At 35.9% G+C, this 144,179-nt stretch overlaps 4 protein-coding genes and 2 long non-coding RNA genes across 7 annotated transcripts in view; 2 read left to right on the top strand and 4 right to left on the bottom strand.

Moving 5' to 3' along the window:
* The window catches only part of LOC147388177 (26S proteasome non-ATPase regulatory subunit 2 homolog B-like), a 2,350-nt gene extending 1,773 nt beyond the window's left edge, over positions 1–577 (bottom strand). For both annotated transcript variants that reach the window (XM_086421369.1, XM_086421368.1), the window contains exon 1: positions 20–577. The gene's annotated coding sequence lies outside the window, so the exon portion shown is untranslated. The remainder of the gene's footprint in view (positions 1–19) is intronic.
* A 5,595-nt stretch (positions 578–6,172) lies between these two features.
* On the bottom strand, positions 6,173–7,110 carry LOC147388176 (uncharacterized). The gene is made up of 2 exons (XM_086420294.1): positions 6,658–7,110; positions 6,173–6,579 (listed from the first exon to the last, which is right to left on the bottom strand). The coding sequence occupies exons 1-2, from the start codon at positions 7,108–7,110 to the stop codon at positions 6,499–6,501; spliced, it is 534 nt and encodes a 177-aa protein (XP_086276420.1). The 3' UTR covers positions 6,173–6,498.
* Positions 7,111–7,255: 145 nt separating this feature from the next.
* LOC147388175 (uncharacterized) lies at positions 7,256–8,222 on the bottom strand. Its single transcript, XR_015171521.1, has 4 exons — positions 7,927–8,222; positions 7,622–7,824; positions 7,458–7,550; positions 7,256–7,363 (listed from the first exon to the last, which is right to left on the bottom strand). It is a non-coding gene; the product is annotated as an uncharacterized LOC147388175 (long non-coding RNA).
* Positions 8,223–67,957: 59,735 nt separating this feature from the next.
* LOC147388174 (alpha 1,4-glycosyltransferase family protein) lies at positions 67,958–98,245 on the top strand. Its single transcript, XM_086420170.1, has 5 exons — positions 67,958–69,656; positions 70,294–70,443; positions 79,386–79,520; positions 95,421–95,615; positions 97,706–98,245. Exons 1-5 carry the CDS (start codon positions 68,179–68,181, stop codon positions 97,893–97,895), a joined length of 2,148 nt encoding a protein of 715 aa, XP_086276296.1. The 5' UTR covers positions 67,958–68,178; the 3' UTR covers positions 97,896–98,245.
* Positions 98,246–99,654: 1,409 nt separating this feature from the next.
* Positions 99,655–104,372, bottom strand: LOC147388173 (uncharacterized). Its single transcript, XR_015171134.1, has 4 exons — positions 103,896–104,372; positions 103,685–103,769; positions 102,890–103,033; positions 99,655–99,800 (listed from the first exon to the last, which is right to left on the bottom strand). It is a non-coding gene; the product is annotated as an uncharacterized LOC147388173 (long non-coding RNA).
* Positions 104,373–106,584: 2,212 nt separating this feature from the next.
* LOC147388172 (uncharacterized) lies at positions 106,585–112,758 on the top strand. The gene is made up of 6 exons (XM_086420171.1): positions 106,585–106,743; positions 109,907–110,131; positions 110,218–110,394; positions 110,616–110,840; positions 111,096–111,224; positions 112,360–112,758. The coding sequence occupies exons 1-6, from the start codon at positions 106,663–106,665 to the stop codon at positions 112,591–112,593; spliced, it is 1,071 nt and encodes a 356-aa protein (XP_086276297.1). The 5' UTR covers positions 106,585–106,662; the 3' UTR covers positions 112,594–112,758.
* Positions 112,759–144,179: the final 31,421 nt, after the last annotated feature.

Genomic DNA, 144,179 nt, shown 5'->3' with positions numbered 1-144,179 from the left:
TTAAAATTACATATTTTACCTGACCAAAACCTGCATTCATGAAAGCATTAACGAAGGTTGCTGCTAAGTTCTGCCTTGCTGAATCAACACTTGCACCAGCACTTGCTCGGCCATCAATCAATGCACCTAAGAAAAAAAATGTAAATAAATCATGCAAAAAATTCAGTTTAAAGCCAGACTGACACAAGCTTCAAAGGTTCATTGACTAGCAAAACAAGTACTTGGATGTGGAATGTAGATCTACCATCCCAAAAAAGGCACTCTACAAAACCAATACTATTAAGTGCATCTTGCTCATGGGGTTCATATATACAAATGAATGTGTTTCTGGATATAAAAAAAATTTTAATTTTGACATTTTCCAAAAAATTATGGGAGATTTTCTCAAATTTTGGCAATTGGAAAGTCAATTAGCCAATTAGATTGGTCCTGTTACAAGATGTTATGTTAACTTGCGAGCCTAGCCGAATTCTTTCCACTCGTCTAGGCCTGATGTTTCTCCATTCATATATTTGTCAATGAATGTTTTCATCTCGATATGTGTCTATCTACATGCACATTGACCCACACATGCACACCCTCCCATGCACCCACACTTGCCAACACTGGTATCAAGTGTACTATGCTCTTATATATAATACCACCAACAGAATACACAACACAAACATATTAATATGATATAGCCTATGCCATTATTTTAAACTAGATACGGTAATAGGACTTCATTGTATCACAATTAAGAAAGGCACAAACCAGAAATTTAATTATTACAACGTAGCATTTGCTTGAATAGATCGACAGCGTCATTGCTCATCGTATGTCAAGCGACACGTGGAAAGAAAAATATAAGTATGTATTCCAGATATGGTGGTGCCTTTATATAAAATATAAAAAGTTAAAGTTCTTTTTCCGAATAGCATTATCGAAGAGTAGAAAATGGTGCTCTATGGGGAAAAACCTCGTGGGTTCTGACTGAGTCAAAGTGGTGAAACAATGGGAAACAACAAATCTGGTTGTTGAACCATGACTTGGATTCCAACTTTAAATTAGTTGAAAGAGGTGCAGGAATTATCCCATTAATTATTCAAAATATGTTTCAATTTTTTTTTCTTCCTATCTGAAAGAAAATTAGGAGACATGTTTTCAACAAAAACATTTGTCTTTATGCTCAAAAGCACTAAACTCACATAGGGTTTGTCCTCTTTTAAGTGAAAACTGCTCCCAATGTGGGGTTTGTGGCTTTGCACTTTTTTTTGGGTGGTGCTATTCATCACTCGTGGGTGGGGAGTTAGGTCAATTTCAAAGGACTAAAAAAGTGCAAATTTGTGAGTCTTAGTAGGTCTAGGTTTATCTCTTTATCTAATTTTTGAATCATGTATAGGGCTTATATGGGATTCCTGGCTATGCTTGATTGGTGATATTGGTGTTGATAATTATGATGTCGCAGACATTCTATATTGTGTAGGGACACATTTATTTGCTTATGCAAAAGAAACTGTGTACATTACATGTGCAGACTGATATCATGCGATGAAATTCCCTTAAGATAAGATTTTGATGGTGAAAATGATAATGCTATAGGATCTTATCCGTAAAGTCAAAGTTGTGAAAAAAAGAAACTGATTGTATAGGGAAATCATTTTATCTTTTTGACTAAACATCGTTCTTAATCAAGATTTTAAATGTTATTTGGTCATGTAATAGGCTGGAGCTTTAATGTCTTTAGCACTCATCCAAGTCAGAACTAAAAGATGCAACCAGTTACCTCTAATCAAATAGACAAATACGATCGGCGCATGACACAAAGGACACTTACTTCCTCCTCGAGCCAATTCATTTGCTCATTTTGAGCAAGTGCACATATGCCCAAAATTCAACCTTCCCAAAGCCTAAAAGAGTTGCATGCCATACTCTTAACTTGAGCACAAGTTATTTAAGAGTTTTACCTAAGACCAGCATTCGGAAGATAGAACAGAATCACTGGACTACAGAGTTTCACCTCAGACCATTGAAGCTTCAATAGGAGCATAGAGAGGTTGCCCCAAACTACCAATATCAGAGACAAGGGCTTGAATAGGTTTTTTCCCAAGACTCAATGTGCAGGAATGACCAAACAGGTCAAAGGAACATAGGGTGATTCTACCTCAGGCTTTATTTCACTCACAAGACTAGTAATTAGAGAATCACTCACCAGCCAGTCTATGATATTAACACTTGCAAACTTAACCAACTTAAAAGTTGGCACCTAAGTCTTCTTGGGGATTATTGCACGTAAAGTTAATGAGTTGGGAGCCATGAAGCCCTAACCTCTTCAACTAGGATAACTGCCATGGCACCACTTCAAAGGAAATGATTTGAGAAAAAATGATAAGAGAGGAAGACTAGTGAAATTAGGGAAGGGATTAACAAATAAATCCCACTTTCCTCTATTTTATTCAATAATAGAAAATTGCAATCATTAATATATTGCCCTTTGAGTGAAGAAAACAACTTAATAAAGTTTTTTTTTTTAAGACAAACAAACTGACAACTATATCTTAACTATGACTGAGGAAGTTCAATGTGTATCATGGAATAAAACTAAGCTTTATGGTCCCTTAGTTTCACAGCCTTCCAAAAAAGAAAGTTAGGCAAAGTTCCTTTAGCAGATATGCATGATCAGAAATTTTTTAGACTTTTTGCAATTGGAAAATATGACATCTACGTGGTTGATGCATGTTTTGTTTGTTTAGAAACGAAAATAAAAAGCTTAACTGGAATCAATATAATCCATGTTCAAAAGTGAAGGTTATTCATAATATGTGATGACAAGGTGAAAGTATGAAGAATTAGCTCACCAATTAAAGTTTGGTGCAGTATGTAGTCCAGTCAACCTTTCCAGCACCTTCTGTAGTTGTGGCCCTTGGGGACCTAAACAAGAACAGATATCTTTTATCATAAACATGAAACATTCATTTACAATCTATAATGAATGCACGCCTCAAATCTGAAGAAAATATCAATTTCAAGCACATAACTCTGATAGAATGGTATTTACTTCTACTCAAAATGAAAGAATTAGGAAGGGAAAACTCATTGTGATGTTTCTTAAGAACACTCATTGGGTTTCCTTAACTCATCATGCACTGATAGTATGTATGAAAATGCCTAGGAGCAGAGTTCTAGGTTGAGATCATGAGAAAAAGAGATCTATATGGAGGTGTAAAATATCTAGAATAAGCATATAAACGACTGAAAAAAATAGAAAAATAGTCATAAGGGAGCATTCATAGAGTAATGACAGAGTAACAGCTTAACTTGTTTAGGAAATAAGCTGATCTTCAACAACATTTGTTTTAAACTGTTAGTTATGTTCATATGCAAAGCTAAATTCAGGTTACGTTCTATCTACTCTAAAGTACAAAAAAGAATTTACGCAAACAAATAAAAACATAGAATTTGACGTGCTTGCGTGGCATGAATGTTCATCAATATTAAGCCACCTTTTCAGTCATGACAAAAGAAACCACACCAATGAAGCTATCTTCCGTCTAAGCAAGACCTTAAATTGGATCTTCAAAACTTTGAACGTACTGTGTGGCTCAAAAAAAATCGTGGGTTGGTTTTCTAACAAGTCGATTCAAGTAAGCAAAAGAGCAGAAGCAGAGATTAAAACAAAAATCCAATTTTCCCATGTATGAATTGTCTAATTTATATAAGAGGGAATGACACCTATTGTAAAGGTTCCTATAACTTAGGGTAGTAGTTTGGTCGAATGTTTGATATAAATTTTTAGGTGGGCCATTCATATTGGTGGAAACATACAACTTATGTTTCCTTAACACACACAAACTACCTTACAAATTTATAGCAGCTCACCCTTGTTTTTTCAGTACAATTTCAAACTGTTCCCGATGTCACTATCTGTTTGTTAAGGTTCATGACATTTGCCTACCCAACACTTTCACTCAAATACATTTTCATTACTAGATTTTGGAGAACCAATTGGATTTTCCATTGAAACCCCAAAAGTAAGCCAACCTGTAATGGGTTCTCGTAAAATCAATTGGAGGGACAAGTTATAAAGTAAAATATAACACAAGTTATAGTTACCTCTCCAAAAGCCTTGCACTATCAATAGTTAACAACAGAAATTCCAGCTCCAACAGTCCTACACATACACAAAAACATACATTTCCAAATTAATGCAAAATCCAATAATGTCAATTAATAAAAAGGAAATAATGCAAATGGATATTAATACCTACAAATGGGTTAAGCTTGGCGAAATTATAGAAAATGTCCTCAGAAAACCCAAAAAGAACTTGGGAAGCTCTCTCAAAGCTGGTTACTACAAACAGAACACACCTTACATATATAGCTCTCATTGTGTGCAAGCATTCAATAATTCAAAATTCGAAAAGAACTACCATATAGAAATCCAAAATATGATTGAAATCACAAAATAATTGTAAAGGAACAAACCAGAAAATTATGGAGAAAAAACAATCAATTAATTGTGGACGATACAGTAGATATGATCCATAATCAATGGAGTGGACCAGCTCTATCTTTCAGTGCTGAAGATGCATTCTATGTACTTAGTATTAGTCGGGTCCTACTTTAAAGTACTTTTGACTCAAATAAAGTTCCCCAAACTAAAGATAATAGATTTGGTTGTATCCATAGAGTCGTAAAAAATAGGCGATTGTTCAGTTAAATCATATATAAATGTGAATGATAAGAGTATATTAAGTATGGAAGTCATGTGGAAAACAAAATAATAATAATCAAAGTTTTTTACATATGGAATTCATCATAGAACTCACAATATAGAATGTGGGCAAAACAAGCAGGAAATAGTTAAGAACATGAAAATAATTAACACCATAAGTAATGATTTATAACTCTAGCTAGGATAGGAATGCACTAAAGGTCCCCTGTATGGAAACTCCAAAAAATGAAGAAAATAAGTCAAGAGTAATATTGTATGTTACATTTTCATCAATAAAATCAATCTTAGGAACCCAATACCATCCAAGTAGAGATGGATATAATCCATTATATGCATCAATTAAATAGAAAATAAAGTGGTTTGAATCTGAATCATTAGTATCTAGTCCTTCAAAATAATAGATGTGACTGCATAGGATCATACATAAGGATACATGAAGAACAATACCAAAATATATAAACCAAAAAAGATCTTTCAATCTTAAGAGGCATTCCCTTCACACAATTTTATAATACCACTTGCTAACTTTTAGTAATCACAATTATTTATAAGGGAAGAAAAAGACCAAACCAAAAGCATTAAGGAAAACTATATGGAACCAAGACTAACAAGTTAAGAAAAAGACTAATATGTAACAACAATTACCTTTGGGTTTGATATGCAAAGGAGTCTAAGAGCTGCCCGACGAATATTCTGTTCTCCATATTGCAATAGATGCTCTAATGATCGAATTGCCATCTCACTACCGAATGCTTCTGCCATTGCTACCATAGCAAATCCAAGCACAGCAGGTCCCTGATGGGTCTCACCCTTCTCAATATGTTGTGCACAATGCCCCAAAAGATCTTGAACCTATACAAAATAAATACAGTTAGCTAAACAATGTCACCAGTGGCAGTCTCGAAAGTGCTACTAAGGCTGGCATAGAGAAGGAATACCTTGAGTACATTCCCAGTTCCAGCAGAAGCACAATCTACGTATTTGGCAATACAATAGATCAGTCAACACAAAATGAAAGAATAAATCTCATCCAATATTAAAGGAAGCTTATAGTTACCTCTCCAGAAGCCTTGCACTATCAATAGTTAACAATAGAATTCAACATTTTTTCTAAGTGAAATTGAAGTTATGACAGCAAATGTAAATGAACAAACAGAGTTGAAGTAGTAAGAGAAAGAATGACTAAGCAAAGTAATACTATTAAACTGTCCTAGCATTATAGATGTTCTAAAATATCATACTTGGATACTTCGAAGTTATAGTTACCTCTCCAAAAACCTTGTACTATCAATAGTTGACAACCGAAATTCCAGCTCCAATAGTCATCCGGGCTTGGGACCACCCTTTTCCCTCCTCCTCTATCCGGGCTTGGGACCGGCAATGTAAAACATATAATTTTACATTGGCGGAGTTAAAAAGGGGTTAGCTAACAAAATAAATAGTTATAAAAGAAATCATAAAATATACGTAGGTAAAACAATTTATGTAGTAATCCATTTCATGCAAACAACTTGCACACATAAAGGATGAAAATGCCATACTTACTGATTTGCTGAATCTTTCAGTCCATTTCGTCTATTTAGGCTAGTAATGGACACACTCCCAATTTTCAATATTTACAGACCATTATCATAAGTTTTTCATAAGTAAGCAAACTAACAAAATCATAAGTTTGTCTCAAAAAGCAAATATCACAGACCATTATCCAAAACACAAGATTCACTTAATAAAACTAATAAAACTAACTCATTCAGAAGTTTTTCTGACAAAAAAAATGCATCACATCAATCATCTGGCGGTTGTGTCGATGAGTCCGGTGGAGTTGGGAACGTACAGCCCGGTGGAGTAGGGAACGTGCCGCCAAACTACAATAAACATATCAGATAATCAAATATATTATGTTTATATATCTAAAATTAAATAAATATAAATTTTTTACTTACACATCGTGATAGGTTCATAACCATCTGTGCCAGATTATCAAACTCAACTTTATCAGCTTGTCTTCGTCGCTCGGCTTCATCCTTATCAGCTTGTCTAAGCCGTTCGGCCTCAATCCTATCAACTTCTCTAAGCCGCTCAAACTCAATCCTATCGACTTCTCTAAGCCGCTCGGCCTCAATCCTATCGACCTCTCTCTGTTTCTCTATTTCATTCCTAACCATATCGAGTTGATGCTCCAAGGATGACCTCTCATTCTCACGCTCCACCCTTTCACCAGCCAAATTCTCCTCTAATGTTCTTATCTTCTCTCTCAACATGGTTATCTCTCCACTATTCATAGAAGAGGATGAGTCCTGACTAGATGATGACCCCCACAACTTGTGGGAGTCGGACCCAACCAAATCCACGAACTCGACCGGGTCTCTCTGCACCCATGACCTGACTAAGTACATCATTAGGTCCACTTGTATCCTTTGAGCCCTCTGGTAATTTTTCAAGTGTTTCTTGCATTTCCTTCTACAAAAAAAGTGATGATGTAAATTTTATAATTATTATATAACTTTTTGGAGTTCTATAAAATAATGTAATTGCACTTACTATTTTGATAGCAGCATCATCATCAACAGGTACCCCATCTTTATGAGAATGGGTCTTTATCCACATTTCAGCTCTGCTGGGGGGTATGCCGGTGCCATTTCTATCTTCCTATTAAGACATTGATGAGAAAATAATAGTTAATTACATGATTATACTGAATGAACAATGATAATGAACTAAATATTATTATGATTTATAATACCTCTTCGTGGCGAAAGCAAGCAAAACTTTTTGAACCAGACGTATGTAACATTGTCTGTTGCAAGCGATTATTCTTATTTGTCTCACTTCGACGCTGTATTAAGGAAAACAATTAATAAAAATATCATGTGCAATGGTAACAAATCTGAAATATTAAGCATGTACCTGTCCTAACTCTAAATTCCAATATCTATGAGTGCTGCCCACTGCTCAATAGGAACACCATCGGGACGATGCTCATATCGGATTGCATCATCATCGTACACATCGTAAATAATACGTTTAAGACCGCACTTGTAGACTTTCCATTTCCTACCCATTGTTTTCATGACAAATGAGCGATTCTCTCCGACAATTTCGAATTTTTCCTATATATATCAACATGCCAATCAAATATTATATCATTAACAGTTTCCAGTAAAGACAAAAATAAAATGTATTATAATTATGTTAGAACATATGTAACCTACCAGTAGCATTTGCCATGCACGCTCTTTGTCATCTTTATCAATCTTTCTCCATGATTGAACATCTAAACGAAACATACGTGGGTCTCTAGCTATAACCCCACAAAAGTTAGACATTTTTGGCACATGTTTTCCAAATGGTTGTTTTGCCTTATCAAATTCTATTCTTAGCCTTTTATTTGGTGGGAGAGAAAATAGGCTCAAGCACCTTGTTGGACCCCTTCTTTTCTTGGCAGTGGATCCAGACAACCCCTCACCGGTCTCATGTTGTAATGGACTTGACTCATCCTCTGAAGGGTCCATCTAAGACATGCAATAAACAAAAGAGTTAGCACACAATATATTATATGGAAAATAAATTAAATAATTAGTTGTCATTTCTAACCAAATAAGCATACCAGTTAACATTCTAAGTTTCAATTGATTGTGGAACCCTTATAAGCAATAACTTTAATTTCAATAACTCAAATTACCAGACAAATAAGAAAACTCCAACCCTCAAGAAGTAGATACAAGTTCATGCTATAACATAAACTAGTAAACAATAATACCCAATACAAATTCGGTATCTTTAAATATCAAATTACCAGAAACAAAATAAATCCCATAAAACTTTACCCTTAATTATTAATCAAAAACTAAAAAATTCCTCCATAAATTTCCTGAAACCAATATAAGCATACCCAATTCAAGATTCTACACAAAATCCAGCATCGAAATAACAACTTTACCAAAGAAATCCATAGTTCTATAAAGAAAAATGAACAAAAACTACAAAATTCATGAAAAAAAACTAATTCAATAATACCCCATATAAGTTGGGTATCTTTAAAGATCAAATTACCAGAAACAAAACAAATCCCATAAAACTTAACCCTTAATTATTAATCAAAAACTAAAAAATTCCTCCATAAATTTCCTGAAACCTGTATAAGCATACCCAATTCAAGATTCTACACAAAATTCAGAATCCAAGTAACAATTTTATCAAAGAAATCCATAATTCTATAAATAAAAAAAATGAACAAAAACTCCAAAATTCATGAAATAAAAAATAGGTTCAATAATACCCCATATAAGTTGGGTATCTTTAAAGATAAAAAACTTAATCCTTAATAATTAACCAAAAATCAAAAAATTCCTCCATAGATTTTCTGAAACCTGTATAAGCATACCCAATTCAAGATTCTACACAAAACCTAGCATTCAAGTAAAAATTTTACCAAAAACATCCATAGTTCTATAAAGAAAATGAATAAAAACTCAAAAATTCACGAAAAAAAGAACATTCAAGACGAAGTAAATGGGATTTATCATAGTAAATGAGGTTTAAAAAGCAAAACCTTTACAAACCTCAAATCTAGAGAACCTTGGTAAAAAAACCACAATGAGTTGAGCTTCTACGCCTTTTGTAGGGAAAAAAACTGCAACAAAGATGAAAAGGGTGTGAGAAGGAGAGATTGATTGAGTGCCCTATTAGAGAGTGAGATGGACAGAGAGAGTGCGAGATGGAGATGGAATGAAAGAGGGAGATGTAAGAGGGAGAGAGGAAATAAAATGAAATGTTGGCGCCAAAAAGTCGTGATTCTTCGACGATTTCCCGCAAATCGCCGTCGGTGTTGCTGTGTTGGTGGCGGTTCACAACCAAAACGCCTCTAAAAAAGTAGATAATTCTCTGACTTACATATGAATTGGGTAGCATTAGCAAAAGTTGGTGTTGCAATAGAAACTCCCTTATTTACATATGAATTGGGTGGCATTAGCAAAAGTCAGTGTGGCAATAGAAACTCTCTTTTTTTATCCCATTTAAATGAGTTGAGATTCAACTCAATGTAAGACTGTCAATGGATGCTTATTGGTTCGGAGGTAGTAATATCCAAATCTGAAATTTTTATCTAATATCTGAATTCGATTCAAATTGGATATTATTCGATATCTGATAGGATAATATAATTATTTTCATTATTAAAATAATTATTATTTATTATATTATTTATATATAAAAAATTAATAAAACAAAATAATATATTATTTCGATTCGGATACTATCAGATTCGAAATGCTAATATCCGAATATTGCCATTGTTTAGTATTCCCAGCGGTTCTGTGGAAATTGCCATTGTTTCTTATATATTAACGGCACAACATAACCGCCGTTAAATCGTTTTTATACATTTAAAAATTAAATCGAATTGATTAATGGCGTTTTCACAAAACGCCGTTATTTCCATGGTATTCCCAGCGGTTATGTAGAAACGGCCGTTGTTTCCTATCTATTAGCGGCACATAATAACCGCTGTTAAATCGTTTTTATACCTTAATAAATTAATCAAATTCATTAACGGCGATTTTATTGAAATGCCGTTATTTGTAAGGTATTCCCAGAGGTTATGTAAGAACTGCCGTTGTTTCCTACGTATTAGCGGCACATCATAACCGCCGCTAAATCGTTTTTATACCTTAATAAATTAATCAAATTAATTAACGGCGAGTTTATGGAAACACCGTTATTTGTATGGTATACCCAGCAGTTTTGTTGGAACTGCCGTTGTTGGTTAATAATTAGAGGCGACTTTTTGAAAATGCCGTTAACGTTCTGCCGCAAAAACACGCTGTTTTTGTAGTGATTGTTGGTAGTGCTCATAGAATTGTAGTTCGCTGTAACTTCATGCATAGCTATCTGTTGGGACCTATCCAACGGTGGTTTAATCATGCTAATGTGTAGCTACTTTTATACAGGGTGCAAGTTCTGAAATAGATTTTGTACTGGCAATTTGGAAATTTAGGTGATTAACCTTGTAATTGTGTTTGTTTTTGGGGTTGGCTCTAAAGGTTTTCTTTGATTACATTCCTTTTTCTATCATTCTTTTTATATCCCTCTCTTTTTTCTTTTCCTCTAAGATAAATTCCCAACCTCATGGAATCACTGATTAGAAATAATAATATTTATATGTTGAGGAATACAAAGAGATTTCTCATTACTAGGCATCATACAAGTGGATCCCCTGGATAGCCACACAATTGTGTGTCTTACTTTGAAAATGTGTGCTTATTTACTAAAGCATCCTTGGTTTAATTTTTTTTTTTTTTTCTATTTGTAACAAGTACATCAGATTTGTCAACTATCCACACTACCTCTAATTTGAAATTATTAAGTTCAGGAGATCAAATTATGATTGTTGGTAAGTCTTCTTATGCTCTCCCCAAGTAACTGTTTTACATAAAACTTATTCTAGAATCCACTATTTATAGTGTAAAAATATTGATTTACAAACATTTGAATACTTAAATCTGCACCCTATGAACCAAACAAAGTTTAAACTCATCCTGTAGACACCTAAATTTGATCGGGCCCTCAATGCAAAATGCCTCAAAAATCAGAATGGGCCCCAAAGCCCAAACCTTCACAAAATTCTCTCTCTATTCAAATAAGTGGCCCACGAACCAAAGACCCCTCACCATTCCTCACCACTTCTCAACCCAACCATGACCCAATTCAACTAAACCCAAATCCACTCCTATTCAACCTACCACTTAACCCCATTAACTTATCAACCCAACACTATACCCACTCAACCCATTACTATACCCAAGCCCAATGCAATTCAACCCATTACTATACTTGCTCAACCCACTACTCAATCAATCTACCCAAGCCCAATCCTCAACCCAAACCCAACATCACAATCAATCAACATGATCATCAAAGTGGGTCACATGTCGCCACCTCAACTCACCTCCCTCATCCAATTACCTACCTTCATCACCTTTCTCTAAAAAATCTATCTACCCACATCTCCAACCCATACCTCTCCCTAACCTACCCTCATCATTCCCCACAAATCCATCTTTATAATCCAAACCTACACCCTTCCTCTTAAATTAAACACTCATTATTTCTAATCAACTCATCTAAACTTCTAATCTCCACACATCTTGACACATGTCATCATCTTCCTCACCCTTCCAAAACATAATCAACCATCCTCTAACACCCCTCATTCTCTTAAACCAAACACCACTCCCTTTCACCTTACCAAACACACAACCAATCAATCACCCTCTTACAAACCCTATTATCTCAACCAAACACCACTCATTCCCCTTCACCTAACACTCAATGAAAATTGGTTAAAAGATCCAATCTATTTGGGTCACAAATAACCCATTTAACCCCCCTTACACAAATGTCCTTCCCTCACCCTCAATTTACACACCCCTTTCACAAACCCTTAACCATTCTACTTCTTTTCATTAATTCATCTTATTTTATCCCTACAATAACCCCCAAAACTCTATAAAATCCCTTCGTCCTCAACACAATTCTCATATAATGCTTGAACTCCCAAAGACTTAAAAAAATCATTTTCCTTCAAACATTCACTCTCTCTATTCTCAACTCTTTTCTCACAACTCATCACTCTCAACTGTCTACTCTCTCAAGTAAATTAAGAAAAATCAAGAAAGCACATCTCTTGAAGATAAAAGAAGATCAATAAGATCAAGGTGGGTTTTGGACAAAAGAAAATTGTACTTCTCCCCTTTCTCTCCCCTCCAATTTCCCCTCTTCTACTTCTCCCCCTTCTCTACACCTATACATAGACCACAAAAGGTTTGATCCATCAAAGGGCCCCTTTTTCAGTAAGGGTACCCTCAATGGTTTGAACCAACATCAAAATTCCTCACTTGGGAGCATATATCGGATCTTTCCGATTTTCTTTTCTTTTTTATTTTATTTTCAAAAGGTTGAATCCGAGGTTAAAATCAATGGTGGAGGGAATAGGGTGCCTAACACCTTCCTTACTCCCTAATATGAACCCCCTTACCTAAATCTAAGGTTGGACCAGTTAGCCATATCCGGATGAGAGTCACTAAATGCTAAAATAACATATTTTTTCGAAAACTACAACCCAAGTAACTATTCACATCGTTTTACAAAAAATGATGGTTAACTCCAAAATCCCAAAGTGGTTGAAATGTTTGGAAATGAAAATCTCGTGTCCATAGCTTGGCAACTGACTCCACTAAGGACTACATTAGTAGGTCCAACCCTTTTTTTCAATTCAATCATTTTTCAAAACAAAATATGTATTTCCATTTATTTTCTTTCTAGTTTATTTACTAACATTTGTTGCGTTTTTTTATTTTTTTTCAAATTTAATGTGAGAATGGATGTAATATTTACTTACTTATGCTTTTTTTTTTGACAAATGATGTAAGAATTGATACACTTTTAAAAAAAAAATGCGCATGCACGCATGTTTCATATCCCTATGCACAAACCACCCCCTTCCTTGTTAAAATTCTAGTCCAAGATGTCGGTACTCTCAAGCCCCCAAGATCGTTATTTTGGGTGACGGGGAGGAGATCATCCACCTCATTCACCAACCTAAGACTTGGACACTCTGGTGTACATCGAGGTTTAAAGAATGGATCGCCAATAAATTCACATACATCAAAGTGTAATTAATAAACTTAGGACACTACGATTTTCAAAATCAAATATATATCCATCCCATGTTTATATGTTGTATTCTTTTTTTAGCCTACGAAGGTAAGTTGTATAGATTTAGGCCGTTTTTCATTTATTGTCGTTGCATCTTCCCTTTGGTAAATAGGAAAAATGTTCTTTTTTTGTGCTTTGCATCATCAAAAAAAATTGTTGCACAAGCCAAAAGACAGAGGCTATGTGCCCCAAAATCCAAAAATTTGGAGCCTAAAACAGAAATTCTGAACAATTCTGGACTGCCAGAAAATTTCTTAGGTCTGTACTTCATGTACGGACCAGTGTGAAGGCACCCTAAAAAAATAAATAAATAAAATTTTGCTCATTTTGTTCCTTACATTAGTCTTGACAACTTTCCTCTTGGATGTTATTTTTATTTTAGATTTTGAGGCCTAAAAATATTTAAATAGATCGTTTATTAGTTTAGGGCCCACCGTTTATCACCTATCAATCAAAGTTGATCTCACCCAATGTGGCACACTATCAACCTCGCCTACAATCAAATCCATTATCATCCTTCACTGAGTATCCACTTCAAAAATGGGTCCACAACTCATATCCACTTCAAATATGGGTCCACAACCCATACCCATTTCAAATCGAGTCCATGGCCTGAATCCATTTCAAAATGGGTCCACAACCCGTATCCATTTCAAAATGGGTCCACGACCTGTGTCCATTTCAAAATGGGTCAACGACTCATATCCACTTTCAAATGGGTCCAAGGCACATATCCACTTTAAATGGGTCCACGACCCATCTTAATTTAAAATGGGTCCATAACTCATATTCTCTTTAAATTGGGTTCATGACCCATATCCACTTCAAATGAATCTACAATCCATATCCACTTCAAAATTCACGACTCATACCTACTTCAAATTGGATCCACGGCCCATATCCATATCAAATATGGGTCTACGACCTATATCTACTTCAAATGGGTCCATGGTTCAAATCCATTTCAAAACGGATCCACGACCCCTATCTATGTCAAAACTGGTTCACGACCCGTATCCATTTCAAAATGGGTCCACGACCCATGTCCATTTCAAAACGGGTTCACGACTTGTGTCCAGTTCAAAATGGGTCCACAACCCATATCCACTTCTAAATGGGTCCACGACCCATATCAACTTCATATGGGTCCACGGCCCATATCATATCCACTTCTAAATGGGTCAACGAACCATATCAACTTCATATGGGTCAACGACCCATATCCATTTAAAATGGGTTCACAACCCATGTCCACTTCAAAAGGGTTCACGACCTATATCCATTTTAAATTGGATCCACGACCCATATCCATTTCAAATGGGTCCACGACCCATATCTGCTTTAAAATGGGTCCATGACTCATATGTACTTCAAATTGGGTCCATAACCCACATCTATATCAAACCATGATTCATATATGATCCATCAAGATCAACAATTGACCAATCAATCTAAATGAATACAATTATTTTTTACCTAAATTGGTCCGATTATTAGTTTGCGTTGGAGGTTGAACTAGGGTAGTAGATGTGTTGGCTATAAAGGTGTGGCTGATGTTGGGTTTAGAATTAATGAAGGTTTTTTTGACTTGTTTTATGAAGGATTGGAAAGGATCCTAGAAGCAAAAACATCATCAAGTTGTCTTCCAGCTTATAACAAGGACTCGAATGTGGGGAGGTATTGGACGACTAAATGCTGAGCATACCCTAGTGAAAGGTTTTTCAATATGATCGTCACTTATTCTTTTTCTGATGGTCTGTCCCACATTTGTGCAGCCTTGGCCCTCTAGTGGCCAATAAAGTCAGTAAATGTTTCCCCATTCTTTTGCTTAGTTGATTCCAAATCCTTTTAAGAAATTTCGATCTCGGTGCTATACTTGTATTGGTGTCAGAACGACTTTGACATATTTTCCCATGTCCTTATTGCAGTTGAGTCTTGATACATCAACCATCAAAGTTTCGATCTCAGTGCTATACTTGTATTGGTATCAGAACGACTTTGACATATTTTCCCATGTCCCTATTGCAGTTGGGTCTTGAGACATCAACCATCAAAGTGCCAATCCTGATAGAGTACATTGGAATAACAATGTCATTTGTTCATCATTAAGGCCCATGGTGCATACATTGTTGACATATACCTTAAGATGCGTTTTTGCACAACTTATTCCACTGAATTTTTCCATTATTGGCATTACAAACTTCTTGGGAAAACGGATCTTAAGGATCTGATTCAAAGTTTCGATTCCTGTTGTGATTTCATCAATCCCTTTTATAGTTTTCAAGACCGTTTCCAACTGAGTCAATTTGTTAGCTAGCATCAGATTTTCATTCAAGTGTTCTTCATTTCCATCAAGTTCATAAACCTCTTCTAGATTTTTAGCCATGCTACCTTCTAGTCCCTTGCCCATTTGATCGTCAAGAGGATTTCTTGTTGATTCAGAGATCTATTCTAACACTTCTACCTTTCTATTTATGTTGTTTATGTTTATTGCAAAAACTTCCAAGATCTTATGAATTTCTGTGAGTTTAGATTCAAATGTCATTTCAGACAGTTAGTTCACTTGGTGCTGGTCAAGCTTATGTCTGACGAGGTGATTTATTATTAATTAGAGTCTTATTTAGAGAAACTTTGCATTAAAAATCATACCAATTTCTGAATTGCTTATGTAAAAAAAACTTGGCATGAGACAAATTAAGCATGCGTAATCAATTTCAACACAAAAAAATAATGAGACTCTTCTCTTATTACAAAAGCAAAAGTGACTCGATCTAGAACCCTACTTTTTAAGACATGTTCTTTTGTTCCTCTCTTTTACTTCTTGAATGCTTGTTGATCCTCCAATTCAGTAAACATCCGATGATCCCAAGCTGTAGTTATATGTTCCACCAAGTGCATAGTCAACTCCTTAATAGGGTGTCGATTCCTTGGGTGCATTGGGATCCATGAAGGGAATCCTATCTGTCTTGGTATCATATTTGGGCATTAAAAAGATGTATTCAGCAGTCCGGTGAGTGTTACGTGATCATATCCCTTTAAAGCAAACACGGTGCCTTCATCCACTCTTGATCCCAATCTGTCCCAATTAACATTTCGTATAGTCAAATTTGAAAGCTAGTCCCTCCAATCTTCCACGGATACAAAATCCACCAATGTTTCATTTCCTGTGAACTTGTCCCATTTACTTTCCTTAATTTGTGGGAATTCTGTGATGCGAAATCGAATACATAATCATACATAAAACGAAGGTGGACTTCCTCAAAATCCTACCCTTCTAACGCGTTCTCATTAAATAGTCCCTCAAAAGTCTTGGTAGGGACTGGGTTAACCTTATTTTTAAGTTGTCTAGCAATGTCTGCAAAGAAACCCGACAATTGGTGACATGTCCTAAATGAAACCAGGAAATATGTTGACAATACCCCCAAAGATAAGGTAAAATCTATAACTTTCTTGTGAGATTCCAGAGAGAAATCCCCAAGATTTTCGTGTTCAGGAGTTCGGTGTACTTCTAAGAATCTCCGCATGTTCAGTAAACTGTAATCTATAAATCTTTTTGTTTTTTTAGACTTAAACTCCTAATCTTTTTGCGAGTTCTTTTGTGAATGTAGATTTCAATAGAGGATGAATCATTGAACCCAATGTCCTTATCCCCATAATGTTGCAAAAATCTTCGTGAGTAGAACAATGCATGACTAAACCAAAATAGAATACGTGGTAGTTCGGATCCCAAAAATTGGTCACGGCACATAAGAGATTCCAGTTGACATTCACTGACTTGAAGGAGAATGCACTTTGAAGTCCATATGTACCAAAATTGTACTTTTCAACATTGGTAAATGCTTCTAAGGCTCGATCCATCAACAAATTGTACTTCATCATCATGACCCATCTAATAAAAAAACTAACTCTCATTATTGAGACATTAAAAACAAGCTAAGTATATTTTTTTTGTTTGGTACGATCTTTAGTGTACTTCAACCATTTTAATTTAAAGAAAGGTCCGATCCATTGAATAGAATTGGTTAGAAAAAGAATTTCAATTGCCACCTTTGGACCGGTTCTACCAAATGGATTCAAAAACAATATATCCCCTCAACGATATTTTATTAACCAATTAACTCGATTAGCTCGTATACTGACCTAAAAGATCGACTTACCAATCAGGCTAATGAGTTGGAAAATAATTGTCCAACACAACTTGACAATTACATTTATTGGTGTAGACATCCTAATTTGAATGGGCCCCTACTCGAAAAGGCCCAAAAATATAGATTTTTCAACAAAAGTTGCCAACGGGCCTCAAAGGTCTAAATCACTGAAAAATGACATTTTGATCGAACCAAGGTCCCTAAGATATCCTAATGGTCTAGTGGGTCCATCTACAAAGATTTGGCACACCACCTTTACCGCTCTACTCTCGAAACTAAAAATACCTAACTTTCGATAAAATTCGCTAACGGGCCTAACAAGCTCAATTTACCAACACGTGGTCTAGTAGGTCCATCCACAAAGATTTGGCATACCACCTTCATCACTCTATTCTCGAAACTAAGAATACCTAACTTTCGATAAAATTTGCTAACGGGCCTAACAAGTCCAATTTGCCAACACGTGGCATTTTGATCAATCTAATGATTTGCAAAATCTCAAAAAAAATTAATAAATTAAAAAATGAGACTTGGGACACCTATCACTTCCACTACCCTTACCGCTCCATCTCCAAAACCAAAAATACCCCAAGCCCATCTTCGGCCCACCAACCTTCAACTCTCTAAAATCAATTCCTCACCTAAACCTAACTTCACATAACTTAAACCCCAAAATATCTCCAACACACCCAATCCTATCCTCAAACAAATCCTACCCAATCTCAAAATACTTACAACCTTCCTAAAACCCAAGCCCAATACCCTTAAGCCCAAATCCATATCCAATTAATATCTAACCCACAACCTTAACCCATAAACCATCATCCACATCAAACCAATCACCGCTTTATCATCAAAATGTGACACATATCATCATCCCCTTTCACCTTCCTCATCTAATCACTTACCCCCATCACTTTTTTTTAAATAATTCATCTACCACCTCACTTCCCTCCAAAAATCACCTCAACCTATACCCTACCCTACCCTAACCTAACCTATCACCCTTCTTTAACACAATCAACCATCCACATAACAACCTATACCCTACCCTACCCTAACCTAACCTAGCACCATTCTCTAACACCATCAACCACCCACATAACAACCCATATCCTCTACACCCTAACCCATCACCTTTCCCTAAAACACTCCACCAACTTACATCACAACCCACACCTCCCATCATCATCACCAAACTAACCCTTACCTTTCTCTCTAATCAAAAAATCACAATCACCAATCAACATACCTCATCACCTTTGCCATATGTCATCATCCCCTCAATTCTTCCAAAATCTAACAAATCAACCTCTTACACAACCCATTATTTTAATCTAAACACCTCATCTCCTCAACCAACCTAACACTTAATCAAACACCTAACACCTTACATCCATATTATCTCCATCAACCATCACTCATTTCACCTCACCAAACACTCTACCCAATTGGATTTGGATAGGATCCAAATCATTTGGATCTAAACACTACCCATTTCCACTCATTACATAATTACCCTCCTTTTAACTCTAAATTGCATACCCTCCATCCTTAAAACCCATGCCATTAACTATTCTCCCAACCCTTCACCCCATTATATCCCTAAAATACCCTCAAAACATCTATAAATACCCCCCTCCTCTTTCCAAAATGGGTTACTAAGTCTTACCAATTTCTCCCTTACTCAAATTCTCATCCCAAAAATCTTACCAATTCTCTCCCACCAAGTCTCACAAAAAAAAATCTAATATCTACTTATCTCTCATCTACTCTCATACTTTCACAATAATATTCTAGAAAAATATGTACATACTTTCTAATATTCTACTAAGGACTCAAGAAGACATAGAAAAAGAAAGAAAAAAAGAAAAGAGAAGCTTCAAGGTGGGTTCAAGGGTTAATATCCCCCTCTTCTTCTCTACCCTCTCTATATCCCCCTTCTACTATCCCCCTCCTCTCTTTATTTTTATTTTAGAAGGGCTTAAGATGCAATGATCCCCCTCTCTTATCTCTGGTAGATTGGACATTGGTCCGGTCTAAAGTATGAGGGTTGTAATCCATTTAAAAAATAAAATCGATTTTTAATCCTAAAATTATTTTGACTTAAATCGAAATTTGGATTCTTCTCAACCCATGAGAATGGATCCAAAACCTTAGCCAACACTTTTCCAAATATCTAAGGCTCATGCTCTTTAAGATCATCTTTTTCGATGAGATGATCCTTAAAAGCTAGATCCAAAAATAAATCCCTACTTAGGGTACAAATGCACAACACGTGGCACTTTATTTTTCGCATTTCTTAATCAAAATGATCAAGTTAAATTGAGGTTAACCCCACTTGGCGGTGAGAAAAGGGTGCCTAACACCTTCCCTTTTCTCCAATCGAGATGCTTACCCCAATCTCAAGGTTTGATTAGTTCATATCCATCGTGAGTCACTAAATGCCAAAATGTCATTTTTTCGAAAAATGTACATCGGGTGACCATTCACACCCATTTACAATATGAATGGTGGCGACTCCAAACCATAGTAAACGTGATCATCGTAATCACGAAATCACATATTTATAGCTGACGACTCTGCTTGGGATTCTAGGCTCACCCCTCGTGACAACTCGGTCATTTAAAAAAAAATAGATTTCTATTTGCTAACATTGTTTGTTGGTTGTTGATTGTGGTTTTCTTTTTTTTTTTCAAGATCAATGTTGTAATATTTATTTACATTCTTATTTTTTATTACATACTTATAAGGGGGTCGACAAAAAAAATGAATGAAAAAAATCATCGCACGTGCACTCGCGAGCATAGCCCACTTCACAAGCCACCTCACCCTCAATATATTTAGCCCCGATGCCTAGTAGTTCTACAGCTTCAGATCGTTATTTCAAGTGTCGGGGATGAACACATCAAATTCGATCACCAACCAACAACGTGCGTACTTCGGTATGCATTGAGGTTTGAAGATCGGGTAACCGTAAGACCACCTACTAGCCACATGCATGTGCACGATTAGAAAATGCTAGGACACAAGTTTTCAAGTTTACAATTGACCCTCGAAGCAATGTGTATGTATTTAATGTATTCGGGCCTCGAAACCCAAGTTGTAAGCCCAAAAGAGGCAATTAGATCGTAGGTTTTATGTTGTTTCCTTTCCATCTTCCCTTAGGTAAAAAGAAGGAATGCAAATTGCATCATAAAAAATAAAAAAATAAAAAAATAGTAAGTAAGTGATTAAAACAGCAACTAGTGAAGGATATTCACAGCATGAACCAAGGAACCAGTTTTTGTAAGGTTCAGGAACTGAATTTCTTTTTGGTCCGTGTCCTTGAAACGAATAGACATAAATGTGTATCATCCATTCTGGAAACATGGGTTAAAAAGTGAGTGTCTCATCCGTTCTGGAAACATGGATGGAACAGTGGGCATTTTAACCAGTTGAAAGCACGGATCAAACATCGCATGTCCCATCCATTCTAGAAACACGAATGAAACAGTGGAGGTTTCAACCGTGTTCAAAGTACGGATGAGACAGTGATAGTTCTACCCGTGCCTTGAACATGGAACAGTATGAATCCTGACAGATAGAGTTCTCACTTGTTGTTTACGTATCAATGCCACTTTTCGAAAAAAAAAAAACAAAAAAACAAAAAAAAATGTGCCCCCAACTTTTGAAAAATTGAATAAAATGGGTTTTCTAAACAAGGATTTCAACAAAAAAAAAGTGTGTGTGAAATTGCTCGAAATCAAACCAATCTTGTACCCCACCCATATCTACTTTGACTTGGGTCCACAACCCAGATCCACTACAACTAGGTCCATGACCCAGACCTATTTCAATCGGGTTCACGACCCAGATCTATTTCAACTAGGTCCATTACAATTGGGTCCATGACCCAGATCCATCTTAACTGGGTTCATGACCCAAATCTACTACAACTGGGTCCTCGACCCAAATCCATTTCAATTGGGTCCACAACCGAGATCTACTACAACTGGGTCCATAATCCAGATCTATCTTAACTGGGTTCACGACCCAGACCCACTACAACTGGGTTCACGACCTAGACCGACCCAGATTCATTTCAACTAGGTTCACGACCTAGATCCATTCCAATTGGATCCACGACCCAGATCCACTACAAATCAGGTCCACGACCCATATCAAACCAATTCCACTATGCATCTATGATTTAACAAGGTTAATAACCGATCAATCTTCTCTAAAAAAAAAAAGATTTTAAAGTGTCAATTGCAGTCCTTGATCAAAGTTGGTGCCTAGAAACGCTCTTGTCCTGTTGATACAAGGGGGTAGACTGTGTCTATTCAAGGAAATGAGGTGATTTAAGAGTGCCCCTGCGAAAGTATTGTGCGCCACCTCTTCCCTAGAGATCTAACTGGCAAACTTTGGTTTCAGATAACTGAATTGGAGACTAACAAAAATATGGATTATTCCAACTCGATTTATCTCAGAAATTATTTTTTCAAAATATTTTATCTACTCCGTGTCGACGCCAGCTTCGTGCTGATGTAATTTTTTTTTTCAAAAAATGTTTTACCAACTCCGAGTTGATGCCAACTCTATGCTGATGAAACTTTCTTTTTTAAAATATTTTACCGACTCCATGTCAATACCAGCTTCGTGCTGATGTAATTCTTTTTTCAAAAAATATTTTATCGACTCTGTGTTGATGCCAGCTCCATGCTAATGAAACTCTCTTCTTCAAAATGTTTTACCGACTCCGTGTTAATGCTAGCTCCGTGCTGATGCCAACTTCGTGTTGATGCTGACTCCGTGTCGATGCCAGCTCCATGCTAAGATAATTCTTTTCTTCAAAAATATTTTACCAACTCCGTGTCGATGCTAGCTTCGTGCTGATGTAATTCATTTTTCAAAAAATATTTTACCGCCTCTATGTCGATGCCAACTCCATGTTGATGAAACCCTCTTCTTCAAAATATTTTATCGACTCTGTGTCGATGCCAACTCCATGCTGATGCCAACTCCATGTTGATGCTGACTCCGTGTCAATGCCAGCTCCTTGCTGAGATAATTTTTTTCTTCAAAAACATTTTACCGATTCCGTGTCGATACCAGCTCCGTGTTGATGTAATTACTTTTTCAAAATACTTCACCAACTCTGTGTCGATACCAGCTCCGCGCTGATGCCAACTTCGTGTTGATGCCGACTCCGTGTCGATGCCAGCTCCATGCTGATGCCAATTTCGTGTTGATGCCAGCTCCATGCTGATGTAATTATTTTCAAAAATACACAATCCGACTCTACGCTAATGCCAACTCCGTGTTGATGCCCGTCCTGTGCCGATAAACTCTTTTCTTTAAAACTCGTTTACCTTATAATAAATAACTAGACCCAACCTAATAAAAACATCATGCATCTTTATTTTCGTAAACAAAATAATAACGCTTGGTCTTTTGTACCCACAAGTGGCCAAACGAAAGAAATATAAGCAGCCAGAGGTACCTCCGTATTTTCTCAGATCTTCTACCATCACCATTAGTTCTTCCGAACCAGCACAGTCCACAATAGCCGAAACGTCAGATGTTGATCCCAGAATAGCAGCACTACTAAAAATGATTGAGAGGCAAGAAAAGATGCGGAGTGCCGTGTTAGCCAATGCTAGCATCATACAAGCCTAAATAATATAGCACCACGCGTCCGGATCAAATCAGGATCTACCCGAGCAACCTCCACAGACCACTATGCCTCTCGCAGTGCAGGAATACCAGGGGCCCCTGCTCAATATTCCACAGAATCGACCACCCCCTGTGGTCATTCCTGATGACAAATGTGAGTACAGGGCCACAGTGGCCAAAAGTGCAACAGATGAAAAATTCGCTCAACAAATCGAGTCTTTACAAGAAGAAATAAGGAGGATAAAAGGCCTCAACACTATGAGCGGAACACGGTTTAAGGACTTCTACTTTTACCCAAATGCACAGTTGCCGACCAAGTTCAAATGTCCGGAGTTTGAGAAGTATAGTGGGGTGGGATGTCCTTTGTCACACCTGAAACTATATTGCGAATCCATGTGCCAATACGGTGAAGATGACAAGCTACTGGTGCAGTTGTTCCAAAGAAGCTTAACTGGACCAGCACTCAAATGATTTTTCGAGTTTGACCACACTCTCATTAAGAATTGGGAGGACCTAGCTAAGATGTTCTAGCACAATTATCGGTTCAATACGGATGTGGGACTGGATCGAAATGACATGGCTAAGATGGTGAGAAAACAGAGGAAAATGGTAAAAGAGTATGCCCAGAGGTGGCAAGAGTCTACTTCACAAGTAAGGCCCGTGATGACTAAACAAGAAATGAACACCACGTTCATCTCAACACTAGGACATGATTTTTATACTCATCTGGTGGGACATACCATCGGCACCTTTTCAAACCTAGTACAGGTAGTAGATCGGATCGAGGATGGGATCCGAACCGGTCTGATCTTTGATTTTACAAGCTTAGGGGCAAAGACAAGGATCCCCTCTCAGAAAAAGCCAGTGCCTGTGGCGAAGAAAAGAGAAGAAACACAAGTTAACAACGTATAGCCAAATCGATCACTCTTCATACTGGCACCAGCACCGAGACCATAAGTACCGTCAACCTCATGGACCCCAATGCCTCCACCAGCATGGAACCCCGTACCTCAAAACTCGTTCAGGGCAAATCCTTCACCAATTGCACAGTAGACACCACAGTATGGGCAGGATCAACAAGCACGGCCTAATAGAGTTAACAGAGTGTTTATTAGGTTGCCGATGACACTATCAAAATTACTTCCAATCTTGCTCAAGGGGGAATACCTCGTGAAATGACCACCAAACCCAGAAACTGAAAAAGGACCAGGGTATAACCCCAATTTATTTTGTGAATTTCATATGGATGCTCTAGGGCACTCTACAGATCAATGTTGGCAACTCAAACATCAGGTACAAAACTTAATTGACAAGAAGGCCCTCATACTAGATGGACCTGCTAACTCACCCTAACAACAGAACATCAATCAAAACCCCCTACCTACACACATTGGAAAGGGAAGTGGGTATAGGGTAAATGTTATTCTCGGAGGACTTGATTTTGATCCGTTAATGTTGATAGCGTCGGTCAGGTCAAAGGTCAGAATCCATTTAACCCAGGGATTAGAAGTACCAACAGTCAGCATTGTTGACCAATACACAACAAACCCCCATCGAAATACACCAGTAGCTTGTCCTCACCATCCACCCCACTCCTCAAATTCCCAATACTGTTTTCCGACCATTTCTCATCATACTCTATACATCACCAAATCATCAAAATATGACTCGATCCCCCTTCATATACCATATACCTCATCCTTACATCCACCACTCATCATTCCATACATGCCATCAACTCCATACGCAACTCCTCCTATTACCACCACATCTAAAGCATCACCACCACCCCTCATTCTCAACGTAAAACTTTATCCACCTCCAATGACCATACGTTTACCTAAACCATTCCCTTATAGTTCCAACCAAGCAGTTCCTTAAAACTACGAAACCACCATCACCACAATTGCAAGGGTTGAAACCATGAAGAAAGCTATGGTAGCTGACATTGGTCATATGACAAAGGCAAGGAGGTGCCAAAAATTTCCAGCAAAGGGGGTAAACATTAGGGAAGAAACAAAAGAAATTGCTAAAGAGGTGATAGATGAAAAAAAATGAAAGCAAAGGGAAAAGGTAAGATATATAAAGATGACAAAACGGAAAAGAAGGCAAAAGTGATAGATAAGGAGGCTACAAACTTCATTAAGCTCATTCATAAGAGTGAGCATTATATAATGGACCAATTGAACAAGCAACTGGCTCAGATTAGTATTCTGGGTCTACTACAAAAGTCAGAAGAACACCAAGAAGCATTGCTAAGAATTTTGGGAAAATTGCATGTACCTGCAACTACCTCACCGACACAATTAGAACAAACAGTAGGTCAGATCATGGTCCCCAATCCCATTATCTTCACAGATAGTGAATTCGTGCCAGAAGGGCGGGGGCACATCGAGCCACTGAATATTATGGTCATGTGCAAGGGCATGATGGTTGCCAAGGTATTAATTGACAATGGCTCGGCTCTCAATGTCTGTCATCTTAAACCTTTCGAAAACTCAATGCAAACTAGTCGCATGTCAAACCCAACAATAAGGTTGTTTGAGGTTTTGATAGCTCGAGAAGGGATTCACTAGGAGAAGTGGATTTACCGATCACAATAGTCCCGTGTACGTTCGACGTAACATTCGAGATCATGGAGATACCGACAACCTTCAACTTACTACTGAGTAGACCATGGATCCATATAGTAAGGGATGCACCTTCCTCTTTCTACCAAAGAGTCAAATTCATCATGGGGCAGAGGATGATATCAGTATTAGTAGAGAATCTTATTCCGACTAGGAGAGATCTAGACGTCCCATTCATTGACATAGAAATGACGAATGACACAATGCTATACCACTCCTATCAGTTTGCTACTGTTAATCATGTCGAAAAGGGGAAAGAAAAGGAGAAAGTAGAATTACCAAGGGAAAATCTGATGATCGGACGGATTTTGAAAAATGTAGGTTACCAACCCAGATAAGGGTTGGGACCAGGAAGAAAAGGGAAAGTTACACCAGTCGAAGCAAAGAAACGTACTCCTTATTTCAGGTTGGGGTTTAGGCCCACGAAAAATGATATATAAGAAATGAACGACAAAAAGAGGAACTTCGATTAACTAATGTTTGGAATCTGGGCAGAGTTCTTCATATCAGTGTCAGCTTTCCAAAATCACAGACTAGACCCGACAGCTTATTAGAACCATTACCGACAAAAGCAGTAAGAAAGCTAAAAACGATAAATTTCAAACCTGTGCACATTAAAAAAAACTCAGTTGTTGAGTCTCAATCATCTTTCGTAGAAAGCATTGATGTCTTATTCAATGGGGATTCCAACGAAGGTCTATCAGAGACTACCCAAGAGCTTGCAAAAGTGGAAATCTCCACGAACCAAGAGATAGAATAACCATTTCCCACTGGCATCGATTGGGTATCAGTCATCATCCCACCAAGCTTGGGAGGGACTATGCCCCAACTTAACAAAGATCAATCGGAGATAATGGTTATCTCCGAACCACCGACCAAACCATCAAACAAATCACTTCACATCTCATTCGCCTCTTCAGAGAAGGGAAAGTTCTGAACAACTGGGAGGAATTCCCGTTAACCCTCGAGGCTGCTGAGGCCTCCAAAAAAAATGTCGTTAGGCAAATTCAAGTTGTCTAAGGATCATAACGAGCCCTCATCCTCGGGTAAAGACTATTTTGAGGGCTCTCTATCTTTATTAATGAATTTGAATGATTGTTCTTCTTATTTCAGATATCTAGAAAATCATAAAAAAATAAATATTACTCAAAACCCAAAAAAATCAAAAATTTCTCAAAAGACAAAAAAATAAAAAATCTTTCAAAATTATAAAAAAATAAATATTTTCCAAAAACCAAAAAAGAAGTTTTCAAGGGATCTGTCTCAATCAAATGAATATCTAGATAGAACTGAGATTGAAAGGGACGAATACGATTTTGATCTTGAACTCGACTTCGACCTCATGGGGATCGAAGAAGAGTCTGAGGATGAAATGAAGTACCCACCTAAAAAAATCAAAGACTTAGTAGAATTTCACGAGAAAAGTATTCTACCAAACATTGAGGATACAGATTCAATCAATCTTGGTACCGAAGATGACTCACGAATCGTTAAGATCGAAACTTTATTAACATTGCAACAAAAGGAAGAAATAGTCGAACTTTTACGAAGCTATCAGGACGTCTTTGCATGGTCATATAGAGATATACTGGGATTAGATATAGATCTTGTTGTACACAAACTACCAATCGCTCCTAGAAGTAAGCTAATCAAGCAAAAATTAAGGAGGCTGAAACCAGAATGGACCCTAAAGGTCAAGGATGAGGTCATGAAATAGTTCAAAGCAGGATTTCTCGCAGTCTCTACGTACCCAGAAGGGCTAGCTAATGTCGTCCCAGTACCTAAGAAAGATGGGAAGGTACGCATGTGTGTTGACTATCGAGACTTGAATAAGGCCAGTCCTAAGGATGATTTTTCACTTCCACACACTGACATTCTAGTCGATAGTACAGCAGGACACGACATGTCTCGTTCATAGACAGCTTCTCAGGCTATAACCAGATAAAAATAGCAGAAGAAGACCAGGAGAAAATTGCATTCATCACACCATGGGGTACTTTCCATTACAAAGTCATGTCATTTGGGCTGAAGAACGTAGGGGGGCGACTTACCAACATGCAATGACTGCCTTGTTTCACGACATGATCCATAAAGAAATGGAAGTCTACGTAGACGACATGATCGCTAAATCCAGTATATAAGAATACCATCTCGTAAATCTCAAAAAGTTATTCGACAGGCTGAGAAAGTACAGTCTAAGGCTCAACCCGACAAAATATGTATTCGGGGCAACATTCAACAAGCTATTGGGGTTCATCGTCAGCAAAAGAGGCATTGAAATAGATCCAACAAAAACCAAGTATATCCTCGAAATGAAGGCACTTGTTTCAAAAAGAGATATTCAGGCATTTTTGAGAAGAATACAATATATCAGCCAGTTCATAGCTCAACTCACGCCTATCTATGAGCCAGTCTTCAAGCTATTGAGGAAAAACACGTCAAAGAAGTGGAACAAGGACTGTCGGGAAGCATTCGACAAGATCAAGCAACACCTGCTTAATCCACCAGTCTTAGTCCCTTCTACGCTAGGACGACCTCTGTTGATGTACATCTCAGTGCAAGAAACGTCAATGGGGTGTGTACTAGGACAACATGATGAATCTGGATGGAAAGAACATGCTATCTATTATCTCAGCAAGAAGTTTACTGAGTACGAGGTAAAATATTCGACACTTGAGAAGACTTGCTGTGCATTAGTCTGAGCATCTCAACGACTACGTCACTATTTGCTCAGTTACTCAACTATGCTTATTGCTAGAATGGACCTCCTAAAGTACCTTTTCAAGAAACTGGCATTAACAGGTCGTACAACGAAATGACAATTATTATTATCTGAGTTCAATAAAAGAAATCATGAAGAACCAATTTGAAGAACCAATCTGAATAAGATAGTTCCGAAGACCTTCTCAATGATCCCTTGACTAAAGTGTTTGGTCAAGATAAGAGGGAATGTATTTGTGGTGTTGGGACTAATGTTTCAAAAATATGGATTTTTGGGTCAGCCACTGCGATAGAAATGTTAAAGATAAGCAAATTATTTAACAAACCAGGAAATAACGAATATCAAAGTTGAGGTGAAAGATTTACGGGAAGACATTGGGGATGTACGTGGAAGTACTCGAAACATTGAGGTATATACTATTACATTTTCTTGTTTAGTCATACATATATAAATATATATATATATATATATATATATATATATATAGAGAGAGAGAGAGAGAGAGAGAGAGAAGTTGATATCAATCTTTATTATAGCATATACTTTCAAGATCCCAAATAGTTGTTCGTATTCAATTGCACAACCATGATTTTCTATAAAAGAAGTTCCATGGGAACTATTGGATTGGGGAAGAAATGTTATTGCAGTTGGAAAAGCAATTATGGATACTACCCCTTCTACTGTACATGGGCATCCTCTGGGTGAAGATGATGTCAAGGTTCTTTTTGACATCATTCATATAGCAAACACCCCTCTTACCTAACGAACTAGTTTTGCAAGGACTCTAGGAGAAATTGGAATAAGCGGATTTACTGTGTAACCGAAAAGTTTTATTAGGGTTATCCTATGTAATTTTGTCTATGGTTTTATATGCTACTTGCAATGTGAACTGGTTATCCATCTGTTGGCATATATCTAGATACTAAGTGGTATTACTAGTTGTATTTGGACAACCCCTCTAAAGTGTGTCTCTTTTTTATGGTTGAGCACATTTAGAGCAGTAGAATTGTGAACTTGACCACTTATATATGCATAATGTTCTTCTTCGCTACAAGGTTCTTTATCTACAAAATACTTTTACTTTTTTACTTAAATTGTTTAACTAATAACTGATTATTTTTTGTGTCAACTAACCCCTTTTTAACTCCGACATTGTAAAATTATGTTTTACACTATCGATCCCAAGCCCGGATAAAGGAGAAGGGAAAAAGATGATTCAAGGAGTATTAACGTGCTAACAGGTATTGCTTTTCTTCATCTTTTTTCTCAAAACTTGTAGGTAATGTGAGATTAAATCCTCAACATACTAATTATGGTTGTTTGTGTGAATACAGCTATTGAGAAAGTTGACATGGCATGTAAGAGGTTATGGATTGCCTAGCTATAACATATGAAGTATGAATGTCCCTTTTAACTTAATCTTCTTTCCTATGAGCATCATATATTTGCTAGTTGATTAGTTCACACTTTTAAGACAATGCAACGACCTTTTCTTTTCTTAGAAGTGAGATCAAAACCAATGAGACTAGGGGATAGATCCGTGACAAGTGGCTGTGGAGATGGTTAGAAGCTCTACTTGTGGTGTTTTCTATTGTGGTTTAGAGTTTCCAGTGTAACCCTTATTTATTCCTTTGTATTTTGTGTCCCCTCTATCTCTTTTTGTCTTGATACCTACATTGATCTAGTCCTACCTTGTAACTCTCAAGGTTGAACTTCTTAAAAATAGTAAAATATTTTTTGCATCTTATGTTCAACCTTAGATCTCACTCTAATGAACCTATGATATGTCTTTATATATAGAGGATAATTATAGGCTATTTCGTTCAACATGGCACTAGAATATTCCAATCTTATGTATGATAAACACGTACATTTTTTAGAAGCAATTAACATCTCTCCTTATTGGATATTGCAAAAGTAAAATAAAAAATAAAAAATCAATGTTGTTCTTTATGTCATGTTTCCTAAAGCCATGATAATAGTAGCAAAAAAAATAAATCCACTGCTATTGCCCTTGCAAGAATTTTTATAATTTGTAATGGTCTTAGTTGCTCCCAAATAGACAAATCCTGGCTCAACCCCAGCAATTAAATATAGAGAGCTTTTATTGCCACACCAACTTTTACTAAGAACACCCCAATATATGTGTTAATTCTTGTTTGATTTTATTTGAATTGGAGTGCTATTAACGAAAGTTGGTGTGGCAATAAAATCTTTCTAAATATATCGTTCATATATTTCATGAGAACTCCAAATAATGAAGTTCTAATAGAGTGAGGAATCTCTGTATAATCCTGTATATAAATTTTCTTCTTCCACACTCTAATCTTTCATACGTTATTAGACGTATATAGGCTTCCGTTAGTATTATATTTTGTTTGTTTATATGCAGGACTGTATGTCGTTTATCAGGTGTAGGTTGAATACCTTGGAATGCTAACATAAACAGAGGAGACCATGCCGAAATTTCGAGGTGCCACCTAATACCTCGAGATCTAACATGGGGATTTGTGTTTGAGTTTGGCGGGGCGCCACAATACTGACCGATGCATCTCTCTCCATCATGCCATCCAAAATCTCATTGATGATAAAAAAAAAAGTCATCATTCCTACCCCAACACCGCCAAATGTCACTGCTAATCCACTACCTGCATATCAACCTCCACCAACATTGAATATGCTCTCAAACACCCAACTACCATTCGACCCAGTCTCTCTCATCCACCCAATCTACGCCAAACCACCCAGTTATCCCCTTGTTGGAATAGCCTTCAATAACGAAGTCTATGCCACAAGCTATGAGCCATTTGATCTAGCTGAAGATGAATCATACTGTCTATCCCCACCTCGTTACAATAGCCTATCATATACTAGCTACCTCTTGGCACAAATGATATCAAAAAATCCATTATCTGCAATAAGTGAAGATCATTACCTATTAGCCGAAGAAGACGAGCCATTTTCACTCTCTTGTGTTAAAGTCAAACACAAGACACGGGGAGGAAGAGTCTTTAAACCACTGGAACTCAACGTTGACAGTCCAGCGACCTTCGCAAGGAAGGAAAAAGTAGACCCCATCCAGGAAACTATTAAAGAGGATGATATCGTGATCAAATAGCTAAAAAAGACAGGCACCAACATTTCAATTTGGGATTTGCTCATGGCCTCCATAGCCCACAGGGAAGCTATTCTGAAAGCATTAAGCGCAGCCCAAGTTTCCCTCAACACTTCCCCTGATCAATTGGCTAGTATAGTAGGGGCAACCTATGTCGAGAACAGTTTATCTTTCTCGGACTTCGACCTCCCAAAAGAAGTGCCGAGCCACACGAAGCCATTGCATATCACTATTGATTGCAATGGAAAGAGAGTCCCTCTAGTCTTGGTAGATAATGGAAGTATACTAAATGTCTGTCCTTTGAAGATCGCAACTTGCCTCGGGTTCAAAACAGAAGATTTCAAACCAACTAGTCAAGTTGTCAGAGCTTACGATAATACCAAAAATGATGTACTGGGGACTTTGCAGCTACGAATATCTACAGGTATAACAGACTGTCCTGTGAAATTCCAAGTCTTAGATATTCAATCATCATTCAACTTATTACTAGGGAGACCGTGGCTGCATCAGATCAAGGTCGTACCTTCTACTTTGCATCAAAATATTAAGTTTATCAAAGACGGTTTAGTAATCACACTTCATGGGGATGTCGAAATTATGGGGATTGTGAACGAAATCGAAACCAAGGATAAGTCGCTGCCTGAAATTCAACCCAAACAAAAAGAAATACAACTCAATGGGTTTGAATTTAAAAATATTCATGCTGTTCAGTGTGATAATTCTGCAAAAGAGCTTATTCCTATTGATAATACATTCAATTGTTGTGTGGCCAGCATGTTCAAAAGCATGAGATTCTTCCCAGGTATGGACTTGGGTAGTAAACAACAGGGGATTAAAGCTGCACTAGCCATTCAAAAAGTAGTTGGGACATTCAGATTGAGGTACAAACCTACCAAAGAAGACTGGGCCCGATATTGGAAGATAAGGAAAGATAAGGCGAATGCGAGGAGGCAAGGGCATGTCACTGATCTAATCAAAATGAAGCCTTATCGTAAGACCCTTAATGGGCGCTTCGTGAAAGTAGGGGAAGATTTCCCTTATTGTGATTTTCCAAAACCCTTTATCGACCACGTCACGGGTACTCGCCAACAAAGATTTGAGATTTTCTTTGGGATGAGCCTGATAAGGAATAAGACAAAGCATCTAAAGAACTCGAATGAGCAAATGATTGGTAAAAAATCGTGGATTCACTCAATATTACTCAAATTTTTCTCGAAGAAGGAAACGTGTCAGTCTTGTTAGTTAAGAGTGGTGCTCAAAACCTGCAGTCAAGTCTCTTTCCAATTACCATGCAATGAGTCCTTTGCTATATGTCGAGTCTAGTCATGTTGAGTCTGTTGAGTCCGCAGTAAGTCCTGTCACCCCATCTATCTTTAATGAAATAGAAGAAGTTTCTGAATACCCTGAGTGCAATAATGATTTAACTGATAATCTAACTTCGAATGACGAATCTTCTTATGAAGAAACTCCTATCGAATTAATTAAACTACTTGAACAAGAAAATGAACGTCAGGCTCAACCTGTAATGAAAGAAATAGAACTAGTCAATCTCGAGACTAAAGATAATCCTCGAGATATTCAAATTGGAGTCACCTTATCTCCCAAGGAACGTGAAGGGATAGTGAATTTACTTAGAAAGTTCAAGGACGTATTCGCGTGGTCGTATGAGGACATGCCAGGAGTAAGTACGGATATTGTTTAACATCAAATTTCATTGCATCCCGATGCTCTGTCAGTAAAGCAAAAACTCTGACGTATGAAACCAGAATGGACTTTGAAGATTAAGGAAAAGGTCACTAAGCAGATCAATGCCGGATTCTTGGAAGTAGTAGAATACCCAGAATGGATCGCTAATGTAGTTCCAATTCCCAAAAAATATGAAAAAGTGAGAATATGCGTGGACTTCAGAGATCTAAATAAGGCCAGTCCAAAGGATAGCTTTCCGTTGTCTCACATAGATGTATTGGTCGATAATACAGCAGGGCACGCCATGCCTTCGTTTATGGATGGATTTTCAGGATATAACCAAATAAAGATGGATCCTTGCGACATGCAAAAGACATCATTCATCACGCAATGGGGAACCTTTTGCTACAAAGTCTTGCCTTTCAATTTGAAGAACGCTGGGACTACCTATCAGATAGCAGTTATGACCTTATTGCATGACATGATACACAAAGAGGTTGAGGTATATGTGGATGACATGATAGTGAAATCCAAGGAACGATCAGGACATGTCGCTGCATTAGAGAAGTTTCACACAAGGATTCAAAAATACCAGTTACGCCTTAACCCGCAAAAGTACGTATTTGGAGTGACTTCTGGAAAATTACTTGGATTTGTAGTTAGTCAAAGAGGAATCGAGGTAGACCCTGAAAAAATCAAAGCTATACAAGAAATGACACCTCCTAAGACTGAAAAATAGATTCGGGGGTTCTTAGGCAGAATTCAGTATGTCAGTAGATTCATCGCTCAGCTCACCAATTTGTGCGAAACTATATTCAAGATTCTCAAGAAGAACGAGCCGACATTATAGAATGAACAATGCCAAAAAGTCTTCGACCAAGTTAAAGAGTATCTCTCAAATCTACCCATTTTGGTTCCGCCTACCCCAGGTGAATCTTTTCTCTTTTATTTGTCAATCACGGAAAAAGCTATGGGATGCATGCTGGCACAGTACGACAAAGACAGTCACAAAGAAATGGCCATCTAGTACATCAACAAAAAGATGTTAGAGTATGAACGAAAGTATTCAACTCTCGAAAAGACCTGCCTAGCACTAGTTGGGCTACTTAAAGGCTTCAGCACCACATGTTCTCTCATTCAGTCATTCAGTTATCTCGGATGGACCCTGAAAGCACCCTCGATCGGTAGGGTGTACGGATCCGCTTTTGACTTTTGAGGTTTGGGAGTCGCCACCTAATTATTACGGTCTAGGAACCGAACATTGACTCTAAAAGGTAAATAATACTAATCTAAAAAAGAAATACAGGTTCGGGGATCACGTTACGGGGTTGGAAAGTGTTAGGCACCAACCCCGCCTGGCAAATACCGGTCTCCACTTTTTCCAAATAAAATTACATTACTAAAAAGACATAAATAATAATAAAAAATTACCTTTACGAACGCAACGATTTTGTTCTCTCAAATCTGATAAAAGAGCTCCTTGTACAGCACTCCTCGCTTCGTTTTGCCACTAGATTCGCTTTAAATCTCCAAGATGATGTACCTCCTTCTTAGATCTGAATTTTTTTGATTTGTTTATGGATTTCTAGGTGTTTTTGAAGGGGTTTTGGGTGTTTTTTGATCTAAAATTATGGTATGGATGTTAGGTAAGGAGTTAGGACTTCAAAATTAGGGTTTGGGGAAGGTTGGAAAGGCTTCTTAACCTATTTTTTCTGGTATTTCTTTTTTGATACGAAAATAGGTTGTAAGGGCCCTTATTTATAGATTTTTTTAAGTGCTTTTTATATAGAGTTAGTATTTAATTATAATTATTTTAGATAGAATTAGTGTTTAATTAGAATTATTTTTAAATAGAGTTAGTATTTAACTAGAAAAATATTAGATGGTTTTATAGTTTAATTAGAATTCTATTAGATAGTTTTAGAGTTTAATTAGGTTTCTTTTAAATAATTTTAAAGTTTAATTAGAATTCTTTTAGATAGTTTTTGAGTTTAATTAGAATTCTATTAGGATTTTGACTTTGGTCTTATTAGATTGATTAGGGTTTTGACTTAAGTCTTACTTGATTGACTAGAATTTAGGATTTTGACTTAAGTCTTACTTGATTGACTTGACTTTAGGATTTTGACTTAAATCTTACTTAATTGACTTGACTTTAGGATTTTGACTTCAGTCTTACTTGATTGACTTGAATTTTAATTAGGATTTCACTTTCCATTAATTAATATTTTAATTATTAATTTTAAAATTTTTAATTATTAAAATTATAAAATTACCATTTTACCCTCAGAAAGGACTTTTTGCATTTTAAGTCATTTTTTAATGTTCAAGGATGTTTTGGAATTGATTTTTCGTAAGGAATTCAATGGGAATATTGGTTTTTGTCATTTATGAAATTTTTTGTGCGAAATGATCGTGAACTTTATGAGGGGCAATTTCATAATTTTGTCAAATTTTATGAAAATTGGTGAAATGGTTTATTTGGTTTCGATTTGTTATTTTATGTATTTGAAAGGGTTTTTCTAAGCGTAATGTAGGCTCTAGGGATGTTTTGCGGTTAGGGGTATTTTGGTAATTTATTCATTTTTTAGTGATTTTTATCGTGAAGCTTCTTTTTGTCTGAAAAATGATGATTTTTATATTTTTGGGGTTATATTTTCCTAGCGTAGTGTGATTTCTACAATTTTGTTAGTTTGAGATACCTCATCTGAATTTCTAAAACTTATCTAGCAACAAAATATAGCAGTGAAATAATCATCCATTATTGGGAACCATTGCAATCGGGTTGACAAGTTGATTAATCAGGCGATTGCAAAATGAGGTGTCTACAGACCCTTAAAATATCTCTTCGAGAAATCGGTATTGACAGGAAGAACTGCACGGTAGTTATTGTTATTATCAGAATTCGATATTACGCATGTTACATAGAAGTCTATCAAGGGGAGAGCAGTAGCAGAATACTTGGCTGATCATCCAGTGGTAGAAGGAGCAAGACCTATTAATCAATTCCCAGAAGAAAATATCCTCAACCTCGAAAAAGAATCACGGGAACGAGTATGGCAGTTGTACTTCGATGGAGCAGCAAATCAAAATGGGTATGGAATAGGGGCAGTCTTTTTTTCTCCCGAAGGATGCCACATCCTAATCGCTATTAAGCTAGCTTTCACCAATACTAATAATACAGTTGAATACGAAGCATGCATCGTTTGGGTCAAGGATGCTTTGAATCTAGGTATCACAGAAATTAAAGTATTTGAAGATTCAACTTTAGTTATATATCAGTCGTTGGAATAATGGAAAACTAAGGACGTGAAACTGAAATCCTTTTACGAGTATCTGCTAAATTTAGTAAGGAAGTTCAAAGCCATCTTGTTCCAACATCTGTCAAAGGAAGATAACAGATTCGCTGACGCTCTGGCTATTCTTTCTTCCATGATCCATTTGCCTTCAGGCATAGAACTAAGGTCTATCACCATCGAAATCAAAAATAAACTTGCATAGTGCTATCAGGTCAATATCGTTGCTCGACTCCCTGACAGAAAGTCATGGTACATTGACATCCAGAAAGTATTGAAAACACAAGAGTTCCTAGTTGAAGCGTCAAAGAAAGAATGACAAACCCTACAGAAATTCGCATCCCAGTTTATCCTGTGTGTAAGAAACTTATATAAGAGGTCTTATGATGAAATACATTTGTCATGTGTTGATGAAAATCAAACTGAACAGATAATGGAAGAGTTGCATTCCGGATATTGCGGACCACATATGAGTGGGAAAATGTTAGCCAAACGAATCATGAGACAGGGGTATTATTGGTCAAAAATAAATAGACTGTCATCACCTGGTCAAGACCTGCCATAAATGCCAAGTACATGCTAACCTCATACATGTACCTTCATCTCAGTTAGTTGGTTTGACTTTGCTATGGCCATTTTCTTTTGGGGAATTGATATAATTGGTAAGATCACACCTAAAGCTTCAAATGGATATGAGTACATTCTCGTGGCCATTGATTATTTTACAAAATGGGTGGATGCCATTCATATACTGTTCTCACTGCATCCAAAGTTGTCAAGTTCGTCCAAATACATATTATCAGTCGATATGGGGTACCTTCTGAACTGATATCTGATAACGGGTCACACTTCAAAGCTGAAGTTGTTACTTTATGTTCAAAGTTCAAGATCTGACACCACAAATCATCACCCTACCGTCCCCAGACTAACGAAGCAGTTGAAACAACCAATAAGAATCTCAAGACAATTATCAGGAAGATGTGTCAATCGCATAGGGATTGGTCTGAAAAATTACCATTTGCGCTCTGGGCATATTGTACCTCGATACGATCTTCCACCGGAGCCACCCCTTATTTATTAGTATACAGAATGGAACCTGTCTTACCAGTTGAAATGGAAATCTCATCCCTCAGGATTCTAATGGAAAGTCAGTTATCAGAAGCAAACTAGGTTCGTCATTGGTACAAAGAGTTGAATTTAATCAATGAAAAATGACTTAGAGCTCTATACCATGTGCAAGCTTATCAGAGAAGAGTTGCTCAGGCATTTGATAAAAGGGTTAAAGTTTGCGACTTACAAGTTGGGAACCTAGTACTCAAAGAAAATCGAATACCCATCTTCGATCCTAGAGGTAAATTCAAACTAAATTGGAGAGGTCCCTTCATTATCAAAGAGGTGTTGCCTGGGAAAGCTGTTAAACTCCAAGATCACGATGGCATTGAATTACCAGAACCGACAAACCTTGATCAGATCAAGCCGTATTACATTTGAGGAGGTCATCTTTGGTCGAACCAATTTTTCTATTACCCAATTAATATCTCATTTCTCAGCCCGATCACCTAACCTAGGGAAGGGAAATGTTCGAACTACGTTTTGGTCTGATCCCAAAATTCTGGGGTACGTAGGCAACCTGAGAAGTTACTTCAAGCTCGACTAGTTCAAAAAATAAAAATAAAAAAATAAAAAATATATATATTCCCCACAAAGAAAAATTGTCAAAATGGGAAAGGAAAAGAAAACTATTTTAAAGGAATCCCACACAATGGGCATTCGGGTTCTTGAGCCTCAAGTCTCCTTTTTTTTTTAGCCTACTCCTAAGCCCACCTATGGAAGTCCTCCTAAGTACCGCACGGAAAGGTTGAGGAAAATAACAAATATGATCAGACAGTAACTCCAGAAGTAAAAAAAGAAAATAAATAAATAAATAAAAAATAAAAAGCCTGCTAGGTTGAAAACCCAAAAGGGCGGCATAGGCAAACATTAAGGTAAGTTCGCAAGGGTGAAAATTCGAAAGGACGGCCTTGGCAACAATCAGAGCAAAGAAAAAGAAAATTATAAGCTCGATAGATCGAAAATCTGAAAAGGCGGTCTAGGCAAAAGTTTGAGAATGCTCGTTAGATTGAAAACCTGAACAGGCAATCTAGGCAAAAGATAGAATAATCAAAAGAAAATCTCCGTCGAACCGAGAATCTAAAAAGACAAGCCGAGTCAGAGCATCAGAAATCTGAATGACCAAGCTTCAATACCCAGTTTAAGTCAGGCAAAGACTTAGAAGCTACATGTATCTAGTCTACGACTAATCTGAAAAGTTTACTTTCTTAAGAACCAAAGGGAAAAGAACGTAATCTCCAAGATGAATCTCAAAAGTGAATATTTGTTTCCAACAGATGAGCCTGACTCATGATCTTCAATAAAGTCAAAATTAAAAGTGAATCCTTATTGTGCTTGTGGTAATCTAAGACTTCTGGTTTTCATATTGAGGGGCACTTCTCCTTTTGTTCGGAAGCATATTTATTTTCCCCTTACATTAAGGGCATGTCTTTTCAAAATATGTTCAATTATCTCCAGTGTAAGGTCCTATCAAACTAGGGGCATTTTTTTGCTCTTAAGCCTGATCAATTCAAGTCCCAAAGGACAAGGAAAATATGAAATTAAAGGTTACCCTTTCGATAGAATTTTTTGAAAACCCATGAGGTCTAAAAAAAAATTACAATGTAGACCTGATCTTTATTAATAAATAAATAAATAATTTGGTTCCTATGGAATGAGATTTTACTTCAATCTTTTACTTAGACCTGTTCAGATTGTGCTCAGACCCGCCGAAATTCATCTCGGATTTTACTTAGACCTACTCAGATTTTGCTCAGACCTACCGAGATTCTTTCTCAGATTTTGCTCAGATACTGCCGAGGGTTTTCTGGGATTTTGCTCAGATATCACCGAGGGTTTTCTCAGATTTTGCTCAGATGCCGTCGAGGATCTTCTCGGATTTTGCTCAGACCCATCGAGATTCGTCTCGGATTATTCTCAGACTTACTCAGATTTTACTCAAATATTGCCGAGGGTTTTCTCGAATTTTGCTCAGATACCGCCGAGGGTTTTCTCAGATTTTGCTCAGATGTCGTCGAGGGACTTCTTGGATGTTGCTCAGACCCGTCGAGATTCGTCTCGGATTATTCTCAGACCTACTCAAATTTTGCTCAGACCTACCGAGATTCTTTCTCAGATTTTTTTCAGACACCACCGAGGGTTTTCTTAGATTTTTCTCAGATATCACCGAAGGTTTTCTCGAATTTTGCTCAGATGCCGCCAAGGGTCTTCTCAGATTTTGCTCAGACTCGCTGAGATTCATCTCGAATTTTACTCAGACCTACTCAGTTTATGTTTAGATTTTACTCAGTTTTATTCGATTTTTTTTAGATTGCTGTCTTTTCAGCATGAATGTGTATAATGGAAGTGCACATTTTCAAAATTATCACTACACAATGGCATACACGTCCACTCACATTATATTCGCATTAGTCAAGGAGAATTTTTCAAAATTCAAGGATCTGACCATTTCCCAAGGAGAGGTTACCCTCAAGGATCTGGACGCTTCGACAAATTGTTGAATCAGGCTACAAAATAGACTGTCACTAGCTTTGGCATTCGGATGTCGCACTATCTACCACAATAGATTGGGCATCTAGTTTGCTTCCACCCTCTGCCAAAAAAGGGCATTTGTAGACATCCCATTTTTGCATCTGTCTAATTCGACAATTCGTCACCCGATTTTGGTGGATTTCTAATGATGAGCATAAAAAACTTGAAGGCTTGTGAGTACTACTTGATTCCTTCTGTTTCTAGTTTCGTTTCATCTCCCTGCTCGTCACGACTCGACTCGACATAAAAGTTTACGCACGCTTAGGATCACTACATCTTACATCCAACTTAGCAAGCACGTACGCATAGGTTCACTACACAGTTCGATAAGTTAAATACCTCGTTATGCTAGGAAAATATGACTTTGAGACTTAGAAATAATCACGTAGGAACTGAAAGAAACCTCACGCTAAAATTTGTAAAAAACTATAAAAATCACCAAAATGACGAAAATACCCCTCATAAATTTTGGACCCCCGAAAAATCTCGAAAGTACCTCCATTGCACTCAAAATGTGATTTCGAGTCTAACGAGAGCCAAACCGATGAAAACAGAGAAATTCAAGAAAAATCGTCAAAAATTGTAAAAATGACAAAAACGCCCCTTAACATCCAACTCTAACATAGAGACCTTGATCTCTAGGAAAATAAAATTCAAATAAAAATTAAACCAAAATAAAATTCAAATTGAAAATCTCTAGAAAAATAAAATTCAAAGAAAAATTAAACCAAAATAAAATTCAATTTGAAAATTAAACTAAAATTTAACTAAGATCCAATTAAAATCCAAAATTTAAAATCAATTTAAAATCATAAAATCAAATTAAATTTCAATTAAAATACAAAATAAAAATTACATTTAATTTAGAAATCAAGAAACCGATTATCAAAATCAAAATCAAATTGAAAATCAAGTTAAAAATCATTCAACCTATCAAAATGCAAAATTGAACTAAAACTTTAAAATCAATCAACCAAATTGACCAATCAAAGTGTAGTCAACAAATTAAAATCTAATTAACCGATCAAGTAAAATTTCAAGTCAATTTAAAATTTAAATTTAAATTAATTAACCCGCTCAACGTTTAAATTAAAAATCAAGAAACCAATTAAAATTCAAATCAAAACTCAAATCGAAAATCAAATTAAAAATTACTCAACCAATTAAAATGTAAAATTAAATTTAAATCGATCAACCCATCAAAATAAAATAAAATCGATCAACAACCAATCAAAATTCAAATTAAATTTTAATCTAACAATCGAAATTCGAAATTTAAAACCAAACAAAATATTAAATTAAAATATTGACAAAATCCAATCGAAATTCAATTCAAAATTGGATGAAAAATAAATTTAAAATTTAAAATCCAAAATAAGACTCATTAACCAATCACAACTCAACGATGGTAAGCTATTGTAAGGCGAGTAGTGTAGGATCACCACCCCCCATTCTCCAAAAATAAAAAAATAAAAAATAAAAGAAGAGAGAAAGAAAAAAATGTGGACACACATTTTCTTCTTCAACTCTCTCTTTCCCATATCCTCCATCTCCCTCTCTCCAACTTCTCATAACTACCCATGTCCTCCACCATCTCTCCCATCTCCTCCTTTCTTATGTTTGATGGTAGAACCACCATAAAAGAGGAACAAAATAACCTTTAAAAAAAAATATTTTTGAAGCTACCTTTCAAAAAAACAGCAACATTTTTTTCACCATTAAAAAAACAGCAACCTTCTTCTTCCTTCTTAAAAATAAAAATCACACATTCTTCTCCATTAGCATCCTCAACTCCTTTTTCCCACGTTGGACGACAACCCCACTCTTTCTTCTTTCCCATTTTAAAAAGAAAACAAAACCTGCAACAATCATCTTCTTCCATTAATATTTTTTCGCCCTCTTCAAACAAAAAAAAAATCAAGAATAAAATATACCCCCCCAACCATCTTCTTTTTTTCACTCTCTTTATTTTTTTCCTCTTCATACATCCTTTTTTACAATCATTCAAACAACCAAAAAAATAATAATAAAACAAAAAATCGATTTTGGAGAAAGATTCACACATCAAACTCGCAAGATCACAGCATAACTCATAAGCTATTTCGAATTTTTATTGAAGGAATCCAAACATCCGAAATCATTCGACAAAAGGTAATTTTTCTTTTTTTATTTACTTTTTTATTTTTTTTATTTATTCTTGATTTCATAATTTTTATGTACCCGAATGGATTCGTTGATTTTTGAGCTGTACGTGACACTAATGGCAATTTTTTAAAGTTTCTGAAATATTGATGGATCAACCAATTGATTATTAATATTATCAGATTGATTTTCTCATTTTATAATATTAATGGATCAATTCGTTGATTTTGCGAAATGTATGGGCTAACTCAATGATTTTGGCGCCCGTGGTGATTTTAGAAAATCAAAATTTCCTTGATCAAAATTATTGAGTTGACTCACTGATTTTAGGTACATTAGAAACTTAAATCAATTTGTTTTCTATAAAATGAATATGTGAGTTAATTCAATGATTTTGACGCACGTGGTGATTTTAAAAAATCAAAATTTCTTTGATCAAAATTATTGAGTTGACTCATTAATTTTGGGTACATTAGAAATTTGAATCGATTTGTTTTCTATAAAATGGATATGTGAGTTAATTCAATGATTTTGGTGCACGTGACGATTTTGGAAAATCAAATTTCCTTGATCAAAATTATTGAATCTACTCACTGATTTTGGGTACATTAGAAATTTGAATCGATTTTTATTTTCTATAAAATAGATATGTGAGTTAAATCAATGATTTTGGTACACGTGACGATTTTGAAAAATCAAAATTTCCTTAATCAAAATTGTGAGTCTACTCACTGATTTTGGGTGCATTAGAAATTTGAATCGATTTTTTTTATAAAATGGATATGTGAGTTAAATCAATGATTTTGGCGCACGTGACGATTTTAGAAAATCAAGATTTTCTTAATCAAAATTGTTGAGTCGACTCACTAATTTTGGGGACATTGAATATTTGAATCGATTTTTATTTTCTATAAAATGGATATGTAAGTTAAATCAATGATTTTGACGTACGTGACGATTTTGAAAAATCAAAATTTCTTTGATCAAAATTATTGAGTTGACTCATTGATTTTGGGTACATTAGAAATTTAAATCGATTTGTTTTCTATAAAATAGATATGTGAGTTAATTCAATAATTTTGGCGTATGTGGCGATTTTGAAAAATCAAATTTTCTTGATCAAAATTATTGAGTCTACTCACTGATTTTGGGTACATTAAAAATTTGAATCGATTTGTTTTCTATAAAATGGATATGTGAGTTAAATCAATGATTTTGGCACACGTGATGATTTTGGAAAAATCAAAATTCCCTTGATCAAAATTGTGAGTTGACTCACTGATTTTGGGTACATTAGGAATTTAAAATCGAAATTTTCTATGAAATAGGCATGTAAGTCAACTCACTGATTTTGTATACACAGAAAATTTTAAATCGATTTTCTCAATAAAAATCAACGAGTTGACTCACTGATTGTAATATATGTGAAAATTAAAAAAAAAAATTGAATTTCTTTTATTAGAAATGTGTGGGTTAACTCACTAATTTAATGCACGTAACGATTCAAAATCGAATTTCTTTAATAAAATGTTGTCAATGAGTCAATTCACTAATTTTGTGTACATGACATTGAAAATTAATTTTATACTCCTCAAAATGTAATCGAATTGATCCATTAATTTTTTGTACCACGTAAGCCTTACTAAATCGTGGGATTCCTTTATGCGAAATTCGAGAATCCATGTAATTATCTTAACCATAAGATTCGTTTGGTAAATCTGACATAAATCGACGATGATGATTGGACCATAGTCTTATCCCATTGACCATAGGTTAGTTTTAGATCGTAGTAAAGATCGATCATCTCAATCGAGCGGGTTCGGTGCCTAACACCTTTCGAAACTTGTAACCTGACCCCTTACCCATCTCTCTGATCTGTGGACCGACCCATATCCCTTTGGAGTTAATTTTGGTTCCTAGACCTAAACTAGGTGGCGACTCCATATTCTTTAAGAATTCCTGAGATACGTATAATCGGATCCCTATCCGCTATTTAGCGGAAAGGTCGAGGTCGAAGCGATTTCAGATCTGGGTACCACTAGTTGAGAATCCGAGATGTGGATATTCTGAAGACTGCATTTGGAACCAGGCTAGGATACTTCGAGTATCTAGTGATGCCTTTAAATCTGACGAATGTACCGATAGCATCTATAGATTTTATGCACTGGATATTTTAGGAGCACCTCGACAGATTTATCATTGTATTTATAGATGATATCCTAATATATTCTAAGTCGAGGAAGGATATGAGAGACACCTTAGAATCACACTACAGATTTTACAATAACATAGGTTATATGCCAAATTTAATAAGTGTGAGTTTTGGATTCATAAGGTGAAATTCTTAGGACACGTAGTGTCAAGTGAAGGGATAGTAGTAAACCCTTCCAAAGTTGAAAGCCTATTATCATGGAAATAGCCAAGGATAGTAACAGATATCATGAATTTTATTGTGATGGCAACTTATTATAAAAGATTTATTATGGGATTCTCCACTATTGCAACACCGTTAATGAGACTGGCTCAGAAAAATGTTTAGTTTGAGTGGGATGACAATTGCTAGATTGTATTTTAGGATTTAAAAAAAAAAGATTGATTATTGCTCCAATTCTAGTATTTTGAATTCTGGTGAGGGTTTGACCATCTTCATTGATGCATTTACAATTGATTTAGGAGTTGTATTGATGCAATTTGGAAAGGTAGTGGCATACACATCTAGGAAATTGAAGAATTACGAGAAAAACTATCATGTTCATAATCTTGAGTTAGCTGTTATAGTGTTCACACTACGCATATGGAGGCATTACCTATACGGAGAGAAGTTTAAAGTATTCTCCGATTATAAAAGTCTCAAATATATATTCTCAAAGCGAGAATTGAATATGAAATAATAACGTTGGATGGAATATCTAAAGGACTATGACTTTACCCTTAAGTATCACTCGGTAAAGGCGAATATAGTTGCCGACACACTAAGTAGGAACATTGTGGCACATATGATGGTAAAAAAATGGTAGTTGCTTCAGCAAACCACAAAAACTATGTTTGAGACTTCGAGGGAAAGGTATAGAGTGTGCATTTATTTGGGTACACTGGGGATAGAAAATGAATTAATAGCACAAATCAAAGAGTCTGAAAAAATAAATAAGGATGAACAAGAATACGAGTCAAGAGCTAGGGATCTGACAAACCTTGATTGGTCTAAAGGATTAGATAAGGTTATTAGATTCAAAAATAGGATGTGGATACCTCAGGACTCATAGTTGAGGTCCAATATATTGGGTGAGGCACACTTTTCCCAATATTCTATTCAATTAGGAAGTAAAAAAAGTTATAAAGATCTGTGTAAACATTTTTAATTTTTGAGTTCGAATAAAGTTATTACAGAATACGTGAGTAGATGCCTAACGTGTCAGTAAGTCAAGGTAGGACACTGCAACTCAACAGACTTACTCACGCCATTACCCATAGTAGAATGAAAAGTGGAAACATGTGACCATAAACTTTGTAGTTGGGTTATCGAGAGTCGGTGACATATCTGATGCCATATGGGTGATTGTGGATCAACTGATGAAGTTGACACATTTCATTCTTACTTGAGTTTCATTCAGCGTTGACAGACTGAGCCAAATATATATAGTTGAGATAGTTCAACTACATAAAGGGGCAGTTTCTATCATATCAGACAAGGATCTCAAATTTACTTCCCAATTCTAGAAGAGTTTATACAAAGCCATGGGTACTCAGTTCAACTTCAGTTCAACTTTTCATCCAGAGTCATATGGACAGTCTAAGCAGGTGATACATATTTTAGAGGACATGCTATGAGCCTGTGTTTTGAATTGTATAAGAGGTTAGAAATACACTTATCATTGGTAGAATTCTCCTACAACAACATTTTTCAAGCCAGTATCGGCATGGCACCATTCGAAGCTTTATACGGTAGACCGTGTCGATCACCGATATATTGGGTAAAGACAGGAGATACCACGATGTTAAGATCTGAGATTGTTGAGAAAACTACTAAGACAATATGCATTATACGGGACATTAAAAATTGCTCAAAGTATACAAAAGAGCTATGTAGAAAAGTAATGCAGAAAAGCGGTGCAGACCTTTAGAGTTCCAGGTTGGGGATAGAGTGTTCTTGAAAATATCACCCCGAAAAAGAATCTCCAAGTTTGATATGAAAGGTAAATTAAAGTTGCAATTTGTGAGATAGTTTGGGGTAGTTAAACGGACAAGACCCGTGGCTTACAGATTAATTCTACCACTGTAGCTTGAACAGATTTACGATGTGTTCCACGTGTCCATGTCGAAAGTATTTGCTAAATCCTTCACACATGGTTGATTTACAGGATTTAGAGGTAGACGAAAACGTGTCTTACAAGAAAGTTACAATACAGATATTTGACAAAAGAGTAAAGCAACTCAGATCCAAATATATTCTCCTGGTCAAAGTATTGTGGAGATACCATAACATAGAAGAAGTTACATGGGAAAAAGATACAGAGATGCACGTCAAGTATCTAGAACTATTCTAAGATTAAGGTATGATTTCAATTTCAAGAATGAAATTTTTATTAAGGGGGGGAAGAATATAATACCCCAATTAATTCATATCTCGAGAAAATCAAATAGTGAAATTTTAAGAAAATTCTAAAAGTGAGACTTATGGTAAAACTTTCTAATTTTGTTCTATTCATTTTAATGAAACTTGACTTCACTATTAAATTCAAAATGGTCAAAAAATATACTTTAACCTGTAAGCACGCTCAAATTAGAGTTCGAACGAAAAAGTTACAAATCCTCAATTTTTTTATCGAACGAGGCCAAAAAATTAAATTTTTGTTAGAGGAATAAAGTAAAGAATCTGACTGCACCATTAGGTCCACAACGAAAAATTGATGAAAATTATGAAAAATTGAGTATTTACTCATCAATTTTCGAGCTTGGAATGTTAAATTATCGTAAAAAACATAAACAAGTTTAAAAATATTGGTTTCATCCCGTAATTACTATATATAAAGGATTTAAAATTTTCTTTTTATGTCTATTGTCTTCTCCAGCTGTCAAAAACCAACAACCAAAGTCGACTAAAAAACCTTGGTTTTTTAATCACTTTGAGTCAGGTTTTCGTTGTGATCGGGACCCCATGGGCCGTCAACGAAGAAAGAAAATTTATTCGCAACGTCGCACACTAAAAATCTACCTCATCAATCTCTTTCTCTCTCTCTCTCTCTCTTATTTCTCTACTTTTCATCAAAAAACAATCAAACCATAAAGTAGATTTTGACCTCTTCAACCTAACTAAACTATTCTCCGACGAAGAAGAAAAAAATGACACTATCATCGAGATCTTTGAAATCATCAGATTCTTTTCAAAATCAGTCGTATCCAAGTTTTGTTTGACTTGATTTCCACGCATGTTCTTTGTTTCTAACAACCAAAAATAGATAGTGATTTATAATTCTTACTCGTAATCGTAGATTTCAAAAATGCATTTAGGATTGTGAAAGCGCCCACGATCCGCGGGGTGCGCGGATCTGCTTTTGACTTTTAAAGGTTTGGGAGTCTCCACCTAGTTATTACGGTCTAGGAACCGAACTTTGACTCTAAAAGGTAAATAACACTAATCTACGAAAGAAAACACGGGTCCAGGGATCATGTTACGGGATTGAAAGGTGTTAGGCACCAACCCCGCCCGGTAAATGTCGGTCTCTACTTTTTCCAAATAAAACTACATTGCTAAAAAAACCTAAATAAAAAAAAAATTATCTTTACGAACACAACGGTTTTGTTCCCTCAGGTCTGATAGAACAGCTTTTCTTGCAACACTCTTCGCTTCGTTCTGTCATCGGATTCACTTCAGATCTCCAAGACGAAGTACCTCCTTCTTAGATCTAAATTTTTCTAATTTATTTATGGATTTCTATGTGTTTTTGAAAGGTTTCTAGGTGTTTTTTTGAGCCAAAGTTAGGCTATGGATGTTAGGTATGGAGTTAGGTTTTCAAAATTAGGGTTTTGGGGTGGTTGAGGAGGCTCCTTGACCTACTTTTTATAGGATTTTCTCTTGGATACGAAAATAGGTTGTAGAAACCCTTATTTATAGATTTTTTTAAGTGCTTTTTAGATAGAGTTAGTGTTTAATTAGAATTATTTTAGATAGAGTTAGTATTTAATTAGAATTACATTAGATAGTTTTAGAGTTTAATTAGAATTCTTTTAGATAGTTTTAGAGTTTAATTAGAATTCTATTAGGGTTTTGACTTTAGTCGTATTAAATTGATTAGGGTTTTGACTTAAGTCTCACTTGATTGACTTGATTTTAGGATTTTGACTTAAGTCTTACTTGATTAACTTTAATTTTAATTAGGATTGCACTTTACATTAATTAATATTTTAATTATTAATTTCAAAATTTTTAATTATTAAAATTAAAATATTTCCATTTTGTTCTTGAAGAGGATTTTTTGCATTTTAAGTCGATTTTTAATGTTTCAGGATGCTTTGGAATTGATTTTTCATAAGAAATTCAATGGAATATTGGTTTGTGTCATTTATAAAAAAAATTTGTGCGAAATGATCGTGAACTTTATGAGGGGTATTTTTGTAATTTTATCAAATTTTGTGAAAATTGGCAAAATGATTTATTTGATTTTGATTTGTTATTTTATGTGTTTGAAAGGATTTTTCTAAGAATAATGTAAGCTCTAGGGATATTTTGATGTTAGGGGTATTTTGAAAATTTACTCATTTTTTAGTAATTTTTATCGTGAAGCTTCTTTTTGTCTGCAAGATGATGATTTCTATGTTTTTGGATTTATATTTTCCTAGCTTAATGGGGTTTCTACAGTTTTGTTAGTTCGAAATACCTCATCCGAATTTCTGAAACACATCTGGAAACCAAATAGAGTATTGGAATAATCATCCATTATTGGAAACCGTCGAAATCGGGTTGACAAGTTGATTAATCAGGCGAGTACAAAAATGGAGTGTCTACAGATGCCCCTCTTTGGCAGAGGGTTGAAGCAAACTAGATAGTATGATATTTGAATGTTAAAGCTAGTAATAGTTCATTTTGCAGCTTGATTTAGCAATTGTCGGGGCATTCGAATCCTTGAAGGTAAAACTCTCCCCGGATAAGTTTGTCAAGTCCTCGAGCTTTAACTCTCACTGACGATGTCAGATCCTCGAATTTTAAAAAATTCTCCCTGACTAATGCAAAACTGCACGTGTGTACAATGGTGTGATGCTTATTGAGTAAAAATGTGTCAGGTCCTAGAGATCTTCTATCAATGAATGTGTTTATGCAACGAAAGCAATCATGGAAAAGTTGAACAATGAGGTAATTGGAGTTATAACATTGTAAGAACTTCGTTAAATCCTATTTGAAATTCTTTTTTAGAGTTCAAAAAAGTTTAAGTCTTGTTTATCGGACTCGAGCCTATTGTAGTCACGCTTCTCGGGCTAAGGAACTTAAACAATCCTATTAATTCATTCTATGATTCAAAAAAGTTGGAGTCTCATTTCTCAGACTCGAACTTATTAGAGCCACGCTTCTCGAGCTAAGGTTTATAAGAACTTAAACAATCCTGTTAATTCATTCTATGATTCAAAAAAAGTTGGAGTCTCGTTCTCTGACTTGAACTAACTAAGGAACTTAAACAATCTTATTAATTCATTTTGTGATTTAAAAAAAGTTAGAGTCTCGTTTCTCGGACTCGAACTTACTAAGTCACGTTTCTCGGGCTTAGATTTATATGAACTTAAACAATCCTATTAATTCATTCTATAATTCAAAAAAGTTGAAGTCACGTTTCTCGGACTCGAACTTACTAAGCCACATTTCTCGGGCTTAGATTTATAGGAACCTAAGCAATCTTATTAATTCATTCTATGATTCAAAAAATGTTGGAGTCTCGTTTCTCGGACTCGAACTTACTAAGTCATGTTTCTCGGGCTTAGATTTATAGGAACTTAAACAATCCTATTAACTCATTCTATGATTCAAAATCGAGTTCAAAGTTTGAAAGATCGGGTCTTTATTGGCTTATCATGCATCTGGATTCATAATTATCATTGGACTTCATCGGACTTTTAAGTAAGATTTTTCCTTTTATCATGTGATTAAGAATAAAATTTTAGAATAAAAAATGCCCCTAGTTTCAAGGTTGACTTTAACTGGAACTACTTAACTACGAGACTAATGGAATGGATTACAATTGAAAAATATGAACTCTGATGTATGACAGATAGAAGAACTAACATTCCCTTAAATTTAAGACTCTTGAGATTATCATATGTGCAATAAAGGATTGATCATTTTCTTTCAAATTTCTTTAAAAAAATGCTTGAGCTAGACTTAAAAAATCTTGATAAATATTAGAATAGAAGATCTTTCTCTTCAAAGTGGTTGATGATTCTACATCTTCCAATAGCGAATACTTGAACAAGTAAACATACTATTGAAGATCTTACAATGTTCAAGATGACTTCTGATTTTTTCAACTTCAACATTGTTTTCCTTGGATGTGAGCTCTTAGCTGAAAAATGAATGTTGTGGGTTGAATGGTTCTACATTTCCTAGTTTCTACATAAACTTCCTTCTGAATTTTTCTTCTTGATGGGACATGTCCTCCTATTTGATGATGCCCTAATTTTTGCGTAGGCTGCCTTTCCATGTTTTCAACCTAGCAGATTTTTCTTTTCTTTTTCTAAAGATGCCTTGATTTTTTCCTAGGTCGCCTTTTCAGGTTTTCAACCTAGCAGACTTTCTTTTTTATGGTTATGCCCTAACTTTTTCCTAAGTCGCATTTTCAAGTTTTCGATTTAACGGACTTCTTTTTTTTCTCGATGATCTTGAATATTCAACTCAACAGCTTCTTGATTCCCTACACCTTAATCGAGTCAATTAGCATTTAAGAGGACTTAATAGGTGGTCTTAGGACATGGTTTAGAAAAAAAAAGGGTAAAAGGCTCGACTTTCCAAAATACCCCTAGTCTAATATTCTCTTTTTTTGTCATTCTTTTCTGTAAATTCTTTTGACTCTTTTTTTTCAAATGCTCCTGGTTTGGCATTCTTTTTTTTTTCTAATGCCCCTCGTTTGACATTCTCTTCTTTTGAACCTTTCAATAGGGGATTTTTCTTTTGGATGGTACTTTTCTTAAGAGAATACATTTATGCGTGACCGGACCTAAAGTAACTTCTCAGGTTGCCTACGTACCCCAAATATTTTTTTTTCTTTTGGGATCAGGTCAAAATGTAGTTCATGCTTAGACTTCCCTCCTGAGGTTGGTTGGTATAGTTTAGAAAGAAACAAGCTATTTGATTTTTTAGAGGCTGCGAGGGGCTAAAGAAAGTTATCTTTTTTTTGTAAGATAGGAAAATTGTTCGACCAAAGAAGGCCTCATTTAGTGAATGATGCTTGACTTGGGAACTCGATATCTTGATTGTCCTGTCGAGTACGATCTTCTTTTGAGAATGAATATTCTTCAGTCTTCTTTTGTGAAATCGAGTATGATCAAGTTTTCTGTATTCGACTATTCAACTCTTCTAGAACTTTAGAAAAATCTTTTTTTTTTAATGAATGAGAACTCTCATCTCTTGAGTGAAAAATATGGTAGATCCACTTGTAGGTCTTAGCACCTTTGTCGATGGTTTCAACTGCATGATTCTTAACCGATAATCTTTGATTTTGAAGTTTACCCTTGACTTTATGCCCTGATCTATTTTGGTACAATCTATCCTCATGAGACCATGTAGGAACGTTGTTATTCTCTCATATTCTCCTGAAGATAATGGATCACCAATTTGCACTTCTTGAGTGTACTCTTTAATTTCAATATTTATAAAATTTGATTAGTGAACTTTAAGTCATTTCTCATGTTAGATTTTATATTTACATCATTATTGCACACATGATAATCAAAAGCTTCTATATTTATTAGAATAAAAAAAAGCATAGACTGACAAACCTGACTAAAGTCCAAAATTAAAGATGACTAACTCAAAGAATGACGCAACTGAAGCTAAAAAAAAATAAAGAAGACGACATCATTCTGAATGGAGGGACACAATTCTAGGGTCTATGCCACTTCGGTTATCTTTGATGGATGATTTGAACTTGCCTGCTTTTACTATCTCTTCATATTCCGATTCAAGTATGTCATATGCTGGACAACCCGTTGATTCAATAATCTCTCTGTTCTTTAATTCTGGTACTGCCTTGGGATAGATATGCTCATCTTAGCATGGTGGGGGTACACTGTTAGGACCGACTGAATAAATGAAAGAAATTGGGTCAACCGACTCGGATTTGAATAGGGATATCAGGTTCAAAGTAGGGGGAGGTTGATTTTGAAAGATAAGTAAAGGATTAGTTTAACATTAGGTGCGGTAATACACATGTCAAGAACTTGACCAGGTATCTGATGGAATTCACAGAATTGCCCATTATCCATGTTTGGAGGAAGAGGATTAGGCAAAGGCTTAGGTTTAAAGGTGTCAACAATCTCCTTTTCATCAATTTTTGATAAGCAACACTAAGGGACATTCTAAGATTGGTATATTGTCTCCTAGGCTTGGCTTGTGAGGGCAGAGTAGCTTGAGAAGATAGTGCAGAAAAGGTGTTGGCCACTTGTAAGGAATTAATATTAAGTTTGAAATATTTGAGTTTTGACTCAGACGAGTTAGTAAAAAGTCCCGAAGAATAGGCATCCTTAACTTGATTTCCAACCTCAATAAGGGATTGAAAAGTGAGAAGGTACTGAGGCATCAAGTACTTGGCATAATTTGGAGTAAGTTTCCTAAAGATGATCATGACTTGTTCCTTCTCTTAAGGTCGGTCTCACAATTGATCGGTTTTAGCTCTCCATCGAACAATGAACTCAGTGAAAGTTTTCCCGAGCTTCTGTTTAGTAGTTTCTAGGTCTCTTCTTGTGAGTTCAATATCAATACTGAATGAATACTGACCAATAAACTCCTTCATCAATTCATGCTATGTTCTTACCCGAGATGAATCCAATGACATGAGTCAACGTAAGGCAGGACCTATAAGGGTTCTTTGAAAAAGTTGTGCCTTCTGTTCTTCACTCAAACCCTAAGATTGCTTGACGCCGACATATACTTTTAAGTAAATCCTAGGACATCCAATCCCATCAAACTTCTCCATGTCTGGCATTGTGAACTTCTCTGGTAGACGGACCATGGGAAATAACGTTATTGCCCCTAATCCAAGAGTAAAATTATCGGGGTCTTCGATATTCTTCAAAGCAGTTTCAACCTGAGTTATTCGATAAGCTAAGACAGGATCGACAGGTAATTCATTATCTTCTTGATTTTCAACGAGGTCAAACACATCCTGGGATTCTTTATCTTTTTTCTTTTCAGTCTTCAGGGCTTCAATTTGTGTCTGAACAGAAGTGATAATTTTTACTTGAAAAGATTCTATAATCTAACGGAGCGTTGTTTCATCCATTGTACTTGTTTCTTTTTGTGACGAGGGCTGACTACTTGGACTTGACAATGATACTCTGGAAAAACAATTGTTTTCACAGACCCAAAGTGGTACAGATGGTGGTTTAGAATGTTTAAGAGCAATTATTACCTGATTGGAAGTAAACCAAGGTTAACCGTTGACTCTAAAGGTTTGACTCTTAATCAAATGATTAAAGTTTCGATATAAATTAGCCCAAGTTAGATGGGAAATATCGAATCAAATGCACTATAAATCTATAGTGACCAAGAAAATGAGAAAGGTTAGACGAGGGTCTACCCCTGATTGGGATTGAACCTTTGATCAGACAAATTTAATTTGATCCTAAGATCGAATCTTTTTATATAAAGTGGTCTAGATCTTTAAAAGTGAAACCAATTAGTCCAATTGATTTGGTATTGATCAGTTTAATCCATTTGTCAATTGGGCAATTGGTTTAATTGATTTAAAGTGATCGGTACATTTCATCGATTGGGTCGGATCGATATAGTGGGTTTAGTTTGAACAGTCTGGATTAGTCCACCCATTTACCTGTTGGTTGGATTAAATAGAGCAACCCGGGAACACCCATAGTCAGTTCAGGTCATGACCTATAGGAAGGCTTTTAAACTCTAAGTTTACTACGTGCAATGCAATTTATCTGGCCACCCTTGCCCAAGTGCACTTATATACCTCTCGAGCGTACTCAATTAGATGATACATGGTGACTTGGTTTGATATACTGTATACGTGATAATCTAAGACTCCAACCCATTTATCTAAAGTCAAAAGCAACCAGTTTAATCCCTAGTTGAGAGGTAACGCACAATGCTGAGCAAGGGCCCTCTTAAATACCTCTCATCTAGAATAAACGTAGTCTATCCCCCTCATATAGCAGGGTACAGCGGGGCAGGATCTTGCTTAGACACTGATTTTGACCAAGAAGTGCAATTGGTGAACTTGGATTACCTTTGATATACCGTATAGGTACGAGTCTAGGGTTGTAGCTTTCATAAATGGTTTAGCATCCCACAAGGGGACCGACTACATACTAGTACTACGTTGGCAATCAGGACATGTGACTGTGCGGCTTACAATAGGTCAAATGCTTAGGTCGCTCCAGTTTGGGTGCATCGATATACCTATTCAGAATCACCTGATTAGATGGTATTGATGCCCCAGTTTAATATACCTTAAGGTACGTGACTAGAGTTATGATTTTCATGAATGACATCGCATCTCTAAAGAGACCGGATCACACACTAGTGTCACATTGACTATATTGTGGCATGCAAGTATGCAAAACAGTAAACGTTTTTGTGGTGTATGTAATATATGGTGGGGTGTGCCTTGGGCGTTTTTTTCAAAGAAATGGGTCTGTGAGCCATATCAAACCACAAAATATAGATATCCCATAGCATCAAAAATTAAGACCAAGGCATGCACATAAAAAATATATATCAAACAAGACCATGACATGTCAAATAAGCGATTAATCAGTATAGCACAAAGAATAATCAATCAGATCCAATATTGAAATAGGCACAAATTTTTAATTTTTTTTTAATCTATGGTTCATCAAAGATCACTTTATGTGATCCAACATAAATCAAGATTCTAACAAATATTGAATTGATGATAGAATGATGGTTGTAGGGATAAGGAGCGATGAACCCCTTTTTTTATTTATAAAAAAAAACTAGAAACACATCCCAAAAGAAAATCAAAAAGAAATATCATAGTGCCAAATAAGCTCGCTCTCACAAAATAAATCAGCAACATTAACTGTGCTAACACTAGATAAATTCGGATTTTCTATGAATTAGAAAAATACAATCCGAACTTGCATCGATGATATCTAAGGCTCCCAATAACGAAATCGAGTGAATTTAGATTCTAAATTAATCCACTCGATGGGATCTACGTTTTATTAATAGGTGCTCAGACCTAATTCTGAATAGAATGTTCTGTAAAAACGTTTTAACCTTCTTTCAGCAACAATTCCAGATTTACAGATTAATCCAAACTTGCATCGATGATATCTAAAGCTCCCAATAACGAAATTGAGTGAATTCCGATTCTAAATTAATCTACTCGACGAGATCTACGTTTTATTAAAAGGTGACCATACTTAATTCTTACTAGAATGTTCTATAAAAATGTTTTAACATTACTATCTCAACCTTCATTCAGCAACAATTCCAGATTTACATATTAATCTGAACTTGCATCGATGATATCCAAGGCTCCCGATAACAAAATTGAGTGAATTCAGGTTCTAAATTAATCTACTCGATGAGATCTACATTTTATTAAAGGTGTCCAGACTTAATTCTCACTAGAATATTCTGTAAAAACGTTTTAACATTGTTGTCCCAACCTTTATTCAGCAACAATTTCAGATTTACAGATTAATCCGAACTTGCATCAATGATATCTAAGGCTCCCGATAACGAAATTGAGTGAATTCAGGTTCTAAATTAATCTACTCAATAAGATCTACGTTTTATTAAAGGTACCCAGACTTAATTCTCACTAGAATGTTCTGTAAAAACGTTTTAACATTGCTATCCCAACCTTCATTAAGCAACAATTCCAGATTTACAGATTGGTATTCTAGGTAAACCTTATAAGATGCTTCGACGCCATTGTTGAGATTATTAAAATCCAAATTAGAATTCTCAAAATTACCATTAACAAGAGTCTATAAAGAGAGAGAGAAAGAGAGAAACGTCTCTCTTTGCTACCCCTTTCAGCACACATATGGAGAAGAAGATAGAAAGAGAGAAAAAAAATATTTTCACTATCAAAACACCATACTTAAGTGCTATTTTTTTTTAAAAGAAAAACATTATTCTCATCCCAACCACCATCATTCCATCATTTTCTTATTAATCTTTGAAATCTTGAATTATTTAAGATCATCACAAATGACCCTTGATTGGATCATAGAGCAAACAAACAAACTAGTAAACTCAAAAATCAAACAAATACAATAAATACTTGGTCAATTTGGCAATGCTCTCATACTTGGAGCTTTTCAAGTTTGATCCTCAATAGTCCCCAGCAGAGTCGCCACTGAAAGCGCCCTTGATCCGTAGGGTGCGCGGATCCGCTTTTGACTTTTGAAGGTTTGGGAGTCGCCACCTAGTTATTACGATATAGGAACCAAACTTTGACTCTAAAAGGTAAATAACACTAATCTACGAAAGAAAATACAGGTCCAGGGATCATGTTACGGGATTGAAAGGTGTTAGGCACCAATCCCGCCTGGCAAATGTCGGTCTCTACTTTTTTCAAATAAAACTATATTGCTAAAAAGACCTAAATAATAAATAAAAAAATTTACCTTTACGAACGTAATGATTTTGTTCCCTCAGATCTGATAGAACAGTTCTTCGTGCAACACTCCTCGCTTCGTTCTATCACATGATTCACTTCAGATCTCCAAGACGAAGTACCTCTTTCTTAAATCTGAATTTTTCTGATTTGTTTATGGATTTCTATGTGTTTTTTAAGGGTTTCTAAGTATTTTTTGAGCTAAAGTTGGGGTATGGATGTTAGGTAAGGAGTTAGGACTTCAAAATTAGGGTTTTGAGGTGGTTGGGGAGGCTCATTGACCTACTTTTTCTATGATTTTCTCTTAGATATGAAAATAGGTTGTAAAGACCCTTATTTATAGATTTTTTTAAGTGCTTTTTAGATAGAGTTAGTGTTTAATTATAATTACATTAGATAGTTTTAGAGTTTAATTAGAATTCTTTTAGATAGTTTTAGAGTTTAATTAGAATTCTATTAGGGTTTTGACTTTGGTCTTATTAGATTGATCAGGGTTTTGACTTAAGTCTCACTTGATTGACTTGATTTTAGGATTTTAACTTAAGTCTTACTTGATTGACTTTAATTTTAATTAGGATTGCACTTTACATTAATTAATATTTTAATTATTAATTTCAGAATTTTTAATTATTAAAACTGTAAAATTATCATTTTGTCTTCGATGAGGACTTTTTGCGTTTTAAGTCAATTTTCAGTGTTTCAGGATGTTTTGAAATCGATTTTTCATAAAAAATTCAATGGAAATATTGATTTTTATCATTTATAAAAAAAATTTGTGCGAAATGATCGTGAACTTTATGAGGGGCATTTTCGTAATTTAATCAAATTTTGTGAAAATTGACGAAATGGTTTGTTTGATTTCGATTTGTTATTTTATGTATTTGAAAGGATTTTCCTAAGCATAATGTAAGCTCTAGGGATGTTTTGATATTAGAGGTATTTTGATAATTTGCTCATTTTTTAGTTATTTTTATCGTGAAGCTTCTTTTTGTCTGCAAGATGATGATTTATATATTTTTGGAGTTATATTTTCCTAGCGTAGTATGGTTTCTACAGTTTTGTTAGTTCAAGATATATCTCATCCGAATTTCTGAAATACATGTGGTAACCAAATAGAGCTTTGGAATAACCATTCATCATTGGGAACCGTCGAAATTGGGTTGACGAGTTGATTAATCAGGTGAGTACAAAAATGGGGTGTCTACAGGTTGTTATCAAATTTGCGATTTTATTTCAAAACTTAGGATTTTTATCTTTTATTTTAAATTCATGAGAAATATATATGTATGAGATATTTTAAACAAGTTTTATAATAATTTATATGTAGGTGGGTTTGCCAATTCGGTCATGTACCATTGCCAAGACCCCGTTTTAATCCAAATTTTATAGTTTTTTTAATTTAAATGATAAAAGAAAATTTAAAATTTAAAAAATGATTTGATATTAAATGAATTTACATTGATTTGATAAATATCAGAAAAAAGAATGGTGTTTTCAAAAAGTTCAAAAAGTACTAATACCGAAAAAAAAGGAAAGAGAGATGAAACGGTAAAATGTCAGAATTACACCCGAGGGATAATATCTACATTTTACATTATTATGAGATGTGTGGGTTGATGAACGAATATCTAAGATTAATTTATTTTATGTTATCACTAGGTGACTTGCATGTTTATTTACTTTCGGTTAACGCGAGGCGCTGTTTAAATTTTTGCAAGTGTGCACCGTACAATACTGTTATTTCATGTAGGTCAAGTGGGCACAGTTGTATGATAGGAAACTAGATATCCATTCTCAAAATTGTGATGTTAATTTCTTATTTATTATCAAAGAAAAAATGATATGTATATGTCTATATTTTGTGAACTGTTAAAGAGTTTACAAATACCTGAAGTGATAGTCTGTCATATCATTCGAAGTGATATACTATCTTGGGATGTCCGGTGGAGACAACCAAACTTATACATGTTATGGGACGCATATGAGAATGACGTCACAATTGGAATTCGGATTTATTTTTTTCTATCTTTTTCAACGAACATGTAATGTAAAAGTGGTCGTACACGAGTAAGAATATATAATGGAATCATATGGACACCTAATAGGCATAGATGAAGATGACTAGTTATTGATCACTAACAATCTAAACTAGTCGAACGTCATGACATGTCATGAAGATGCGTATTTTCTTATGGTCACAGTCAAACGGCCAACCTGAGTCAGATAAATGATCACCCAAGTGTGGTAAGTTTCAATGATCGACCATAAAATCAAGAACTAATGGTGGAGTTCCACACCGATGAAATATTGGAACACGATATCCCGATTGGGAGCTATCCAGTCGTAGAATCCCAACTATCTAATTCCATTACTCCACCGATGTGTATTATGTATCTATTACATTATTTTAAATTATAATATGAAAACATATTTGCTATTTCAAGTTTATAAATTTGAATTGTATAAAAAGAAAATGTTACAGTATGAGTACTACTAATGGATGTAATGTTGATTTCAACTGTTTAGTTGCTCATCCCTAACTATATGTATCAGTTAATCGTATTTTATTCTAAAAAATGTTGCATGCCTATAAATGATTTAGTAGATTTACTCGTTCATGCTAGTAGAGGTTATTAGTCAGAAGTGTTTGTTTACCTACTAGGTAATCCTTGTTACTCACCATTTCCTTATCATTTTTTTAGTTTCAGATTCTAGATTTGTTGAGATGGGTATAGAACAAACTAGTAAGGATCATCTGGTAGGTCAGAAAGACGACCAGAGTCCATTACCTGGTGAGCACTGGGGCTATACCTACTAGTTGTGTTAGTTTGCCCAACTTATACCTACTAGTTGTGTTAGTTTGTCCAACTTATATCATAGGTTTTGATTGAGCGTTAGGATTCTGTTAGGGAAAGAAGATTCTGTAAAATTATGTATATTATTTACTTCTTCCACACTCTAATCTACCTTACGTTAGTATATGTATATAGATTTTTACTGCTTTTTTATTTATTAAAATATACAGGATATTATTTATATAATTTATCAGGTAAAGCAGGTATTTAAGTGCCTTGGAATATTAACATAAACCAAGGAAACATGTTGAAATTTTGAGGCGCACGTAGTATCTCGAGATTTGATATGAGGTCTTGTGTTAGTGTTTCAAGAGCGCCACAAATTCAATAAAAAGGAAGAAAGGTTTTGGTTGCATTCATCTCTCTTAGTTAATCTTACAACTTGAAAATCTTGAAGGAAAAACACCATATCTTATTGTCTAATTATTCTTTGGAAGGAAGAAAGTAATAAGGTACTTCTTATTATCTTTCATTTAAAGATGATTCTAATACAAGATAGTAACTTGATACACATTGTTGGGTGCTGATTTCATTATAACTAGTAAACTTTTGACATTTACAATTTTAGGATTATCTCGAGCTTCATTTTTTTTCTTTTCTTTTTGGGTATAATACTTATTACATGTTTGTTCAAAGTCCTCAATGAATTAGAACTTATGTTGAACAATGTTTCTAAAATTATTTATCTATTTATTTATTTTGACTGTTTTAAATGTCCAAAGATTATTTTTATGGGCTGGTTTGATGTCATAGAAATTTGATTTTGGGGGAACTATTTTTGTAGTGTGAATATTGATCATTGGCAACTACTTTAACACTAAAAATTATTTTTTTCAAACTAGTTTTGGGGTGCTAAAACGGTCTGGATTTTATAACTTGCTTTGGTGTATGCACTAGTTTTCTGTTGTAAAACCTTTTTTAGGGTTGATGTATGGATGTTATGAATCTGATTTTTTAGACTACTTTGACTTTACAATATCTGATTTATTTTGGGAATGTTTTTAATGTCAAAAATTTGTTTTTAAGGGCTAGTTTGGTGCCATGACAAATTGATTGTGGTAGATTGTTTGTATATAAAAAAAACAGTTTTCGGGACTGGTTTTAGGAAGATAAAACTTGATCTCATGGGGTTGTTTTGGTGTTCTAAAAGTTATTTTTTATTGATTTCATCCTAGTAAAACCAAATCCATAGGATTGGTTTAGTATTTCAAAAACTATATTTTTGGGATCAAATTTAATGTTGAAAATATGGATTTTTTACACTTCTCAATACAAAAAATTCTAAATTTGGGAGCTGCCTTTATACTCTAAAACAGATTTTTGAAACTAGTTTTGGAGCTAAAAAATTTGGGTTTATATGGAAATGTTTTTATGCAACAAAGGTCATGTTTTAATATTAGTTTTGATGTAGAAAAACAGAAATGTTAGACTGGTTTGGGAGTCATAAAAACAAAGTTTTTGGGATAAGTTTTATTACAAAAATCTGGGTTTTTAAAGGATTATCTCATATATCGAAAGTTGGATTTTGGGGACTTTCTTATTGGTACAAGAACCCAGATTTTTTTTGTTTTGTTTTTGTATGTGAAATTCATGTAGATGAGAGTGTTCTTATGAGGTAATTGTTGTTATTTGTTCTACTATGAAAAGATTGGTATACAAGATCACAAGGTGTTGGGTTAATCTAATCATTAATTACAATGGAATTTTCAGATTTGGCACGATATTATGGCTAGTCAAGTCATTTCACTTTACAATTTTTTTTTTTTTCATAAGCTTGCAAATCACACATGCACACAAATCCAATTGAATTTGATTTAGTTAAATCATGGGTTCTGATTCTTTAATGGGTGAGTAATCAAAAACAGTGTTGGAGCATGAGCTGTAAAGTCCTCGAAGTACAAGTGGATCAAATACCTATGATTTACTTAAATTTAACTCAATTCACTGTACATAATTTGTAAATATTGAAATAAATATAAAAATCACGTGAGTCTAAAAAATAAGTAATGTTAAGTAGGTAACCATGTAAACAGGTGAGTCGGGACGCTAACACTTTCACTGAGTCACAATTGAACCTCCAAACCTGGATCTCCAATTCGTAGATTATTCCTATGGAGTCAACTTGTTAGAAAAATAATTTTAAAATAAAAAATTAAATCGGGTGGGCATTCACACCCAATTAACTCAATGAATGGTGGCAATTCCAAATCACGTGGCCAATCGATTCTATCTCAAGAATTTGGTCGCTACAGTCTCTTAGAGATGTTTCGCTATAGATTTGACTATGTTATTGCTCTCAATTCCCCTTGTTTCCATATAGACCGTGTGTGCGCCCCTGACCATCAAGGTTTCGTTTACTATAGTAGGCAATTGTAACTCGCTTGACGCATTCTTTTTCTCAAAAATACTCTTCAAAGCCTTTCATTCTTTGGTATGGTGCCCTACCACCCTATGAAAGCAACAAAACCTCAGATTCCCTTCATCTCTAGGGGATGGTTATCTTCTTACAGGTGAAAGTCATACAAAATCATCTTGGACCTAGGCTTTAAGAAGCTCCTCGACCTCGTCCATACCACATGGAAAGTTCGGTATATCTGTATAATCATTGTTCCTTCACAAGGTTCGCGAGTTTGGGGTTTTGTTGTCTCAATGTGGTCGCTTAAATGATTCAACAACATATGCTTATGGGACCGAACGCTTTTCTCGTTTAGGCCATTTTGTCCACCATTTGTTTTCATTCTGAACAAGTTTAATGGATACTACTGGTCACTTAACAGCCTCATGTATTCCCGAGAAACTTGGGATTTGCAAGTTCTCCAAAAGGGCTTCGTATGTAGTGATCATACCATTGATGCACATTTTGACAAGATGGGCTTCAGATGCGGATTCATGGCAGTCCATAGCAATACTACGAAAGTGTCTTACGTATTCAGTTAGAAATTATCCTTGACGTTGTTGCAGCATTCCGAGATCCACCAATGTCACTTGTTTGGTAACTAAGAAGAGTTTTTTGTAGAAGATATCAACCATCTGACGCCATGAATGAATTGAGGGTGTGGATAGGTTGTTGTACCATGTGTAGGCGTGATCGATTAAAGACTTAGAAAATTCCCTCAAACAAAGATTCACATTTCCCTTATGTTCCCTCAAAGCCTCCAAGAAACGTGAAACATGTTCTCATGGCGTTACAAACACCATCATACATGTCAAAGACTGGCGCTACGTACCCTTTGGGGTAGGGTTGGCATTGCAATTTGGTTGGGTATGGTGGTTTGTGTTTGTACATGTATTTACTTTTGAGGGTGTTACATTCTAACTCCAAAAGGTGAGTTAGCTCGGTGATAGTAACAAAGTTGTGAGCCTCTGGCGCCTAAGATGGTATTAAGTCTAATGTGTCCACCATGGCACCTTTGGCATTAGGCACCTCTACTTTGCAAAATTGCTCAGTAACCGAGGTGGATCCGTCACGTGTTCTTCCGTCGTCTTCACTTGTTGGGCACAGTGTTGTGACGCCTTGGAACCCCCATGTCTTCCTGCTTAAACAAGGACAAAAGCTCCTTGTTTGTCTCAATGAATCCCCGCAAACCTTCCACTAGTCTTTTGGTAGGGAAAGTCATATGTGACCATTCAGTACTCAAAGTGGTTCGTTTAGCCGTTGTGATAGCCTCTACCGTTGGATATTGATCTGTGTTGTTTTGAGGTTCATCCATTGGTTTAGTCCTACTATCCGAACCTGTCATCTGGTTTTTAGTATTGCGACTCATGTTGACGAAAGTATAGATTACCCTTTAATTATCCAATGGAGTCGCTAAATGTGAGTACACACTGAAATAAAAATGATAAAAGTTGGATAAGACCCTTATAAATTTCTTAAAGTAGATACAAGTGGGTAATTTCCAACTGTCACCTAAACTACGACAATTGACGTACGAAGGTGGTTACTTAGGTCGTCAACATCAACTATTGAATATTTTATTATTGTAGAGGTGTAGAGACAGAATAATAGTTTTTCCTGGGAATGGGGCCCTCAAAAAGTCCCTTGCCCTATGATTGTTTTTTCCTATTTATAAGCAAACATTATTCTGTTAGGACCAACAAACGTCCACCACCTATCCTCATTTCCTCTCTATCTTAAAATTCCCTTTGCTTAATTAACCAAGTGGGCCTAAGCCTACGACCCAATCATCACATATGCATATCCATCATCTTTGACAATGCCTTTGACCAAGGCTAAGACCACGTACAATACCCAAAGTTTTTAATTCGTATCTCGAGAAAATTCAAATAGTGAAACTTTGAGGAAATTTTGAAAGTGGGACTTAAGGTAGAAATTCTTAGATTTTGATTGTTCACTTTTGACAAAAACTAACTTAGCCATTGGATTCGAAATGGTCGAAAAATATATTTTAGTCTGTAAGTACGTTCAAATTTGAGTTTAGGTAGAAAAGTTATAAAATCCTCGATTTTCGTGTTAGAATGGACCTAAAAATTGAATTTTTGTTAGAGCGAGAATTTGTAGAATCCGATTGCACTATTAGGTCTTCAATGAAAAGTTATCAAGAATTGAGTATTCATTTGTCATTTTTCAAGCCTGGGAAGTCAAAATACAACCAACAATAGAAATAATTTAAAAATTACCAACTTTACCCCTCAAGATCTTTAAATAAAAGAACTTAAGAGTTATTTTATTTCACTCTTTTCTCTCCAATAACCCAAACCCCAACTGATTGAGATCTAAGAGTTTTAACTCTCTTCTCTTTTAGATTCGTCACGAACGAGCTATCGTTGAGCCTCGACGAAGAAGAAGAAGTTGTCGGCATTGGACAAGCTCTATAACCTCACCATATTTGATCATAGTTTCTTTTTTATTATCTCTATCTCTCATCAAAAACAAGCGAGTGGGTTTCAATACATTCCACTCGGGGTTTCATCTATTTAGAGGAAGATCCACCCTTTAATGGAAAAGGGAAATGAAGTGCCGTCATCAAGAGTTTCGCAACCATTCAATCATTTCACATCCAAATCCATCCAACCTCAACTTGCACATTATCTCACCTTGATTTTTGTGCTAACTCATCATTTTTGACAACCACGAACATCGGTAGAGAACTCTCAATTCTTATTGATAATTGTAGATTGCGAAAAATTGCAATTAGAATTTTTATCAAAATTGCGATGTTGTTTTAAATCGTAGATTCCTTTTCATTTATTTTAAATTCATGCGAGATTTTAATGTTTGATGTGTTTTTATCATATTTTTAACAATTGAATCATGGGTGGGATAATGGATCGAAGAATCGACGAAGAAACCCCAAAAAAATTGGATGAAAAACCCAATTTTCTCTTAGTCTGCCAATTCTGTCAGCAGGATTGGTGGTGCCATCGCTACTTGCAGTAAGCCAATTTGGTGATGCCACCACCAACTACGGCCAAAATTGAATTTGACGATTTGATTCTGCACATTTCTAAGGCCCTCATTTTGATTGAATTTGCTATAGTTTTCAATTAAATTTTCAAAAATGAATTTTAAAGTTTGAAAATGATTAGTATTAGGGGAATTTACGTTGTTTTTGAAAAAAAAATGGTATTCGAATAATCGAGAAATGAAAATATTGAAAAAATTGATAAACGATAAAATGTCAGAATCACACCTGAGGGATAATGTTGGCATTTTACAAGGTTGTGCTATGTGTTGGTTGATGAACGAATATCCAAGATAATTTATTTTCGGGTGCATGTTTATTTACTTTCTGTTAGCACAATGCATTAGTTTAATTTTTGCACTATTATTTAATTTAGGCCAAGGGACCATAATTGCATAGTAAGAAACTAGATATCCCTTTTCAACTCTGTAATATTAATTTCTCATTTATTTTTAAAGAAAAATGATATAAATATATGTAGTTATTTTGTGAAATGTTAAAGAGTTTGTGAATACCTAAAAAGATAGTCTGTCATATCATTCGGAGTGACATGTTATCCTGGGATGTACAGTAGGGATAACTAAGCTCGTGCCAGACACGTATGAGAGTGGAGTCAACTGGAATCTGGATTTATTCCTTTTTATCTTTACCAACAAACTTACAATGTAAATGTACACAAATAAAGATGTATAATGAGAATCACATACATGCATGATAAGCATAAACAAAAATGATTGGTAAGTGATTACTAACAATCTAGAGTAGTCGAACATTTTGACACATTGAAAAGAGACCCAATGCTTATTGTCATGTCAAACGGCCAGCTTGAGTCGGATAAATGATCAACCAACTGTGGTAATGCAGTGACCAACCACAAAATCAAGAATTAAAACTAGTAAAGGATTGGAGTATCATATCCCAATTGAGAGCAATTCAGTCATAGAATCTCAATTCTCTAATTACATTACTTTATTGTTGTGTATTATGTATCTATTATTTTATTTTGAATTATAAAACGAAAAGCATGTTTATTGTTTAAATTTTATCAAGTAGAATTGTATAAAAGGAAAATGTTATAGTACGAGTACTAGTGATTGATGTGAATTTTAACTGTTTAGATGTTCATCCTTGACTATATGTACCAGTTAATCGTAGTTTTATATTGTAAAATTATGCATGTATTGAAATGATTAAGAATGCGTACTTGTTCATGTTAGGAGAGGTTATTAGTGAGAATTGTTTGTTAGCTACTAGGTAACCATTGTTACTCATCATTATCTATTCATTTTTTTTTAGTTTTAGAGCTTGTAGTTGTCGAAGCGAGCGTGAAGTCGACGAATGAGGAGTACCTGGTTAGTCACATAAACGACCAAAGTTTGTTACCTGGTGAGGATTGAGACTACACTCACTAAAAGTCAATTCATTCAGGATGTATATAGATTTTGGGTTGAGTGTTAGGTTCATGTTAGAGGGAGTTTATTTTTTGAAAATCTTAAATATTGTTACACCATATGCACTTTAATTTTACATTTCGTGTTAGTTGTACATTTGACTTCTGCTGCTATTCTATTCATTTATATATATATATATATATATATATAATATTTTATATAAGGGTTAACAGTTATTAGTTGTGTCGTGAAATGCTAACATAAACAGAGAAGACTATGCCAAAATCTCGAGGAGCCACCCTCAAAATTTGACATGAGGATTTGTATTAGCATTGCAGGGCATTACACCATGTGTAACATAAGACACTTGTCCTCTTTTCCAACATGCTACATCACCTCTTCTTATTGCATCCATCAGCACCATTTACATAAGTAAATCATGGTTTTAAGTCTCATTCGAAACCTAGGTCATCTCGGTTTTGTTCAGTAACAATACATATATACAAGGTGTCTTAACATTCACATCATCTCGCAAGATAAACGAGATATCTTGAATGATATTTTGAAAATCTCGCCTGAGTCAATTAAGATTTTGTAGATCTTGATTGAAATAATAAAAAAATAAATAAATTTAAATAATTATTACATTGATAAAACATGATTTTATTACTAAACATGTTCTAATCTACTTATTTTATTAAAAATTTATAATTATTTTATCAAGCAAATTAAAATGTGTCTCGTCCAAAATGGGTTGACTTGTCCAAGACAACTAGAGTTCGCCATGGACGACATGAGATGTTAAAATGAGGGTAAATAACTACTTAATTTCAAAAAGGATTGGTACATTGTACCTTAAAATTGGTGTGGCAATATAATTTTTCTTTGCGCAATACCGACAATCGAACTCGATTTATTAGCATCCTCGAATTCACAATCCTAAGTATTCACTACAGCTTAAGTACCTACTTAATTTCAAAAAGGATTGGTACGTTATAACTGAGAATTGGTGTGGCGATAGAATTTCTCTTTGCACAAACCCGACTACTGGACTCGATTTATTCGCATCCTCGAATTCGCAATCCTGAGTACTGACAATACAGTTTGAGTACCGGTTCTACTTTACCGACTTGCTTTCTCCAGTTCATATAGAGTCTGAACGCAACTCTTTAATTCTCTCAGGTTTCATGATTTCCGTTATCTTTGACGGAATCTGAAGAAAAAAATGCTGAGAACTCTCCGTAACAGGAGACGGCCCCGTTACGGTGCACACATTTGCGCCATCTTCGCCGCTCTCCTTCTCCTCTTCTCAGTCTCAGTTCTCCACAGTCGTCTCGGTTTCGATCGAAGATCTCAATCTCAACCTTTCTCCTCAAAATCAGGGTTTCAATCTTTCCCTAATTTTGAATCCTCGCAAGATTCTACAGACGAAATCGATGCCAATCCATTACTCGAAGACGTCGAAAATGACGGATCGGGTAACAACGAGGATGATCGCATTGATGAACTCGATGTCATCGAAGAAGAGAATGATGATCAATCTAGGGTTTCTGACGAAGAGGAGCTTATTAGACGAGTTGAACTTGAAGATGAATCTGAATTGGATGGGATTGGTAGTAGTAGGCGATCGGGTTATTACTACGATCATGTTGTTGGAGCAATTCGTCGAGCCTTTGATAAGCATTTGGTCGATGCGTGGGAAGACTATTCAAGTTTTGATTTTTCGTCAAAATCGGAGGATCGGAGTAAGATTGCATTTGGTTCGGATGATCAACCAGTTGACGAAGATGTTCGAAGTAAATTGGATTCTATTAAGGGGATTGAGGATGCATTGTTGTTGAAGACGAGTCGTGGAGATTCGGCGTTGAGGGAAGGTTGGGCGAATTGGTTTGAGAAAAAAGGTGATTTTTTAAGGCGAGATAGGATGTTCAAATCGAATTTGGAGATTTTAAATCCATTGAATAATCCCCTTCTACAAGATCCCGATGGGGTCGGCTTGACATTTCTTACAAGAGGTGATAAAATCGTGCAGAAGGCATTGTTGAACGAAATTCAGAAAGTTCGGCCTGTTGTCAAGAAACCCAATGGAATTGTAGAGAAATCCAATGAGCTTGATTCAGGCGGAGTTGGTGATGGATCCGTCTCTAAGAAGGCGAGTGGAGTGAAAGATGAGGAAATTACAGGCAGAGGAAGAAATGAAGTTAAGAGGGTGGAACGTAGAACTTTAGACGATAATGGTAAGAAGATTGGTATCAATGTTTCGAAAGAACAAAGGATCTCGGCCTATGAGAGAAGCAAGAGGGGGCCGTTACGACTCAATAATGTGAATGGTGGTGTTGAAAAGGTTGCGGATTTTTCTATTCGTGAATTCGGTCAACAAAGAAAAAGTAGCACAAAGAAATCGGATTCCAAAGGAGAGATAAAATCTGAGTTGTCCGGGCACAAGTATGCTGATGGCCGAAGATGGGGTTATTTTCCTGGTTTGGGTCCTCATCTATCTTTTTCTGATTTCATGGAGGAGTTCTTTAGGCAAGGAATATGTTCAATGAGGGTCTTTATGGTATGGAATTCTCCACCATGGATGTATAGTGTTCGACATCAGCGAGGCCTTGAAAGTTTTCTGTTCCACCATCCAGATGCATGTGTTGTGGTTTTCTCTGAAACAATTGAGCTTGATTTCTTTAAAGACTTCGTGAAGGATGGGTATGCTCTCTAACACATCTTTTTGTGTGAATTGTATTGTTAATTTGTTGTAATTTGGGTTGGTTAAAGTTTTTTTAATCCTGGGGTTATTGATAAATATAATATGAATTCAATTTAAAAACAAAATGAATTGTGTTGTGGAGGTAGAGATCAGAGAACCTAACAAGAATTGCAGAGGAAACAATAATTAGAATAATTAACTAGCTAAATCGATCACATGATCCTATTTAAATACGAAATCTTCAAAGAAATAACAAACAGTTTAAAAGAAGTATAAGATTGAACTTGAGTGGAAAAAATATTTTGATGATTCTAAAAGAAATTTGTGCGTTGTTTTTATTAGAATTTTTTTGTGGAAGTTTAAGAAATGCTTGGATAACATTATTAGCTCACTACAGTGTAGTATGAATAACAGCTTATATTGAACGTCTGATTGCAAGTGTGAGAACATCCCACATGAAAGGAATTGTGTTGGACTTCAATATGTAGATAAAAGAAGAATAAAATAGAATTTCTGTGGAAAAAAATAATATTGTGATGAGTCTAAAAGAAATTTATGCATTGTTTTTATTAGAATTTATTTGTAGAAGTTCAAGAAATGCTTGAATAACAGCTTATATGGTTTTTGGTTTCTTAGCTTCAAAGTTGCTGTTGCCATGCCAAATCTTGATGAAATGCTGAAGAATACCCCCACTCAGGTATTTGCATCAGTGTGGTATGAATGGAGGAAGACAAAATTTTATTCTGTCCACTATAGTGAGCTTGTCCGCCTTGCCGCTCTTTACAAGTAAGTTTCCTTAATCCGTCACTTGTTCTGTTACTCTCCAGTTTGCTTACTCGTTCATTGGTAGTGTTATTCTAATGTCTGTAAGTGAGTATTGGTCCTTCATCTTTTTGTTTTGTTAAGAGATTTTCTATGCATGGTTTCTTTCTAGTGTTGTTTTAAGTCATGCTCTCTTTATAGACTTTACATTGTAAATGCTTCTATTATCAATATAATATAAATGAAAGTTATACTAAATAAAAGTTGTTGAGAGAGCTACAAGGAATAACCAAAGGAAAAAAAATGGAAGTGAAGAAAGTGAATAAAGAGAGGGTGTTATGTGAGTGTTTCTGTGTTGAAGTAATTAGTTGCATCTAGGATGTCTGGAGGGTCCTATTTATGCTTTTTTCACCCTTCTAGAATAGGGTGATTACAAAAATAGAAACTTAGTTGAGTTCCTAAAACTAAAATAATCACTTTCAAAGTAAAAATAATACATATTTTGTAAAAAGAAAAAAATGTAAATTATTGATTTGTGGTTGCTTAACTTCGAATTTTTTGGAAAATTTAATATGCTGAAACAGGCTCTATTATTATTATTATTTATTATTATTATTTTTTTTGGGGGGGGGGATTGATCCAAAAAAAAGTTTCTGCCTAAATACTCAAGTGGCCAATTAGCTATTGTTTGCTGGTTGGGTTTCTTTTGGGTGATGAATAGGCCACACTGCCATCAAATTGGCCGTTAAGCAATTCCAATTTTGCTCAATTTTTCCTCTTTTTTTGCCTGGAAAAGGTTTTAGGGGCCTTTGTAAAAATGTTTTGGATGTTTTTATTTGTTAAAACTAGCTTCATAAATGATGTTATCCTCAATATTTGGTAATGGATAAATTTTCTGAAGTTTTTTTCCTCTTCCTTCAAGGGTACTTCGGTAATTTTGACTAAAAGGGGGAATTTACCAAAAACTCACATTTGTGCCGAGATATGTATATTTTATGGAATCTGAGTTATCTAGATGAAAAAATTCTATTGACACTTCAAATCTTTTGTAAAGTCCTCATATGTGCTAATAAAGGTAACTAGTGATTGTTGGAGAATTACGCAAATGCTTGTTGTTTTACTTTTTGTTAGATAAGTAAAAAACACATCTGGTTGAGGTAACCAAGAAAAGAACAACCCACAAGATGGTCAATTACTTCCCCAAAATACTACACCTCTTCCAACGGACAAGGAAATCCTTAAAAGTTTTATTCCAAGAAAAAAAAGAAAACCCATAACAGAAAAGATACTGCACTAGTTGGCTACTCTTTCCCTGCAAAACATCTACTATTGTGTTCCTTCTAAATATCCAAAGAAATAGCAAACGGAGTTATAGTCCACAACACTCTCTTAGAGTTCTGAAAAGGCTTACCCAACTGCATCCAAGACTCCCACAATGTGCTAACTGACCAAGGCAAATTACACTCCACCCCAAATAGACCAAGAAAATGTGACCAAACCTCCTTGGCCACTGAGCAATACAATAACAAGTAGTTTGCTGACTCTTCCTCCCTTCTGCACATATAACAAAAATTTGCACCACAGAAACCTCTTCTTCTCCATTGAGTAAAGATCCTTCCCTGCACTGCTGCCCAAACAAATAAAGAAATCTTGGAAGGCACCTTGCACCCGGACAGCTACATGAGGAAACAAATCAGAACTTAACACGAGCCAACTCATGATGCAACCCTGATGCAGGATGATGAGGGGAGATAAGAAAAATAGAATTTGATTTTGGAAAAGTAGGGGATTTAGGGGAAATCTGGTTAGGGATTTGGGTTAGGATAGAGCAAACCCAAAAGGTAAGATGAAAATTTTATTTCAATTATTGTATGATGGAGAAAAGGGTTAAAGAATGATTAAAGGTTAAGAGAAAAGATAAAGGTTAAAATTTATAGGTTTCAAGTATCAAGAATCAAGGATCAAGGATCAAGAATTAAGAATCAAGAATCCAAGACTTCAAGAAAACAAGAATCAAGAAAGGGGTTTCAAGAATCAAGAATCAAGGATCAAGAATCCAAGACTTCAAGAAAACAAGAATCAAGAAAGGAGTTTGAAGAATCAAGAAAATAAAAGAATAAAAAAATAAAATAAAAGAAAGATTAGAAGAAGAAAGAAATATTGGACTCACTCCAAAATGGCACACCACACTATTAATGGGAATATCGAAGTTTCAATCTCAATTTTATTCATCATTGAAGAAAATTATAGCAATAAGCAAGTATTTATAATATTTTCTAAACCCTAAATCTAATCTTAACCATCTAACTAAAATAATGAGATCCAATGGTTGTAAATAAACTTAAAACAACTTAAATAAAACAAAAGTAGAAATGCCATCTGTGTCCCAATCCCGTTACTTTATTTCCCTTGAATTTTCGGTTTATGAAAATTCATTAAAAAATCTATATAAAATTACCAAATTTTCCCTAAACACCTATATTAACACCATAGGCTAGTAAAACATGAAAATAAGCTCAAAGAAACATAGAATTAAAATCTTAAAATAGAAAATTAAACAAAATTAAAATCTATTCTTCAATGTTTGATGTCCCTAATCACAAAAAACCTTCTATTCGAATTAGTTGACCATACTCTCATATCTTCCCTTTCAACACAAGGTGCTCCATCAATGCTAGGGATGGCAATTTTGCTCTACACCTCCCCTATAGGGCTTGGTTTTTCCACTTTTAAACAGTTTCGGGACAAGGATGGTTTTGATATTCCCCGCCTTGTGAACCTGCACTGCCCCGATATATTGCACCCCAATTTCTTAAATTATTTATCACACCCCAATTAAAGATTAAAACACACCCTTCAAACATTACAAAGTTTTGGCTCAATTATTATCTCTACATTCCAAAACATTATAACACTCATTCAAACAATTTCAGGAGTTTATAATTTTGATTAGGCTCATATTAAATCTTAAACCCAAAAAAATAGAAATCAAAGGAAAAAAATGAGAGAGAGCTTCTATAGGCACCCCAACTTTTACTTGTTGGCAAGTTGCTCATTTGAAAGGACGGGGCAGGAGTGGGTTTTAGAAAAACTATTAGGGGCGGGGATGGATCAAAAAAATCAAACCTGAGTCCGAATTGGTGCGGGTTCAAGGTGAATAATGGTAATCGGGGTCAAGTTCAGCTAAAATCGGCCCAAACCCGTTGTATTGCCATTCTTGATCAATGCAGGCCTACAAATTGGTCAACTTCGAGATCTCACAATCGTTGAGAACCCTCCTAAACCAAGGACCCAAGAAAACCCATTTGGGTTCCGAAACAAGAAATTAGAAATGGGAGAAATATTCTTTTTGGAAATTGCTTGTAAGGCTGAAAATTGCTCCTTTAACAACCTTTCCCCACACCACACATCCTCCCAAAAGTTGACTTTACCCCCCTCCCAATCTTGAAAGAAATTCCCCTCTTGAAATGTGGCAAGACTAGAAGAATACCTTTCCAAACACCACATCTGTATGACCCCTTAGCCCTCCCACTTTCCTGAAGCCCAAACCACCCACTTCTTATCCACTCAAATGCACTCCCAATTCAACAATTGGTATTTGCTTTTGCCTTCCTTTTCATGTCAAAGAAACTCCCTAAAAAGCTTATCCAACCTGCTTCTTACTCTTCCATGTCACAAGATTATTCTCGGTCTCTAACTAGATCTAGCAGCAATTCTCTGCTTCTTATTCTTCCATGGCACAAGATTTCTCCCAAGAAAAGTACAATACCCAGTTGTGTATCTCCTATCAAAAGAACTAGCCCAACTTGCATTTGTATACCCCTCCACACGATTATAACCATTGGCCTTATACAATAATCCACGGCCAGGGGAGCCCTTCAAGTACCTAACAATATGCTGCGTGCAACCCAATGAGGTACTCTAGGAGCTTCCATTAACTGACTAATAGTACTAATTGCAGAAGTATCCGGTCTTATAATAGTGAGGTAATTCAATTTTCGAACAAGTTTCCTGTACCTGCCTAGATCATCCAACAAGTCTCCCTCATTAGTAGTCAACTTCTGCTTTGAATCCATGGGTGTATCAACAGGCTTGGACCCGAGTAAACCACTCATCTAGAAGGTCCAAAGTTTACTTTCTCTTTATTTGATTATTGATTCTTGAAACCTACAAATCTCAACCCTTAATCCTTTCCCACTTTTTTTAACCCTTATTTCATTAATACTTTTCATATTTCCTTAATTTTTAATCATAACCCTATAACTTTTCATCTATCCCATTGTAATTGCAAAAAAAAATTATATTTTACTTTTGGTTTTACCCTTTCCTAGCCCAAATCCTTAACCTAATCCTAAACCAAATTCCATTTTCTTATCTCCCCTCATCGTCCTGCATCACCTTGTCAACACAATATCACCTATATACACGATTAGTTGAATAAACTCACCAGTAGAACGGGAATGAAAGATTGAGTGATCTGTTTGACATCTCGAAATGCCAAACTCAAGTACTATATCACTGAACTTCCCAAACCACGCTCTTAGAGATTGTTTCAAACCATAGAGTACCTTTCTCAACTTGCATACCTATCTCCCCTTGAGCAACAGACTAAGGTGATTTCTCCATATAAACCTTCTTATGTAAGTCACTATCAAGGAAGGCTTTCTTCCAATTGGTACAAAGGCCACCTGACATAGTAGCTAAAGAAATAATCACACATACTGAGGCAATTTTTGCCACTGGGGAGACAGTCTTTGCAAAATCAATGCCATAAGCCCATGTATAACCCTTCGCAACCATTCGTGCCTTTAGTCTCTCCACTTTGTCATCAGGTTGAAACTTAACATACACCCATCTGCATACGACAATCTTTTTCTTAGGTGGAAGAGAAACGAGAGTCCATGTCCCATTACAATGAAGAGCAGTTATTTCCTTTCTTTTTTTGATAAGTCAAAGATCTTTATTGAAATAAAACATGATTGAGATGACCATGAAAGGTACAACAACAATAAGAACAAAAAAGAACAGGAGAAAACCCAAAATTACACCTCAATGCTACACACCCAACCTCACTTTGTTAGAAAATCTTCAAAGAAGACCCCATTTGATTCTTGGAACACCTTGCTCCACAAAAAAATAAACCCTAAGATTGAGAACAAAATTCCTTCCAAAGAAGTCTCATTTCCCTTGAAGTTCCTTAGGTTTCTCTCTTTCCAAATCTCCCAACAAATCGCAAAGGACGTGAAGCTCCAAAGTTTTTTCTTGAAAGCCGCGAAACCCACTCCAATGGCTAACCACCCAACAATGAGCTCATAGAAGGTCTTCGGAGCACACCAAGAAACACCAAAAAAGCTCAAGAAATGTGACCAAATCTTTGAAGCCAACTTACAATGAAGTAGTAAATGATCCACATACTCCCCATCCTCATTGCAATCATTTCCTCTTCCATTGCTGTCCTTCAAGCTGGCTTAGATAAAGGATCTTGAAGGCTTGTAGGAATAGAAATAAAAGACATGGAAGAAACAATAGAATACAATGAAGAAGATAACAAATTATATGAAACAAAATTAACCATTGGATGTCTGGTAACGCAAAAACGGGTACCTTTACCAAGAGCAATAGGCAACTCTTTTGAAGGAAGAACTAGCAATGGACATGGATCTTCAGAGGAGGATGGAACTAGATCTTCATGGGAGGAGGGAATTGGAGCAAGTGGTGTCGTAGTGACTTTTCTTTTGGAGTATACCTGGAGAGGATGAATGGCAGAAACAGGCAATGAAATGCTTGGAGAAACATGAACGTAAAATGGTGTAGGACTATTAGTGAAGTCATTAGAAGAGTTATTACAAAAATATGGAACTAACTCAAAGAAGGTAACATCAACACATACAAAATATTTGCGGAAAGCAGGGCTGTAGTTTGTAGCATGTATAACCTTTTTCTATGTACATGAATTCCCAAGAAATACGGATTCAATTGTCTCTTCCTACTCCCAAATGATGAACAAAACAAATGCAACCAAAAATTCATGGAGGAAGGTGAAAAGGATTGTTACTCTGTTACGAAATAAAATCTTATGTGGAGATTTACCATCAAGAATAGGTGTCGGCATTCGATTAATGAGATAACAAGCACTAAGAACAGACTCACTCCAAAATGTTTTGGGGACATCGATCTAAAACCTTAAAGCGCAGGTAATTTTCAAAAGATGACGGTTCTTTCGTCTAGCAACGCCATTCTGTTGAGGTGCATGTATACAATACGACTGATGGATAATGCTAAGAGAATGAAGATAAATACCAAATCATCAAGAAATTATTCTTTAGGATTATCATATCGTAAAACACAAATTGGCAAACCAAATTGAGTTTGTATTTTCATATGAAAGGCTTTAAAAATAGTAAACAATTCAGAACTGCCTTTCATAATTAACAACCATGTCATTCTTGAAATATCATCTACAAATGTAACAAAATACTTAAAATCAAGATGTGATGTAATTCTTATCAAACCCCAAACATCTGAATGAACTAAACGAAAAAGACTAGACTCTCTATTACTAACACTAGGTGGAAAAGAAACACGATGACTTTTACTTAGCTGGCATGTTTCACAATTACATAGAGACTCACGACTTAAACTAGGAATTAAACTTCGTAAAATCCGAAAAGATAGATGATCGAGCTGACAATGCCACTGAGAAGAGTAGTAGATGAATTAAGTGTTGAATTGGTAGAAACACGATCTAGATAATAGAGGCCATCTACTTCACAACCGTTATCAATTGTCTTCCTCGACTTTAGATCTTGAAAAATACAACAATCAGGAAAGAAAGTCACTGAGCATTGCAATTTCCTTGTCAACAAAGTAACAAATAGAAAAAGTTTAAAAGGAAATGTAGGAACATAAAAAACAGAAGACAAATAAATATCAGGCTGAGATTGAGATGTACCCAACCCAAAAACTTTAGAAAATGAACCATCTACCAGTTTTACACTTTGACAAATAGAAGAACAAAAATAAGACAACAAACTAGAATTACCCGTTATATGATCTGACGCATCGGAGTTAATGATCCAAAGACTAGATGTGGACAATAAACAAGTGGATGTATATTTTTCTGGGCTAAAGTAGCAGTAGTGAGGCTTGGGACTAAGACGATCTAGCAATGAGCCTTTCATTCTCTTCCCTAGAAAGAAGGATAGACTCCTCTGTAATCTGATCAGAAGGAGTAGGTGTCTAATATGCATCATGAGCCAATGATGAAGCTTGATGGGTCTACCATGTAAATCCCAACAATAGTCTATTGTATGGTCATCAAGGCCACATTAGGTGCTCTTACAGGTTCCACGGCCTCCACCTTGGCCTCCCCCTGAATTTCTACCATGACCCCTTTGACCACCATGATTACCACGACCTTGGCCCCTACGATCTCCAAGAATCACTAAAGCTGAATGATCACCACCACTATTACTATCTGATAACGTGGCTCTCTTAAATTGGAAAAAAAATCAGTAAGAGATGGGAGGTCTTGGTTGCCCAAGATTTAAGACCTAACAACCTCATACTTTGGCTTGAGTATCCTTCCTTTGTTTCTACATCTTCTAAATATCACTAGTAATGGGTTGATACTGATTTAATTCCTCACGTACACGCATCATGGTTGCAAAAATCTGCTTGATTGTCTTGTCATCTTGTTGCATAGAAAAATACTTGTGTGAGTTCATATGTTTAGTGATATTATAGATCCTGAGTACATATTCTTCACTCGTTTCCATATCACCTTAATCGTGTCAAAAAACATGAAATTAACACTAATTTGTGGCTCCATATTGTTCCACATTCACATCACAATCCGAGCATCTTCTAGCTCCCATACATCAATCACAACAAGGTTATTAGAATTAAGCTTGTCCTTTGATCAAGTGGTTGTGTTTCCCATTTGCTTTCAAAATACCTTTATAGCTTTGGACCACTATATGTAATTGCTTCCATTGAGTCCAACGGAAGTCATCTGAACCCTTACAAGGTCTTGGGAAATCCCCATAATCGTTTTCTACTCCATAAATCAACAATGAAAAATATAGTAGAATTTCTTTACAATTTTCCGATGCATCTTTGATGAGAATTCCGTACAGTCAAGACTCGCGAAAAAACTCCAAAATACTAAAGAGGAAAATCTCTTTGGTGAAATCGCACAACCCAAAAATAATACAAACAGCAGCAACCATCTCTACTGCACTGAAAAAATCACAAAACTTACCCGCATTAGCACCAAATCACTAAAATCCTTTTGCGACTTGATCACATGAGGGCATATATGCACTCACGACCAAAAATGATCCTCTACATAAAGGATTTAAACTCCAATGAAGTCGTAAGCTTCAATTAGGTAAAAAAAAAAAAAATCAGATTTTCCAAAATCAAGAGGAAACACAGAAGAAAAGATGAAAAAAATAGAGGAAACAAATCAAACTTTTGTTTCACGATGTGCTCTAATACCATGTAGAATAAGAGTTTGAGTGAAGAGAAGAATGGAGAAAACGTGGGAGGAGTCAAAGTGACTCCAACCCTAACCATCAGCCCATATGTATATATATATATATATACACACACATTAAATCTAACATAAAAACGAAATTACACATATACCCCTACTACTAATAATTTATTACTCCTAACAATTCTAAATATAAGTAAAGCTTTGCAATTGGATCATGTTAACTGAGATTTATTCTGACAATTAGACATGTTGTTCTCCTAAACATAGTATTCACCGGATTTACGCTTTTACAATCCATTTCCATCTGTCTTAGTACTTGCTCATTTCTTTTGAATTGAATATGAATCATCCGTTAGATATGAAGATTTGGATGAAAAAAAACTTACGCTATAATTTGTATTGATTCCATTAATTTATATCTGAAAATTTGAAATGTTCATATTTATGTTATGGCCTTTTTCAGATATGGAGGACTCTATCTTGATTCTGACATTATAGTGTTGAAGCCATTGTCTTCGCTTAGCAATTCTATTGGCGTGGAGAATCAGTTGGATAGAACTTCTTTCAATGGTGCTGTGATGGCATTCGAGAAGAGCAGGTACTTCTGGCTTTAATTTCTATAGAATGTACTTTAGTTGCTGCCTTTGCTGGTTGTTGGTTTTTGTTTTGCAGACAAATAAATAACTTAGGATTATTTAGTGTAAATGAGATGTCTCTACATCACACTAAATTTTATTTCTTTGCTTCTTTCAACCGATTTTGTTTTTGGGCACCAAGGGAAAAACATAGTTTTTTGGTTGAAAGTTTAAGACTACACAATTCATTTTGAATACCGGACTTTTTGGTCAGAATCGTTACTCTTGTTGTTACACATGTTAAATGTACATCATCATCATCAGATTGGTTGGGCCATTATGTGCCACAATGATGACACCATCACAACTTTATAGTATTCCATCAAAGTCCACAACTATTCTTCTTATGCTTCCCATGTGAATTATTTAATCACATGCTCAAAATTTTCTGGGACTTGAACACTTGAAAGTAGATTGAAAAAAGAGTTACTTATCAAAGGGTTGGAAGATCTTTTCTTTTTTTTTCTTTTTTTTTTTTTTTTTTTTTTTTTTTTTTGGGGGGGGGGGGGGGGGGGGGGTTGTACTTTATTGGCTGGGTTTTGAATTTATCAGGTGCCATTCAATCAATCGAAAAGGGAAACAGTTCGTGGAGGTTTATGGAAGTGTATAGAATTACTGTGAATTGAAGGTTAAAAGGAATATTGAAAAATTCAAAGGAACCACACGGTAATATTTCTGGAAATGATTACAGAAGAATGAGAATGTATATTATAATTCATCCTAATACAACAAACAATTATCTGGAGGAACAAATGCCGGTTCAATAATGTTCAATACATTATAATGCAATATGAAATATATTCAAGGAGCCAAAATTACACAATAATAACTGAAATCATGTTGCCTAAAAGAAACAAGGTCTAGGTTGACTAGAAGTGCTCTCAAGTAGGTTGTGAGAAGGGAGAATATTCCAAAATTTGAAATTAATGGACACTCAAATAAGTCATCAACTGCCATTATCGCTGGTATCATTATTTTTCTAAAGATATAGTTCGTTTTACTTTTTGAGTTTACCAATAAAGGGATAATACCACTCTAGTAATATATGTTGCTGAATTGAGGTGAACTAAATAAAAATTATTCTAGAACAAGTAATAAAGCCTTCAATATAAAATACGAATGTTTTGGTTCCTAGGCATCACATAATAGTTGGCCAATATTTAACTTTATGCATCTAGATGCTAGCTCTATAGTAAGTCATAAAGGTGAAAAGCTTTGACCTTCTTTTTCTTATTTATTTCTTTATCCATGGTCAATTCATCTATTTATTTTCTTTTTTTTTTAAAAATTAGTTGATTTTATTAAATTGAGGCTTTGGCCTCTTACTTACGTGCGTCATACACCTAGTCTTGTGAAGGCAAAATTCGTCATACACACCTCTTGATTTTTAATGTTTAATCTTAGGCATTTTATTGGTACATCTAGGGGTCGATAGCCATTAACTCGCCCATCTATGGGTATGTTAGATAATCTTGATACCTTGGTTGTTCTCATGGAAAAGTCTCGGACTCAATATCCTTATCATCCAGGGCTGAGTCAGAGTTAACTCAGGTGATTAGGATGATAAAGACCCAAGTCACAAAGGAGTAATTTGAGCATTTTCTTTATTTTCTAAAGCATTTTCGCACAAAACAACAGGACACATTCGAGTCATCTAAGTGAATATGTGACAAGTGTGATACAAATGAGGTACAACCGATCCATTTAAGTCAATCTAGACAAGTTCAATCCAATGTGACTTGTGATTCACAACTGGAACATGACCCTTTCCATGCAAGACTGACATGGCAAGACTTAAACCATGGTTGTGGTCCTCTTGTTGTAATTGGCACTGCCTAGGATCAATGATACACAACCGTGAGGTCTATAATGGACACTAATCCCATAATGTGTAGCCATATTAGCGAGGGTACGTGATGAGGATATTATAGGCATACCCTTCAGAGCATTCCAAGGATGAAAAGACACTTAGATTCATTGTGGATGGACAGAGTCTAGACGTGAAGTTTATGGAGGAGCACCGTTGGATCCTTATTGGGTCATCATATTTCATGTTTTTATTTAGTTTATGTTTATGAGTCTATTTGAATGTTTAAGATGAGTATTTCAGGTTATTTTCATGTATTATTAGTCTATGGTGTTAGCATAGGTGTTTAGGCGCAATTTGGTAACTTTATATTGATTTTTAATGACTTTTCATAGGGTGAAAATTCAAGGGAAATAAAGTTACGGGATTAGGACATAGATGGTATTTCTGCTTTTGTTTTATTTAACTTATTTTAAGTTTTATTTACAACCATTGGATCTCCTTATTTTAGTTGGATGGTTGAGATTAGATTTAGGGTTTGTAGAATATTATAAATACTTGCTTCTTACTATAATTTTTTTCAATGATGAATAAAATTGCTATAATGGTGTGGTGTGAGGCCATTTTGGAATGAGTCCAAGGTAACATTTGTTTTCTCTGTCGATTTCTTTATCGAGGAAGGTATTTACTTTTTTTTTCTTAACATCTTCTTTCTCACTTTATTAAATTTCTGTTTTGAACCTCTAAAACATCCATAAATCTTATCCAATCCACTCTATAAATCAAAATCCCATCAACTTTCTTTTCTCCGTTGAAACCTAACCCTAATACCCATAAAAACCTAACCTAACCCTTCCCGACTCAAATCACATCATTCTTTACCACCAAAACCCTAATCACCCCCCCTTTTTTTAGCCTACAATTTCTCCAAACATTGTTAACTTGATGCCCCCATAAATCAGCATAAATTATTTGGCTATTTTTGCATTAAAATTGAGCCTAGAAATCTGGAAACCCTAGGCTAGAGGAAGACTTGTCTTCCATTGGAACCTATTGTTAGTATTTGAATAGCTATTACTGTGGGATTGTGACGAACCTTAGGACTACTTTGATTATCGCTTGGATTCTCTTGCATATCCATGAATGTATGAGCTAATGATTTATATTTGCATTGCTTATATTGATTCCGTCTGATATCAGATTTATCATCCTAGGGTAACATTCACGGTCCTACATCAACTTTGATATCAGAGCTTAGGTTTAACTTAGGGTTCTTGTCATGCAATTAGGTTAGGATTCATAGAGATTACCTTGTGCATATCATTAACTTCTAGGAAACTATAATCTTAGGTTGCATCTGTCCACTCGTAGTGTTAAAAGTGACCACCTCGAAATGGATCTCCCTGAGCTTACTCGAGTAATAACAACCCTTTCAAATCGTCTGGCTCAAAATACCACTAATATCAATGTTCGCTTGACTACTTTGGAGTTTGCCTTACAGAACAAACCTGATGTCTTAGATGACACTAAGGTCCATATTGGAGGTCAAGGTAGAGGTCCAGATTTAGGTTAGGGTGGAGGACTGGTTAGATTACCTCCACCATGGTGTGTTGAGATCCGTGATCCTTATGATCCCGATGATAGAGTCATGCATAGCGTCAAGATTGAGGCCCCAAACTTTGATGGACAACTTGACCAAAAGGCCTTTCTTGATTGGTTATCAAACATGGACTACTTTTTTGAGTGGCATGAGATGTCTAAAGGTCGTAGAGTGAGGTTTGCCAAGATGAAATTAGTAGATCAAGCCAAACTCTATTGGACTAATGTTGAACGCACAATTGAGAGAGCTGATGAGTATCCTATTGTCAATTGGGCTAAGATGCAAGAAAAGCTCAAAAGAGAAATATCTTCCTTTGTCCTATCAAAAGAGATTTCTAGACCAATGGCAAACACTTCGCTAGGGATCTATGACTGCTAAAGAATACATTGCAAAATTTGACGAATACATGATACGATGCGATATCAATGAAAATCCCCATATGACTCTCTCTAGATATAGGGATGGGCTTACGTCCTGAGATCCACAAAGAGTTCATTCCCCATGACATTAGCACCTTAGATCATGCTTATTAGATGGTGCAAGAGTTGGAGAGGCATTTGAAATCGCAAGTAATCAATCGATTTGATCCTTGTGGCCGAGAGTTTTGACCTATTGCTCATGGAATCAGACCTAACCTAGGATATCTGCCACCTTGGAATCAGACAGGCACTACGTTCAATGTCAGAAATGACAAAGAAAAAGCCATAGTTGGTGAGTGTCAACAAGGAGATGACAAAGAAAGATGTTACAAGTGCCATGCTTATGGACACCATACATACCAGTGCCCCTCTAGAGACACCAACAAAGCACTGCTGATAAATGAAGCAAAAAAGGATGAAGGCAAACAGGTTGGACTTGATGAAGTAGTATATAATCCTGAGGTAGGTGCCAGTGACGAGGAAGGTTATGACTACCCTGATAGTCACTTAGGTTGTGTTAGGCATGCCCCATACGTTGATGAGGTCTCAAGAGTCTTAGTACTTAGGTGTGCCCTAGTACAGGAGAAGAAAACAGATGACTGGCGTAGGACTTCTATCTTTCATATTTACATTAATTGTGGGGAGAAGAATTGTAAAGTCATTATAGATATTGAGAGTTGTACAAATGTTGTATCAACTCATACCATGTCCCGTTTAAGCTCAACTCTTATACCACACCCCTAACCTTATAGAGTTGCATGGGTAGATACATCATCTATCCTAGTTTCCCAGTGGTGTCAGGTCCCCATTCAATTTTCATCTTACAAAGAAACCTTGTGGTGTGATGTCATACCCATAGATGTAGGTCATATCATTCTTGGTAGACTTTGGTTGTACGACAATGATGGAACTGTCTTTGGTCGTTCCAATTCATGTCCTTTCACCCACGAGGACAAGAAAATCAGATTCAACTCTTTACCGTCCAAATTTTCTACGGAAAAGAAAGAAAAAACAACCAACACAGAGGATAGTCAGTCAAAGTCTATCCATATCATAAATGTGAAAGGGCTTGAAAAAGAGACGAAGGATGAGACTATCATCTATGCATCGGTCACAAAAGAGGCCTCCCTTGCCTCAATTATGGAGATTCCTAGACAGGTGGAGCAGTGATTAAAGAATTTTAGGATGATCTTCCAAAAGAGCTTCCCCCAATACGTGATATCAACATGCAATTGATCTCGCTCCCAGAGCGACTCCTAAACTAACCAAATTATAGAATTAACCCTATTGAGCATGGATAATTAAAGAAGCAAATTGACGAGCTTCTAAAAAAGGGTTCATCAAAGAGAGTATGAGTCCTTGTGTTGTACTTGCCCTCTTCACACCTAAAAAGGATGGTTCTTGGTGAATGTGTGTGGATAGTATAACAATCAACAAGATTACCGTCAAGTATAGGTTTCCAATTCCGAGGCTCAATGATATGTTGGACATGATGGCAGGTGCAATCTTTTCAAAGATAGGTCTTAAAAGTAGCTACCATCAAATTCGCATTTGTCCAGTGGATGAGTGGAAAATTGCCTTCAAAACAAAGGATGGTTTGTATGAGTGGTTAGTCATGCCTTTTGGGTTAACTAATGCCTCGAGGACCTTTATGAGGGTTACGATGCAGGTGTTAAGGCCCTTTATGGGGTAAGTTCCTAGTGGTTTACTTTGATGACATTTTGATTTACAACCACTCTTAGGAAGAACACCTAGACCAATTGAGACAAGTCTGCAGTATTTTTAGGAAAGAACAACTCTATGCTAACCACAAGAAGTTTTCGTTCATGTACAATCAAGTTATCTTCTTAGGTTTCATAGTTTCCTCTAACGAGATGTCTACAAATCCCGAGAAAGTCAAAGCCATATTGAAATCGCATGAACCACAAAACATTCATGAGGCTCGTAGCTTTCATGGCCTAGCTACATTTTATAAGTGGTTCATCAAAGGATTCAATTCTATTATGTCCCCCATTACAGGTTGCATACGAAAAGGGGAATTCAATGGACGAATGTCGCAACAAAGGCATTTAAGGAGATCAAGTCAAGGATCACTGAGGCTCCTGTCATGGGCCTCCCCGACATTTCAAAAGTCTTTGAAGTAGCCTGTGATGCTTTAGGGGTAGGTATTGGTGGAGTCTTAAGCTGGGAAAATCACTATATTGCATACTTTAGTGAGAAACTAAATGATACAAAACAAAAATACTCCACCTATGACAAAGAACTTTATGTGGTAGTCTAGTCCTTGAGATATTGGAGACATTACCTATTGCCACAAGAGTTCGTTTTGTTCTCAGATCATGAGGTTTGAGATACCTCAACTCTTAGAAGAAGTTAAACCCAAGACATGCCAAGAGGGCTGAGTTTCTTCAAGTGTACACATTTGTACTTAAGTACAATGAGGGAGTTGAGAATAAACCTGCAAATGCACTGAGCCGCGAGGATGCATTATGGCATTCCATGAATGTAGAAGAAACTGAGTTTGAGCATATTAGAGATGATTATCCCACGTGCCCAAAATTTGGAGAGTTATATTCATTAGTCTCAAGAAATCAGATTAGGAGTAACAGAGAGTTTGTCTTACAAGATGGATTTCTTTTCAGACGTGGTAGACTGTGTGTTCCTTGCACATCCTTACAGGATTTTCTAGTTTGGGAGCTCCATGCAGGTGGAGTAACCGGTCATTTTGGTCGGGACAAAACTATTGTTCTCATTGAGGATCGTTTCTGTTGGCCAAGTCTCAAGTGAGACGTAGCTAAGATTATCACGGAATGTAAGGCATGTCAGCATGCAAAATAAAAGAAGCAAAACACGGGTTTGTATATCCCTTTGCCAATGCCACATTCTCCATGGCAAAGCATCAGCATGGATTTCGTGTTAGGCCTCCCAAAGACTATTCGAAAGCACAATTCTAAATTTGTGGTAGTGGACCGTTTTTTCAAAATGGCTCACTTCATTGCTTGTTCTAAGACTACTGATGCGTTATTTGAGGAGATAACTCGTTTACATGGGTTGCCTAAGACCATAGTGTTTGACCGAGATGTTAGATTCATGAGTTATTTTTGGAAGACATAGTGGGATATGATGGGCACCAGGCTCCAATTTTCATTGGCATACCACCCACAAGCAAATTGTCAAACTGAGGTTGTCGATAGGTGTCTAGAAATTTTATTGAGGTGTTTAGTAGGAGAGCATGTTAGATCATGCGATTCATTACTTTCCATAACTAAGTTTGCATATAATAGTTCCACTAATAGGACCACAAGCATGAGTACATTCGAAGTAATACATGGTTATAAACCTAAGAAGCCTGTATATCTTATACCCATGGTAGTATCACATAGGCCTTCTGAGTCAGCAAAGTCCTTTGCACGTCACATTTATGAATTGCATTCTGAGATCAGAAAAAATTACTATGAGCAATGCACAATATAAATTATATGTTGATGCACATAGTAGGTTTAAAGAGTTTCAAGTAGGTGATTCAGTAATGGTTTGTATAAAGCCTAAACGATTCTAACAAGGAGTTGTGAAGAAGTTACAAGCCTGCAGTGCTAGCCCATTCAAAATACTCAAACAACTTGGTTCCAATGCATATTACATTGATCTTCTGACAGACATAATGATTAGTCAGACCTTCAATGTGGAGGACTTAGTTCCTTTTCATGGCCCAACATTTGTACCTAATAATTCGTACTCAGGTCATACTTTTGATCCTACCCAAACAATACCAATTTCGCCTGATCATACTAGACCTATTACTGATTTAGCCATTGACCCCTCGCTTGACCCACAATACATACCATCCTAGTTTTCAAAACATTTACCTCCAATATCCATTTTGTCTCGCATGAATGAAAAAATAGAGAATGTCTTGGATCACCAAGTGGTCTCCACCAGACATAGAAGTTATCAAAAATACCTCATCAAGTGGAGAAATAGACCGGATTAGGATAACACATGGATTATAGAGATAGAGTTACAGTGGATTGATTCAGACATATTGGAAAGGTATTACAGTTTTATCTCACTAGAGGTGAGTTCTTCTTAGCCGAGGGGAGTTTATGAGAACATCATAGGCATACTCTTCAGAGTGTTGTTCCAAAGGAGGAAAAGAAACTTAGATTCATTGTGGATGAATGGAGTATGGACATGAACAAACACCGTTGGATCCTTATTGGGTCATCATATTTCATGTTTTTATTTAGTATATGTTTATGAGTCTATTTTAGTGTTTAGGATGAGTATTTGAAGTTATTTTCATGTTTTATTAGCCTATGGTGTTAGTATAGGTGTTTAGTGGCAATTTGGTAACGTTATATTGATTTTTTTAATGAGTTTTCATAGGCTGAAAATTCAAAGGAAATAAATTTACGGGATTGGGATATAGATGGTATTTCTGTTTTTATTTTATTTAAGTTATTTTAAGTTTTATTTACAATCACTGGATATCATTATTTTAGTTGGATGGTTGAGATTATATTTAGGGTTTAGAGAACATTATGAATACTTGCTTCTTGCTATAATTTTCTTCAATGATGAATAAAATTGAGATTGAAACTTTGATATTCCCATTAATGGTGTGGTGTGAGGCCATTTTGGAGTGAGGCCAAGGTAACATTTGTTTTCTCTATCAAGGTAGGTATTTACATTTTTTTCTTTCTTAAGGTCTTCTTTCTCACTTTCTCTATTAAATTTCTGTTTTGAACCTCTAAAACATCCATACACCCTACCCAATCCACTCTATAAACCAAAACTCCATCGACATTCTTTTCTCCGTTGAAACCTAACCCTAATACCCATAAAAACCCGATCTAACCCTTCCCTACTCGAACCACATCATTCCTTACTACCCAAAACCCTGATCGCCTTCCCTTTTTTTAGCCTATAATTTCTCCAAACATTGTTAACTTACTGCCCCCACAAATCAGCACCACTTATTTGGCTATTTTTACATTAAAATTGAGCCTAGAAATCTATTTTGAACATCTAACTGAAACCCTAGGTTAGAGGAAGACTTGTCTTCCATTGGAATCTATTGTTAATATTTGAATAGCTATTATGGTAGGATTGTGACAAACTTTAGGACTGTTTTGATTATCGCTTGGATTCTCTTACACATCCATGAATGTATGAGCTAATGATTAATATTTGAATTGCTTATGTTCATTCAGTTTGATCTCAAGTTTATCATCCTAGGGTAACATTCACGGTCCTGCAACAGTACGGCTTAGAACTATTGAATGCCAAAGTTTTGGTTTTAAGTTTCTTACGCATAGTTCAGGCAGCTTAGAAATTGTAATGTATTATCAATGTGAAAATATTTTATGATTTGTGTAGTGTTGGACATGTATCAAATATGAAAGAAACATTATATAAAAACACATTGAATTTTAGGAAATTATAAAATAATAAAATGTGGTCAAACTACAATAAACAACCACTTGAAGTACAAAAGTTAAATTCAACATATGCTGGGCCAAATGTCCAATTCAGAAAACCAAATATAGATGAACTCGCAAATATAAATATTCATGATTATGTCAATTTGGTTATTAAAACCACAAGAATTTGTGCACTGAATGAGGAGGTCATGATCTCACAATCCTTTTGTGGCATATAGATGCCATATGACAAGTTTGCTTGCAGCAAATTTGAATCATTGGCTCTAATTCAATGCAAACATTATATCAAACAATGCAAATATCTGTATAGCACTTCATTAATATAGAATCTTAATTCCCTTAACAAACTATGTATAAGAATATTAATTCATAATTTTACATAGAAGCTAATATGAATGTGTCATATATGCCTAAGTCATCATATATGCAAATGTGTGATAGATATGATGAATTCACTAAAGCCCATTCAGCCTTTTCCTATTGCTTCCTTCCCTGACTAGTTGACCAATAAATCAATGATTTGGAAAAATGTTTGGGTCAATCTCAACCTAGCTTTTTAAAGTTAATTCTTTATTTTGCACCCAAAAACAAAAAAAAGGAAGAAAGGAAAAAAAAACTAGAAACCTAGAATGGATCACCTTAAAAAAAAAACACTAGAGAAACTTTAAATTTTCCTTTTTAAGTTATTTAATATATATATATATAATATATATATATATATATATATATATATATATATATATATATATATATATATCTCAAAATATCTCTGCGAAATAGTTCCATTTCCAATCTGATCGAAATAGATATTGAAACTGAAATTTAATACCTTACTAGCGGATGCTTGTGCCTACATCATGGGTCATTTCGTGCATTTGTTCCTTACACATTGAAATATTCCTCATGTGTTTTTAAATCGATGCAAAGATTTAATTATGTTATTGCCCTATATGATGTAGTTAAACTTACCGACACTTATCTCAATGCCTATGATCAAAGTTAAGATGCGTTAAAGAAAGAAATCAACAACATTGATTGAGTCAAACAATCAAAACCGAGTCACCTAGATCCAATCTTTGACCGATCTTCAAGACCTAATCCAACTTCTCTTAGGCCTCTTTCTTTTATTGAGTTTCTATTTTTTAAGGTTTTAAGTAGTCCTAGTTAGTTTTTAATTTGTTTTATGACCTCCATTGGTTGCTACGAGGTAGCGTTTGGAAGACACGAACAACCTGGACTGGAAAAGAAGCATTTTAACGAGCCTAGCGGAGGAAGACACAGGAACTGGACAAGGAGAGATGGAAGTAGAAATAGATGCGGAACCCTAGTTTCGCCTGCTTGTTCCCCCGGGGATGGAATGGCATAATCACAAGATGGGAGGGAAAACGCAGGTGCTTCTTTAGGATATAATTAGAAGTCCTTTTAGATGTCCAAATTGAGTTCTAATAGTATTAAAAGGTTAGTAAAATGTTATAGATAGATTATGAAGTTACTTTTTAGTATTTTAGAAGATTTCTAAGTTGTCATGAATGAGTTATCTATATAAGAAGTTCCAATAAACAAATTCAGCAAGTTAGTTTTTTTGATGATTAATTAATAAAAGAAAAAAGAAGAGACTTTTTTTTCCCTTTCTTTGTTTTCTTTTGAGCATAAGAGCCCGATATGGTTCTTAATTTTAGTGTTTGTGATTAATTTCAAACCTAGATTGAAGTTTCTAGTCTATTTTGCTTGACATAGAGATTCTTCATTACTTCTAATTTTTAGGATTTCACCTTAGAATCAGATTTTTTTCAGTTTATTGCCTTGCTTCTCTCTTCTCCAATCATTCTTTCTGAAATATGACATCGACTCAAGAGACAAAGGATTCCAACACTATTCTTGGGGCAAATTCCTCAGCCCAACGTATTACCAGTGCATACTAGTGCACTATTAAATGGTCGGAATTTTCAGTCATGGTCTCGGTCTGTGAGGCTCTATTTGGGCAATAGAGGTAACTCTGGATGGCTTTTGGGCATCGTTAATAAGTCACCTATCACCGATCCCAAATTCGAACAATGGGAGATTGACAACTGCACCCTTCTTGGGTGGTTGTTTAATTCCATGGAGCAGCGCATCTATATCATATTTATGTACCATGAGATGGTCTCGTCCTTTTGGTCTGTTCTCACTTAGACATATGTACATGCTAGGAATGATTGAAGGATTTATGAGCTATATCGAGATATTACCTAGGCTACTCAGGGGAATCAAAGTGTAGTTGATTATTTTTGGGTTTATTCAGTTTTGTTGGAAGAAGTTATCTCATTATAAGTTTATGGCAGAGTTGTCTGCAGAGACAGCCGAGTATGTGATTAAGAGGATTACTTAACATCAGACATACCGCTTTCTCATGGGCTTACGACCTATGTTTGAAGCATTACGCAATCAGATTCTTTACACCTTTCCTCTACCTCCCTTATTTGAGACTTTTGCAACTATTGACAGTGATGAGCATCGTCGTCGTGTAGTACCATCTTAGACACAGGCTCCTTGTATAGTTTCTGCTCCAGTGACAGATCAGATGGCTCTAGTAGCCAATTCTGGCTTCTCTGACCCTCGTGCCCCAAGATCTAGGAACTGTGGTCGAGGGAATGACTTTATTTGCAGTCATTGTGGGAAGATTGGCCATGAGAAGGCTCGATGCTTTTAGCTCTATCCTCACTTGTTGCATCTTATATCACTCCTGTAGTGCATTTTGCTCCTCGTGTTGTTGCTTTAGACTCATCACCAGTTCTTGTTACTGACACCCTCACTTCTCTTGGCATTATCGATTTGTAGCAATTTCATATCCAAATTGCTACTATTGTGCATGATCGGCTATATGTTCATCTTCGGTTGTGGCCTCAATTACCACGCCTCCTGGTACATCATCTGCATTTCATGTCACTCAGTTTGGCTTTGTTCCCTTAACATGGGTAATTGATTCTAGTGTCTCTGATCACATGACCGGTGAATCTAGCCATTTCACTTCATCTATTTTTCTTACTACTCATAAAGAGGTTTGCCTAGCTGATGGGTCTCTTTCATCTATCCACATCAAGGGTACAATCATTTTATCCTCTGATTTTTTTCTTGATTCTATGCTTCATGCTCTTCACCTATCTCTTAATCTTGTCTATGAGTAGTTTTACCAAATCTCTAAATTGTGCAGTAACTTTTTTTTCCTACTTACTGCATTTTTTAGGACCTGGCTTTGAGGAATATTTTTTTCAAGGGGTATGAAAGGGATGGGTTGTGCTTGTTTGGATCTCAGCCTACTGCTGCTCTGGTTTTTGTATTTCCACTCTCTGAGAGTTATTTTTTCTTCTTAGTCTTTAGATTTGTGGCATACTCGCTTAGGACATGCGAATTTTTAGCACTTATATTCTTTATTTCTTGCTTTTAAAATTTCTTGTAGTGGACACAAATTTCAATGCTTTGTGTGTGAACTTTCTAAATATACACATACTTCATATCTTCCTCGCATGCATCAGTTTAATGCAATGTTTGATTTAGTTCTCTCTGATGTGTGGGGGTTTTCCCCTATTATTGCTTTTACTGGTCATCAATATATGTTACATTTATAGATGACTATCCTCGTTGTATTTGAATTTATTTTATGTGATATTGCTCTAAGGTGCTTCCTATTTTTGTTAATTTTCTTTAAATGATTCAAACTCAGTACAACATTACTGTTAAATCTTTTAGATCTGATAATGACGGGGATTATTTTTCTGATGGGATTCATTCTCACCTTCATGAGCATGGTATGCTTCACCAATTAACTTGTCCCTACACTCCTGAGCAGAACGAGATGGTTGAACTTAAAAATTGTCACTTGATGAATATTGTCTGCTGCCTTCTTCAAGGAATGCGTTTTCCCAAGCTATACTGTAATATGGCCGTCCTCACTACGGCTTTCCTTCTTAACCATGTTCCAAGTCACACTTTAGGAGGACATGTTCCTTTTCATGTTCTTCACCCTCTTCCCCAATACACCTAGAGTCTTTGGATGCATTTGCTTTGTTCAGGATAGGACCCCACATCACACTAAATAAGATGACAAGGTCATTCAGTGTGTTTTCTTGGGTTACTCCTCTATATCAAAGGGGTATTGGTGCTATGATCTTATCTCTAATCGTGTCATACATTCTCTTGATGTCACTTTTTTAAAAAAAATGTTCTCTATTTTCGTGCAACATCTGCTTTGCATGTCTCTTTTCCATTCCAGGATCCTTCTCCTATGATGTTGCCTTCTCCAGTATTATCTATATATTCATCGCCGCTTCGGGTTTACTCTCGTCGCCCACGCCCTTCTTCCCGTTGCCAACCTCCTCCTTAGACTCAGGTATATCCTCTGTTACACTTGCTTTTATCCCTTTTGTATCTGACTCTCACTTGCCTACTGCACTTCACAAAGGCAAGCGGAAGTGTGTTACTGATCATCCTATTGCCCAGTTTATTTCTTATTATGGACTTTCTCCTTCTTATCAGGTCTACCTTGCTACCACTGATTCTACTCATGTTCCTCGGTCTATATTAGAGGCTTTGTGAGATTCTCCGTGGACTGGAGCCATAACTGTTGAGATGGATGCTTTACAAAAGATCACGCCTGGGAGCTTGTTCCCCTTTCCTCTGAGGAGCGGACAATTGGTTGCAAATGGGTTTTTATTATTAAATATCTCGTAAATGGCACAGTTGATTGATACAAGGCACATCTAGTTGCTAAGGGATTAATACAGATTTCTGGAAAGGATTTTGGTGCTACATTTGCTTCTGTCGTTAAACTTTCAGTTGTTCGCTTACCTATCCCGCTAACGGGTTGTCACTCATGATCTCTTCACCAACTCAATGTGAAGAATGCCTTTCTAATTGGTGATTTAACTAAGATTATCTATATAGACCCCCCTCATGGATTTTATTTTCAGGAAGAGTATTCTGGGAAGGTGCGTCACCTTCTCAAATCACTATATGGCTTGAAACAGTCTTTGCGAACTTGGTTTTAACGTTTTTATGAGCTTGGTTTCAATGTTTTTCTGAGGTCATTTAATCTATAGAGTTTTCCAGATCCACTCAGATCATACTTGTTTTGTTTGTCAAGGATTGGATGGCCGTTATGCCATTGTTTTGGTTTATGTGGATGATATTATCCTGACTGAAGGTGATGCCCAGTGGATTGACAAAGTAAAGATGATATTGGGTCGTGCTTTTGAGGTTAAGGACTTGTGTCCCCTAAAGTACTTCTTGGGGATAGAAGTGACTCGCTCTCATCGTGATATTTCATTATCTCAGCGCAAATACACATTGGATCTTCTTCAGGACATTGGTATTTTTGGTTATCGTCCTGTTTCCTTTCTTATGGATCAAAATCATCGCCTTCATGCCAAATCTGGTGATCTATTATCTGATCCTTCTTATCAAAGACTTATCAGCTGTCTAATTTATTCTTCGTATTCTTCACTACTTGAATCCTGGTTTTAGGTTCTACTCGTCCACTGCTTAACCTCATTTATCCTACTTTACAAACATTGATTATGCTGGTTCTAGTACAATCAGAAAATTTACCTCTGGTTTCTATACTTTCCATGGTGGTAACTTGATCTCGTGGAAAAGTAAGAAATAAAGTGTTGTTTCCCATTCTTTTGTTGAAATTGAGTATCGTGTTATGGCCCTTGGCACATGTGAGCTTATTTGGCTTTGATATTTGTTGACAAAGTTGGGATTTTCTGTCTCTGGTTCCTCCACATTGGTTTGTAACAAAAAATCTACCATCATGCTTGTTTCTGACTCAATTCTTCAGGAAAGAACCAAGCATATAGAGGTTGATGTTCACTTTCTCAGGGAGAAAGTTTGATCTGGTGCTCTTCAGATAATGTTTGTTTCTTCTTCAGATCAGTTTGCTGATATGTTTATGAAGTCTGTTGGTCCTTCTGTCACTAACTCTCACCTTACCAAGCTGGGCCTAGTTAATATATTTGCCCCAGCTTGAGAGGGAATATTGGAAATATTGTAGTTTTCCTAGTTTTCTAGTATTAGTTTTCTATTATTTCTGCGTAAGGACATTTATGTCCATTCACACTTCAGTTAATATAAATATTTGTCAAGCTCTCATTATGAGACTTGACAATTATTTTTCTTCAATTCTTCTGTATAAAGGTAACTGTTTCTCTCTAGATTCGTCATCGTGTCCCATTCCTATACCACTATAAGGTGTAGACGTGGCATGCTTTTTATTGGATTTAAACACATACGGCTGAATGCACGGCTTGTTTAAGATCCCAATGTGTTTTAAACTCCAACCAAATCCTGCCACGTAGACTCTTGACTCTTTTCTAACGTGAAAGAGAGGAAAGGAAGTGATCTCCAACCGTTGGATTTCTTGCAACGCAATCTTAGACCACGAAATATCTGTATTGGGGGTATAAAACCCTGTTTTATATAGATATGCAGCAGGGCCTATTAGAAAAGGAAGGGTCTTAAGATTTTTAAGGAAATAAATGTACTAATATACTATTTCTTTTCTTTAACTACCACACAATTATTTTAGATAACCTTGATTTATGTTTTTGATGCAGTCATTTCATAATGGAGTGCTTGAAAGAGTTTTATTCCACTTATGATGATACCCGCTTAAGATGGAATGGAGCTGATCTTTTGACCCGAGTAGCTAAAAGGTTATTGAACACAGACAATAATTCTGATAAGCAGCTGGAGCTGAAGATACAACCCTCTTCTATGTTCTTCCCAATAAGTTCTCAAAATATCACCAGGTATTTCCAACTTCCAAGTGATCTCTATGTATGTTTGTACATATGTGTTGAATTATATTTGTGTGTACATCGGGGCATGTAGGATACACATGATGCATAGGAAGCACCCTCTATGCGACACATTGTTTGGTGTCGTGTGGCACACTTTTGCACCAACTGCCCCATTAAATTTAGGCCTACTAGCTTTTTGAACCCAAAGTGGGGTTGCATTTTCTCACCATGCGCACTAAGAATAACAGCAGGTCAAGGCTCATTGAAGAAAATGAAGCATCGGCTGCACGTGCAATGCATGTACAGTAATCGGCCACAACCTTTTTTGCCGAAGACAAGTTTTCCATGCTCAAGGATAGAAGAAATTTCTAGAATATTCCATAGAACTGGTAGCCATGCTGTTTTTTTTATTTTTTATTAAGTAAACAATTTGATAAGAAACGTGGTTGAGATGACCCACTGAGAAGTGATACAAGGAAAAGAAAACTACGAAACAGCAATTCTATAAACCCTCTCCCATCTACCAACACAGTCATCAAAGAAGACACCCCTAAACTCAGTGAACGCCTTACACCAAAAAAACAAGCTAGCAAGAATAGACAAAGACACGTCACTCTTTGTCGGTTCCCTACCTTCAAAGCACTGCCATTGCATTCCTTCCAAATCACCCAACAAAACACAAATGGGGTAAATCTCTATAGCACACTCTTGGCATAAAAAGGGAACAGACTCACTCATCCCAAGACTCGAAGAGCGACTGAATTGACCAAGGGAGACAATTCACCACCCCAAAGATCCCCAAAAAGAAACCCCAAACTTGCCAGGCGAAAGCACAATGACTGTCTCCTCATCACATCCAGCAGATATTATCACCACTGAATCCTCTCCGCATGACTTGATCCAAGGTCAAGATCCTCCTCAGTGACACATACCAAATGAAGAAGCTAACTTTAGAGGGAACCCTCTGACCTCAAACTGCTCGGACAGGATAATAACATAATCTCGAATGCCCTAAGGAGTTTTAAAATGAACTAACTGAGAATACCCCCGACAGGGTCCCCGTCCCCCCAGGAATGGCTATCTAAAAACTCAGATCTTAACACCATGCCATCAAGGCAACCAATAAACTTGCCATCTGTTCAATCTATACCCAAATTGATGGACTCTTGTACCCATCCCTAACCCAAAAGTTACACTCCATAGCCATGCACATTATTTTGGATGTTCAAAAGTTAAAGTGGACCACAGCAAGCTTCCAAAACCCAAGATGTCAGGAGCAAGAAACATCTCATTGGTGCAATGAAGAAACAATGATCAAATTGGTGGCAAGTGTAGGATTTGCTTACAGTTGAACGTGAAGTAACTTTTCCATGGCCACAGTGTAAAGAAGTATTTAGGGATTTTTTGTTGATCCATGATTACACAGTTGCACTTCACTTAAGTGGTTCTGGGCCAGAAAAAATGAGCATTCCCGCCCATAATTTTCATTTTGTGCATTTCACGGGTTTTGCAATTGTAAGCACAACAATTTTGATGATGCAACTATTGTTCCGGGGTAAAGGGCTGGTGCTTTGGTTGCATGGCTTTTTGAAGCCTAAACTTCTGAGAGCTGTATCCTTCCATCCTTTTCAGATTGGGGTTTGTCTGAAGTCTAGCCTTGATTATCGGAAAGAACCAGACAACTAGTAAATAGAAGAGATATTCTCCCTTTTGCTAGCTTATCTCCACTAAGTTACTTCATCTCCTGATGACTAAGTTTTATGTCATGTAGTCCGTGTAGTCAGTCTTGTGGACCTTCTCTTTCTTACACTCTTGTCCCCACAGACCTCTGTTTGTTGGTCCTCTGTTGCTACTTACACAGTAGGGCTTTTCAGCCTATTAACTTTGATCATTAAACTGTTACAGCATTATATTGAATCTCAACTACCTGTTTGCATCCCTGGTGGTTTTTCAAGTTTGTTCTTTGCTGCTTATTTTAGGTTCCTCCTCAGATGGTTATGTCGACTCCCAATTATGCATCCCTATTTCTTGTATCTTTTTTCTTGTTAAAGAATTTACTTTTTTGATTTTGTTTATTGATCTTGTTGGGTTGCAAGCAGATATTTCACTGCACCAGCAGCAGATGAAACTGAGAGAACGCAGCAAGATATTCTCCTCAGAACAATTTTAGATGAATCACTTGCATTTCATTTTTGGAACAGCTTAACATCCAATCTTGTTCCCGAGCCCGACAGCCTTGTAGCGAGGCTTATTAATCATCACTGTATTCGATGTCTTGATGTGTTGTGATTCTTATGAGTATGACATTTTTCCTGGTCTCATCAGTTCAAAAAATTTCCCATACATCCATCCAATCCCTTGTCATGGTACAGTTTTTATCTCTGTTTGTTTGGCATTATATCAAAGAATTAGGGTTTTCATCCTCACAAGCAGCAAAGAATATATATTGTAAGAAGGTGAAAACAGTTGAAAAGCAAAGAATCAGATATTGTGGAAGAGACAATGCCTGGTGCATGTGGCATGTCTGCTTTTACCTACTCTTCTTCTTCTCCAATTTTTTGTTGTTGTTGTAGTTAAATATATGTAAAGAATGTATAACAATTTTGATTAGTTCGACCTTTCACAGGAAAATTCAAGGATATATGGGTCAATTGAATTTTTTTTTTTTGGCTGAAAGTGGCAGGAAAACTTACCTTGACTTTGAGTCTTGGATGGACCTGTGGGTTCATAAACTGCAATTTCTGGTGTTGAGTATTGCTACCCACAACAACAATAACACTCCTATTTTTTCGCCACGCGACAAGTATTTTGAACCACTACTGACCCAAAAGGATCTGCACACACCAAAATTAAATTAGCCTGCTGGTAAACTATGCCATTTGGAAGAATGAAATGGTCAAAGAAATAGGCCTCCTTTGGGTGGTAAGGTTGATGGGGGCAATCATATCACTTATTATGTACATATCAAATGAACTGAATTGTGTTGATCCTTTACTAATCATGAACTTTGTCACATCCAAAGCTTATTCCCATAGGGGATGTAGAGGAAAAAAATTCTAATAACTTAGAAATTTTTTTTTTTTTTTAATTTTTAATTTAGAAATTGTGGTCTTTCATTTTAAATACCTTGGATCAAGTTTGAAAAAGACTTTAGTTTTTGAATTTCTTTCTTTATATTCTGAAATTTTCTACAAAATCTAGAGGGATGTCGTCTTGGAATGCCAAAGTGGATCAGTCCAATATCAATTTGAAATTTTGTAATCATATCCCCGATCTGATTAGATTAACAAATATGTGAATTGAATCTGATCCATTTCATTTCATTCTTAATCCAAAATCGATCCAAGTACATGCCTTACTTTCAATTATCAATGTTCAATGGTTTTAAAATAATATAAAATTTTTTTTTAAAAATTTGCATTATAGATGCCCCAACCACTTTTCAAGTTATTTTTGCTTTCATTTTTGTATTGTATATGAATAATAAAATGAATCGTGCTGGAGTGACATGGGGGTACATCGGTTGATGTGGATGTGTGCTAGAATCATAGATGCGTTTCATCGAGACACAAGTGAGATCTCGATGAAAGCATCTATGATTTACATTAGCATTATTCTAATAAAATTTTATGAAAATATATTTCAGATCGAATATTTTTGAAATGCGTTGGGATACTGTTAGATGCGTAGCAAAGAACAAGGAGATGTCTGAAGGGTAGGGTTACGAATTAGGGATGTTTAGAATGAATATATATTATGGCATGAGTTGTAATTACGTTGTCTTTGAAGTCCTTTATGTAGTTGTTGAGTCCGGTTGTGGGTCATGGGCTAAGAAGTTGTGAGTTGTTTATCAGTCGAGTTACGTAGGACTTGGTCAAAGTCTGTTATAGGTATTTGTTAGGTGGTTACAAGCCATGTTGGGCCACGTTTATTATGGGTAGCTATTTCAAAGTATTGAGTCTTCTATTTAAGTCCATTTACATTCATCAATGAAGTTTATCGAGTGTTCATCCAAATATTGTGAGGGAGAGGTTATTGACACCTCATATTGACCAGATTTATCATTTTTATTACAAAACATATCCGTGCATGTAACAATTGGTATCAGAGCCACAATTCCTGCGACATGGCTAAGGGAACTAGGCATGCTCATTGAATGAAATATTGGCAGCTTTAAAAGGAGAGAATGAGACCCTGCGAGAAGAGCAACAAAGGCAAAAAGACATGTTAGAGGCAATTCTACAACTGCTCAACAATTTGGCTTCAACTTATGAGCAAATGGTGAAGTTTTGGGAGAAGGGCCCTCAAATACAAAGGTCAGTACCAATCATTTATTTGAAAATAATAGGGGGATACAAGCTAGATTTCTTAGGCTTGAATTTCCTAGATTTGATGGTATTGATCATGTCCAATGGGTTTTAAAAGCAAATCAATTCTTTTCTTAATATGATATCCCAGATAACCAAAAAATTCAAATAGTTTTCTTCCATATGGAAGGAAAAGCTCTATCATAGTATACATGGCTTAAGGAATCGAGCCCAGTAACCACTTGGGATGAGTTTACTGGTGCTTTAGAAATCAGGTTTGGACCCTCTGCTTATGAGGATCCTGTGGGGCAATTTACTAAACTAAAGCAAACTAGTACAATAGAAGAATATCAAACTCAATTTGAGGAATTATCCAACAAAATCAAAGGATTAACAAAAGAATTTAGGATAAGTACCTTTTTGAGTGGTTTGAGAGAAGATCTCAGGATAATGGTAACCATGTTTAAACCAAACACTTTACATGATACTTTTGGTTTAGCAAAATTACAAGAAGTGGAAGTAATAAGGAGAAATTCACCATACACCGAGCGAAACCATTCCCCTGCCTCAAACACTAATCAAACTCCCAAATTTCCTCCTTCATCACCTATACTTAGGCTTCCACCACCACCACCCAAAAACAGTAACCATTACCAAAACAACAATCTCAGATCTTCCAACAACAACAGAAGACCAACCATTCTAATCCAAAGAATATCTCCTGGTCAAATGTAAGAGAGAAAGGCAAAAGGACTTCATTATTATTATGATGAGAGATTCCAACCAGGTCATAGATGCAATAAACCTAAACTCTTTCTGTTAGAAGGGATGAAGATAGAGGAAATTGAGGGTGAGGAGATAGATGAATCCATGGATGTTCTTAACTCAGAAAAACCTAAAGATGAAGAGGAAGAAAAAGGGGAACTTTTAGGGATTTCATTGCATGCCTTAGCAGGGGCTTATGCTCCTAAGACCATGAAAATAGCAGGGGTCATCGATAAAATTAGTGTGATTACTCTCATTGACACTGGGAGTACACATAGTTTTATTGATCCAAATGTAGCAAGGAAAGCTAGACTGATAGTTGAGGATACCAATCAATCAATCAAGTTGGTTGACGGATCAACCTTTCCTTGCCTTGGTTTCTGTAAGACTGCCCCACTCCAACTACAAAGTCTAGAAGTTACTCCTAGTCTATATTTACTAGTTTTTGGGAGGTTGTGATGTTGTTTTAGGGATGGATTGGTTGAAAACACTGGGAACTGTAGTGTGGAACTTCAATGACCTAATTATGAGTTTTACACTCAGGAATGACACTGCCACACTAAGAGGAATACAACTACCCAGTAGAGTAGTTGAGGAGATTGAGTATATGGAAACTCTAAAAGGGAATTCTGCTAAGGGAGTTTGGGTTCAATTTTTAGAAGGAAAAAAATTAGAGAGTGTTGGGTCCATACCAGTGGCTATGCAAGGGATTCTTCACTAATGTCAAATTGTTCTTGAGGAACCTAGTGGCTTACCCCCACCAAGGAGTGATGACCATAAGATAAACCTTTTACCAGGTTCTAAACCTACCTGTGTAAGACCCTATAGATATCCCTACTACCAAAAAGAAGAAATTGAAAAGTTGGTAGCTGGGATGTTAAGAGGAGGAATTATCAGAGGTAGCCAAAGCCCATATTCTTCACCAGTTTTATTGGTAAGGAAAGCTGATGGAGGTTGGAGAATGTGTGTGGATTATCGTGCTCTTAACAAAGACACTATTAAGGATAAATATCTCATAACCAACATCGATGAACTTTTAGATGAATTATATGGGGCTCAAGTTTTTTCTAAGCTGGATCTACGTTCAGGTTATCATCAGATTCGAATGAACCCTGAAGATATTCCAAAAACAGCTTTCAGGACCCATAAGGTCACTATGAGTTCTTGGTTATGCCTTTTGGATTGACTAATGCAACTTCTACTTTTCAGGGGTTAATGAATCAAGTGTTTAGACCTTATTTAAGGAAATTTGTCTTGGTATTCTTTGATGATATTCTGGTTTATAGTAAAAGTCTACAGGATCACCTGGCACATTTACAAACTGGTTTAGAAGTTATGAAGACTCATCAATTTTTTGCTAAGGCATCAAAGTGTGTTTTTGGAAGCAAAGATGTAGAGTATCTTGGGCATATCATTTCCAGTAAAGGTGTGAAGGCTGACCCTCAGAAAATTGCAACCATGCAGGAGTGGAAGGAACCTAAGAACCTCAAGGCATTATAAGGATTCTTGGGACTCACAGGGTATTACAGAAAGTTTGTGCAAGACTATGGAAAGATTGTTGCCCCTTTGATAGCTTTACTAAAGAATGATACTTTTTGCTGGAATGAAAAGGCTCAACAAGCCTTTTTGAAATTAAAGGAAGCTATGATGAATTCCCTAGTATTAAGGTTGCCTAACTTTACTAAATGTTTTGTTATTGAGTGTGATGCCTCAGGTAAAGGATTGGGAGCAATTCTCATGCAAGAAGGATAGCCTATTGCATATCTCAACCAAGCTTTAAAGGAAAGGAGTCTCTCTTTATCAACATATGAGAAAGAACTACTTGCTCTAGTGATGGCCATAAGGAAGTGGAGACACTATTTACTAGGATAAATTTTCACGGTACACACTGATCAACGTGCCTTGAAATATCTTTTGGAACAAAGGGTGGGTATCCCTACTAAATAAAAATGGGTTTCCAAACTACTTGGTTATGATTTTGTGATTGAATACAAGAGTGGTAAGACTAATACAGTAGCTGATGCCCTGTCCCGATTACCCTACTCAGAACACCCAAATAGAAATACAGATCTATACTCCCAAACCCACCATATAGAGTCTACCCCACCAAACACCATTCAACCAAACAGCACCCCAATTACCATAAATCTAGAAATTCAGGCAGTTTGTATGATCAAAGCAGCATGGATAAATGAGTTAAAAAAGTCTTACCACCAAGATCCAATGTTGCAGAGGTTAGTTAACCTTTACCATCAAGGGACCTTGGATTCAGCAGTATACCAAGTTCACAATGAGCTACTCTTTTACAAGGGTAGGCTTCACTCGGGAACCCTTGTGCCATTCCAACAGTAGATCCTGTAGTATTTTCACAACAGTCCATTAGGGGGCCACACAGGAGTTCATAAAATAAATTCAAATATCAAAAAGGAGTTTTTTTGGCCTGGTCAACGCAGTGATGTAAGAACTTTCATTCGAGAGTATGATGTATGCAAGAGGAACAAGTTTGAAAACCTCCACCCAGCGGGGTTGCTTCAACCTCTTCCTATACCACAGAGAAATTGGGATGACATTGGTATGGATTTCATAGAAGGGTTGCCCCCAGCAAAAGGATATACTATTATAATGGTAGTTGTGGATAGACTGAGCAAATACGCCCACTTTATTCCACTAACTCACCCCTATACTATACAGCATTGTCAGTAGCTAAGGTTTTCATGGAAAATATTTTAAAGCTACATGGTATGCCCTAGACCACCATAATCAGTGACAGGGACCTAATATTCACAAGTTAGTTCTGGAAAGAATTGTTTCGCAGCTGTGGAACAGAACTATTAATGAGCTCTGCCTATCATCCTCAAACAGACGGACAAACAGAGGTAACCAACAAAAGTTTAGAATGCTATTTATGATGTTTTTCCAGTGACAGGCCAGAGGATTGGGTACGATAGCTACCTCTCGCAGAATATGTTTATAACACATCAAGGCATAGTTATATTCAAATCTCACCATATGAGGCTATTACGAACAACCTCCACCCCAAATGTTGCCTTATGAACCAGGAACAACCCGTGTGCATGCAGTAAAGGAGCAGCTACGAAACAGGGATTTCATCGCAAAATTAATACATGAAAATTTGCAGGAAGCCCAAAGCAAAATGAAATATTATGCTGATAAGAACAGAATCGAAAGAGAATTCGAGGAAGGAAACTGAGTTTACCTGAGATTGAAACCCTATCAGCAGATGTCTATAGCCACGCGAAGAAACTTGAAGCTGTCACCTCGTTACTATGGGCCTTTCCAGATCCTTCGAAGAATCGAAAAAATTGCTTATACGCTGGATCTCCCCAAAGAATCTCAGATTTTTCCTACCTTCCATGTTTCGTGTCTCAAGAAACACATCGGAGATAAAATCCAGCCAATACCAACACTTCCTCATGTAACCACTGATGGAACTCTTGTTCTTGAACCAGAACTTGTTTTTCAATGGAGACTCAAAAGGAAGGAGCAACCATCGAAGATGCTACTTGGGAAGACATCGACGATCTACGAAGGCAATACCCTGATCTTGTGGGCAAGATCTTTTGAAGGGGGAAGGAATGTTAGTTGCGCAGCGAAAAACAAGAAAGGGATGTCTGAAGGGTAGGATATTTGCCATTGGCAACTATGTTAAGCAAAGGTTACTGTACCCAGTTCATCAACTGTTGAATAGTTGAAGCGGTAGATACCCGAGAATGAACAAAAAGAAAGTTTGACCGAGGCTTGTGTTGAACACAATGTCCTTAAGACAATTTTGTTCCCGCAACTTGGTGCACACGGATCAATGAACAATTGTCTCCCAGGATACAACGATCACACGTGTAGAGGTAGCACTACAATCTATACGTCTAGCGAACCGAACGCTACTGTTTATACTCTCAAAGAATGCAGAAGGAAAACAGAATGCTTGCACGTTTAAACAACAAAGAAGAGAAATTTTTTTTAAGTGAATAAAACTGAGGTCGAGATGACCTATTTATAGAAATTTAAGAGACAAGGTGTCTCTTAGGAAAAGGAATGTGCAAGTGTCTCTTAGAAAAGGACAGGTGCATATGTGTCTCTTAAGAGACACCCAAAGAAATCAAAGGATTTGCACCCCCCCCTACGCGCGCATCGTGTGCCCGCATACGCATTAAGGATATTTTGGACCAATGGATTAAATCCTTCTTGAGCCCATGGGCCCCTTGTGCGCGTGCGTGGGCTTATCCAAGTCTCTCTCTCATATACACTTAAGTGATATAAGAAGTTCTATATAAGAACTAGACAATTTTCTTATTCCTATCCGATGTGGGACTAAAGAGTTTCTCTTATAAACTTAATAATCTTATAAACCACATACAACAAACCATGGCTAATAGGGGTTCTTTGGAGCTGATTTGTCATTCACCCATAATGAATTTTTGACAACTTAAAACATGAAACTATTCTCTTCAATGAGATGAATAAGTTTCCAAGTGGTCCAACTACAAAAAAGTAATGGGACCCACTTGAATCGTAGCTCAAATATCCCTACTCGATCACAAAAATCTGGATAGAAATGCAGATTTTTTCCAACATCAACTCCTTCGGACCCTGTTAAGGACACTGCCCACCGATGGTACTTTTGACCAAACTGCACCTCTAGATGCATTGGTTGGGATTTCAACCTGCTATAGTTTTGATTTGAAGTCAGCCACCAATAGGTGGCCTTTGTACTTCTTATTTTGTATAATGCAGCGTTGGTTCGGGCCTTCAATGGCCTCATCGTCAATACATGTTTAGGATCTAATGTGTTTGACGTCCTGATATGAGTTTAGAATGAATTTATACTATGACATGAGTTGTAATTACGTTGTCTTTGGAGTCATTTATTTAGTTGTTGAGTCCGGTTGTGGGTCATGCGCTAAGAAGCTGTGGGTTGTTTATTAGTTGAATTACGTAGGACTTGGTCAAAGTCTGTTATGCGTATTTGTTGGGTGGTTACGGGCCACGTTTATAATGGGTAGTTATTTCAAAATATTGAGTCTTCTATTTAAGTCTATTTACATTCATCAATGAAGTTTATCGAGTGTTCATCCAAATATTATGAGAGGGAGGTTACTGGCATCTCATATTGGTCAGATTTATCCTTTTTATTACAAAATATATTCGTGCACGTAACAGATACATTCCAATCTGATCCAAAAACCTATCGGATTTGAAATTAAATCGATTTGGATGTTGAATAAATTTCAGATCATTACCAGCCCACCATATTTTTCCAAAAGAAACAACCTTATTTTAAGAAGAGTCGTGATTTTCCAACTCCCAAGGGAACAAACACGAAACTCTCTCCACGTGACGATTATGCATAGAATCACAGATTTTTCATCGTGATACACAACAAGAGATCCCCATCCCCATAAATATGAGTAGCCGTATATCCCGACGAAAAAAAAATCTATGATTTTATGCACAGCCACCTGGGAAGTACCAGATGGAGAGTCCATTTATCATTATTCTTTTAAGAACCTGCACCAACCACAGTAGTGGGCGGCAACTATATGTGTCTGCGCCGCCCCCATCTTTCTTATATATTACGGTGTTTTAGATCAAATGTAACTGGGTGTTGACTTGTGTATTTTTATTGTTTTTTTTATACACAAGTGGTACATTCTTGGGGTTTTCTAATTATTGCATTTTAAATTTTTTTTTTTTTTTTTTTTTTTAAACTACTTGCAAAAGATTTGTTTATGCCTAAGTTACCTTAATTTAATATTTTATTTTTTAATTTTGTATGCCAAGGGATAAGCACAAGGAAGGACCCTTAGAAAAGCACAAGGAAGGACCCTTAGAAAAGCCAGTGAGTGAGATACTAATGCCACGCGGCACACAAATGAGGCATGGACTTGGTAGCTAAGAAAATTCGTGTACTATATAATCATGACTCTTCCTTTATTCTCATTTTTGAGAAAGAATAGAAAGAGGGGATGATCGGTTACTTTCCCAAACTCCATAACGGTGATTCGGTTTTGCTTGAAAAGTCCTCTTTCTTTATATTCTCTTTCAAGGTATAAATAAATCCTTAAATCTCATTTTCCTTCGTCTTTAATTTTATTCAAAATTGATTGTTTTTTCTTTTTGTATCTTTTTCATATATCCATTTTCCATTTCCATTAGTTTATGTTCTGTTTCTTTGGAGTGAATTCTAACCTTTTTCTTGAGAAAATTATGCAGAGATTAGAGATGGATTTTTTTTTTTTCTTTATGATACAAAGTGGAAGATTTAAATAAACGTTGGATCATCATCTGCAAGATATTTATTATGTATTTGAATTATATTAAGCTATTTAAAAAAAAAAAAAAAATCTATAGTATTAAGAAGTTTGATTGTTGTTGATGAAATGATTTTATCTGTAAATTGTTTTCTGCCTTGTTTGATTTGACATAGAAAATTGGATTTCCAGTGGAAAACTAAGGGTCTGTATTATAGAATGGAAAATGGGTGGGAAAATGATTTCCCGTGGAAAATGCTATTTTGGGGCAGCGTATGGTTAAAAATTCAATTTCCGATCCAAAAGGATTCCCAATAAGAAATAATTTGTTTTTTTTTCAAAAAAAAAAATGGCTTTGAGTTGATTTATATGATCTGTAAATCATGTGAATGGGAGACGAGGTAGTTTCCAACTATAATGGCCTTGCATTAGGGATTGGCCTTTTAAGTATCTTTTGTACTTGTTATGGATTAATTCATTGCTTATCGGTAGATGAAATTTGAAAGAATAAATTCAAGACAAGATCTATAGAGAGGTGTTTTTATAATTGAAAGTATGTTTGATTGGCAGGAAAACATTTTCCTGGAAAAATATTTACTTGGTAACTAATTTTTCAAATAAATGATTTTGTTTCTTGGCATTTGATTGCACATGGAAAATTTCTTTTTCTATTGGTTGATTCCCTTGGACTTGGAGAAACAAAAGGAAAGTCATTTTTGTTATTGTTTGATATTACCACAATGTAACTCAAAACTTGTCTAAATAAGTGGAACTCATTTGCTAAAATAGCTAAAGACCAATATTCAGATAAGATATCCACCAAAACAAATAGGATATAGCTGTTACTCATATAATGTTTTAAAAAAATATATATATATTATATAAATACGCCCAAGAATACCGGTTTTTAAGAGAAAGAATGCAGTCTAATATAAGTAACCCATCCATGGAAACCTTATAAAGCTTTCCAGTCAATTCAAGGAAGGAACTAGGATTGCTTGCTATTCATCTATACAATTAGATCTGTTCCAACTTAAAATGAACCCTCAATTTTAATTGATAAAAAGACAAATAATTTCTATGAATTGTCTAGATCAATCAAAAGAAAACAACAAGCATGCCCTCTAACATGAGATATTTTAGAACTTAGAGCTTAAATTCCTCCTAATGATTTTACTTTTTGAAACACATTTGAATGGATTTTATTGGACAAAAAGCAATGAAAACAAACACTTCAATCTTCTGTAAGTGTTGTGATTGCTTTCTTTTCTTTGGGTATACACTTGATCAATTGAGAACGATGCTAAGGCTTGTCTGCTTGACCTTCTTGGGAGGCTTAGTGTTGTTTTCGTTGCATGGTTCTTCTTCTTCCAATCTTCATGCTCTATTTGTTGAGAATGATGTGTTGTCTTTTGAGAAGGGCTTGTGAACTTGATTTCTCTAGAGGCTTGGAGTCCAAGTATTGGTTTTGGAGAGGTTTTTCCATTTCTATGGATAAGGTCTATAATGAGTTGTGAGCTTGATTTCACTTGAGGCTTGGAGTGTTACCCATCTTTAATGGGTTTGTGGGCTTGATTATGGGTTGACCGATCTGATTGGGTGTGGAAGCTCAACGCCTTGCTTGGCTGTACATGAACGACAAGTTTTATCCGTTGAAACTCAGGCCTGAGTTGTGGGAGGCCTATTCTAAGATATCATACCAATTTGGATGTGGGGCTCATTTATGGCTTGGAGATTTATTTTTATTTTTATTTTTAATTTATGAGAGACTTATAGACCATTATGAAAGGTTTCATAATTTTGGTATATTCAGTTGTAGCAAATGATTTTTCTAGGGGGATGATAGGGAAAATATATGGTATGTTTTTCTGGGCAAATGATTTGCTTGGAAAATGAGGATTTTCTCTGAAATCAAACATGGGCAAAGAATAGGTTTTCCACCATGCAATCAAAGCACATTCTAAGATATTTAGGATAAGTAAGATCAATACAAAATGTTTGCGGTCCAAATTTATTAGGCTAGTTAAGATTGACAAGCAGGAAATATCTCAACCATTTCAACTGCGTAGGTTCAACTATTCATAGAGATAGAGAGATTGGTTAGGATAGCCCTACAATCAGAGCAAGGTGGATAAAGTGTAGGAGCACTTATGGAGTAATTGGTGATCGACATGTAACGATCAATCTAAAGGGAAAACTTTACAAGTCGACAATTACGCCAACCACTCATTATGGAACTTAATTTTGGATAGTCAAGAAACAAGAGACAGGATGTTGATATGGATGAGAGGTAAGATTAGGAAAGAATAAAACAGAATTACTACATTTGAGGGAATTTAGGAATAGTACCAATAGGAGATCATATAAATGACAACCGATTAAGATGGTTTGGACATGTGCAACAAATACCAACAGTGACACTAGTGAGGATTGTTTTGGTGCAAGTCAAAGGTTAAAATGGCTTGGATATACATCTAACATCCAAGTTAGCAACCTCCAAAATAATGTGTTTTCCAAAAATACCTTAAAAAGTAATTATATTTTTGTCTTCTAGAGGGGAAAAAATGATCTTTCTTGCACTAAAAGACAATACAAGATTGCTTTTGATGGGTATTTACAGAAAACACATGGTTTTAGAGGTTACTAATGTTCCATTGAAGTCTTGGATGTTAGCACTCTCAAAGGCATTACGACAATTACCTCTTCAAAAGCACACACACAGACCTCTAGATATATAGAAATACCATAAAACTATACACTTTATATATTAATACTGCCAAAGCATAAGTAATACCATATTTTTGGATTTTTACTGTATTTTAGTCTTTCGGATTTTCCTCATTCTCTTCTAGTCGCACATAATATTTGAGGGAGGAAGATTGGATAATATAAAGGTCATAGTAATGATCTGTCTTAAGTTAACATATAATACTTAATCTGCATTTACTTTATTCTTTAGAACACTCTTCGAATGGCTCGTTCAGCTCTGGATGAGATGTCAGAGTCGGGTGCTTTCAACCGAACCCCTTCTACATTCCGTAATTTAATATCACGGGATCCATCATCACCTTTTCCCGCGGAATCTGGAAGATATCATCTGTACATATCTTATGCATGCCCTTGGGCATCTAGGTGCCTTTCATACTTGAAGGTCAAGGGGCTTGACAAAGCTATCAGTGTCACGGTAAACATCACTATTGTTGTTTGGTTACATTGATATTTGGTTTATTATCATTTGTTACATGTTGTATGCATTCATGTGTTACTCAGTCAGTCAACCCCAAATGGGAGAGAACAAAGGACACCGATGATCATATGGGATGGGTCTTTCCTTCTTCGAGCACAAAAGAACCAGGAGCCGAACCTGACCCATTGAACGGAGCGAAAAGTATTAGAGAACTTTATGAGCTTGCCAGTACAAACTATTCGGGAAAATATACGGTTCCTGTATGTTCACACCATGACATTTACTCCCCAATTATGGTTCATTTTGAGAGATTCTTTCGCCACACTAAATGATGCTAACACCATCCCAATTTATATGTAAATCACAAAGAATTAGCACGCATCTTGGGGTGGCATTAGTAAATGTTGGTACGGCAATATAAGCTCTCTTCATTTTGTATTGTATTCTGCAATTGTTTGGTGTAATTGGTTCTTTTTGACAGGTTTTATGGGATAAGAAACTCAAAACAATTGTTAACAATGAGAGTTCAGAGATCATCCGCATGTTCAATACCGAATTCAACGATGTAGCAGAGAATGCAGCTTTGGACCTTTACCCAACTCACCTCCAAGCCCAAATTGATGAGGTTAACGAATGGGTATATAGTGGGATAAATAATGGTGTTTACAAGTGTGGGTTTGCTAAGAAACAAGGGCCTTATGAAGAGGTAATCATTAGTCATGCTTGTGTTGAAGCAAAATCTCTCTCTTTTTTAGAGAGATTCTATTGCCACACCAACTTTTGCTAACAGCACCCCAATTCATATGTAAATCATCATAGAATTAGCACACATCTTGGGGTGCTGTTAGTAAAAGTTGGTGTGGCAATAGAAACTATCTTTCTTTATCTTACTTAAAAGGCTTCAATCTTCCTTAGCTTACCGAGACTACTATGTGGTTTTGGTATTTCTAAATGTGTGCAGGCTGCAGAAAAATTGTATCAAGCTTTGGACAAATGTGAGGAGATACTTAGCAAGCAGCGGTATATATGTGGGAACTCACTTACTGAAGCTGATATTCGATTGTTTGTGACTCTCATAAGGTTTGATGAGGTATGTATCTTTGTCTTCCATGTAAAGATTGTTCCTTGAACATTCATTCAGATTTGCATTGTAGTTTATGTTACCTAAGTGAAATTACATTGTTAGGTACCGTCATGGTCCCTAGCATTACACGCTTGACCCCCAAATCTTGTGGACAGGGGACACATCTATTCGTGGTTCTTATATCTCTATGTAACAAGGACACCCAATACTACTAGAAATTTATGTTAATGGATCGGGTCCGGATTGGATCACAGTTGATTTGGTACCAATCCAATAAGGATCGGTACAGGGACTGATCCGATAAGTATATCGTTTTATCGGATCACAACCTTCTCAGATTGGGTTTTTATTGGATCCCAATGTTAAGATCCAGATCCAATCCATTAACAACCGGATCAGGCAAAACCCGATTATATATATAAAATCTAAGTAAAGTTTATATATCTCAACAAATATGTAACATAATTTATATACTTTCTAACATATTATTGATCGGGTCCTTATCGGATCGGGACATGGTTGATCCAGATCCAATCCAATAAGATATCGGATTGGATCCTTTTCTAAATCCAAAAGATCGATCCAGACCCAAAGTTATCGGATCAAAATGGATCAGATTTTGGGTCTGATCCAATCCATTGACAGCCCTACTCCTAACCACACATCCTAACATGTATACTCTTTATTTTTAATTGTTTTTTACTATTTAAAAAAAAACGGTCCTATGAAATAAAGTTGATTTAATCCAATCCTCCATACACTGGTTCATTGAAATGTTAAATATATAATTGTTTGATATTAGAAATATAATTCTATTAAGTTATGATCTGTAGAAAACGTTTCTTCACTATTAATGTATTTCTTTCCTTATTTTATCTACTTGTAAGTTAAATATAGCTAGAACATAATATGACAATGGTGTACATATGCATAAGAATTTTGGGCTTCTCATAATCAATTCAAGCGAGAAACTTCATATCCATGTCAGACTCCGACATGCATTGGTGTCTTTATTACATAGTTAGACAGTTTCAGTTTTCTTTGGTGTAGAATGTATTATAAACCATTGGATAACATACTCTCATTTCCCTTCAATCAAATTCTTTCGGTATCTCTCAAATTTTGCTTCACTTTCCTACAGGTTTACGCGGTTCACTTCAAGTGCAATAAAAAGTTGCTTCGTGAATACCCAAATCTGTTCAATTACACTAAAGACATTTTCCAAATCCCAGGTATGAGTAGCTCCGTTAACATGGACCATATCAAGAAACATTACTATGGAAGCCATCCTTCTATTAATCCATTTGGGATCATCCCACTTGGTCCCAATACGGATTTTACTTCTCCCCACGACAGACACAGATTTAGTTCTTAGATCAATATATATATATACATAGATAGATGTATGTATGTATCTGGAGAAAATGTTACATCTTTGTTGGCTTGAACTTATATGTTTTGTTGCTAAAGTGTGTACACAGCTCTACATACCAAGAACTGTAATAAGTGCATCTTTGTTGAATGGTCATTATTGTTATCATTTCTCCCTCCATGTTTTTTGCTTACCTTTTATAGAGTTTTCCTTAACTGGTGGGGGTTCTTGTTGATGTGATTTCAATGCTGACTAGAAATAGTATCTAAGTTGAAATTAATTGAATTTTAGACAAAAAGTTTTATGTTTTAAGAGTCTTAATTACAAATAAAGAATTGGGTTCATGGGTTGATTTCCAATAGAGGTACTTGATCTCGCTTGGTTAGAATTTGTAACTCCAACGAGGTCTACTCTTACCCAGCCTTACCTTCCATCAAACCAGCCTCTATTTTAAGTTCTGATTCCATTAGATTTGCATTTTAAGTTTCATCCCACTAGATATGCAATTAAAGCTCCAAACTCAATCCAATATTATATTTGTTGTTTTGCATCCACTCTATGCTGATCTGATCCAAAAATAAAAAAATAAAAAAATAAAAAATTTGATTATAATTCGATTTGATAAAAGTCATATAAAATATATAGACATTATACATTATATATTTGTATATTTCTAGGGTTGGGATCCGTTGACTCATGAGAAAACACATGATCTCAACCATTTAGATACAAAATCCAACAGTTGTGATTTATGCATATCTTGATAACACAAATCTATGAGATATTTATCCGGAGGATAAATCTTAGCAATTGAATATTGTGTTTAAACAGTTGGGATCATGTGCTTTTTTCATGAGTCAATGGATCCTGACCCATTTATTTATATAAATATTATCATTTATACATTTTCACACACTTTATGAGATGATGACATGGTTGATCCGATAAATTATCACATTGGCTCCTTTGTGGAAGCTAACTACTTGACCTAGACCTAGAGTTATCAGATTGGAATGGATGAGGTTTTGGATTGGATCTGAGTTGTTACAATCCATTGACAGCCCTGTCCCTCATCATATTTATAAATGATTATTGTTTCAATCTTGAATAAAGGTTGACATCTTATGGTCTTGAAGGAAAATAATACTTGAGTTTAGGCGCGGTCATCCTCTTTCAGGTTAAGGGGTGAAAGAGGAAAGACAATAAAGTTGTTACGGTATTAATAGAAAAGGAGTAGAAGGATAAAGGCAATAAAGTTGGATGGTATTATTGGAAAATGGGAAGAAGAGCAAAAGGAATAAAGTTGGAGGGATATTGTTGGAAATGAGTAGAAGAGAAAATTGGAAAGAGAGGAGAAAAAGGGAAGAAAGTCAAAAAAAAAAATCTTAAGATTCATGTGAGATTAAATCCGAACCACTATTTATGGGATAAACCTTAGGGGAAAACAATTGTTGTGTTTTATTATATAGACTAGAGTTTGCCCGTGCCTACGACACGGTCATCCTCTTTGTGATCAAGGGAGTAAAAAAGTAAAGGTAATAAAGTTCAGGGGTATTATTAAGAAAGAGATAGAAGGTAAAGACAATAAATTTGGAGGGATATTATTGAAAAGGGGGAGAAGAGGAAAGAAACTAAAGTTTGAGGGGTATTATTAGAAAAGAATAGAAGAGAAAAGGTTATAAAGTTGAATGAGTATTATTAGAAATTAGTATAAAGAAAAGGCAATAAAGTTGAAGGGGTATTCTTGGCAAAGAAAGGGAGAAAAATGAATAAAGTTGAAATTGTTCCTTGAGATTTGTGAGGAGATTAATCTCTTTCCCTTCTTATTTGGGGGATAAACATTGGGAAGAGAACCGTAATATTTTATTATATAGATATACTAGGGTTTGCCCCTGTATATTGGAACGGGCATCCTCTTTGGGGTTAAGGGTATAGAAGAGGTAAGGTAATAAAGTTGGAGGGTATAAATTCTTGGAAATGAAGAGAAGAGAAAAGACAAAAAATTAAAAAAATTTCTCGAGATTAGTAGGGATAAAGAGAGTGGGGTCCATCGTTGTGTTTTATTATATAGACTAGCACATCCTCTTTAAGGTTAAAAGAGTATAAAAGGAAAGATAATAAAGTAGGGATGTTATTGAAAAAGATGGAGAGGGAAAAGAAGAAATACAATAAAGTTGAAGGGATAAAGAAGAAAGGGTAGTGTGGAACCCACTCCACTATAATTGGATGGGACGTTTATACCCCATAATTCTAATTAGAGTGGGTCTCATTGTTGTGTTTTATCATATAAGAGTTTTATTATGTAAATATAGATCTAGATATGTACTCTTTAGTTGAGTGAGAGTATTTTTATGCATATAATTTCTTTTATTCAATTAAAAGCATACTTCAATTTTGTTTAAGTGGCATTTAATTAATTAAATTCTCACGATTTTTTTTTATTTTATTATTGATGCATCATTTTATACACCCATGGATTAAGTGATATGGTTAAGGAATTAAGATTGCCTTCTAATATTTTGTGTGAAGCAATTTGTACTAATCTTTGAAATTTTCTAGTGGTCAATGAATGGCTGAGATGGGAAGATGAACGGCTATGATGGGAGTCAATGGCCAATTAAAAAATGAGTTATGATAATCTGACGCCCCCTTCTGACATACACCCCCATCTACGGTTTCATGATCGGGGGTGGGGGGGTAAAGTCACTATTCTTAGAAAATTATTAAAGACCCCAACAGCAAATAAACAGAATATCCGCCTCCTCCTATAGAACTTTGATTATAAAATAAATAAATAAATAAAGGTTTAGGGAACATCTTCCCATCTCAGCCATTCATTGGATACTACTAAAGTTGTAAATATTTTTTTTACAGATCTGTTATCGTGGTTTATGAGGAAACACATGATTTTGACCATGTAAACATAAAATCCAACAGTTGAGATTTATACATATCCCGATAACACACATCTCGAGGATGATTATCTCCAAAAGAAGTATTTTTTAAATGAGATCTTGTATTTTTTTTCCATGAGTCAATTTTCATGAGTTATCCTGATCCCGACCCTTTTCTTAGATACTTGGGACTTTTCTCATGTTCAATGGTATTGGAACACTCATTCTCCAACCAATGGCTGAGATTGGAAGACAAATACTCTTAGGAGCCTGTACAGGTTTAATGGAGATCAGTCATGATGTTGGGCACTAAAATTTTCCTATATACTATATAAACCAAAATATTGGGCAGGCCTTTGATATTATAAAGATATATAAAACATGTTTTATTTATTTAAATGTTGGGATCGGGTGACTCCTTATAAAACACATGATCTCAACCCTTTAAATGCAAAATTCAATGATTGAGATTTATCCTCAAGATAAAGCATATATGAGGCTTGTGGTATAAAGATACTCATAAATCTCAATCATTGGATTTTATGTTTAAAGGGTTGGGATTATGTGTTTTTTTTTTTTTTCATGAATAAGTCTTAAGAGTCAATGAATCCCAACCCACATAATACTTTAATTGTAATTTCTAACCTAATTAGAAAGAATATACAAGTTGAGAATTCTAGAAGAGGGAAAAAAGATTCAAAAGAATTTGAATTGAAATGGTGAAAGTGAATAGAAGGTGCCAACTTAGGGTGTGTTTGAAAAGGGACAGTTCATCCTGAGAGTAGAACTTTCAAGAGTTCAACTCTCTAAGTTCAACTATCAGAAGTTCAAGATGAGACATTATTATAACTTTCCCCCTTTAGTTGTGTTGTAAGAATAAGATTTCTATCATTTCCTTCAAAGCCCTATTACAATTTTTTTTTTTTCTGATTTTTTTTAATGTTTGTATGTTCATACTCTCTCTCACACCTTTCTAATCTGAAATATTTTGTTGATTTCTCTAAATAGTTGTAATCGAAGTCAATTTTGGGTATTCACAAAACATGGAGATAGAAAGATGATTTTATAATGGAGAGAGAGAGAGAGAGAGAGATCAGAAGGGGTTTTAGGATTTGTTGTGTTGAGAGCAAGAGAGAAGAGATGGGTGATGAGAAAACAAGGAAGAGAGTGGTAGAGTTACGGGAGAGAGATGTGGAGATCAAAAGGGTTTAAGGGTTTCTTGTGTTGAGAGAGTTGATGAGAAAATAAAGGAGAGAATTGCATAGAGCCATGAGAGATAGGGAGAGGTGGAGATCAAAAGGGTTTTGGGGTTTGTTGTGTTGAGGGTGAGAGAGAACTGATGATGAAAAAACAAAGGAGAAAGCTAGAGAGAGAGAGAGCACATCTTGGTTGAGCAATTTTCACTATGGAGAGTAGTATTTGTTGAGGATGTATTTGCTCACACACGAATGCTCCCAACAATCACCTTAAGAGGTGAATATTGAAATAGGCATAATAATGGGAGTTGAAAAGTTAGAGAGTTGACAACCAGCATTAGTTGGGACTTTCAAACACGAAACAAGATCAACAACTGCGGTAAACCAACGGTTATCAAACACACCCTTAGCTAAGTTAGTAAATGATTGTAGAGTGTTGATCACATGACCTAGGTTCAAACCTTGTTGAACCCACCTTCACATTGACCTCTACCACTTTCCTGACCTATCCAAGGAAAAAAAAGATAATGCAAGTGAATATAAACTCACTTTCAATTATAGAAAACATAAGTTTGGATAAAATTGTATGATTTGTTAAGCCGAACCCAAATATTTGATATAAGGATTTGTTACTTTGATGATGTTGTATCAATAGTGGACATGTGACATGAGTGAGGCCTATCGTTTGATGGGTCAAGCATCAAACATCTTGTCCATGAAAGGTAAACTTATCGAATGATAGAAGCCATAGCTTCTCATCCTATACTAGAGTTAGCATGTGCCTATAACACGGTTATCCTGTTTGGGGTTATGGGAGTAAAAGAGAAAAGACAATAAAATTGTATGAGTATTATTTAAAAATGGTAGAAAGGTGAAGGCAATGAAGTTGGAAAGGTATTATTGGAAAAGACGAAGAAGAAGAAAGAGAATAAAGTTAGAGAGTATTATTGAAAAGTGGATACAAGAGAAAAGGTAATAAAGTGGAATGAATATTCTTGAAAAGTGAGGATATAAAAAGGAATAAAGTTAAATAATTCCTCAAAATGTGTGTGATATTGAATCTAAACCACTTTTTATGGGGAAAAAAAAAACTTTGGGGGTAAACAACCGTTATATTTAATTATATAGATTTTTTTTCTCTAATTAGAAAAAATAAATTAATAATTCAAGTTGGGTTTCAAGAAATAATACACGATCTTGAATGTGTAAATACAAAATCCAATGATTGAAAATATTCACGTGATAAGTATAATCAGATATGTATTATTGAGATAAGCAAAATTCTTGATCATTATATGTTATGCTTGTACAGTTGAGACCCTACACTATTTCTTAAATCATATTTCTTAGTCAATGGAACACTATCGAAATAATATTTATGAACTATGAAGCGCCCCTAAATTTTAACACGAATTCCCATAATCTTGTGATAGAATCCAAGGCACTAAATAACACTCATCATATTTCTTATATTCATGTGTTTCTATTAGTATTGAGGCTAGTAAAAGTAGTGGATGGGCTCATGTGTGAATGTGAGAGGCCAAGAGGAAGACCCACGATTCTGAAGGATTTCAATTGGAATTTAGATTCAACCTCCAAAATAATCCCTTAGCGCATGTGTGCTGGCATCCCAAATCTTGCACGTTTAACAAACACGCACATGCATTGAGCTTGAGCTTGGGTTTAGGTCTTAATTGCCAAAGTTTTTATTTAAATTTTAGTTGCAAATCTGAACCATTTTTTTTTAATTTAAAATTTAAGTCTATTTGAAAATGTTTTCTTTGATTATTGTTCCCTTCCACACCTTGTTTTGCTCTTATTCTAATTCATTCAATTGATTACAGTTTAGTTGTTTTTTGCATTCCTTACTTATTTGCGATCTATAATAAAAGAGTACATAATATAAATGGTTTGCCACTATCAGAGATTGGAGTACTACATTCTTTGTTACAGACATGGGTGGAGCTAGTAAGGAGCTGGTGGGGCAATTGCGCTCACAAAACTTTGAGACACCCCTATATTTTCAACTAATTACATGCCCCATTTGTTCTTACTCCCTCACCTCTCTCCCCATTTGCCCCTGTAGACACCCCAATTTGAACGGGCCCACACTCGAAAGGGCCCAAAAATACCGATTTTCCAAATAAATGGGCCAACGAGCCTCAAAGGCCCAAATCACTAAAAGGGATATTTTGATCGAATCGAGGCCCCTAAGACCTTCCAATGGTCTAAGGGACCCACCAAAAGGGATTTGACTTACCCTACAATTTTTCAACCCTACCGCTCCGTCCTTGTATCTCAGAAATACCCGATTTTTAATAAAATTCTCCGACAGGCCTAAAAAGCTCGATTTGCCAACACGTGGCGTTTCGATCAATCCAATAATTTTAAAGATTCCTAAAAAGATAAAAAATGTAAAATGGGACTTGGGACCATCTCCACCTTCCTTACCCTCCACTGCTCCACTTCCAAATTCGAAAATACCCCTAAATCCACCTAAGGCCCATAAACCCTCATACTGACAAAATACATTTCTCACCTTATCCCCTAACCTAAATCCAATCCCACACCACCTAAATCCCAAAACATACCCACCTTCAAAAATCCAATAAAAAACAAACCCTACCCAATCCAATAATCCAAAACCATTCCATAACCCAAACCCAATACACTAAAAAGCCCACAAGCCCAAACCCATATCCAATTCATATCCAACTCACAATCCTAACCCACTAATCACAACCCACATCAACCAATCACCCTCTTATCATCAAAAGATGACACATGTCATCACCCCCTCTCACCTCCCTCATCAAACCACCCACCCCATCACCTTTCTCTAAAATATTAAATACCCACATCACATTTTCTCTAAAAAATCACATCAACCCACACTCTTCCCTAACCTATCCTTATTACTCCTTATAAACCTCCATTATCTCAAATCAAATACATCAACCCACACCCTCCCTTAACCTACCCTCATAATTCCCTAATCCCTATTTTCTCAAATCAAACACATCGACCCACACCTCCCCTTAACCAATCATCATCATACCTCCCCCTAATCTACCATCATCATTTCCTATAAATCCACCTCTACAACCTAAACCTACACCCATCCTCTCAAATCAAACACTCAATCTCTCCCATCAATTAAATCTAAACCTCTAACATCCACACATCTTGCCACATGTCACCATCTCTCTCACCCTCCTAACCACCCTCTTACACCCTCCATTCTCTTAAATCAAACACCACTCAATCAATCAACCACTCTCTTAAACACCCATCATCTCATCTCACCAAACACTCCACCCAAATGGTTTGGGTAAAATCCAAATCATTTGGATCAAAACATAACCCATTTACCTCCATTACATAATTACCCATCTCCCAACTCCTAATTTCATACCCCCCCACATTTAAAACATATGTCATTCTCTACTCTTCACCACTTTACCCTATTATATCCCTAAAATAATCCCTCAACATCTATAAATACCCCCATTCTCTTTCCAAAAATGGTTCCCAACTCTCACTAAAAAAAATCTCTCAAAAAGTCTCACAAAAAATCACTCTACTCTCTACTCTCTACTCATCTCTTCACTACTTTCTCACACTAACCTCAAAAGAGTTACCTTTTCATAACTCACCAAGGACTCAACTCAAGAAAACATAGATGAAGAAGAAGGAAGGAGAGAAAAGAAAAGAAAACCTTGAAGCTTTAAGGTGGGTGCAACAAAAATAACCCCCCCTCTCTCTCTACCCTCTCCTCCTCCCTCTTCTATCATCCCTTCTCCTCTTCACTTTGTTTTTAAATGGACTTGGGATGAATGGACCTCAAGGCAAATGATCCATTAGGATCATCTCTTTCAATGAGATGACCCTATGATCAAGTCGAAAATAAATCCCTACTTAAGGTACAAATGCACACACATGACACTTTGTTTTTCACCTTTTAAAAATCAAAATAACCGAGTTATTTGAGGTTATCGCTACTTGGCGGGGAGAAAAGGGTGCCTAACACCTTCTCTTTTCTCCAACCGAGCCGCTTACCTTAATCTCTGGGTTTGACCAACTTCTTATCCATTGTGAGTCATTAAAATGTCAAAAATGACATTTTTGAAAAATGTACATCGGGTGACCATTTACACCCACTTATAACATGAATGGTGGCGACTCCAAATCATAGTAGATGTAGTCGTCGTAATGACGAAAATCACGTATCTACAGCCCCCACACCCTCACCTCCTTCCAATCCCCCGCCTCCCTACTCAATTTTTTGTTGATGACATTGCCTATTGGCTCTTGACCGGACCTTCTCACATATTAATTGGAAATGACCTAAATATCATTTTTTTCAACTTCTAACCAAAAATCTCTGAATTTCTCCCTAAAACCTCTCATCTTCAAGTTCTTCAACTATACAACTAACCATAGTTTGCCCCCACTACAAGAAAATCCTGGCTCTGCCCCTGGCTACAGATCCTTATATCCTAGGAGACATCTTGCCTATCGAATTGTTGGCACCTAACATTTTCTTTTCTTTTTTTTTTTTGGTGTATATTAGTGGAGTTTAGAAAAAGAGATATTCTATTGTCACAACAATTTTTGCTAATGCCACCTCAATTCTATATAAAACACGAAAGAATTAGCACACATCTTGGGGTGGCCTTAGCACAAGTTGGTGTGGCAATAGACCTAACGAAATGATCTAAACTAGTTTTAAAAAAATTGGATCAAATCAATGCTGTGATCAAGTTTAATAAAAAAAATTATGACGAAGTTGGTTTGGTTTAAATGGAGTTGAGTGATATGATTTTTTATTTATTTATTCCATATTTTATAAATATAAATAATAATAAAATAGTTGATCATCTGGGAAGATGATAGGATTTCTATACAAGAGGAATGCTAACACCACCATCTTTAACAGGAGTGTGTTGGTTACCTCCCCACATCAGCTAACACGTCTCTTCCACGTTAAAGCATGCACCTTAAGCTTTTGTAAATCTTTGAGATGCCTCCTTATTTTTTTAAATTGATTACAAGACCCCCTTGACCTTTGTCTTTTCTTATAAATTAAGGAAAAAGTGATCTCAATATCATCAACATCGTCATCATGATCATGATAATGATCATCACCATCATTAAAAATAGAAATAATGCCCTCATCATCACCACTGAAAATGGCCACAATGCACTCATCATCATGATCAGTGTCACCCTCAATAATCAAAATGTGACTTCAATGCCATCATCAACATCAATATCATGGTCGTCGTCAAGATTGTCGAAATCGTATTTGAAAGTTTAAAGATCTACTTATTTTGGAAGATAATTTAAGATTTTTCTTGGTCATTTTACTTAAGTCTATAGGTGGAGACCGTCGTCAAAGGGACACGTTAATAGTTTGATACCAAAACCATAAGAATTCCAATGGAAAATTGTGATCAAGGGACGTGTCAACAGTTTGACACCAAAATCATAAGGGCGTACCTAAGCTTTTTCATGGATTAAAGGGAAGTGGGCTGATAATATGATAGACTTTTGGTGGACAGACTTGACGCACATTAATGTGGAAGCACATAACTTATTAAAAAATAAAAAGAGAATTTCTCTCTTACCCATTCTCTACTCACATATTTATTTTTTTAGATTTTAAATCTTAAAAAAGACCACTGAGCCCACATTGATTATCACATTGACAATCTAACAACATAGATATCTAGATTTCATGAAAATATTCATATTCAATACAAAAATTTATAAAAACTTGTTTTTCGAGCTTGGTCCATGGTGTATAAAATGGATGGCTACCAAACACCAACATTTAAAAATAAAATTCGACGGTAAAAAATAATTATTTTTTTTAAGTTTATATAATTTTATCCTCTACAATCCCATGTCATCAGATCATGATTTTGAATGTCACAAGGTGATCAAATATGAAAGTTTCTTGTTTTTACTATGGACTAGAGAGAAATTCTCTTTTCTCTTTTTTTTTTTACATTTTAAGTAAGTTACGTGCTTCCACGTCAGTAGTCCGTCATATTATCAACACTTTAAAGGGAAAATGACTTTAAAATGTAAATTCCCCACCAAAAAAATATCAGTCAAATCTTTTCAAACCTTCCAATAACATTGATGATGATCATAGTCACAAAGTTTTCCAACTTTATAAAAAAAAATTCTTCAAATTCTTCAAATTAGAGGTTAACCGACCAATTCGGCAAATTGAGGAGCCCTTAATCCATCATGGAATATGATAACATTTTTAACTTTCACCTCCCAAAATTTTAGTTTTTCTAACATTCAAACGTCAAGAAGAAGACAAGATTTATTAAGAGATTGAATATGACAAGTTTTAATAAGAAATCCAATAAAATATTTTGTATAATCTTCAAAATTTTATTGATTTTTTCACGAATTTTTTTCGAATTTAGTCAAATAAATCGAATTGAAGCGCTACCGAAAAATTATGGAATCCAAACTTTGTTACAATGATGATGATGATGATGATGATGGTATTATTGTCAATTTTTGATAATGATGATGATGATAATGATAATAATAATAATGACGGCGACAATATTAATGATATTGAAACGACTGAAAAGACTAAGCTCATAGGGGTTATCTTATCAATTTCAAAAGATGATGAGGTATCTCAAATATTGCATAAGTTTGAGGTGCATACTAATAACAAAAAAATTAAAATAAAAGAAACGTGTTATAGGAGTGGGCTCCCTAACAGGAGCTTCGTGCTAGCATTCCTCCTATGGATAATATTCTTTAGGTTTGACAATCAATTTTTGTATGATAATTTAGGGAAAAATTACTTAATAGACATCTGTAGTGGGGGTAAGGCTGAAAAAAAACAATTTGCTCCCCCTCCCACTAGGGGTGTGCCTCAATTGTAAGACCAGCAACTAGCGTTTGCTCCTCTAGATTGTGAGTTCAAAACTAAGGATCTTTCTTGATTAAAATGCCACATGTGTTGTGTGGGTTGGTGCATGTGGCCATGGATTAGTCTTATCGAATATGGCTGGAAAACCTAGGTTGGGCGTGTCCTATGGACTGCTTGTTGGACCAGGTCTTGGTCCTTTACCAACGGAGATACCATGTCTAAAATAATAAAAAATTTGCTAATAGGATATTTATAGAGATTACATCAACCAAGGTGATAAGTCTAATCTAAATATACTAATTAACATAAATCATTCTTAATATTTAAATTTAAATATATTGTTTACCAATCATTCCTGATATAGAAAATACTAATTGATATATTCTAAATATATCAATCTTCATTACAACCTTCCATTCGTAATCCAGTGTATGTCATTTGTTCGGTGAAGATTATCAATAAAAATAAATATGAACAAAATACTAAAAATCTTGGCAAGCAAGGGTTGATTCACAGAGATAATGTTGACCCAACAATTTTTTATTTAAAAACAATCACAGTTCAAAGTATTAAATAAAACTGAAATAAAACTAATCTAAGATAAACAAGAATAAGAATCACAATGTAAAGAATTAAATTAGTCAAATCTACCAAAATAATTCATCTAATTAATTTATTTGTTTATTTATTATCTCGATCCAATCAACAAAGCTAATGTTATTAAATCGAAAGATGAAAGATGAAAGATGAAAGATGTTAGTCCAAATATTTATCCTAAATTCTGTGATGATATTTAATAAGATGGAATCAAAAGGATAATATCAAATTTCTAACAAAGCATAATTCAACTTGAGTTTATCTAAGGTTAAACTATCAAAATCATGAGATTAATATTATATCTAATGATCACTAGTTAACAAATTGAAGCATAATTAAAAATAATTTTTTTTTATCTAAGATGATCTTGCTCAGGCTTAATCGACATCTCTAATGGAGGTCTAGCCACAGATTATGGTAAGAATAATAAAAATACAAAAATTAAATAGAGAAGAGATTGGAAAGAAAGTGATGATCATTTTATTAATCTTGGCTTGAAATTGGCAAAGTACTCATTCTGTTTACAAAGCTTAAACGAAAAGTAGACTCAAATAAAAACTAGAAAAGATAAGGGATGATAATAGAAGATGATCCTAAGCTTTTGTCTGATCTCTTATTTATAAAGACTAGATTAGGGTTACTTTAAAATTTGGAACACTTTTATGTTTTATAAAGACTCTAAATCCTAACTTGCTACGTTACAAATCATATTGCCTCAATATTACAGGAATCTCGAGACAAAGTTCATTGACATCACCGCACCGCAATGCTTGTAGGCCCATTGACTTTGGTCTTCGGTCCGTGGTCTTGTCTTGGATTTTGAAACATAATGTATGTCTTTAATTATCTTGATTCATACTTTTGAATCTCGCGACTTTGACCTATATAAATAAATAATCGTAAGTAGTTAAAAAATTCACAATTTATTAAAAAACAATAATAAACATGGATTATTAACATACTATGTTTATTGATGGAATTTTATGTATTATTAACCTTAAAATATTTGTAAATAAAGCCATAGAAATAACTTTCTAGGCCTTGATCACACCCCTTAGATTTTGCTAGTCCCGAGAAAAAAAATAAAGAAAACTTAGGGCCCATGTGGATATAGGAGTTAGAAGTACTTAGAATATAAGTACTCTCAAAAGTACTTTTTGAAGTATTGTCTGGAGTACGTGGATAATTGTTGTGTGTTTGGATGAAAGTTTTGAGAATTATTGTCAGAAGTACTTTTAATAGAATTTTGTTTTTCGGAACTATTCTGGATTCCATTAAAATGATCAAAATTCCCTTATAAGTATTAGTTACTATTTTTAACATTATAACTCAACAAATTATGCTCCAAAAGAAATAAAAGTAGTTACTTTTTATCCATAAAGACTTATATAAACACCCAACAATTATAAACAAATGGAAAATATTGTGAGCAAATACATACAACTACTAAAAATATGAAGAAACTTTCACCGCATCAATGGATAGTAATTGCTCACATCAATCTTGCAAAAAGAAATTTTCAACCATGGTTGTTACTCTCATGGATAAATTATTGAGTGAACAATTGGGGGAGCTAGAAATCCAAATCCAAATGCTACACTAAAAAGCTACCATTATATCAATGGAAAGTAATATAATATTCTTCAATTGCATTTTTTAGGTTATGTTTATAGTTTTCAAAATTTATAAGAGGCATGTTTGTCCCAAATGCTACACTAAAAGGCTACCACCACATCAATGGATAGTAATTTAATATTATTCAATTGCATTTTTGAGGGTATGCTTATAATTTTCAAAATTTATGAGGAGCATATTTGTCCCAAATGATACACCAAAAGGTTACCACCACATCAATAGATAGTAATATAAAATTATTGCAATTACATTTTTGAGGGTAGGCTTGTAGTTTTCAAAATTTATGAGGGTGATACTTGTCACAATCCCCTCATTTTAACGGTGTTTTGTGGCTTTCCGCAAGAGTAGTTTCGAGAAGTAGTACCATCAGTATTTCATGAAAAAACACCAAAATGACTCCAAAGTAAAGTAGTTCTTTCTACGAGTTATTTATCCAAACACCCTTAAAATGCTTCTAATTCCTCGCAATAGTCATAAACACTTAAAAAAGTTAATCCACACTGGCCCTTAAAATAAAAATTCTACTTCACAATTTATGTGACTAAATTTAACGGATACAATAAGCCCTTAAACCCCTAATAGACGAGTTTGACTCGTGAGAGTTTATGGTGAATATACCCACAAAATTCAAACACTGAATAAAATATCGAAATCAAATCGACATATGTAATGAAAACGTAACGATATTTAATAAATCAACCAAAGGTCCTTTATGTTTGAGAAAAGTTCAAATTTTTTATTCATCACTTTCGAAAATTTTAAAAATCAATGACTTGAGTGCCTATACAAATTTTCTGATTTAAAGAATAAAATATTTTTTAGAATAAGGTTTCACCTCCTAACTGATAAGAATAGTCAATTATATTTATGTTCTAACTCGAAACTAAGCCTCCTATTTAGGATAATGAGATATGTGAATGTTCATTTTAATGCCTCTAAGGGATTTTTATCTGTAATATTCTAGCTTACTCACGTTTTTACTATTGTTGGCTTTCTTCCTTCTAAAAACACTGTATTTTGCACCATTTAACTCTTTTTGCACTTTTTCAATTATAATATTTTTACTTTACTTTGATCTTTATTTTTATTTTTTCTGTCTTTTTTATTTTGTTAACATCTTTCACACATGTAACACCCCGTATTTTTAACTCGTATCTCGAGGAAATCAAATAGTATTTATTTGAAGAATATTTTAGAAAGGAAACTTAGAGTCAAGTACCCGGATTATACTATGTTCATTTTTATTGAAGATCGACTTCGCCATTAGCTTCAAAACGATCGAAATATATACTTTAGCCTATAAGCAAGTTTGAAATCAAGTTCGGGTGAAAAAGTTAATAAATCCTCGAATTTCGCATCGAGTGGGACCCATACAGAAAAATTTTCGTTAGAGGGAAAATCAGGAAAATCCGATATTTCCATTTGATTCGTAGCGAAAAATTATTCAAAATGGAATACTCGTTTGTCATTTTTCGAGTCCGGATAGTCAAGTTACGATCGAAACTAGAAATAATAAGGAAATTACAAGTATGCCCTCACCCTTGTTATAAAAGAAAATTTATTTTCTTTTAAATCACTTTCTTTCTTCTCCAAAGCATCCAAAGCTCAGATTTTCCCAAAAACCTAGGGTTCTCCTCTCTTCTCCTCAAGATCCGTTAAGAATGAATGACCGTTGAACTTCGACGAAGAAGACAAAGTTGTCGGCTACAACGATAGCTACAACCTCACCCTCCTTGTTAACCCATTCTCATTTGTTTTCCCCATCCTCCATCAAAACCCAGCCGTGTGGTTCGAGTGAATCCTAACACATCCTCATCGAGGGTTCCATCGAGTAAGAGTTAGGCCCCCATTCATTGTAGAAGCAAAGGAATGTCGTCGTCAAAGGGGATTGCAAATCCTAGCTCACTTTGCATCAAACTCAACTCAACACCAACTCCTTCACCACCAACTTTGATCCTTATACGAGTTCATTGCTTTCGGCGTCCACAAACAAGTAGGGGACTTTCAATTCCTATTGGTAACTTTAGATTTCTCAATGTGCATTTAGGGTTTCGAAACAAAACTTATTGTTTGCATTTAAATCGTAGAAATTGGTGTTTGATTCCAAGTTCATGGTAGAAGTAGGTGTTTTATCGAATTTTGATAACAAAATCGTGGGTGGGTTGAATGATTCGAATAACGGAAGAAGAATCCGAAACATGGATCGAAAACTCGAAGGTTCGAGTAAGGTTCAGGCTGTAGGTGGGAAAGGTCGGTGCCACCGGCACCTACCGAAGGCATTCTGTCGGTCCCACCGACAGAATGTTGCTTCTGCCACCGACGAGATCAAGAAACCGTCGAAAACTTTGTTCTGTCGGCAGGACCGTCGGTCCCACCGACACCTGCCGATGTGTATTCTGTCGGTTCCACCGACAGCATATTGATTCTGCCACCGACAGACACAGTTTTCTTCAGAACAGTGTTCTGACTCTTGGTTTGACCCCCTCTTTAATTTTTACTTTCCATTTAATTTAAGTTCTTTAATGAAATTAAGGTTTTACCCCCCATTTCGAAACAATGGGAATGGTTTTAAGATCCAAATCTCAAAGGATCAAAATTCGAATTTTGGTTTAAAGAACAAAACGTAATTTTCGACGTTTTCGGCAAGTTTTCAAAATGAAATAACTTTCGCGTTCCTTTGAATTAGATTACAAAAACTATATGGTGTCGAATCTCATGATCAAGACTTTCATTTCGAAAAACCCGTTTTTAATTTCGAGAACTTTGAAAATTTGAGTTTCTGACACTTAGCCAAATTTTAACCAGCTTTCTCTATTTTTAACAGTCTTGGTCCCGAGCATCGTTGGGACTTTGTTTTTAAATAAACTTTGAGGGTTTTTAATGGAAAGACCAAAAGAATGACTTTGAAATATTGAAAATGGATGGTCGATGTGAAAAGATGAAAAGTGAGAATGTCGAGAGAATGGGAAAAGGGAATGAACGGTAAAATGTCAGAATCACACCCGAGGGGTGATGTCTACATTTTACATTGTATGTTGTGTGTAGGTTGGTGAAAGGATATCCAGGTTATTAATGAAAGGGTTGCATGTTTATTTCCGATTATGTTAGCGCGTGCGCTGAGTACTGTTGTTTATTTTAGGCCGGGTGGCCACAGTTGCATGGTAGGAACTGGATATCCATTCTCAACCCTGTTCTGTTAATTTCTCTTTTGTTTTAAATGAAAAACTATATATATGCGTAACTATTTTGTGAGCTGTTAAAGGGTTTGTGAATGCCTGAAGGGATAGTGTGTCACATCATCCGGAGGGGTGCACTATCCTGGGATGTACGGTAGAGACCACCAAACTCATACGTGGTATGGGACGCGTATGAGAGTGGAGTCACAACTGGAATCCGGGTTCATTCCTTACTTATCTTTACCAGTGAACGTGTATTGTAAAGGTGGTCGTATACGAGTGGAGTGTCATTTGGGAATCACATGCACGCCTGATAGGCATAGACGGAGATGATTGGTCAGTGATCACTAACAATCTAGTAGTAGTCGAACGTTCTGACACATCGAAAAGAGACCCATTGCTTACGGTCACGTCAAACGGCCAGCCTGAGCCGGATAAATGGTCACCCGTGTGGTAAGTGCAGCAACCGGCCACAAAATCAGGAACTAAAAGCCAAATTTATGTTGTAACATCATGTCCCGACTGGGAGCGATCCAGTCGTGAATCCCAACGCTCAAATTCCATTACTCCACCACTTGTATTATGTATCTGCTGTTATACTTCGAACTATAAACTGAAAAGCATGTTTATCATTTTAAATGTTGTCAACTGTATTTGCATAAAATGGAATTTGTATAATGAGTATGGATGATTGATGCTATGTGTTACTCTTAAATTGTTTAGTTGCTCATCCCTGGCTATATGTACCAGTTAAATCGTAGTTTCTATTATAAAACTTGCATGTTTTGAAATAACGCAGTATCATTATTCGATCACGTTAGGTGAGGTTATTAGTAGGAATTGTTTGTGGACCTATTGGGTAACCATTGTTACTCACCCTTTCCTTCCATTTTTTTTAGTTGCAGAGCCTTCAGTTGGCGCAGCGGGTGCTGAGCTATTAGCCGAGGAACACCTGGTCGGTCAGATCGACGACCAGAGTCCGTTGCCCGGTAAGCAACACGACTACTTCTACTAGGTGTCTGTTCATCCTAGGAAGTGTACATAGTATTTTGGGACCGAGTGCTGGGTCTATGTTAGAGTGAGGATAGACTTTGTAATCCTGTATAACTTTATACCTTTTTGCGCAACTCTGATCTTGCTTATTTTGTTGTTCATAAAATCTATTGTCTTTCGTTCATTAGTCATTGTGGATTCGTTGCTTTACACAGGATTGTTTGGTATTGTTTATCAGGTTTGAGTTCCGTGAAACGCTAACATAAACAGAGGAGACCATGCCGAAATTTCGAGGCGCCACCTAGTGCCTCGAGGCAGTATTGGGATTTGTGTTAGCGTTTGGCGGGGCGCTACAACACATCACCATTTTCTTTTTCAATAAAAAGCAAATAGCTCTTTTTCAAGGAACCAATCTAATCCTATGGTTGTTATCTAAATCATACTAACTCCAATTATGTTTTTCTTCTAACTAGTCAACTAAAGAACAAGGAAGTCAAAGTTCACTTGCTAGGTTTTCTCTAACACTCTAGACAGAGAAGAGGGTCAACTCTTATTTCATGAAATCTAAGTTTGTACGTGATTTAATTAGAAGTGTCGTAAAATTTTCAAAGTAATATTTTTGTGATTTTCTAGAGAAGAATAATAAAAAGGACTCGTAATAAACAATTTAGAACATGAGACTAAGATTTGAAATTTATATGTAAAAACTACATACAAAGATTTTGAAGAAAATATTTCAAAAGTGTTATATATATATTGAAAACTTGCAAATAAATTAACAATGCTATTGTGAGCTAACCTAATACCCCAAAACTTAAATTAAATATTGTCCTCAATGTACAAGCAGTAAGGAAATAGAGATAAATGTTAGATCACACTTGAAACGGATTGGACATTAAGTCATAAAATCTTATTATAACTAATCTGAAAGGATTGAAAATTATAACAATGATAATTTTCGAAATAGTTTTGCATAAAAGATATCATACCTAAGAAAAATAACCTAACTAAAAAGTAAAAATATTATAATTTAAGAAAGAAAGAAATCTTAATCTGATTCTGGTCTTTGAGCGGTCCGAGAACTAGCACATGCTTTATGTACTTCAATATAGGCCAACATATGTCTCTACTATTCAATTAGTAAGTGCTAACCAGTCTGCAAATCTTTGTATCGTTAGTTGACCTTCTTAACTCCCCTAAAAACCTTCCTAAAGGAATTATATGCCCCTACTGAGGTACTTGATTGAGCCAAGACACATCCTCAAAGTCGGGGCTCGATGTATGTTCCTCCTTAAGTGCTGGTTCGTCAAACTCTACCCCTACGGGTCCATAACCATGAAAGCTACCATGTTCCTCATTGTTAAGACCAAGGATCCAAAGACCCTGAATACAAGTCTTAAAAGTTATTGTTTCCTCTAAATGCTAGAATTTTCTTGAGTCAACCCTGAGTAAGTACGTTAGGGAATACCCATCCATCATTTGAGAATGTTATAGGCAAGATCAGGCAGAGCCAATAAACGAGTCCGAGTCATCATCACATCTGCGATTGTCTCAAGAAATAGGTAGACCACACAAAAGGTAGGATCACAAGTCTGAAGAGCGTGTAAAATATATAGATGTTTTGTGTACATCTCAGTCGAATGTTGAGTGCCCAAAATATTTCTCATGATCTATTGCCAACAGAGGTACTGATTCTCGTAGAGGCATTTGGACTTGAGTCCACCATCAGTGATGTGGATTTATTATTTAGAAAGTCTGGCCTGGGTGACATAATGCTCAAAATCAAAACTTGGCTTGCAAACACCATTCTCAACCAATTCGATGCCTAAAATTTCTTTAAAATTGAGGGCATCGATTGTGACAAAAATTCCATGAAATTTGATATTGAGTGACGGGATGGAGTGGTCAATGGAGATGAATGAATCGTAAAATCCTCTAACAAGTTCTTCAACAAATGTCTCATTACCCTTATTAAATAACTGATTCCACCCTTAAGCAAGGAACTCATCATAAAACCATGCACCTTGATGCGAATCGAAAGTTGTCGAATAGGCTTATTCGAAAAATATTGTGCGAACTTTCAATGACATGAGTAAAGAGATGAAGATGATAAGAATTTGATGGGAAAAATGGAGGCTAGGGGGATTAATAGGCACCACGGCGCCAAGAGAAGGGTGGACGATGCGGTAGGATGGCACGAGGTAGAAATTGGTCGAACAAAGTTTGGTCGTTGCCCGCCCTAGGTGTGGAAGCACTGATTGGTTTCGTTGTGGGTTTCTTAGAAATGGGTTGGCCGAACTATGGTATGGAGGGGCTTTGTGGAGATTGGTTGCTGGTTAGAGAGAAGAAGATGAGAAAGATATTAGGGTTGAAGGTTTTAAGTGAGTAATTTTCCTGGAAAATAAAATTCCCCAATTGAAAATCCTCAAAAAATAAAATTTTTAGGAAATATTTTAGTGGAAAATAAATTTTATAAGAAATAAAATTCTGAAATTTTTTTTTAACCCTTACACCCATATTTGGGAGTTTAGAAAGAGAAAAAAATTAAGATCTTACATGATAGTAAAATAGACTTGCTAACCAACTATTCAAGGGTTGCCTCTTGAAAAACGCTAAGATTATTGTCTTCAATTAGACAATGACACGAGTCTAATCCTAGTACACAAGATGATTCAAAAATGAATTTCATTCTTGAGATATTGGAAGATGGAGAAAAAGTTTTAGGTTTTGACCATTAGTTTGAAAAATACTTCTATCAGAGGGGTTGAAAATCTCAATGGCTTCATGTGGATGTGTAATGCCCCGCCAAACGCTAACACAAATCTGAGGTTCAACATTGAAGCTTGGACAGTTTCCTCCGTTTATGTTAGCGTTCCACGGAACTCAAGACAAAGAAAACCGATAACCAACAGATCTTGCATATGACAATGAACCAAAATATACAAAGTGTGGAAGACAATAAACTGCGAATGTCGTAGAATTTGATCAGAGTTGCAGAAAAGAAGGAAATATATAGGATTACAAAAAATTTCTCACTCTAACATAGACCTAGCACTCTGCCCCAAAAAGAATATATACCGCTCCTAGGACGAACGAACTCCTAGTAGAAGTAGTCATGATGCTCACCGGGTAACGAACTATGATCGTCGATGTGACCCACCAGGTAGTCCTCGCTAAACGGCTTTACGACTGCCTCTCCAACTGCAGACTCTGAAACTAAAAAAAAATAGAAAGTAAAGGGTGAGTAACAATGGTTACCTAGTAGGTCCACAAACAACCCCTACTAATAGCCTCACCAAACATGTACGAATAAACATACTAGAACATTTCAATATATGCAAGTTTCACAATCAAAACTACAGTTGACTGGTATGTATATCTAGGGATGAACAACGAAAAAATTTTAAAGATTCACTTGGCATCAATCATCAGTACTCACTATACATTTTTATTTTGTTATACAACTATGATTTATCACATTGAATTAACAAGCATGCTTTACAGTTTATAATTCAAAATATATAACAGATACATAATATAAGTTGGTGGAGTAGTGGAATTAGAGAGTTGGGATTCAAGACTGGATTGCTCCTAGTCGGGACATGATTGTACAACATGAATCTGGCTTTTAGTTCATGATTTTGTGGTCGATCGCTGCTCTTACCACACTGGTGACCATTTATCCGGCTTAGGTAGGCCGTTTGACGTGAGCGTAAGCAATGGATTTCTTTTCGATGTGTCTAAACGTTCGACTACTACTAGATTGTTAGTAATCACTGACTAATCATCTTCGTCTATGCCTATCAGGCGTGCATGTGATTCCAAAAATAACACTCCACTCATATACGACCACCTTTACAATACACGTTCACTGGTAAAAATAAGAAAGGAATGGACCCGAATTCCAATTGTGACTCTATTCTCATACGCGTCATGGTGGTCCCTACCGTACATCCCTCTGGATGATGTGATGCATTATCCCTTCAGGCATTCACAGAATCTTTAACAACTCACAAAATAGCTACATATATATTTTACTTTTCATTTAAAACAAAAGAGAAATTAAAAGAACAGGGTTGAGAATGGATATCCAGTTCTTACCATGCAACGGTGGCCACCCGGCCTAAAATAAACAACAGTACTCGGGGCCTCTACGCCAATATAAATTTAAATAAACATGCAACCCTTTCATTAATAACCTAGATATCCTTTCACCAACCTACATACAACATACAATATAAAATGTAGACATCACCCATCGGTGTGATTCTGACATTTTACCGATTCATCCATTTTCCATTCTACCGTGTTTTTACTTCTCGACTTTCCAAATCAAATATTTCTTTTTCAAACTTACAAATACATTTTGATCATCGATCGACAAACTATCCAATTGTCATTAAAATGGGATCCTAATAGGTATGCAAAAGCAAACTGCCAAAACTGAAAAAGTTGATGAAAATTTGGCTAAGTGTCGGAAATTCGATTATTTCAAAGTTGTCAAAATTGAAAATGGGTTTTTGTAAATGAAGACCCTTGACAACATGATAAGGATCATGTAATTTTGTAACCTAATTCAAAGTAATGCGAAAGATATCATGCGAATAATTGAAACATTTCCGTCGTGATGAAATTTTTTTTTTTTTTATTTCGTTTGAAGGAGTTACGGGGGGTCATAAGTAGTCGTTTTGACATGTTAAAAGCATGAGGAATCCAAAAAGAATATCAAAAAAAATTTTTGGGCACTTTTTAGTTTTCACGGTAGCACCGTGAATAGTGCATGGTAGCTTACGGCGGCACCGTGAATAGTACACGGTGGCTCACGGTAGCACCGTCAGAACGCTGAAAGCTTCGATTTTTTTTCAATTTATTTCATCATTTCTTCGAGTTTTTCACTCGTTTTCGATTCTAATAACCCTCCCTCGAATTAACTATTCAAACTACGATAAAACACATCAAACATAATGATTTTTATCATGAATTTGAAGTAACTTAAGCGACATTCTATAAATTTAAAATATATACAAGTTTTGAAACATCCCTAAATGCAATTTTTTGAAATCTATGACTATAATAGAGTTGAGAGTCCTCTACTTAATTTTTGATTGTCAATGGTGATGAACCAACAAAATGATCAATGTTCAGCGGCTCGAAATTCCGAAAGTGGTTGAAATCGGGTGCCAATGGTCGAGTTGATTTCAAAACCCTCTTTGAAAGTGTTCTTCCCCTTTTCAATGACGATGGAAAACTCTCCCTTGGTTTTGATGAGACTCTTAGTAGATATAGATGAACCTACTTGCTGATTTTTGTGAGAGAACAAGAGAAAGAAAGAAAAATGAAGGTTAAACAGGTTGAGGGTGTGGAGTTCTTCGATGCCGACGACTTTCTCTCCTTCTCTGATGATCAACTCGGACTCGCTTGTAATAAATCTTGATGGGAAGGGTTGAAACCCTAGGTTTGGAGAATGGGTTGTTTCTTTATGAGTTGGAGAGGAGAAAGTGAATAAAAGAATGAGTTGATTCTTTTTATAATAAAAACTGAGGGCATTTTTGTATTTTTCCTCCATTTACATTTTCGACAAAATCTTGACTATTCGAACTCGAAAATTGACATATGAGTACTCCAATTTGAATAATTTTTCGTTGCGGACCTCATGCTATAGTTAAATTTTCCTGATTCTTCCTTTATCAAAAATTCATTATTTTGGATCCCACTTAACACGAAAATCGAGGATTTTATAATTTTCTCATCCGAACTCGAATTTGAACATTCTTACAGGCTAAAGTATATATTTCGATCATTTTAAACCTAATGGTGAAGTCAAAATTTGTTAAAAATGAACGGACTAAAATTCGAGTATTCTACCCTAAGTCTTTCTTTTAGAATTTTATCGAAATTCATAATTAGACTTCCTCGAGATACAAATAAAAAACTCAGGGTGTTACATTCTCCCCCCTAATAAAAATTTTGTCCTCGAAATTGAAATCATACCTTATTCTTGGAATAGTTCTGGATACTTTGCCTACATTTCCACCTATTTTTACCACGTGGCTTCTTCTACGTTATGGTGCCTCCACAATACCTTGACTAAAGGGATAGATTTTGATCTGAGTTGTTTTACTCTCCTCTCTAGTATCTATACTGCACCTTCCTCGTAGGATGCGTCTTCATCTACCTCTAAATTCTGCAAGTCGACCACGTATGAAGGGTCTGGTAAGTATTTCTTCAGCATAGACACGTGGAACACATTGTGAACTTGCTCAAGTTGTGGGGGTAGAATCAATCGATACGCCACTTGACCTATCCACTCAACTATCTCGAAGGGTCCTACAAATCGCGGTTTTAATTTGCCCTTCATGCCAAATCTGGAGGTCCCACTCCAAGGCGATAGCTTCAAGAACACTTGATCCCCAACTTGAAATTTCAAAGGTCTACGCTGCTTGTCTGCATAGCTTTTTAATCTACTCTGAGCAGTTTTTAGTTTGTCTCGAATAATGTGTACTGTCTCAGTAGTTTCCTCAACAATCTCGGGCCCCAATACCATGGCATCTCCTATTTCTACCCAACATATCGATGATCGATACGACCTGCCGTATAAAGTCTCAAATGGTGCTATATCGATACTAGCTTGGAAGTTGTAATTATAGGAGAATTTTACCAACGGTAAGTGATGCTTCCAACTCCCTCCAAAATCCAAAACACATACCCGCAACATGTCCTCCAAAATCTAAATTACTCGCTCAGACTGTCCATCAGATTGTGGGTGGAATGTTGTACTGAAGTTCAACTGAGTACCCATTGCTTTGTACAGACTCTCCCAGAATCAGGAAGTAAATCTGGGATCCCTGTCTGACACGATAGAAACTGGCACTCCATGTAGTCATATTATCTCGACTATGTATATTTGGCTCAGTCTATCGACACTGAATGAGACTAGGATTGGGATAAAATGCGCTGATTTCGTCAGTCGATCCACAATCACCCATATGGCATTCGACCCTTCATTAGCTCTCGGTAACCCTACTACAAAGTCCATGGTTACATGCTTCCATTTCCATTCCGCTATGGGTAATGGTTGGAGTAAGCCTGTTGGGTTGCGGTGTTCTGCCTTGACTTGTTGGTAAGTTAGGCATCTACCTACATATTCTACAATTATCTTTTTCATACCCAGAAACCAAAAATTTCTTCGCAAGTCTTTATACATTTTTGTACCTCCTAGGTGTATCGAATATCGAGAACGGTGTGCCTCACCCAGTATGTTGGGCCTCAATTATGAGTCCTTTGGTATCCACATCCTGCCTCGAAATCTGATAACCTCATCTGATCCTATCGACCAATCTAAGTCGATCAGGTCCCTAACTCTCAGTTCATATTCTCTTACATCTTCATCTACTTGCTGGACTTCTTTAATACGTGTTATCAACTCGTTTTCAATCCTCAATGTACCCAAGTAGATGTGTGGTCTGTACGTTTCCCTCGGAGTCTTGAATACTGTTTCTATGGCTTACTCATGCAACTGCCATTCTTTCATCATCATGTGAGCTACAGTGTTTCTACTCAATGCATCGGCAACCACATTGGCTTTCCCCAGGTGATACTCAAGGGTAAAGTCGTAGTCCTTAAGGTATTCTATCCAACGTCGCTGCCTCATATTTAATTCCCGTTGCGAGAATATGTACTTGAGACTCTTATGATCGGAGAATACTTCAAACTTTTCTCCGTATAGGTAGTGTCTCCAAATACGTAATGCAAACACTATAGTGGCTAACTCAAGATCATGGACGGGATAATTCTTCTCATGATTTTTCAACTTCCTCAATGCGTATGCTACTACCTTCCCACACTGCATCAATACAGCTCCTAAACCAATCCTAGAAGCATCTGTAAATATTGTAAGACTTTCACCCAGAGTTGGTGATACTAAAACTGGAGCGGTTGTCAACCTTTTCTTCAATTCTTGTAATGCAGTCTCTCATTTGTCATCCCATTCGAATCGGACGTTTTTCTGCGTCAGTCTCGTCAACGGTGCTACAAGAGTGGAGAATCCCTTAATAAACCTTCTATAGTAGCTGGTCATCCCAAGAAAACTCCTAATATCGGTCACTGTCTTCGGTTGTTTCCACATCAGCACGACTTCAACCTTAGAAGGGTCTACTGTTATCCCTTCATTAGACACCACGTGTCCTAGGAACTTTACCTTCTGGACTCAGAATTCACACTTGCTAAACTTGGCATATAGCTTATGTTCTCGTAGAATCTAGAGTGTGATTCTAAGGTGTCTCTCGGGGTCCTCCCTCGACTTAGAGTAGATTTGGATGTCATCTATGAACACAATGACAACCTTGTCGAGGTGCTCCCAAAACACCCGGTACATCAGATCCATGAATGCTGCCGGTGCATTCGTCAAAATCGAAAGGCATCACTAGATATTCAAAGTGCCCTAGCCTAGTCCGAAATGTAGTCTTCAGAATATCCGCCTCCCGGATCCTCAATTGGTGGTACGAAGATCGCAAATCAATCTTAGAGAAGTATTGGGCACCCTGTAATTGGTCAAATAAATCATCGATGTGCGGAAGGGGGTACTTATTTTTTACGGTCACTTGATTTAACCTCCGATAGTCAATACATAATCGGAGTGACCCATCCTTCTTCTTGACAAACAAAATCGGTGCTCCCAGGGTGAGGAACTCGACCGAATAAATCCCAAGTCAGTAAGCTCATCAATCTACGCTTTCAACTCTCAAGTTTCTTCAGGGGGCATTCCTATATGGTGCGATGGAGATAGGCCCTGTGCCTGGTACCAAATCGATAGAAAACTCTATCTCACGACTTGGAGGCAAACCTGGTAATTCGCCTAGAAAAACATCCCCAAATTCCTTGACTACCTCTACCATATCCGGTGATGTCTCTAGCTCCACTGTGCTCAAAGTTCTCAACTGGTTGTATATAGGACCGTCTCTTCTATATCTGGATCCTCAAACCTTGACTTTCGGATATCCTGGTCTTCTAAAGACTACTAACCTCACGAAACAATCCACGTGGGCATGGTTCTGCACTAGCCAATCCATCCCCAATATGACATCAAAGTCACAACTATCTAATGTCATAAGGTGGTACTCATCTCTTGGTCCTCTATCCTAATTATACAGTTTCGACACAATTTTTGGGCTATTGTTGGTCTCCCAACGATGTGGATAGTTTCATTACTCGGTCCATGTCAGAAATCTCAAAGTCTAACAACTATGCAATCTCGGTGGAAATATATGATCTCGAAGAACCGGTATCGAACAAAACTCGAATCTTAACATTGGAAATCAAAATTGTACCTTCTAGTACCTCGTCTGAAACTAGTATCTCTCCTGAGTCAGATGATACACCCTGCCCTAGGGTCTAGGAATCACCCCTGATTATGGTTGTGATGAAGGGCAGTTCCTCCTGATATATCCCGTCTGCCCGCACCCAAAGCATGCCAAAGGTCCCGTCTGTATAGGTCTCTATGAGGCGGGTGGTCTCGGAATCTGTCTGGTTGGTCCCCTTGGCCCTGCTGGCCTCACTGGAACCCCAACTGGTCCATAACTCTACTGCGTAGAAGCTCGATGTTGTGGATATGTAGGTCCAGAAGCACTCAATCTCGAAAGCATCAGCCTCTTGGTCGGATCGGCTCTGGGAGGAAAAGAAGTCTGGGGTCGACTGGCCTGTCCCCTCGAAGTCTGTAGCTCCATCTCCTCTCGCTCAACCCTCTGAACTCGGCTCACTGTGTCTCGATAGCTAGTGGTCTCAATCACTAACATCCTGGCCCTTAGGTAGGGGTTGTAGTCCTTTGAAAAATCTACGACCTTCTGCAGGTCAGTCGGAATGAGGTCGGATGCATATCGTGATAATCTGGTAAATCTCAGCTCGTAATCTGTAACGGATAGATTACCTTCGATCAAACCTGAAAATTCTGGATGCTTGATCTCTCGGGCCGTCTCAGATATGAATCTATCAAGGAACATCCTCTCAAAATTGACCCACTCGAAGGGTCCCTCTCCCAAAACATTCCTCTAGGAACACCACCAATAGCTGGCATCCCCGTCAAACTAAAAGGCAGCCACCGGTACCCACTGGTCTCTCGGGCACTGCATGGTGCTCAGAATCTCTCGGGTCCTCTACCTCTGCCTCTGTCTCGTCCGCTCATCTCGTTTCTGTTCATCAATAACAAAGCATTTATTATCGTTAGGCTAAAGTCGTTCTTATGAAATAATTAATGAATATCCCAAGGTAGGAATAGAGTAATGAACACCATTTTCATTACTAACTGAAATACCCTAGAATCATATCTTAGTCCTACTAGGCTCTATGGACTTTAGACACGAAAAAGCTTGTAATCCCAATATGGAACTACTAATGAGCTCTGATGCCATCTGTAACGCCCCGTCAAACGCTAACACAAATCCTGAGGTTGAACCTTGAAGCTTGGACAGTTTCCTCCATTTATGTTTGCGTTCCACGGAACTCAAGACAAAGAAAATCAATAACCAACAGATCCTGCATATGACAATGAACCAAAATATACAAAGTATGAAAGACAGTAAACTGCGAATATCGTAGAATTTGATCAGAGTTGCGCAAAAGAAGGAAATATACAGGATTACAAAAAATTTCTCACTCTAACATAGACCTAGCACTCGGCCCCAAAAATAATATATACCACTCCTAGGACGAACGAACACTCCTAGTAGAAGTAGTCATGGTGCTCACCGGGTAACGGAATCTGATCGTCGATGTGACCCACTAGGTAGTCCTCGCTAGACTGCCTCTCCAATTGCAGACTTTGAAACTAAACAAAATAGGAAGTAAGGGTAAGTAACAATGATTGCCCAGTTGGTCCACAAACAATCCCTACTAATAGCCTCACCTAACATGTACGAATAAACATACTGGAACATTTCAATATATGTAAGTTTCACTATCAAAACTACGGTTGACTAGTACGTATAGCTAGGGATGAGCAACTAAATAATTTTAAATATTCACTTCGCATCAATCATCAGTAGTCACTATACATTTTTATTTTGTTATACAACTATGATTTATCACATTGAATTAACAAGCATGCTTTGCAGTTTGTAATTCAAAATATACAACAGACACATAATACAAGTTGGTGGAGTAGTGGAATCAGAGAGTTGTGATTCACAACTGGATCGTTCCTAGTCGGGACATGATTGTACAACATAAATCTGGCTTTTAGTTCCTGATTTTGTGGTTGGTCGCTGCTCTTACCACACTAGTGACCATTTATCCGGCTCAGGCAGGCCGTTTGACATGAGCGTAAGCAATGGGTCTCTTTTCGATGTGTCGGAACGTTCGACTACTACTAGATTGTTAGTGATCACTGACTAATCATCTTCGTCTATGCCTATCAGGCGTGCATGTGATTCCCAAAATAACACTCCACTCGTATACGACCACATTTACAATACACGTTCACTGGTAAAGATAAGAAAGGAATGGACCCGGATTCCAATTGTGACTCCATTCTCATACACGTCCCATACCACGTATGAGCTTGGTGGTCCTTACCGTACATACCAAGATAGTACATCCCTCCTGATGATGTGACGCACTATCCCTTTAGGCATTCACAGACCCTTTAATAGCTCACAAAATAGCTAAATATATATTTTACTTCTCATTTAAAATAAAAGTGAAATTAAAATAACAGGTCTGAGAATGGATATCCAGTTCCTACCATGCAACTGTGCCCACCTGGCCTAAAATAAATAACAGTACTCGGATAACCTAGATATCCTTTTACCAACTTACATACAACATACAATGTTAAATGCAGACATCACCCCTCGGTGTGATTCTGACATTTTACCGATTCATCTCTTTCCCATTCTACCGTGTTTTTACTTCTCGATTTTTCAAATCAAATATTTCTCTTTCAAACTTACAAATACATTTTGATCATTCGATCGAAAAACTATCTAATTTTCATTAAAACGGGATCCCAATAGGTATGTGAAGGCAAACTACCAAAATTAGAAAAGTTGATGAAAATTTGGTTAAGTGTCGGAAACTTGATTTTTTCAAAGTTGTCGAATTGAAAACCGGTTTTTGTAAATGAAGACCCTTGACAACATGAGAATGGTCATGTAATTTTGTAACCTAATTTAAAGTAATGCGAAAGATATCACGTGAATACTTGAAACATTCCCGTTGTAATGAAATTTTATTTATTTTTTTCCTGCTTCATTTGATGGAGTTACGAGGGCCATAAAAGTCGTTTTGGCATGTTAAAAGCATGAGGAATCCAAAAAAAATATCAAAAAATAATTTTCGAGCACATTTTGATTTTCACGGTAGCACCGTGAATAGTGCACGGTGGCATCGTCAGAACGCTGAAAGCTTTGATTTCTTTTCATCATTTCTTCGAGTTTTTCACTCGTTTTCTATTCTAATAATTCACCCATGGATTAACTATTCAAACTACGATAAAACACATCAAAAATAATGATTTCTATCATGAATTTGAAGTAACTTAAGCGACATTCTATAAATTTAAAACATATATAAGTTTCGAAACTTCCTAAATGCAATTTTCTGAAATCTACGACTACTAATAAGATTTGAGAGTCCCCTACTTGGTATGTGATTGCCAATTATGATGAACCAACACAAATGGTCAATGTTCGATGGCTCGAAGTTCCGATAGTAGTTGAACTCAGGTGCTAATGGTCGAGTTGATTTCAAAACCCTCTTGAAAGTGTTCTTCCCTTTTCAATGACAATGGACAACTCTCCCTTAGTTTTGATGAGACTCTTAGAAGATATAGATGAACCTACTTGTTGACTTTTTTGAGAGAACAAGAGAAAGAAAGGAAAATGAAGGTTAAAAGGGTTGAGGGTGTGGAGTTCATCAATGTCGACGACTTTCTTTCCTTCACTGATGATCAAATCGGACTCGCTTGCGATAGATTTTGATGGGAATGATTGAAACCCTAGGTTTGGAGAATGGGCTGATTCTTTGTGAGTTAGAGAGGAGAAAGTTAATAAAAGAATGAGTTGATTCTTTTTATAATAAAAGCTGAGGGCATTTTTGTATTTTTCCTTCGTTTACATTTTCGACAAAATCTTGACTATTCGAATTCAAAAATTGACATATGAGTACTCCATTTCAAATAATTTTTTGTTACAGACCTCATAGTATAGTTAAATTTTTCTGATTCTTCCTTTATCAACAATTCACTATTTTGGGTCCCACTTAACACGAAATTCAAGGATTTTATAACTTCCTCATCCGAACTCGAATTTAAACGTTCTTACAGGCTAAAGTATATATTTCGATCATTTTAAACCTAATGGTGAAGTCAAAATTCATTAAAAATGAACGAACTAAAATTCGAGTATTCTACCCTAAGTCTTTCTTTTAGAATTTTATCGAAATTCACAGTAAGATTTCCTCGAGATACAAATAAAAAACTTGAGGTGTTACAGGATGGATATTGTGAACCACAAAAGATCATGACCATCAAAAATTTAATTTTACTGGAAACAAATGCAATTTAGAATTATAAAACAACACTTTTTGACTTAGGTGGAAAGTTTTCCTTTGAATGTGTTTATCGTGTTTAACTTTAGTATGATCCTTGTATATTTTTGCATTATCATAGGTATCATTTCGTAGCTTTTCCAACTCAGTAAGTTGGAGTTTCTTATGTTCACATGTCTTTGCAAGGTCAAAGTTAAGGTGTTTCACTGCACAATAAGCTTTGTGTTCGAGCTTTACTGGGAGGTGACAAGCTTTACTGAAAATCAACCGATATGGGGACATGGCAATCGAGGTTTTGTAAACAGTTTTGTAGACCTACAATGCATTGTTCCAACATAAAGACCAGTATTTCCTTGAAGGTTTCTTAAGAATGAGGTTAATTTTCTGATTGAAAATTTTCACTTGCCCACTTATTTGTGGGTGATATGGAAAGGCTACTTTGTAAGTTATTACGTATTTACACATCAGAGCTTCAAAAACCATATTACAAAAATTTTACCACCATCACTAATTATAATGCGAAGTGTACCAAATCGAGTAAACACATTGATTTTGCGAAATTGAACAACAACCTTGTGGTCGTTAGTTCGGCATGTTGTGGCTTCCACCCATTTTAACAAATAGTCTACAGCAACTAGAATGTACT

Source organism: Akebia trifoliata, chromosome 13, assembly GCF_017979445.1.
Source record: "Akebia trifoliata isolate Shusen 1 chromosome 13, ASM1797944v1, whole genome shotgun sequence".
Classification (NCBI taxonomy): Eukaryota; Viridiplantae; Streptophyta; class Magnoliopsida; order Ranunculales; family Lardizabalaceae; genus Akebia; species Akebia trifoliata.
This window is presented reverse-complemented; position numbering and strand designations above follow the sequence as displayed.

Coding starts and splice junctions, on each gene's coding strand:
- LOC147388176 (XM_086420294.1), bottom strand. CDS start 7,110: ATGTACTTAGTCAGGTCATGGGTGCAGAGAGACCCGGTCGAGTTCGTG. Junction 6,580..6,657: donor TTATGAACCTATCACGATGT/GTAAGTAAAAAA, acceptor TGTTTATTGTAG/TTTGGCGGCACGTTCCCTAC.
- LOC147388174 (XM_086420170.1), top strand. CDS start 68,179: ATGCTGAGAACTCTCCGTAACAGGAGACGGCCCCGTTACGGTGCACAC. Junction 69,657..70,293: donor AAAGACTTCGTGAAGGATGG/GTATGCTCTCTA, acceptor TTGGTTTCTTAG/CTTCAAAGTTGCTGTTGCCA. Junction 95,616..97,705: donor AGTTCTCAAAATATCACCAG/GTATTTCCAACT, acceptor GGTTGCAAGCAG/ATATTTCACTGCACCAGCAG.
- LOC147388172 (XM_086420171.1), top strand. CDS start 106,663: ATGATCGGTTACTTTCCCAAACTCCATAACGGTGATTCGGTTTTGCTT. Junction 106,744..109,906: donor TCTTTATATTCTCTTTCAAG/GTATAAATAAAT, acceptor TTTATTCTTTAG/AACACTCTTCGAATGGCTCG. Junction 110,395..110,615: donor CGGGAAAATATACGGTTCCT/GTATGTTCACAC, acceptor TCTTTTTGACAG/GTTTTATGGGATAAGAAACT.